The sequence below is a fragment of the Rhamphochromis longiceps genome, linkage group LG7 (assembly GCF_057381845.1).
Source record: "Rhamphochromis longiceps isolate RC_006_pf linkage group LG7, R_longiceps_female_GT1.1, whole genome shotgun sequence".
Lineage (NCBI taxonomy): Eukaryota > Metazoa > Chordata > Actinopteri > Cichliformes > Cichlidae > Rhamphochromis > Rhamphochromis longiceps.
Genome location: NC_140563.1, coordinates 3,109,822 through 3,254,000, shown reverse-complemented (window position 1 = coordinate 3,254,000; position 144,179 = coordinate 3,109,822). Strand labels below are relative to the sequence as shown.

Genomic DNA, 144,179 nt, shown 5'->3' with positions numbered 1-144,179 from the left:
GAATCTGCACAATAATGTGAGTGGAGGAGCTGCATGACAAAGCTTCCGCGTGGCTCTCTGTCTCTGAGTGTCTATTATGTCGCTTTGAAAAGGGTGTGCATGTCGTATCCGTGTCCTGTTCAGCATCATTAATGAGTGTGCGGACACATCCCTGCATATTATTCTGGATAAATGATGACCTGTTATCTTTAAACACAATAAAAATGTGATGTGTAAACTGTGGTTTTAGAATAATGATTGAAACAGTGCAAAAACGTAACTGATTAGGAATGATTAAAGTTGGTAGTAATGATGTTTTCTAATTCTTCTGCTGGCTACTATGAAATAAATTATTTTTAGTAATGTTAAAACAGATTATAACACTAGTTTAAAGATAGCAGAACTTTATCAGTCGTCCTTAAACCAGAAGCCTCACCTGCATGTCCCGTCGGGTGATGAAACCCTTGTTCTCGATGTCGCACATCTGGAAGAACTCGTGGGTTTTCTCCAGAATAGTGTTCTGTCCAACGTTCCCGTTCCCACTCGTACTTGCCTCATCATTGCTTTCTTGGCTTTGCCAGGCGGTATGGGCCAACATGGAGTTCATGGCACTGGTGTTGGCAAATGGAGCAGTAAAAGCTGCCATGGTAACTATGAGTTTGTTGATAGAAGACCGTTTTCCACGTCCTTCATATGAGCCAGGTACAGACTGAGGCGTGCAGGAAAAAGATCCCAAACGAGTGGAGCTTTAGTCTGCTGAACATCTGAGGCTTTCACCAATGTCACCGACTGTCATCTCTTAGCAACCACCTCTTTAATTACCAGCTCAAACCTATGAGAGAGACAAAAAGAGTGTTCAGTTATGACTGCTTTCCCATTAAATATATCTTTTTTTGTTGTTCTATATGCAAAAGTACATAAAATTGTATAGAAATTAGAGATTTGCATGAAGTGCAAACATGAAAACATGAAGTCTATAAAAGGGAGTTTTGTTTGATACATCTAATTAAACTAATATTAATTGGTTACAATCGTATAACAGACAAGAATCACTCATTTAAAATGTGTAGTTCCTTTCTCTCTTTCTGCTACAAATCCTGATTCTGTTTTTGACTTACATAGTACTAGCTGCACACCTAAAACTACTGCTGCTCTTCTCTTTACATTCAGGGATGACGGCTGCTGCTGAAAGTAATGTCATCTGACAAGTAAACCCAAAACTGCAGCTGAAACTTGTGGTATGACGAGGGTGGTCTTTACCAGGAAATATTGACTGATTACTCTATTACTGGTGGGTTTTATGCAGACAACAGTTCTGTGTGCATTGGTTTGGAAGACTGCCTTCAACTTGTGCACCGTGACTTTGCTCAATCGATTTATAAACGGCAGCTTCTGAAGCTGTGTGTGATGACCTACGCAAATGCAGACATGTGGAACAGACAGAGGAAAAATCTGACATGCATGTAGGCAGGTAAAAGAACAGATGAGAAAGCAGGTTCAGACACACACTGGCAAACCCACATGGAAGGACAAGTCAAATGATTCATATTTGCTTTGCTCATAAAGTTGACTTAAAATGTCTGTATTATATTTAATCTAAACTGGTTTGGCAAACCTTGACGATAAAGTAAACATTTTACCACAGATTTAACTTTTTACATTTATCTATTACAGCATTTGGTGTTCAGCCATCTCAATGGTTGCATAAACTGGTAAGCAATATTAGCTATTGTTTAATATGCAACAATTGTGTAACATTTAGCATGTCAAGCCTCATGAGGTCTATGCAAAAGACAATGATTAAGAATTTCAGAGGAAACAAGAAAGGGAACTAAGGTGAATTGCTCTTTTTTCCTCAGGCTCATAATATCAACAATAATATTGTCTATAATCGTTCCAGCCTTTAACCACATAAGCACACAAGGTTAATGCCTCCTGTGTTAAAACTTGGAAATGTTGTCAATACTTTTAGAGAAAACAAATAAATACTTTTTTAAAAAACCTACCTATGTAATGCCTGGATCCTTGTTTTCACTGCCAGAAAACTGTCCTTTTCCTAAGATCCAGTGTTTAAACACATAAAAGGTACCTGCTTTGCATAGCTGCCTTATCTGTCTCTGGGGTTGGCATGTAACAGCTGTTAGAGCTACCGCAGTTAGCAACATTTAAGCAAACATTGTGGTCAGGGCTAGACTGAGACAATTTAAGTTGTTGGTCTCCAACTAAACACAACAGCCATAACCTTTATTTTCCATTCTTTCAACTAGCCTGTCACAGATCAATAACTGGCAAAACCGAGGTGCCATTTCTCAGACCTGTTCATGACAACTACAATTAAATATAAAGTCTAATAATAATCCTCTTGAGAAATTTTTTTAACAAGTTGACTAAAAAAAAAAGTGGACTTTTTTGCAACACATCTTCAGAATATTTCACAACATGTAAACTGTCCTCTGCTTTCTTCCTCTTATAAAAATTGGTCACAAGTGTCACACTTATTTTGAACCTGTATTTACAGAAAATACATTTTAATGCACAGCTTAAAACAAATGACTGGGACTGTTTTTATTTAAGTTCAGCGGGTCATAACCTCCTGTCTTCTGCCAAGTCGTTCAATGTTTTTATATCGCTGCATGTGTCGGCAGAATATTTCACGTATTACAGGCTGCCAAACAAACATATTCACTCAACTTCCTAAAAAGTCAACAGCATCTAAATATAACAACCGACGATTTTCCGCCACAGGGTGAAGTATGTCCAACTTCAATTTGTTAAATAAATACCAGTTACACCTGTCAAGCAGTCAAATTAATCGTCACATGCACATTGTACATATAGCGAAAAGAAAGCGGGGACGACGCTTGTGGTAAACGAGACAAAGCTAAGAGAAAAGAATAGCTCAGGTTTCAGTTCACGTGTGGCTTGACAAGTTAAAACGTAATGTTTACTTCATTTCCGATGTTGTAAAACTTCCTGCGGCAACTGAAATCTTCTCAATATAAAAATACTGCAATAACAACAGTGCAAACAAACGTACTGCATGAACATATTAAAAAGTCTTCCCGAAAACATACAGTTGTAACGTTTGGCTAGCAGCAACGACAATGTGCATCCTGTTACTAAGTATTTAGCGGGGAATGGGTAAAGTACGTACCCGTGACTAAAAAGTAGAATTCAAGTAGAAGAAAATAAATATCTTGCGCTGTATCGGCCTCATCCGCTTCATATGAAGTTCACTGTTTACTATAAACTCCCTTGTGTGGTTGGTTGGTTGGTTGTGTGTGTGTGTGTGTGTGTGTAAAGGAACTTGAGTGAGCAGCACTGACGGGGCAAACTCGGAGGGAGGGACTTCAGCCAAGTCATCGCTGGTAACCGTAGCAACGGTAACAAGGAAGTCCACACGCGGTAAGCGGCCACTCAGGAGCCACCGTCATCCGCGAGGAAACTTATACATCTTGTAAGATGTGTTATCTTTCTTGGTAGTAGTAGCAGTATTTCCTCATACTACACTAACTTTGTAAAGTATGAGGAAATAACCCAAATTCGTAAGAGAATGTGCCCTGCAGTCGCTGCTTGTTTTAAGACACAAAAGAGAGGTCGTGTCGTTGTTTTACAGGTTGTGTTACAGGTTTTACGTGTAATGAATCCTTATGTCTACACAAGATCCATCGTATTGTGTGAGTGATATTCACATTTTTGTTTATGGTAGACACTGATGAAGCACTTTATTTGGAAAATTATCAAGGACAAAATTATAAACTAAACAAAATCATGATTCTATTTATATTGGGCGAGTTTAACTAGACTAGGCTAGGGACACTATATTGGCCAATTTATGTAAAAAAAAAAAATAGGCCTGTTTGTACTCTGAAATTCAAGGTCTTGAGCCTCAACATATTTTTCACTGAAAATCACCTGAATGAAGCTAACCAGATAGCCGGGCCAACTCCAGAGTGACAGTCTGGCCTCTCTCTGTTTCAGAGCCCAAGCTGTACATTGAGGTTAACCTTACCTATATATACTGTCAACCTCAAGCACTAGCTCAGGGTTAACTGAGCTACAGGTGATATTCCATGTTCCCAAAGCCAGATTCGGACAGCCAGAACCTCTGCTCCTGACCTCCTCCTCCTGCAAACATAATTAACTGTTACATATGTGAAAATACCTTGCACGTACTGATTCGGCAGCAGAAATAGCCAGGTGATTGTCATGTCATTGGGCGATTTAATCTGTATTTTCCTTTTAACCACTAAAAGCATTGGGTAACTTTAAAAAAAAACATGTAATCGAGTGTCATGTAATGAAACCTACCTCTGAAATGTAGTGAAGCAAAAATAGACAAAAGTACCTCTAAAGTATTTATTAATGGTAATTGGTAATGGTGCTGTGGTTCTTTTTTTGTTTTGGTTTGTTTGTTTTTCGATAACTTGTGTATCTGCAAATATACACATTCTGTATTTTTCATATGAAAGAAACTATACTGTGGTGGGGCTTGCTAATTTCTTGTTTTTGATTTATGCATGTTTTGTTTTGTTTTGCTTTACTTTTGTTTCATATGTTGTTTATATAATTTAAGACTAAAAAAATATTAAATGAATGAGAGGTAAAACTTGAGGGGGTAGGGACAAACAAGTAAATACTTCTGCCTACTCCTTTTCAAACAAATAATGGAATGATATTTTGTAATGATTGTGAAGGCACATGTTTGAAATGTTTGAAATAAAAATGAACTGAACTGAATTAAAAGGAAAAAACAGAAATTAACCTCATTTCTATCTTCTTTTTTTTGTAATACCAATGAGTAACAGATGAGGGCACTACAGGATGTGTTATAGATTTGCTGACATGAACTCAAACACTTTTCAACACCAGCTTTGCCATCATAAAACAGGAAACTTATGTTTATTAAGTTGCTTTTATAAAGGATATTATAGTAGTTATTGACCTTTCAACACACTCCAGCAAGTTCTTGGCTGTCCATCTGGCCTGGTGTTTTCTAATAAATGGTGCAGATGAGTTTGGACCTACTTTTATAACTAGTGAGTCTAAGCTGCAGGGGGAAGCCTTATAATATGCCATAAAAATGTGTCTGTGCAGCAGCCAAACAGGTGTGAAAGCACTCTCCCAGGCAATGATTGTCACAGTTTCCAATTTCACTGACTGAAACTACATGGATGTTCCACATGTGTGACAATGATGAGAGCCCTTGAGCTTTCAGTGTCCTCCTCTTGAGGATGTTTTTGAAAGGCTGATTTGCAGCAAGCAGATGCATGCAAAGTGATGCTTCAGTTGAGATTTAAGAGCCAGATGTGTTTACACTGGGGGACACTGAGTAATGATCAATGCCATAGCACACATTTCTTCCATGAATGAAGATTCCAACAGTAAGTAAATATATTTCACAATGTTTTATGTAGTTTCAAGTCTGTATTTGTATGTGTTTTTATGCAAAGTTGATACCTAAAACAAAAATTAGATAGTCTCTGTTCTCATAGCCATGCAGAAATCTACTACAATAGGAAATCTAGGAGCCAGTTTTACCAGTACAGTGAAGAACTAGTGCACATTCACAAAAAGAGATGACTGGTGGAGAAGAGAGGATGACGTGTATAGTCACTGTCACCGCACAGCTCTGGTTTAAGGTCTCGGAAGGGTTGACATCACACTTGGAGACTTTCATTCTGTTCTGCATCTCAAAGTATGAGGGGGTGTGTGGTCGGGGGCCTGGAGTCATCTGTGCCACTGCTTTAGTGGTCTTTCAATGTCTTTGGGATTATGCTGGCTATGATCAGAGATATCCTTGTCTCAGTGCATGCATGAGGACAGCATTTCCATTTAAAGCTTTGGCCTTTGCTGTGTCTTTGAGACTGTGGATCTGGGTTTTTATTATGTATGTATCCCAGGAAAAACTGAAAAACACATTTTTGTACTGCATCAAAAAAAAAGAACTTTATGGAGAGTACTTGATCCATTTCACAATCACTGGATAAACAATTCAAAACTCGCACATCCATATTTTAAAGGGTTCTTTTCCCCCCATTCTGATCTAATGATTTAGATCATTTTTGACAGCTTCAAGGTTCAAGGTTCTTTATTTGTCACATGCATAGTTATACAAGTATAACACACAGTGAAATGTAGGCAGTGCATTTGCCTCTTTCATTTAAGACTGGCATTCAGGCTTCATTTCCTTCACTGCCCTTTTTCTTAAGGTTCACTTGTATTTTTTGTCATGGCCTTGACATGACTTTACCATGTTTTGTTTTTTAGGTTTAATTAAAAGATAAGTCTGTTTGCAACAATAACTGGGGATAGTTCCCTGACTTCTTTTACTATAATTCATGCCATTGCATTGAACACTCTGCTCAAATTATGTGGTGTGTTTATGTCTGAATAACCATAAACACATCTTCATCATCATCACAACTAATCACATCACAACTAATGCATCTATTTTATAAATAAATTCTTTTGTCAAAACAATTGCCAGAAAGACTTTGGCAAAGGGTGCATCTTTACTCGTAGCTCTCTTTCTTCTCATCTGAAGACGCAGTATAGGATTTGAGTTATCTGTTCCAGGAAGCAAGACTGAGACAAGAGAAAATAAAGTGGCAATGTAATGCCAGAGGGCACTGCAAAAATTGATATTACAGTATTTTCCATTTTTTCCCCCCCACAAATTTCGATATAAATGTCAAACGATCTTCTTAACAAGCATCTCAGGCAAGTTTGCACTTTGTAGCCAAATGAAATTGCCATTTTTTGTTGCCAAACACAAAAAACCAATTGGATTTCAGCAAAAAAATTGTATCGCTATTGACAACAAAGTGGTGAGGACCACAAACTGTATTTAAAAGATGAATTAAAAGACGAACATAGCCACTGTGGCATCACTTATTGATTATGAACTCTGCATGCAGACTCATCTTTAGTGTTTTTTCTTGGGCTATGCTGCAGAGGGTGGAGGGTTGGGTCGTCAGCTAAAGCGTCTAAGCTTGGTTATCAGGTTTTATGCATAAATGTCATTGCTGTAGTATATGGGTGTTTTTATATAAGCACTTACAACCATGTTTTAAAAATGATCAACTTAAGTTGCCATGCTGAAGTCATCATTGCTTGTAGGTAAATTATTCATGTTTATTGTAATGAAAAATGTATTGGGGGGGGTTTCAGTATATGACAGTTGTCTCGAACATAAACCTCCACTGGAATTTCATTGTCTTACTGGAACCTGTAGGTGGCTCTCTAAAAAAGGCATGTTAATGTGAAAGATGCCTCAGCACCTGTAGACTTAAGTTCTCACTAATGACTCTGGATATGGAGATAGTGGGGAATTAGCTGTATATAAATTCTTGAATCAATTAATGATCTGCGTGAGCTAAGCGTTTCCATTCTCTCATCTCCACATCTCTGAAAAACCTTAATGTTCTAGTCCTTTATGATAGCTTGTGTGAAGTCCTATTATTTTTTAGAGAGAAATGTTCTACTCGTTGCTTCGTACACTGGGAGCGTAAATCTAAAATAGAAATGTTGATTTGGTTTTAATGTGCTGTTGTCTGGGAACTATGGTTAATTTGCCGTTACAGCAAAACTTCTGTTCACAAACAGCTCCATCCTTCATGTTGTCCCTCTGTGTGCTGTTACTGCCATATTTTTTTTTACATCGCAGGGATGATAGATCTGACCCATCTGACATATTTTCCAAGACTGTGACAATGTTGAAGTGCAGTCATGTGGCAAACTGGCTTTTGACTGTTGCCAAGTTGGAACGGCATATTGTGCATGCAAACCAAGCATGCTGCCGGTATCGCTTCTTATCACACAAAGTCTTATTGTGCAAGACAAGCTATTATGTGCTCCATTTACAGGATTTCTGCAGAGAGGGGAAGCATTTTAACAGAAATAGTGGAAAGCTTCTAAAGCTGCCGTTGTTGCGTCAGTGCTACCATATAGCGAATATAGTTGGTGTCTTCGGATTATCTGCGACTGAGTAGTAGTCTCCTACGGTGATGAGAAATGCTGAAAATCTTCTTACTTATCTTGGTATTGTATATTTGCATCAGGGATTTCCACACCCTGTTGATCCTGAATTCCTCCAAGAAAATATGATTACGTATAAGAAACTTGCCAAGCAAACGGCCCCTCTCCCAGAGGAAAATAGAACATGTGTTTTCTATTGTTCTTCAAATGTTCCCAATGACCACACTAATTTTCCACTTGAGATTGAGCATGTCCTGCTTGCCTTTAGATAATATCACCTGAACCAGATTCGGTCGGTAAGCAGAGTCTTAAAGAACTTAGTTCTTATTTTCCCATTTGTGCCCAATAATCTTTTCCAGCTTGATGAAATAAAATAAGAGGGATCTATCTGACTCTGATAAAATACTTTTTTCATTTGATATCTGACAGCTTGAGCTGAGCAGAATCATTTTCCCAGTTTCTTACCAACTATGGTGTGTAAAACCCCAAGTTCTTTATTTTTAGCCTTTCGTAACTCGTGCATGTGAAAACATTATCTTTTTTTATCTTTTAGTTGGCCTGGGGTTTCACAAGTCCTGTTTTACAACCCACAGGAGTGGAATTCTGTACCAGAAGGAAGAAAAAAAAAGCCAATTTTCTGGCCAACATAACTTCAAGATAAATGCTGCTTGCAGAAATGAATTGCAGGTGTTATTTCAATCATAAAGACCTGTTTTGCGATGTCTGAGATTTGTGTTAAAGGGAATTGAAGGAAGGGAATACACCCAAAATTAGAATTTTTCAGATAAAATGCTTAATCTGCTTTTCCTGACATTTGTCACATCATGACAGAGCTTTTGTGCTTTTGTGTTTTTGTAGGATGGCAGAAAGGCAGATTTTAATAATTTAATAGACCAACACCTTTATATATCTATCAAAATGTCCATTTCAATACTTTGTTCTTTATGCCACAAATTCAATAACTTCCTGGAAATATTCCTCAAATATTTTGGTCTATACTCCACTGTTCCAAAAAATAGTAATGTCAAAGTATCTTAGTGTATATTTTACAGTTTTGTACTCTTTCTAGAATACCATGAAATTTACATAAGTAGACTGTGATTTTACATGTCAAAGGTAAAATAACATAACATCACTGTAAATATAGTAAAACACAATTTACTTGTTTTTTAAATATATTTTTTTGTACATATGCATATTTAGATTGTAAAAATACAGTCAGAAATGTATCATAATTTCACAAATATTTGTCTGTTAAATCCAAATGTAATACTATGGAAAATTATATAAAATGATAGAAAATTAATGAGAATAATCAATAATTAAAGGAGTATTTGAATTATAATTTTGCTGAAAATTACACATCATCTAGGTCTGATTCAATAATTTAGAGGTAACAAGTGAAAATATAATTAATAGGAATAAAAACTAAAAAAAAAATATATATATATAAAACATTGCACGGCCACGCTGTGCTAATTATATATTTTAAAAAATAAATGTAGAGGTAGGGATTGCAATTAATATAAATCTCAAAGTATTCACAACATTCCTGAACAGAAATAGGCCTCTGCACCTGGGGTGAGGGTGTGGCCATGAAAACAATGTGACATGCCATTGGATGTTGGGACACATAATAACACGACGCTAAGCATCGGCCAGTGAATGTGAACTAACAACCACAAGGTCACGGGTATGGCAGCACTGTAGGAAAACATCCTAATATAAAAGTATTTTACTGCATTTTACAGTTTTGTTCTGTTCTTCTAGAATATCATTAAAGTTACGTAAATAAACTGATTTCACATTTCAAATGTAAATTAACATTAAATCACTGTAATGTAATAAAACATAATTTTCATGATTTGTTTGATCACGTTAAAATGTTCCTAATCTAAAAGCACTTGGAAAAGGCAGAATCCCATGTAAAATTAACGCAACAAACTCTATTTTCATACTGAAAATAACCGTATTTTCATGAGAAAGTTATTTTCTGTTATTTTACGGTAGTATTTTGGCGCCCAAGCTGCCGGACTATTACCGTTTTTTAAAGATGTTTTTTGTAACAGTGTAACATGATAGGCTCATGCAGTTACTGTCAATATGTTTGGTTGCATGTCCATGATGCAAATCTGATGTTCCACATCATGAAGACTCTATAGGACTGGGATCTGATGGCTCCAGAGGCCATTTGAATATAGTGAACGTACTGTCATGTTTAATAAACCAGGTTGATTTGAGCTGAAATGAGTGACATGATGCCTTATCCTGCTGGAACCAGCCATCAGAAAGTTTAATGTGGTCATAAAGGGATGGAAACGGTCAGCCACAATACTCAGGTAGGCTGTGTAGGTTGCCTAAAGAGTGCACAGAAAATATCCCCTGTACCTGCACCACCACCACCAGCTGAAACCTTGATATGAGGCAAGAGGGATCTCTGCTTTCCTGTTGTTAACGCCAAAATTTGGGCATACCATTCCAGATGTCACAGCCGCAATTTAGACTTATCAGATTAAGCAACATTTTTCCATGATTATGCTGTCTAATTTTGTCAAGTGTATGGAAATTACAGCCCCAGCTTCCTTTTATTAGATGTCAGGAATGGCTCCCAGTGTGGTCTTCTGCTGCTGTAACCCACGTGCTTCAAGGTTCAACATGTGTTCAGAGGTGCTCTTCTGTAGACCCTTTTTTATTGAGTGGTTATTTGAGTTCCTGTTGCCTTCCTATCAGCATGAAACAGTCTGGACATTCTTGTCTTGACTGCTTAAAAAGAAGGCCACTGGAGTTCTTTATCCTTCTTTTTAATCAGTCTCGATGACCATCACCTGACTGATTGAGAACCTACACACCCATCTCGCCGTTCTCCTCTGACCTGCAGGTGACTGAATATTTTTTTTTCTGACCATTTTCTGCAAGTAAAAAGTAAAGTAGTTCTATGGGAAAATCCAAGTGGAACTAATAACCATGCCATATTCAAAGTAAATGAAGTTTCTTCCCTATTTTGATGCTTAATTTGAGCTTCAGTAGGTTGTGTTAACAATGTCAACATTCCAAAATGCATTATGTTATATAAAAAGTCAGATGGTATATTACACATTTGAATTATGGATGTCCTGCATCATGTCATGCATCACATGATTCTTGAAGTTCATGTAATTTGTTTACAGTTTTTTATGTGTCAGTGCAGAAATAAATCTTCTATATTATATCTTGAACCTTTGGAGGTGCAAAGAATTTACCTGTAGACATTTGCAGATAAAGCATATAATGAGACAGACAGAAACATACAGATAGAGACAGGGACTGGACCTCCCACTGATAATCACTGTGCTGAATGGGCACAGCCTTCTCGCTGGGTGGCACATCTTGTAAATGCCTGCTCTGACCAGAAGGCAAATACCACAGGGGTTGAACCACGTGCTTGGCTGGGCTTTCTGAAGGTCGTGGAATTAGTTAGTCAGCGGGACAAGCAAAAGAAGAAAGGTTTCACAACCTCACACAGGCCTGAGTAGAGAGGCTGATGCATAACAGGTTGTTTTTGTAACCATCCTGTGGAATGATTGAGTATTTGGTTGACTTTCATTGGTCTGTCAAATGTGACTTAACTTAAATATTGTACTTTGACGAAATACATGTTGCTCTAAAGTTGGTGAAAGCATTTCCAAATATTAATTCAGGGCTATCACTCAAACTAGAGCTGAATTTCATGTATGTTATCCATTATGCATCCCATTCCTTTGCTACAGACTTGATACATTTCCCATTCATATATCATAGTCGATGGCAGCAAGGCATTCTGTGAAGTCAGCCTTTTTTCCAGGGAGCTCTTTTACACCAGAAACATTCTGTTATTTGTGCAAGTCATGATTTAGGATAGTGTCCACTGGTCCAAGTGGAAACCTAAAAGTACATTTTGGCTGAGGATGAAAACTGCAAATGTTAACCGCTGTTCATAACTCAAATTGTTTTCTAGATTGACTTGGCAGTAGTGGTATTTGCATTTTATCAAAGATGACAGACCTTTTCTGTTAATGTTTCTGCAGGAGACGTTTTGTTCTTGTACTGTTAAAGTTCTTGTGAGACAATTACGAGCTCCACAAACTGTGATGGCTCACGTTTATTCATCAGATTCAGATCACTGATTTGTGCTGGACTGGAATCAGATGGATGTTAATATTTTATTAACATCTAGGATTTTACCAGAATGAAATCCTGCAACCCAAGCGATGAACTTATTATTTATCATCACTGGAATTACTCATGCAGTTTATTACAAATTGATTACATAGTACCAAATGGAATTCTGCAGAAGTAAAGTAACATTTGTTTCTTATGGCAGTACCTTTTAACAGTTTCTTTAAAGTTCTATGTTTTCAAAACTGAATTTAATATGAAAATGACACATCCTAATACATATTAAAAAAAAAGGTACATTATTTAAGGTGCATGACATACTCCAAATTAATCTAAGTTTAATCATATATCCACATTGTTCATATTTTAATGTTAAATTGCATTTTCACATCAATCATTTTACAGCATGTAAAAATTGCATTATTCCTTTAAACAAAAAAAACAAAAAAACAAAAAAAAAAATAGTGTTAGCACAATTTTCATCCTTGTGTAGTACCTGTAGTCCATCATGACATTTTATTCAAGCAGAAATTCTGTAATTTACTGGATGTATTATAAAGTGTTTGTGATGTGCTACGTGTGTGGTGGTTAACACGTTCGCCTTACACGTGAAAGATCCCTGGTTTGGGAGAAGTGGAAATTCGGCCTCAGGGGGTCACAATCGAGTTCACTCCCAGTGCTGGTCCCAAGCCTGGATAATTGGAAGGCTTGCATCAGGAAAAGCATCTGGTGTAAAATCTTTGCCAAATCAATCATGTGGATTCATCTGCTGTGTTCACCCTTTGGGAAATAAGGGAAGAGCAAAGTGAAGAATGATTTGACTGTTAGAGTAGCATCATTTGAGAAAAAGTGCTCGCTAAGGTTTCAAGTATTGATTATCAGCATCTAATGGATCGTTAACAGTACTGACTGCTGTTGTCCATAAAGCCTAGTCTACACTGGGACAAAGGATAACTCTGGCAAAGTTTTACATAGAGTAGCTAACTTTACCAAGTGATGCTCTAGGGATAAATCAAAGGTCAAGTAAAGCTACTTTGGCTTGTTTGAACTCCATCCAGTAATTTTCTGAGGCCCATGTGGGGCCAGGTGGCAGGGGCAGCAACCTAAGCAGAGAAGCCCAGACCTCCCTCTCTCCACCCACCTCCTCTAGCTCATTATTTTCTTAAAAAATGGATTTAAAAATAATGATATGGTATGATATGGAATTATACCAAAATTGTCATGAATCGCTGTGCGGCAGGCAGGAGTTGGACCCAAAATGCAGGACTCACAGACTCAGGGGATGAACTCAAAATCATAGCTTTATTTGCTGGTCACAGAAAACGAGCAAACTAAACTAAACTAAACTAAACTAAACTAAACTAAACTAAACTAAACTAAACTAAACTAAACTAAACTAAATATAAACTCACACTCAGCGAGGCACACGAGGAAACACACAGCTTGAGGGACAACACGGCACTGACTCAGAGAAACACAGGGTTTAAATACAATGGGAAGTAACGAGGGGAATGAGACACAGAAGGAGAGCACAGCTGGGAGAAATCAGAACTGACGAGACAAGGGATCAAAGTAGGATACACTCACATGAGACACAGACCTTCAAAGTAAAACAGGAATTAGCACAGATGCAAACTAGACTAGGGGAGACAGAGCAACTAAGAAACACAGAGGGCAGCTACTAAATACTCAGAGAACTAAACAGAATACAAGAAAACCAAACTAAGACACTACACTAAAGAATAAGCTGGGACAACAAAGAGAACTAAGAACATAATACAGAAAACTCAGAGGCACAAGAAACTCAAAACACTGGGTCACTGACCCAGGACCGTGACAAAAATATAATACAAACAAATTACAAATCGGCTAAAATTACAAAAATGAAAGGAAAGAGGGTGAGGACTGTAGGGAAGATTCAGCTGCAATTAGGAAACAAAGGCCTAATTTAAATGGGCTGAAATAGTTCAGAGTTTCAGAAGTGATTTATGCAGATTTGCTTAAACTTATATAAAATTATTTCACACTGATCAAAACCAACATGCAACAGCTGGTAAGACCAATGAGTGACCTCTGGATTAACCTAGTAAACAAGCATTACAGGTAAATCGTTTTTCCTGATGTATTTATGCCAAGTGTCCCTTGAAGCTGTGTTGAATACATTCTGTAGGCTTTGAAGCCAGGTGGCTGAAAGGACCAGCTATTCCCGGAATAAAACGTCTGCATTCATTCCATAAAAAGACAAATGCGCCGATGCAGTGAGGGTTTTTTTATTCTGTGAGTGACTTGTTTACTTCAGTTAAAGCAATTTAAAAAACATAACACTTATATGGTTTGACCTTTCAGCCATAAGGGGTTTGGACCGTCTCAGTTTATTATATTCAAAGCGCATACTGCAAGCAATATAATTCTCGGTCAACTTTAAATCCAGAGTGCATCTAAAGCTGAATGTTTGATGTGATTTGGGTCTGTCAAAGTGTGAAGTGGGAGCTGTCGCTTCTCGGTATCTTAAAACCAAGCCACTTACTGTAGCTGCCATTCCTGTATGCCATGAAATAAATCTAACTATAGTGCCTTTTTGGAGACTACATCCTGGAGCTGTTGCAGATGTTCTCATGAATAGACTGTGTGTGAAGTATTCTGGTACTTGTTAGGGATTATTTGAATCGATTGCCATGTCTGTGTCAACACAGATTTACAGGGCTGCAAGTTTCACTGAAGTTTTTGCTCACTTCTTACAGTTAACTCATGGAAACTGTGTTGTGTGAGTCATGGTGGTGAACTCATTTGTTCTGCAGGAATACGATACAACAAGGTGCAGCTAAATAGACTGGAAATATAGTTAGGTCTGTAAGTACTGGGACAGTTACTCAGTTTTTGTAGTTTAGTCTCTGTGCACAAAAAACGGTGGATTTGAAATCAAACAGCCAGGATATAATTCAAGAGCAGACTTTTAGCTTTAATTGAATGAGTTTAATAGTAAAAACCATTCCATTCACTGTTTAGGAATTACAGCCATTTCATACAAAAGCCACTATTTTTGGAGGCTCAAAAGTAAGACCCGTCCCCTCAATAAGTTACTTGATTTCAGGTGTTGAACTTGCATTCACTGGAACTACCACAGTGAGGTCCAAGTAAAGGAGACCATCATTAGGATGAAAGCTGAAGATAAACCTATCCCAAGATTAACAACAACTTTAGGAGTAACCAGCTCAGCGATCTGGTACATTCTTAAAAAACAAAGAATGCATTCGCTAGCTCAACAAAACCAAAAGACTTGGAAGAAAACTTGACTAGATCATCACAGAATTCTCTCTTTTCTTGGTTCAGAAAAGCACGCACCGAAATGATGGAAAAAGAAAATTATGGAGAAGAAAAAGGAACAGCTTATTATCCAAAGCATACCACATTGTCTTTCAGACGTGGTGGAGGCAAAGTCATGGCATGGGAATGCATGATTGTCAACAGAATCAGGTCACTAGTGCTTACTGATGATGTGCCTGCTGAAAGAAGTAACAGGAAAAAATCAAAAGTCATACCAGTTACACTCTGCTCAGGCTAAGCCAGATGCTGCAAAACTGACTGGACAGCACTTGCAGTGCAAACAGATAATAACGCCAAAGCATTCTGCAAAGGCAACGCAAGAGTTTCGCAAGGCAAGAAATTTGTTTGTATTTTTCAGCGGCCAAGTCAGTCACCTGATCTGAACCCACAAACAAACGGCAGCTGAAGATTGCTGCAGCAAAGCCAGCAGAGCATCTCGAGGGAGAAAACACACCATTTGATGAGTTCTATTCTTCAGACGGTCACTGAGTGCAAAGCATTTTTAAGTATTAAATTACCTTTGAGTCTCTGCCGATGGGGGGATATGTATAAAAATAGCAATCAACAGAAACAGTTTACATTTCTAAAAGCCTTAAATTGAGATGGATTAAAGGTCCCTCTGTACACCACTGTGGTGTCATACAGAAATACAGAGGCAAAATTAAATGGTAAATGGCCTGTATTTGTACAGCGCTTTTCTAGTCCCTAAGGACCCCAAAGCGCTTTACACAACCTGTCATCCACCCATTGGTGATGGCAGCTACATTGCAGCCACAGCCACCCTGGGGCGCGCTGACAGAGGCGAGGCTGCCGGACACTGGCGCCACCCTCTGACCACCACCAGTAGGCAACAGGTGAAGTGTCTCGCCCAAGGACACAACGACCGAGACTGTCCAAGCCGGGGCTCGAACCGGCAACCTTCCGATTACAAGGCGAACTCCCAACTCTTGAGCCACGATCGCCCCAAAATGAGTGTGTTACTGTGTTATTGTTCTTAGTGCATGTGCTAAATTCTTATAATTATGAAGTGGTAATTATGTGCAGACAGAGTAAATTCATATCTTATAAGTCTTATCTTATTATAAGATTAAGATAAGATAAAAACATTCATTTGGCATCAACCTGAATCAGAATTGTATATATGCGTGACATTAACCTGATTGATTGCTGTACATAGAATTAGAATAGAATAGAATAGAATAGAATTCAACTTTATTGTCATTGCACATGCACAGGTACAGGGCAACGAAATGCAGTTTGCATCCATCCAGAAGTGCTTTAGTGATATAGATATATTACAATATATATTAGCAATAATATAGATATGTGAGTATATTACAGAAATGGGTCTATTATGGTATGTTATAATGTACACGGTATGAAGTATGTTGTGAATATTCTATAACTATAAGTATGTACAGGCTGTAGTGAGTACAAGCTATGTACAGGATATGAACAGGATATAAATATGAAAAACTATACAGAATATGAAATAAATAACTTTACAGAATCTGAGATATACAGTTATACAGAAATGGGAACTATGCAAGTTGTAAACAGTTGTAGGGTTAAAAATTATCGAATGTACAGAATGATTATTTACACAGAGCTATACAGTAGTGCAGTTAAGATAAGTGAGGGTGTAGATAGTTTCTACAGAGGCTATATAAAGTGCTAGTGGTTGTGAGTGGTGGTTCAGTCCATGTTATTATTGTGTGTTTGAGGGTACAGTTGTCCATTGTGGGTGTGTGTATGTTCAGTCCATGAGTTTAACGTGGGTCAGATGTCAGGAGGCAGAGTTCAGGAGTCTGACAGCTGTGGGGAAGAAGCTGTTCCGGTACCTGGTGGTCTTAGTCCGGAGGCTCCTGTGGCGCCTCCCAGAGGGCAGGAGGGTGAAGAGTCCATGTGATGGGTGACTGGGGTCTTTGATGATTTTCCCAGCCCTTTTCAGACACCGCTTCCTGTAGATGTCTTTTATGGCAGGAAGTGGTGCTCCGGTGATGCGCTGGGCAGTTTTCACGACCCTCTGCAACGCCTTCCGGTCCGAGGCAGAGCAGTTCCCGTACCAGACTGTTATACAGTTGGTCAGGATGCTCTCGATGGTGCAGCGATAGAAGTTCACCAGGATGTCTGAGGACAGGTGGTTCTTCCTCAGAGTCCTCAAGAAGAAGAGGCGCTGGTGAGCCTTCTTGACCAGCTTGGAGCAGTTGGTCGTCCAGGTGAGATCCTCGGAGATGTGGACTCCCAGGAACTTGAAGCTGCTCACACGCTCCACAGCCGTCCCCTTAATGTGGATGGGTGGATGTGGGTCAGCATTCCTCCTGTAGTCCACGATGAGCTCCTTGGTCTTCTCGGTGTTAAGCAGCAGGTTGTTTCTGTCGCACCACTCAGCCAGACGATCCACCTCCTCCCTGTAGGCGGCCTCATCGTTGTCACTGATGAGGCCAATCACCGTGGTGTCATCTGCAAACTTAATGATGGTGTTGGAACCATCAGCAGGTCTGCAGTCGTGGGTGAAGAGGGAGTAGAGATTGTGCTGGTTTTAGCCCCTTTGAATCAAATATTCCTTCAAACATTCTTTTACTTATACTGTCACACTGGGCCAACATACCAGATACTCTAAACACGCTGTGCATGTAATCTTGACATAAAACCAATGAAATGCGTGTTGTAATGGATGTCTGTGTAGACATCCTTCCAAGAAATCACCTCAAATAAAATCATTTTTAAACTATGATGAATTGCATGTTCTTGACTTCAGTTTCTGCTTTTTAAGTTCTGTTAATGGCAGTGTTTTGCTAGCCGCTCACAGCATATTAATCATTTCTGAGTGTTGCTAGTACAGGGAACACTTTGGAACTGGATTTAAATAAGCTCTAGTTTTGGCAGAGTAAGTGCAAACTGTGAGAAAAAAATAGCAGGAATGATAATCTGATAGTGACAGAGGAGGCAGCTTTTGGCTTCAATCAACAAAAGTTATTTGTCAGTTTCTGAGAAAGGTCTCAGATTCCACCACAATTCTTGTGCAGCTAATGCAGATTTGTGGTTGTCTCAAAATCAAAGTTATTGAACTTGTTTTCCAATCCTACATCAGGAGTAGCTTTCTTTAACCCAAGACCAACTTTGCCCACAATCTCTAACTGCGATCACTCAGCTTCTCTTTGGATGGACTTTTATAGCAAGTACTTGAAATACCAGTAGTCTGTTGTGGCTCACTAATACAGTAGTATTTAGTTAAAATTGTGATGCAACATCTTCATGTCTATTGAACATAAAAATAACAACAATTTAATGATAATTTAATAAAATCACCACTCTAATCAGTTTTTGTTCCTTGATTACAAATTTCTTCTAGCTTCACTTTATGCCTACTTATTGGGCTGCACTTGGACCTAATCATCTGCTCTTAGCTAAGCAGTAATGCACTTATAGAGCGTACTGACGAAACTACTAGACTGACAACGCATTTGAAAGCACATACATTTTCGTGGGTGATGTGGAGAGCACAGCAGGTCATTTTGGGTTTATTCCATCTCACCATATGTTTCCATTTTTTATTGTTTTGGTTTTGTAAAGCGAGGACTGATCTCTCTCTCTCTCTCCCACACACACACACACACACTCACACAAAAGATAAGAGCCATCAAGTCGAGCAAGAAACCATGAATCAAATGTCCTGTTTTCCATGGTATGATGATGTATTGTTTGAATCTGCACACCACATGGTCAATAAATTCTCCTGGACTATACCTGGATAAAACAGCTCTTCTGCATTCTGCATGTAATCTCTGGTTGAGACAGAGCGTAAAGTTTGTTGTACAAATATCATGAAATTAACAAAAAGATATTCTTTAATTCTCGCATAAATGTTGCAATTCTCCAATTGAAACGACCAATATTTTAGTGGTTCGTCCCAGGCTTCTCGTTGTTGGATAGCACTAAGATGACCTTTGGATATGATGAATTCTACAATTCACTGTTACAAACAAAAATGACATGAATAGCCACTTGGGATAATTCTGCATTGATACGACTGCCAGTTTTCAGCTGAAATGAGAATGACTACAAGGATTTTGTTCCTGAGAAAAAAGTGCGTAGACTCACGTTACACTTTAACCTCACCTTAGAGCTCCGTTAATGAATCTTTGAAATCCAACTGAAAGATCAACAACAAGTGCATTGGAAGAAGCCTTGAGTTCAGCAAGCAGAGATGCTTAAAACAACGTTAGCTCGCTATTACAGAAGTAATATTATTTTCCCATGACAGCTAAACTTACAGACACATAATTAAAGGCCTAACTTTGGTTAGTGTGAGCTTCGAACAAGGAAAAGTTCACAAGATGTTAAACGATTGCATGCATGAGAATCACTTCTTACCATTGTGGGATATTGTATTGCAGCTATCATGCAAGAGTCGATCATTAAAAACAAGTTTTAGGGCTTTTAAGATGTCAGTCACCGAAAGCAAAACCTCTGTAAGTAGGAAGCTAACGAGTTTCAGATGGTAACACTAAGACATTGTGGCTTTTCATGAAGAAGGGAATGTTTTGGCTCTCTGTTATGATCGTGTGGGCCCGCCATATGCACGACAAGCAGTTGTTGTCATTCTCAAAGCCATCATTACTATCAGACTAGATCATTTTAAATACGAATGTACTTTATTTTGACAGATTATAAAAGTGTCAGTGTCAAACGATCCGTGCTTGTTCGTTATTAAATAGAGCTACAAAAACATTAGTGGGAAAGAAAGAAATGACTGAAGCGTCAATAGATAATCAGCATACAGTGGAAATGGAAATAGTATTCAAAATGTAGAACTGAAAGAAGTGCTGGACAAATACAGTTTTTTACCTGGGATCGTGACTTTGTCATGTAGCAGACCATCACTTCAGGCATTATGGAAGGTGGAATCAGTGCAGTGTCACCAATATCCTTACGGTGCATTTGACTTTGAGAAATGCTGCATGAAGCATGAACTGAATTCACTATTCAAAGCATTCATTAGAATGAGTAATGTCTTTGTTTTTATGTTTTGAATTCTTGGTTTTGGAAAAAAGAATATGCTGTGTTAGATTTATTATGCTCTAAGTACTTAGTTTGATCATGTAAGCGGGTAGCATCCTTTTAATTTTCTCTTACAAATGCCCCTTTAAACTGACGATGAGGAGGAATGTGTCAGCATCAAAGGAAAGGGGGAAATATGGCTCCTTTTATGTTTACATCATCTGTGATCGGTTCAAAACCTAAAGCCAGTTCACTGTAATAATGAATCACATGTGACCAGTTTCTTTATGTTTTACGGTCAACGTTTATGATAAGCGGGCTGTAATGTATAAACACAAAGAAAAATCAGGAGAGTTGCTGATATGTGTTCCATCTGGGTGTGTAGTAAATTAAACTTGGCTCACAGGCAGCTCATCTGCTGAACCTTCAGACAAACACATATACAGGATGAAAAGATCAATCAGTTCTACTCTGCTTCTCAAATATTTGACTTGAATACAGACACCACAGCTGAGCGTTTCATACAGGACACCTACCACGGGCTATCTTAATTGTTTCAGATGAAATTCACGTTCCGTTTAATTTTTTATTTCCATCACATCACTGTGATTTATCCAGATGCTTCATTACAAACAGTCTTGGAATCTTTTTCTTGGAAAATGCGAATCAAAGAAACAGACATTTTAAAAAAGATGAAACACTTCTTTTACTAAGTCTTTTACTCATAAAGATTGAGTGTGGAATTAAACTCACCCAAACACATGAAATTGTACCATTTGAGGTGGAGTAACCATATATACAGTTTGACTTGTGATTATAATAATAATAATAATGGATTGCATTTATATAGCGCTTTTCGAGACCCTCAAAGCAGTGATGTATTGCACACGAGCCCACACTGGGGTGGTTGTAGCTCCGGGGGCAGAGCAGGTCATTTGCTGATCGGAAGGTTGGTGTTCGATCCCTGGCTGCCCCAGTCTGCATGCTGAATATCCTTGGGCAGGATACTAACCAAGGTTCTCTCCATCTGAGTATGAGTGTGTGTGAATGCTAGATAGAAAGCACTTAAAGTATAGAAGAAAGTGTCACGTCCGGTGTGGCAGACGTGTGGGGTTGAAGATAGGACCCAAAATGCATCAGCTCTGATGCAGGTGAGTATTTATTAAACAAAAGAAAATACAAACAGCAATGGCGCGGGAACATGACACTGGAACCTAAACTGGGCAGAGCTAACAAAACAAACCAGAAACGTAGATGCAGGGAGGACGGATGGAGAGACGCAGGGAGACCGAGGTAAACAACACAGACGAACCAGCAACGACTAAGACAGAAGACACGACTTAAAAACACTCAGAGAACACAGGGAGATCACACACAGGTGGGAGTGATTAACGTGACAAGACTAGAGAGGCGAACTGAAAACACTCACATAAGACGCAGACCTTCACAATAAAACAGGAACTTACACATGCAAGGACACAGACTAAGAAACGCGGACTTGATACAGGAACACACAGGCAGACAGAGGAAGAACAGAACCAACAATCACACTAATAGAAAACACAAAACGCTGAGTCAAAAGGACCCAGGACCATGACAGAAAGTGCTTGCATGAAAGGATGAATGAGTAGGAAAGCACTATAAGAATCAGTCCATTTACCATAAAGCTAATGATCAACTGATTATCAGACTCTGCCTTCTTTCTGCAATTACAATCATCTTAGCTCTGATATTTGTCTGAGCACACTGATGCATGCTCAATCATCCAGGTAAGTAAATCCCAAAAAGTTGATTCTGTTCATCTGGACGCAGCGTTTTCAGTGGGAGAGACGTTTCGTCACTCATCCAAGTGACTTCTTCAGTCTCAGCTGACTGCAGATTTCCCCAAATCTTATAAACAGTACATTTGCGCAATGTACTGTTGATTGAGGCTAGTTTTAGTCATTGTGCAAATGCACTGTGACAAAACCTTTCTCACACTGAAAACACTACTTCCAGATGAACAGAATCAACCTTCTGGGGCAAAGCTGAGATGGTTTTGACCTGTGCAGAGGAGGGATAGTGGATACCGTACGCTGGGCAAAAGAGCTTGAATTTGGAGCTGCCAGGCAGGAGGAAAAGAGGAAGACCTCAGGCAAGATTCATGAAAAGACGGCCGTAGTGATCGATGTAGCGGTTCCGAATGACAGCAACATCAGGAAGAAGGAACACGAGAAGCTGGAGAAATACCAAGGGCTCAGAGAAGAGCTCGAGAAGATGTGGAGGGTGAAGATAACGGTGGTCCCCGTGGTAATCGAAGCACTAGGTGCGGTGTCTCCCAAGCTAGGCGAGTGGCTCCAGCAGATCCCGGGAACAACATCGGAGATCTCTGTCCAGAAGAGCGCAGTCCTAGGAACAGCTAAGATACTGCGCAGGACCCTCAAGCTCCCAGGCAGGATTGACCACCCACAGGGGCGAGTGGGGAACTTTTTTTTAATATATATATATACTAGCCAATCAGAAATAATAAAAAATGTTATGTTAACAAAACTGCAGTATCACTAGGTGCAGCATGTCTGCCAAAAATAATATATTAATGGTCATTAAACGTGGCTGTTTTGTAAAAGTTGGTAGACAACTAGAAGCAAGTGATTGATGTTTAAATCTGTGTTAATAAATGTTTTATTATAAGCAAATCTTCAGATAGAACTTATTCTATTCTAAAATTCTCTGTATTCTTTTGTTTCTTTTGTGATATGATAAATAAATATTAACCCGAACCTCAACATAGACCACAAAAATTAGTGTCTGTGATTTGAGTAGCATAGTTTGTTTTCCAGATTTAATCTTATAAGACATATGCACAGCACATGTAGAAACCACAAACAGAGCATAGCTTCAGAAAGCTAACTAAATCAGTGCTGTGTGTGTGTGTGTGTGTGTGTGTGTGTGTGTGTGTGTGTGTGTGTGTGTGTGTGTGTGTGTGTGTGTTGCATATTAAAGTAATCTGTCCTGATTGTATAACACCACATTAGTTTTGAGTTGTGCACAAACCATAGGGGAAAATAGATCTTGCTAACAGTCAGTATTGATTAGTATATTGGACTTTTGGGGTTTTCTCATTAAAAACAATACAGACAGAAGAAAGTTTCATGTTCAATTCAAGCTGTTCTATGAAGCTGAATTTGGGAGGGATCATCATAAATCGAATGAATATTTTTAATCATGCAAACATTTTTCTTCATTTAATATACATGTGCTACTGTGCCACTAAGCTGTCCTGATGAAGAGGTTCTCAAGTACAGTTTTCAACACTGAAATAAACGCAGCATCTAGAGCTCTATTTGTGTAACATTTAGAACTGTTTTATGGAAGTCTTTGATCATACAAATCAGAAGCACGATGGAGTGTAACACTGCAACCAACTAGTCGTGTTTATGTAGAAATAAACAGTTGAAAACTCTGCATAATATTTACTGCGTAGAATTGGTAAGCTGTAAGCTTACAAGTGTCCTCACATGCATCTTCTCATTCATAGCAAATGCATCTAGGATTAATTTGCCTCAGCCTGGTAGATATTCAGGCTACATTTAAATACTTGCTCTTTCTTTTTTGTGTTGCATAAACCTCTTTCTGAACTTCTGAAAAGCCAATTTCAAGTCAGAGGGTAGGAACAGCACAAAAAAGAACTGTCTGGGGCTGACCAGCCATCTAATCCCGTCTTTAAAGAGAAACTGTGTGTAATCCTGGTTACATAGGGTTATCTACAGCTCCTATGAAGCTGCAGGCATTTAATGTTCTGACACAAGATGCCTACAAACAACTTTTGACATATTAGATAAACCCACAATCAATCATAACTGGGAGTTACCACACATTGCACTGTTATGAGTGTAACCTGATCGTTCCAGTATTATACAGCAAAGACCCTGTGCAGTATCAGAGCGAGCTCCAGAAACCTGCAGTTATCTTTTAATGGAAGAGATCTCTGACAGAATCAGGCTCGGGTGAATGGAGTCTTCTGTCATGGCTGGTTTGAAGGGTCAAGGGTGAAATGATAGAAGAGCATAGAGAGGCAACTACAGGGCAAAACAGACTATGGGAGAGAACAAGCAAAATTTAATGACCTATAAGAATGGCATTTAAATGCATGGGGAGCTAGAAGAGGAGAGGATTACTGTTAGCACAAGAGGAAGTCTCCCAGCAGCCTGACTCTACAGAATTAGTTGATCTATCCCTATGCTATTCAAAAGAAAAGATTTAAACTGAAATGTAAAAATAGATAAATAGTCTGTGGTCCAAGCCCAAGCTGGGAGCCGATTACACATGAGAGAAACTTTAAAGCTGACGTCAGCACACCATTCTACTTCTGGAGACACAAGAAGCTCTAGAAATGTTGTCTTTAAGATACAAATGCATCTGATCATTTAGGATTTTGCATGTGAAGAGAGAGAATTGGACTGGCGGCCAATGAGGAGTAGCTAATATGGCAACTTTATTAGTATGATCTCTCATTCTAGTCCCTATTAATAGCACAGTATTCTTACTTAGTGAGGCCTCATCACTATTAACAAGAAAGCCATCAGCTGAAGGACAACATGTGGCTGTGCATGTCCTCATTGGTCAGATTACAAAAAGTCTAGAGGGGTCCTCAGATATTCTCCATCTGTGCATCTGTCATTAACGTACATCTTGCAACAGTGGGTTTTATTTTGTCTGTCATAACACTCTAGCTGAAGCTGCGAATAAACCAAAGTGAATTTTTATTTCAAATAAAACATTCTGATTAGTTACGTAGCTTTGCTGGCATCAGAGCACTTTAGAAACATCACCACTGTTCGATTAACTTCTCTTCTTTATTCATGATAAATTGTAATTGTCAAGCTAGAGACAAATTGTTTGTGCATCCAAGCAAATCCAATTAGAAACACATGACCTCCGTATTGCAGATGACTTTGTGCAATTTAGCTGGTTTACCAGATGATGCTGTGGGGCTCCAGCAGTACTCTACCAGATGTTGTTCTTTGGTTCCATGGAGTGATTATTAAAACATACTTTTTCACCAGGGTTTGCTGGATGTTTTTATGTCATGTTTATTCTTCCCACAGAGAATCCACGATTATTTGCATCAACAGCATCCAGATGCTTGTTTTTGTTGATAACCTTGCAGTATTGAATATACCTAGTTATGATAAACATGTAATTCTAGCTGAAGACCTTTTTGAATATGCAGGAATGAATGGTAAATGGACTGCTTGTTATCAAGCGCTTTTCTACTCTGAGCACTCAAAGCCCTTTCAGTACATCAGAGAGCAACTCGGGGTTTCTTACTCGTCTGCAGACAGGAGCAGACGGGGATCGAACCACCAACCTACCATAGTTGATGGTTCAATCTTTCGATTAGTGGGTGACCTGCTCTATCACTTGAGCTGCTGTTTATCACAGATAACATTGTGTCATTTGAAAGCCGTACACCCTCAACTATACTTTGTCTTCAGTACAGTTTGTTAAGATGCTAGAAGTCTAAATGGTAAAATGGTAAATGGCCTGTATTTATATAGCGCTTTACTAGTCCCTAAGGACCCCAAAGCGCTTTACACATCCAGTCATCCACCCATTCACGCACACATTCACACACTGGTGATGGCAGCTACATTGTAGCCACAGCCACCCTGGGGCGCACTGACAGAGGCGAGGCTGCCGGACACTGGCGCCACCGGGCCCTCTGACCACCACCAGTAGGCAACGGGTGAAGTGTCTTGCCCAAGGACACAACGACCGAGACTGTCCAAGCCGGGGCTCGAACTGGCAACCTTCCGATTACAAGGCGAACTCCCAACTCTTGAGCCACGATCGAGTCTAAATGTAGTGTCTGAACACTAGTAAACAATGCAACTCCAATACAGCATACTAACATCTTTATAGCATTATTATAGCCTGGCAGCACGACTCTAGGCTGGTGTGAACCTAAACTCACAGTTTGGCAAAAGAAACAAGCAAGAAGATCTATGATCAGGAGAACGTTGTACCATCCTTTAAAACTTGCTTCATGAATCAGCATAACCTTTATTGTTTCTCAGTGTACTGTACATTGGGACCAGAGTGTGTATTTTTTCTGCACCTCAGACGATAGGGTCAGATTTTGAACAAATTACCTCCATTTAAACTTTTTATACTGAAAACGAGATTTAGAATTAGTCTTCACGCATTAATCAAAGCTTTGACCTTTTCTCGACGTACGGCCCAAATCACAGGAGAACAGAAACATCACAGGAAACCTATTACAGTTCAAAGCTTGCTGTTTTTGAGGCCACTACACCAGGGTGTGTCGCAAAGGGAACTCTCTTTGTCATATAATTGCTTCATAAACACTCACACCTGGGGCCTGCTGTTTCCAAACCTGGTGGGGGGGGGGCTGAACCTCACAGTTCATCTCATGTTCTCCAGAAAGCACAGTCCACTTCTGCGTGAATGTATGAGTAGTAAATTATGGACATGATGTAATCCTAAATAGAACTGATGGCTCCCATATGGCCAGTGATTTAAGGTTTCTTTTGCAGTCTGCTTGCTTTGTTTGCGTGTTGGATAATCTCCTTATTTGACATACTTGTCCTAGCAAAGCTGCGAAGATTGCTCTGAATGAAATATGGATGTCAACATTTCACTCAATATATAGTATTTTATATTAGCTATGCATTTACTGCTGTTTTATCTCGTGCCTTCATTTAAACAGGTTTTTTTTTGAAAGCTCATTGTTTTTCTTTTGTCTCTGACAGACTTGGGTTGCTTTTGCAAGAACTGCTGGCACCATTTAGGATGCATATCCATCCGACTGCATAAACACACATACACAAACATAGAGATGATGGAAAGGTAATACACGTGTCAGTATAGAATTTACAGTAATTACAGAACACATGGTAAAGGCCTAATTACTGAGGAGAAGACATTCATTTCAGTGTGTCCTTTAAATGTCACTGTGCTTGTTGTGTCTTCTAGATACATCCCAATACTTAAAATGCTGAATCTTGATGGTTTTCTTCCCAAGGCAAATCCAATGGACCGGCTCACTTACATTAGCATGCAGAATTTACATTCGTTTAATCGTAATAATTATCACCTGGGTCTCACTGATCAAATGTTCTATACACAGTCATGAAAAAAACCCTCTTAGATTTGTCAGAAGATTCACAGCTTCCCTTTTTATGCCCAACATCAGTATGCTACCTCTTTGACTTTATTTTAAATTCATCTTTGTGTGTTTTATGGATCAGTCAGTGAGGTCAGTTTGTTTTTTGGATTAATAATAACGGGATAATTTTTGATTATATTGAATGTCCTACAACCTGCTGCCCACATATGTGGACATCACATTTTGGACTGTCTAGACCACGATACTGAATTTTGCTCTACCTGCCTGATATCCACTTACGAGGACATTATACTGAAATTTAAAACGAGTGTCCTCGTATGTGGATATCAGGCCCTTGTAGAGCAAAATCAGATAAAAAGATAATTCTTTGTTTTTACATTCATCAGGTCCCAATCAGCCCAAATAACAAAGAGAAATTAAAAATGCATGAAAGAGTTCAGGTCTTAGGAGGTTAAAAGAAAGAAAAGCGCTCAAATCACCACAGTTAATTTCTTTATATTCAGTATATTTATCATGATGTTATATTCCCCCCCCCCCCCCCCAAGTATATATCTTTGTAGCTCCGGGGTCATCCAGGTCATGGCAGTCTTAAGTATTTAAGGTGAATGCAACAGGTTTTCCAGCTGATCAACGCTGAATGCTGAACTAAGCACCTCGAAAATATCAAGAAGCAGCTTTTTAAGTTCCAGGTCCCATACTCCCAAATTCATTTGTCACACTCTGGGCACATTTTGATGTTTGTCTGCTAATGCACTCCTGCTTTCACAAAAGCTCCGGGCTAAGATAGGTGTTTTATTTATATGACCGTTCAAAAGCTTTGCTTTGTGCAAAAATCCAAAAATTGCTGTATGTGCTGTATTTTGATGCAAGCCAGGACCTCGGGACCTACACCTGTTTGCTGTTCTGAAAATATGAAAACCATCAAAGTGAAATATAGTTTGCTTGCAAGAGATTCTAAAACCAAGGCAAATGAATACCTGTCTGACACAAAAAGTTATTAGTTACTCAGAAGCCAACAGCCAATGCCGAACTGAGCTTACTGAGTCAAACTCCTGTTTGAAGCTTAGAAATGTGATGCCTGGCTCTGCAGAATTTTCCACCCCTAACTCATTTCACTGTTTATTGGCTGATCCCTCCTCTCTGGTTCACTCACAATAGTGTGTGCATTGTTGCATATAATCCAGACATTTCATGTGTGTGTGTGTGTGTGTGTGTGTGTGTGTGTGTGTGTGTGTGTGTGTGTGTGTGTGTGTGTGTGTGTGTGTGTGCAGATGAACCCAAGTTTTATAGTATGAGATAGACAGGAGTGATATCATGGTTTTGGGCTTGTGTGTTTGAGTGTGAAGATGGGCTGCAGATGGTGAGATTTATGGATGAACAGTGGCTTTGTAATGTGAATGTGAGGGATGTAAGAGAAATCTGCGATCTCTGCTACTACACTGCAAAGAGTGCGTCTCCGTGTGACCCCAAACTTACCACGAAACTCCTGATTTGTGATTCTCGTCCTGTCTTCTGGCAACACATGAAACTGTGAAAGAACGGTTTGGCAGTGAAAGGGAAATAAATCCTTTATAATGTAAAGCTTCATCTTAGTTTTTCAGGTGTGAATTTTACTGGATCACTGTATAAAATGGAGACATCTGCCACAGAACCATTTATTGGTTTGTGCTAAAGGCTCATTTTGGCCACTTGTTAGAATTAAGGTTGAAGGAGTCCTTCCTGGTGTCACGGCGACGGATGGCCGGTACTGAATAGGACTCAGGTGCAGAAACCCAGAGCGGAGACAGTAGATGATTTAACAGTTTATTACGGTTAAGTGCAAGGGGGAAAAAAAGGGAAACGTGGCAAAGACAGAAAATGACGAGACGTGGAGCCTTGGTGTGGCGTGCCCAGGGGAACGTGGCTAGGGCGAGGGGACGAGGCCTGAGAAGTGGAACGGAGCTGAGTGGGGAACAGTCATACTGAGGGGAGAGGATATAGGAGTTAGGCAGGTAGTGAAGGCAGCTCAGAAGTGGCCAGTATAAGAGCAGCAATTCTTACTTGCAGTTAGGGACCTGGAGTGTTTGAGAGGGGGATGATGAAGATCCAGGGGAGGCTGAGTGGCGTGGAAAGGCTGACCTGAGATCCGGGGCTCCAGATGGAGTGTGATGGCAGGAGGGCAGGCAGGTGAGGCACAGAGGGATTTCCAAAATGATCACTAGGTATCCCGAGTCCGGAGGTGGAGTGAGCCAGGGTGGGTACAGCAACTGTAGTACAAAAGAGTCTTTGTTAGTAAGATAAATCACAGCGAGAATTTGAAACACAAGACCTGTTACCAACATGGGTTGATGACGAACTGGCAGTGAGTGAACATCGATGTGTGGTTTAAATCCCTCTGGCTTGATAGCCTGCAATAGGCTCCAGGTGTGCAGGAGCTGGAGTTGGCCCTGCCCAGGGGCGGATCCCAGGTCAGTTCAGGAGCCTAATGGAAACTCCAGCCACCCACCGTAGACCATGACAGTACCCCCCCCTCAAGGGACGCCACCCGGCGGCCGACCGGTCCCCAGCCCGCGACGTGACCTGAAAAAAATCAGAGACAAGAGCAGGATCAAGGATAAACGAGCGAGGAACCCAGGCACGTTCCTCAGGCCCATACCCCTCCCAGTCCACCAAAAACTGGCGACCCCGACCACGGCGACGGACGTCAACGATCCGCTGAACCGTATAGGCCGGATGACCATCGATGAGCCGGGCGGGCGGAGGGGGGTCGGAAGGCGGGCACAGCACACTGGACAGCACAGGCCTGACTTGGGAAACATGAAAAACCGGGTGAATCCGCAGACTGGGAGGAAGCTCGAGCTTCACAGCAGAGGGCGAGATGACCGAGTGGATGACATACGGCCCAATAAACCGAGGAGCCAGCTTGCGGGAGGAAACTTTAAGGGGAACATCCTTAGCCGACAGCCACACCTTCTGCCCTGGAGCGTACCGAGGAGCTGGAGACCGTAGACGATCTGCATAGCGGCAGTGGCGGGCAGCAGCTTTCTTCAGTGCCTCCTGGGTCCGAGTCCAGACGCGGCGGCAGCGCTGGAGATGGTGCTGGACGGAAGGCACAGCCAAATCAGCCTCTTCCTCAGGGAAGAGGGGAGGCTGATAGCCCAGGGACGCTTCAAATGGAGAGAGACCAGTGGATGCGGAAACATGAGAATTGTGCGCATACTCCACCCATGGGAGATGTGCTGACCAGGTAGCCGGGTTATGGGAAACCATGCAGCGGAGCATGGACTCCAGCTCTTGGTTGAGCCTCTCAGTCTGCCCGTTGGTTTGAGGGTGGTAACCAGAACTGAGGTTGGCTCGAGCACCCAGGGCAGAGCAGAAAGATTTCCAAACCTGGGATGTAAACTGAGGTCCCCTGTCAGAAGTGACCTCGGCAGGAATCCCGTGGAGTTTGAAGACGTGGTCAACCATCAGTCTTGCAGTTTCCGTGGCAGTGGGTAGTTTCTCCAGGGCAACGAAGTGAGCTGCTTTTGAAAACCTGTCGATCACAGAGAGTATCACTGTTTTACCTGCTGACCTAGGCAGTCCAGTGACAAAGTCCAGGGAAATGTGGGACCAAGGACGAGAAGGTACGGCTAGAGGTTGTAGAAGACCGGATGGTCGCTGATTTCGGGTCTTGTTCCTGGCGCACACGTCACAGGCAGAGACGTAGTCCCGCACATCATGTTCCAGAGTTGCCCACCAGAAGTGACGACGTAGTAGTGCGATGGTGCGGCCGATTCCAGGATGGCAGGAAAACCGGGAGGTATGAGCCCACTTAATTACAGCCGAACAGGTTGCTGTGGGAATGAAGCGGCGGCCCGGAGGACCTGTGCCAGGGTCTGGTTCATCCAGTAAAGCACGCTGGATGGATTCCTCTATGTCCCAGGATAAAAACGCTACGCGGCAGGAGGCAGGAAGCACAGGAGCTGGTTCGGTGGGTTCAGCGTCTGGGTCGTAAAGACGAGACAGGGCATCAGCCTTGGCGTTCTTGGAACCTGGACGGAAAGAGATGGCAAACTTGAAGCGATCAAAGAACAGAGACCAACGGGCCTGGCGGGCGTTTAGACGCTTAGCTGTTTTGAGGTAAGTAAGGTTTTTATGATCTGTGAAGATGGTGAATGGGTGTTCAGCTCCTTCCAATAGGTGACGCCACTCTTCCAGGGCTAACTTAATAGCCAGCAACTCTCTGTCTCCTACATCATAGTTGCGTTCAGCTGACGAGAGTCGACGTGAAAAAAAGGCACATGGGTGTAACTTGGCCTTGGAACCTGAATGCTGTGAAAGGACCGCTCCGACGCCGACGTCGGACGCGTCTACCTCTAGAACAAATGGCTTGGAGTGATCTGGGTGACACAATACTGGAGCTGAAGTAAATAGGCGCTTGAGCCTACTGAATGCTACCTCAGCTTCAGGTGTCCAGATGAACTGTCTTTTGGTGGATGTGAGTGTAGTGAGAGGAGTGGCTACCTGGCTGTAGTTGCGAATAAACCTCCGGTAGAAATTGGCAAAGCCGAGGAAACGTTGTAGGTGCTTGCGTGACGTGGGCGTGGGCCACTCCAGGATCGTGCGGATCTTGGCTGGATCAGTCTTCACCTGCCCTCCTGCGAGTATATAGCCAAGAAAAGTGACAGATTGTGCATGAAACTCACATTTCTCGGCTTTGACGTAAAGTCGGTTTTCCAGGAGGCGTTGGAGGACTGCTCGGACGTGGACATGGTGTTCCTGGGGGGTCTTGGAGAAAATGAGTATGTCATCAAGATAAACAAAGACAAACTGGTTCAGGAAATCACGGAGCACGTCGTTGACCAGGTTCTGAAAGACAGCGGGGGCATTGGTTAACCCAAACGGCATGACCAAATACTCAAAATGACCTAGGGGCGTATTAAAAGCCGTTTTCCATTCGTCCCCCTCCCTGATGCGGACAAGGTGGTAGGCATTGCGGAGATCCAGATTGGTGAATACGGTGACTTCATGGAGGGGTTCGAAGGCTGAGCTGATAAGGGGTAAAGGATATTTGTTTTTAATGGTGATGTCGTTTAACCCTCTGTAGTCTATGCATGGACGGAGTGATTTATCCTTCTTTTCCACAAAAAAGAAGCCGGCGGCCACTGGAGAGGAGGATGGGCGGATGATACCTGCAGCTAATGACTCGTGGATGTACTTTTCCATGGACTCTCTTTCTGGTCTGGAGATGTTGAATAGCCGGCTAGAGGGAAGCGGAGCACCAGGTAGAAGGTCGATAGCGCAGTCATAAGGCCTGTGGGGTGGTAAGGACGACGCTTTGTCTTTACTGAAAACTTCCTGGAGGTCATGGTACTCAGGTGGGACAAGTGTGAGGTCAACCGGATCAACGCCCGAGGTGTTAGTGTCAGGGGCACCCGGCGATAGGGCAGACTTGAGGCAGTGGGCTAGACAAAAAGGGCTCCAACTAGCGATTTTACTTCCAGACCAGTCTATATGAGGGTTGTGTTTCTGTAGCCAGGGGTAGCCTAGGATGAGTGGTGAATCAGGAGAAGAGAAGGTGAATAAGGTAATGGCTTCATGGTGGTTTCCAGAGGTGACGAGGGTTACGGGGCCAGCCTGATGGGTTATCTGAGAGAATATTTGATCGTTTAATGCGGTAACAGGGATGGGAGGATCGAGAGTCTTGAGTGGCAAATGAAGGCGTCTAGCGAGAGCTAAATCTATTAAATTTTGCTCTGCTCCGGAATCAACGAGAGCATGGAGGGGGTGAGAAACCTTATTTAGACACAGGGTGACTGGTAGAATTAACCGGGGTTTGGAACTGAAAGAGGATCCGCCCACCTGTATCCCCGAAATTACCGGCGGGCGGAGCCTTTTGGCCGAACCGAACACTGCGCTAACCTATGCTCCACTGAGCCACAGTAAAAACGCGCCCGACCGAAGCCGTCGTTCTCGCTCCTCTGGTGTGAGACGAGAGCGGCCGATTAGCATAGGCTCCGGAGCGGCGTCCGTTTCCACGGAAACGGGAGCGGATGTTGACACCGGACGTGACGGTGGAGGAAGTGAAAACGTACGAGGCGCAGGTTTACGATGTTTCTGGTTCTTTTCTGCCTCCCTTTCCCTCAGGCGATTATCTATCCGAAGGGAAAGGGAGACCAAGTCTTCAAAGGATTCGGGCTCATCGCGGGAAGCGAGCTGGTCTTTGAGCTCGTCGTTTAAGGCGCGACGGAACACTCCCCGAAGGGCATGATCGGGCCAATTGGCCTCGGCGGCTGCGGTACGGAAGTCGATAATGAACTCAGCGACACTCCGGCTCCCCTGTTGCAACCCGAGCAACCTTTCATCAGAACTACCCTCCGATACTGGGTGAGTAAAGGTCTTTTTAAACTCGCACAGAAAATCAAACGAGCAGGTTGGGAGCGGGTGAGCCGACAGGTACGCCTCGGCCCATAACAGCGCCTTGCCCTGTAGCTTAGCCACCAGATATGCTACCCGAGCTGATTCGCTAGTAAATGAACGGGGTGAATGCGTGAACGCGAGAGAACATTTCAGTAGAAAGGCCGTACAGCGGCCCTGCTCCCCAGAGTACGGCTCGGGTTCTGGGAATGCAGCATCGCGAAACACGGAGCCCGAAGGGGTCGGAGCTGGGGAAGACTGGGGAGGTTCTGCCACGGGCGCAGGGGACGCGGAGGATGGGCCTGGAGGAGGGGAAAGAGCCGACTGAATCTCCTGCAGGGAAGCTAAGATCCTAGCCTGGGTCTCGCCTATGGCTTGACACCGGGTGTCGAGAACCTGCAACGCTTGCTCATGAGCCCCTAAAATGGCTCCCTGCTTGGAGACTGCTGCACGTACTGGGTCTGCTGAGTCCATTTGTTGGCCAGTTCGTACTGTCACGGCGACGGATGGCCGGTACTGAATAGGACTCAGGTGCAGAAACCCAGAGCGGAGACAGTAGATGATTTAACAGTTTATTACGGTTAAGTGCAAGGGGGAAAAAAAGGGAAACGTGGCAAAGACAGAAAATGACGAGACGTGGAGCCTTGGTGTGGCGTGCCCAGGGGAACGTGGCTAGGGCGAGGGGACGAGGCCTGAGAAGTGGAACGGAGCTGAGTGGGGAACAGTCACACTGAGGGGAGAGGATATAGGAGTTAGGCAGGTAGTGAAGGCAGCTCAGAAGTGGCCAGTATAAGAGCAGCAATTCTTACTTGCAGTTAGGGACCTGGAGTGTTTGAGAGGGGGATGATGAAGATCCAGGGGAGGCTGAGTGGCGTGGAAAGGCTGACCTGAGATCCGGGGCTCCAGATGGAGTGTGATGGCAGGAGGGCAGGCAGGTGAGGCACAGAGGGATTTCCAAAATGATCACTAGGTATCCCGAGTCCGGAGGTGGAGTGAGCCAGGGTGGGTACAGCAACTGTAGTACAAAAGAGTCTTTGTTAGTAAGATAAATCACAGCGAGAATTTGAAACACAAGACCTGTTACCAACATGGGTTGATGACGAACTGGCAGTGAGTGAACATCGATGTGTGGTTTAAATCCCTCTGGCTTGATAGCCTGCAATAGGCTCCAGGTGTGCAGGAGCTGGAGTTGGCCCTGCCCAGGGGCGGATCCCAGGTCAGTTCAGGAGCCTAATGGAAACTCCAGCCACCCACCGTAGACCATGACACCTGGTAGTTATACTAGTCGTTAAACTACAGCAGTTCATAACTAGTCAGCTTGGTTTTAGGCATTGTTAGAGAAGTAAACATGGTCTCTGCTATTTCTCGTGTTTTGCCCGTGCTTTTATACGACTACGGTTATTATTGTTGGTGTCAGATTGTTTAGAACGGTGATGAATGCTGGTTGAAGGGACACTACTGTAAATTGTTGCCTAGAGCTTCATCAGACTCTAGAATTACTGATACTGTATGGGCTGTCCAATCAAAAATATAATTACCTATTTACTCTTAAGTAAAGGTCAAAACATATTTCTGAAAAATATATCTGTCTGCATTTCTGCCCCATGGAAAAACCATCATCGTCAAAAGATTTAGCCAGGGGCTAATTGGATTCTCACGGACCTCAATCCTCACTTTTTGGGATACTGCATATGGGTGGAGTATGTTCACTCCGGGCTGCCCACCACTTCTAAAGGAGAGAGGCTACATGAGGGGAAAAAGGAGGCCTTGATCTGATTAAGCGCTTCAAGATGTTCGCATGTTGGTTTAAAGCCGAGAGAAAGAGGGCCACTCGGGGCATTGCATTGTCACATCCTGTTGTTTGTACGGCTGTTCTTCCACTCCACATGCTTTGTGTGATGCTTACAGAAAGCATGCAGCTATACAATGGCTGCTGTCATCATGTGTCTAACAGCTGTAAATAAATCACTTCCTACATAGAGTAAAAAAACAAGTCTGAGTATTGGAATAGATGCCCTTAACAACTTGTGCTGAATCCAAAAAAGGCCCTTCATGGGAAGTGCAAAGGGAAGAACTCACTGTACAAATAGAAAAAATAGACTCCCTGGTTCCCAGAGGTTTTCTTCAGCATCTTAAACACATTATGAATATATTTACTAATTAAAGGTATCGACAGATGCCAAAGGGTTCTAGAATAGCATGCATTTCCACAACTCCACACAAACGCTCCCCTCTCTTTCTTAAAATAAAAACAAAGGGTTCTTTATACTTGTTTATCAAGATATTATTGCAACTGACCTGTGTTTAGATGATGCTCAACAGCATGAAGTGCTGAGACAAATGGCAAAGAAGAAGCCCAGGGTTATGTGAGGGCAGCTCTCTGAAAAGATGGTTTGATTGCACGGCTAAAATGTGGACAATCTGCATTTACCTTTTGCATCTTGTCCCATTCATTATGTATCACCAAAATGATGCATAATGAATGGAGCCATGAGAGTAGTAGCATAAACAGTAGCGGCCGTCACCCTACCGCAATAGAACAATACATCATGCTACGCCTGTAGTAATAATCCTATGATGTACTAGTGTAGTATAATTTCACTATCATGTATTTCTTTTCTTTTGATATATTCTACTGACTTTCTGTATAGCACTACATAGCCTGTTATATTTATATGTATAATATATATCTCACCCACTTCTTTCGTTACACCTGTTCAACTGCTTATATGTGTGCTAATATCTAATGAACTTATCACATGACAGAAACTGGTGCGTTTAGGCGTGTAGACATAGTTAAGATGACCTGAAGTTGGAATCGGGTATCAAAGTGGAGACAAATGCGATTTAAATCAAACTGAATGTGGCATGGTTGTTGAGGTCAAGATTTTCCTGGTAATGAGAGTGGCCTAAAAGAAATCCATAGTGCAGCAGTTCTTTGGGTTAAAAAGCCTCGCAGGAGAATAGCCAGACTGCTTAGACTGAGAGGAAGGCAACAGCCACTCAAACAGCCACTCATTACAACCAAGGATACGCAGAAAAGTATCTCTGAATGTACAATATGTTGAACTTTTAAGTAAGTGGGCCATAGCAGCAGAAGACCGCAAGAAGAATTCCTGTGAGGAAAGGACGGGAATGTGGTGCAGGCTTGTGTGGGTTTGCCAAAATTGGATAAGAGAAAGCTTGAACATTGTTGCATGGTTAGTCAAGACTTTTGCTCTCGTTCAAATGGCAGCGTCACCATTTACTGTAAACAACATGACTGTATGACTCATTCTGCGTTGCATCAGTGGTTCCTAGTGGTGGGGAAATTGTATGGGGAGATATTTTTCTTGGTACACCTCAAATCATCTCAAACTGGTTTCTTGGACATGACATTGTGTTTATTGTACTCAAATGGCCTTCACAGTCACCAGAGCTAACTCCAGTAGCACCTCAGAAAGGTTGTGTAGCAGGAGATTCAAATCATGAATGTGCAGCAGATCTGCAGCAAATGTATAACGCCATCATGTCAACACGGCCATAATCTGTGAGGAAAGTTTCCAGCACCTTGTTAAATCTACGCCAAGAAGAATGAAGGAAGTTCTGAAGGCAAAAGGAGGGTGAAACCCAGTGCTAGATGGACCCTATGAACTATATTTCTGAGTCCATATCTATATATGTCTTTATTCATGAATTTATACTCATCATCTCTGGAATTGTTTTAATTAGATTTGTCATATAATATACTGTAATAATAAGTCAAGTTCAACAGGTTACTGTCATTGCTAATTTCCTTTTTTTTTCCATTTTATTTCCTTTTTTAAAATTCAGATCATTTTTAGGATATCAGTGCTCGCTTAAATTATTTTAACTGGGGTCCCAGTACAGGAAGTTTCTTCCTGCTTTGCTCACATTGACTTTGGGGAGCGCTTTGTTTATTCACGACTCTCTGCTCTTCTCCCGTTATGAAAGCAATTTGTTCAGCTGAACTTTGTGTAACCTGCATTAAATGATTGCAGCAAGGACAAAAGGTTGCTTAAAAAAAACTTCTGATCATCATCGTAATAATTAACCTGCTATTGCCTTCATCAAACCACAGCCTGCGATTCAAAGTCTACCATTAGTGTTCATGACAATACAATAAGTGATGGCTTAGCAACACTTGGACCTTTACAGTCTGACATTTACAGCAGTTTTATTAATGACCACTCAGATTACACGAGAACCAAAGATTGTGTTTCTCTGTTACTCAGAAACACTGTGCGGTTCGTTACCTCTGTGTTTGCTTTTGTATAAAGGTGTTGACCATTTTCTCTTGTTTTTTTCAATCGAGGGAACAGAAGCAGATCGATGCATTGAGACTGTTTCCCATCAGACCCTCTTGGAGTCACTAGGATTAATTGATTTGACTGTCACTTCCGTTTGGACCACCAAGACATTATGTTATCTAACTATGATAAAAGAGGCAGTGTTTACACATGTGTCATGTCAAAGTCTGAATTTCAAGGCAATAAGGATATTTTATGGGAAACGAATCTACTTTGCTCTCGATTTGTGAGGACACAGCGTTTCCTACTGAGTAGCGGGAAAATCCCCTGTTTAAAAATTTAATGATTAACTAAGATGACAACTCGGGATGAGCATTTGAATTTCTTTATTAGAACTCAGCATTAATACTCAGCAATAAGCTGGTGTGTTAAATTAGACATATGTGTGTCATAGAAAACCCAGGACAGCCAATTAAAAGCATTGAAAAACAGAAAGCTAGCTCACGTGCCCACATTTGATTGGACACAACAAAGAAAAGAAATCGTTTTTTGAATCGCTTCCAGATGTCCAGAACAGAAAAGAGCTCAAATAAACACACGGACCTGCCCAACGCAATCTCCTTGAAAACTGAAATGTTGAGGAAAAATATCCAAACACGACCAAGCCACTGTTTATCACCAGTCAAAATATTTTCCTCGACATCCTCCACATCTGTCCCCACCCATGTCTGCTGCGTGTGGCAGCTGTGTTGAAAAGATGTGCAGATTAAAGAGTCCATTAGAGCCTCAGTGACACTGTATCCTATATCACAGGGAAGTGTGGTGGAATTGCAGAGCAGAGGGTCCGTGTAATCTAAGTTGATGATATAAACAGTTTGAAATATCACAGCACCCAAAGAACTGCGCAGGACAAAAGACATCATTATGCATGTGGAAAGATTTCACCCACGGTCATTACTCGTGATACGAGGCCACTGAGATGCTGTATCGGAGCGCTCTGTAATTTCAGATTGGACTTGGCGCCATTTCTCTCCTCTTATTATCTCCAGGGTTTTGGCAATGAGCAGGTTTGTGCATACACTGTGTGCACTCAGAAACTCTTACTTATTCATTTCTGATTTACATTAATGGGTGATTGGATCGACCGCATCAGTAAACTGGTAAACACAGTGCACTCTAATATCTGCTCTGCAGGAATATTCATAGACTCTGTGTACAAAAGGTCACTGTAGCCTTCATTACACATTTTTTCTTTGTATAAACTCAGTTGTACGATTATGATCATTTTGTTTTTGTGGAGCCAAAAGTGACCATATTTGGACAAGATAATAGTGCACTAAATTATCAGTAGATGCTAGCAAGCGTGGTTATCATTGTACATCTGTAATATAAAACAGACAGATGGCTAGAAATAAGAACTAAGTGACAGAAGTAAAGTACTAGAAATAAAATACTACAACATGAAATTAGCCACGAAGACCAGAGATATTTTTGTATCCGAATGTAAATGTTTCTATTTTTACTCCAAAGTTGAGTATTGTAATACTATGGGAGACAATAGGTTAGCACTGGTGCCTCACAGCAAGAAGGTCCTGAGTTCACTTCCGCCATCAGGCTGGTTTTTCTGTGCTGAGTTTTTCTGTTCTCCCCGTGTTTGTGTGGGTTGTCTCTGGGTACTCCTGCTTCCTCCCACAGTCCAAAGACATGCAGTTAGTGGGGTTAGGTTACCTGGTAACTAAATTGCCCATAAGTGTTGTTGTCTGTGTCTATGTGTTAGCCCTGTGACAGACTAGTGACCTGTCCAGGGTGCAACCTGCCTCTTGTCCTAAGACAGCTTGGATAGGCTTCAGCCCCCCTGCAACCCTGAAAAAGGATGGATGGGAGTCAATAGCCATTCTGCCTCAAGTGGCTATTTGAGGAACTGCATGATTTGGCACTTCCATGTTGGCTTTAGCTTTTAGCCCAATTCCTGAAAAATGAGGGCTGGTTGGTTTTTTGAGACTGGAAATAATGCTAATCAGCAGCAAACAACTCCTACTGCATCTTATTCTTTGTCAGTAGAAAACAGTCTTCTGTAACAATTCAGTTCCATTTGTCTGACACGCCCAAAGAGTGAGGGGCAGAGATAAAAAAAAAAGAAAAGAATAAACATCATTCATGTTTTTCATTGGCACATCGACCCAAATTGCCTCACAGTCAGATCCATCTACGTAAGGCCCGGCAGATGTTCTTGTGTACATGCGACATTTAAATCCAATTTCATTACATTTGATGGAGAATATGTCGAAGTTGTTTGTGGTGTTGTGGTGTTTTGAGCAGCCAGCCTTTGTTTAGTATCTGTCATCTCTTGGCCTTGCTGGCAAACATGAGAGCAGCGAGTGCCCGAGTGCTTGTTGTGCTTAGCTTGTTTTAGGAAATGCACCGTAGACTGGAGTTTAGTTATTACAGGGTTTAGATCAGTTGCATTCAGGACATATTTTTAAACCAATGCAGTATGTTCTTTTATCGCTTTCATGTATCTTGACCCTCGTTGGTGCCTTGATCTCTGAACAACAAATCCAAACATAGCATGTCTTTTTCGATCAAGCTTCGGGTACATGAAGCTTCATGGCATCGTGACAGGGACGAGCTCTGCGCAGTGTCACTAAATCTCAGTTCTAGCCCAAACACACATGAAACTTATTAAGTGTTTTTAAAAAACATTTGTATTTATTTGATCCCACTTGTTTGTCTCTAAAAGCATTCGTCTTTGTTGCATCATATATGTAATAGACATTATTACCAAAAAAAGATGTTGGTTTTCTCTGAAGTATAATAACACATAATCACCGAAACCACATTATATGGACAAATTACAGCAGAAGTGCATTTCTTTCAGTCCTAAACAGTGGGTACCGCACGTCTGCTTCAGATCAATCCATCCTAATATCCTGGTGTGTGGCACCACTTAAACACTGAAGCACCATGTGAATTCCTGGCTCTGAATTCTATACTTGAGCCGAGAAGAAAAGAACGCAGTAGAAATAAGGACAAAGAAACTGGAGGAACTTGCCTTAGCCTAACTTATGTGTTGTCTTCCACTACGTAAAAAGCATGCTGAACATTTTGTCGACTGAGTGCCGTCTCCTGAGAGAAAGCATGAAAGTAAGTCAGAGCGACAGCAAGAGCAGGAGAGTGGGCACAGAGGAGAAATAGAGGGAGAGGAGGATGAAGGAGAAATAGGGCGACAAGTGTGTTGGCAAAGGCGAGAGGAGGAAGACATTTGCATGCACGGCTTTGCTTGGGCACATTAGAATTCAGTGACTAGTCATTCCCGACTATGTGTTCGCTGCGCTATAAATCATAGCACATGTTTACAGCACAGGAGCAAACTGACAGAGATGGTGTTGCTGATGCAGAGCACATCACGAGACCCCTCTGAGTGCTTCACATTCTCATTTTATGTGCAGAGATTGCAGTCTTAGCTGGATGTCTGTGCTGACGACAATCAGAAGAACATCTTGATAAAATTATTGGACTGTCTATTGACAATAGATTCTTATTTCCCAAGAACATCTTCCAGGAACTCGTTTAAATGATTTTACCTTTTACAGTTTCTGCGATATTGTCTGTCTGACTGCTTATAGCTACTTTGAGCTAATATCAAAATCATGTGTTTGAAAAAGAGAAACTTTCAGGTTAAAAGCAGATTCTAGGTGTTTTGGAAATTTTCTGGGATATGGTTTTCCAGAAGTCATAATGCTGCTCTAGATACAGAAGAATCTAAACATACATTCATCAAGTAAATTCTGAGGACACGAGAACACGGATTGCAGCACCACAACATCCCTTATCCCCTACCACTCGATGGGAACACAGTGAAACTCTGCAGTCTCTCCAAACTTGACAACAAACAGCCAGGCTGTCCTCAAGGGCTGCACAGAGGCAAAATAAAAGTTGCCAAACAGGCAGCTGTCAGGCCAGCATCCTCCAAAAAGGCTCCACTTCTGAGGTCTGCCCAAAACAGTGAGGCCTCATCAAAAAATATCTCACAGAGAGGACTGACTTGGACAGCTGACAATAACAATCATGGGTCACTTTCAGAGAGTGACGAGTTGCCGTCATTACCTCACCAGCAGTGAAGGTTCATCTTGGCTTCACATCTTCGTATGTGACAGTAGCAACTACACAAAAACAGATTTCATGTGTTACCATCAGACAGTCTCAAAAACAACAACAATAATTAATAATAGCAATAATACCAACCATCTATTCTCTGCTGTTTATCCTTATCAGGGTGGCAGGGGGGCTGGAGCCTATCCCAGCTACCATAGCAGCCATAGTAATAAACCATAATAATAACAATATGTTCCCATTACTTTAGTTGAGCTTTATGTCAAAGATAATATACTTAGGCATTAAATCATTTGTTTGTTTATTTATTTTTTTGTTTGTTTTCCACTCATTGATAGAGATGGGCTTGTCACTGTAATCCGATTACTTTTTTTCAAGTAACGAGTAAGGTAAGGGATTACTATTGCAAAAACGGTAATTAGATTACCGTTACTTTCCCGTAGGAACGCTGCGTTACTGCGTTACTAAAACCGTGATTTTTTGTGAGAATGTCTCATGACAGCGACGTTCGTGACAACAGCTGTGTGCAGATCAACAATGGATCATATATCGAGTGCAGAGAGAGTATGAGCGTGCAGCGTTTAAAGCGTGGAAGTACTGACCTTACTTTGAGTTTGATTCCATAAAAAGTGACAAAAACATTAGCGTCCGTTGTGCGTGGGAAGAAAACTTCCTTTTACAGCGAAAAAAACCCCTAAACTTCCGAGCAAGCACCGAGTAGCTACGACGTGATGGGAAACTCACAGAGAAACTCGCGGATTCTTCCACTGACCGCGGCACACCTGCACCAGGGTAAACCTCCGCCTACCCAACTCCTGCTTTACAGGTGAAAATAGAGCAACAGGACCGCTGAGTCTTTGACTTTATTTATTTTCTGCTGTGTTTTACTTGCATCTATTTGAAAGACTGAGTGTAAACACAAAAATATTTTATTTTATGTGCTGGAATGTGCAGAAAATAGGTTTAAATATTAAACTAATTTCTTCCAGTCAGAGAATGTTGCAGATAATTAAATTTTTGCTTGATGCATAAAGTTAAAAGATTAAAACTAATAAAACAAGTTTTAAAAAGAGACTTTTCCATTTGATTACATTTTGTATGATGGATTATGCAGAAAAAGTAGAATTGGGCTGAAAGATCTATCGCTTTATCACCTATTCAGGTTGTAAATCGTGTTTTTAAAAAGTAACTAAGTAATTAATTACTTTTGAAAATAAGTAATCAGTAAAGTAACGGGATTACTTTTTTGGGGAAGTAATCAGTAATTAGTTACTGATTACTTTTTCAAGTAACTTGACCAACACTGCTCATTGACAAGGTGATTCCCAAAGAGCCATTACTTAAAAACTTGCATATGTTGATATTATGTGTAGCGTGTCCTTAAAAGAAATGAGGAAAATGCACAAGTGGTGGAAAAAAGAAGGCGTGTCAGGCCTAAAAAATGCACAGTTTGTAGATGAACAGTATCTGAAAGTCAAAAATCCACCAAAGAACAGAAGCTGAGAGATGTGTCGGGGCCTTCACTGAATCATCAGAAATGACTGCAATAAAAGGGTCGCTGTCAAGAAGGCATTCTTAAAGAACAGAAGCAAGAAAAAAAGGCTGAGGCACACCAAATTACACAAGAACTGCAGTGAAATCAGCTGCAATGAGTCTGATGGATTGATGAAATAAAATTTGAACTTTTTGGTTTAATTAGCTGTCAATATGTGCAGAGAAGTTGGGGAAAGTGCAACAGTGAGTATAGCCATCTGTGAAACAGGGTGGAGGCTCTACCACAGTTTAAAGAAGAGTCTTGAATGTCCTCCGAGAAGCCCAGAGGACTATTTGTGAAGGCTAATTAAAGAAATTCTGAGAAAGCTTGCCAAGGAGAGTTCAGGCTGTGCTGAAAAATGAAGGTGGTCATACCAAACTTTTAAACTTGTTAGAATGATAAACACATTTTTTTAAAACTCAGTTTTTGCCTCACACGCTATATTTTCATGTTTGTGCAAATTTTAATGAAAACATCATAGCACCTATTTCCCATAGCCTTGAAACATATACAAAATCAGGTGACTTGAGACTTTTTGCTCATGATTGTATTTTATAACCTCAGAAAGTCTACAAAGTGTCAACAAACACTTCAAATACACCAAATAAAGGAGGTTTGTGTGGAATTTTTTATTAGTTAAGAAACTTCAAGATCAACAATCCAAAGTCCACAATTTTAAATGCCCTAAGTTTTAAGTGCTTTGTATTTGTCATGGTTTTATGGGCTGCAGGGACATTAATAATGAGTAATTTCTGCACTTTTCCTTTTGCGAATTATGTCCAAATTTATTTGGGCATGGGTTTTTTTTTTGTGCTGTTTAAGTAATTGGCCAGTGTCATATTCACGAACATGTTTCCTTTTTTCCTTCTGGTTGTTTGCATCCATGTTCCCTCATTCAAACGTCTCCCTAACTGCAGAAGAGCCGAGAGACTCGCGACCAACCACCATGTAATTCTATGTAAGTCTCAAGACATCAGAAAACACAGAATTCCTTGTCATCACCAAGACGTTTATTCAAAGTTTGGCCTCCTCTGCCGTGCATTTAGCAGATACAGAGAGCAGAGAGACTGCAGGCAGAAGAGACCTGAGCTGACGTTTGAAGGAATCTTCGACTCGGTTTTCTTCTTCAATCCTCTGCTGAACACATTAGCTCTGATCAGCTGTGGTTCTCATCAGAGGCACTCAGGCTGAGGATCAAATGTTACACTTGGGGAAAAAAACCCTGAAATAAACACACGCTCCTATAAACAGACACACTGGTTTATATACATGTGCAACACATCTAGACACTCGCAGTGGAACAACACAACTACAGTCCTGGGATTCATAGCTCAGGTTGTTGCGACAGATTCAGCTGTGTCTTCAATAAAAAGATTATAAACATCCTCTCGGGATATGTTTATAGGATTTGGGTGACAGATTTCACTGGAAAATCTTTAAATGGTTAAAATGATTCTTTATTTTTCTTTTTTCATGCCATTAAAAAACAACAACAAAGATATAAGAGAAAAATGTCCTTGCATCAGATTTACCTGCACATTCCTCTCTATATGCAGTCCTGAGGCCAAAAGGTGCACTTTTATATAATATATCTAATCAAGTATTGTACATATTCAGGATACTAGACTCAAAGATGATAATATAATCAATAATCAGTAGTATGCATACATGCTCTGGCAGCATTCACAAACAAATACACATTTTAAAACCTACAACCCCAGTGTCGAGAAAATCCCCAAACATAAAAACGTTTGCATGTTTGACACCTTCAGAAAATTAAGTAATGTGCCCTTAAGGCTGGAATCCCATTAATAAGCTGCATGTGTTTGCACTCTGGTAGTTTTTTGTACCTTGCCAGATACTAGTGAAAGTATCAGTAAAATAAGAACAACGAAACACAGCTAAGAAGAAAGGCAAACATGCATATTTTATATATTTTAATACTATATATTTATATATTTGGACTCTTACTGAGAATTCAAAGTTTTATCTGCTTCACACCTGCACATTTTAAATGAACCCAACATGCATCCAGATTTAAAAGGTTTGTTTTTAAAGTGTTCTTATTGGTTTAGGCCTCTGGTAAAGGCCTGGGAGCCTGAGGGTCCTGGGCAGTATCCTAGCTGTCCCTAGGACTGCTCTGTTCTGGACAGAGATCTCCGATGTTGTTCCTGGGATCTGCTGGAGCCCCGTGCCAAGCTTGGGAGTCACCGGACCTAGTGCACCTAGTGCTCCGATTACCACTGGGACCACTGTTACCTTCACCCTCCACATCTTCTCGAGCTCTTCTCTGAGACTTTGTTACTTCTGAAGCTTCTCATGCTCCTTCGTCCTGTTCTACAAACCATTTCTTCCTTTTTCTGTATAATTTTAAATATTCCTTATGGTGCTTTCGTTCACTTATTTGTTGAGACTTTGTTAAGGATCAGGGTCTATTAAACAGTTTTAAACCATGTCTGGTTGTTGAAGTATCCTAAGGACAATATCAAGAGACAATATTACAAGATTGCTCAAGCAGAAGATCATTTCTGTGCCATAGAAAGACATAAATGTTCATTTTTGCAGCTTTTAAAGATTAAACACGACCCACAGTTATATTGTTCAGTGGAGTCGGTCCAGTACCAGCCATTATCGAGGCAGAGGTTAGGAATAACGAAGGTTTCAGTGATTTTCTCTGGAGTGGAGATGTTGATTCATCCGTGGAAAGACCTTGCTGCGGGTAATTTCATTATGCAGATGAGAAGGAGCGCCTCTGTGCCTGTGCTGAAAAGAACACGGGCGGCGTGCTGCTGGCAGCACACGTACGGCCTGGCACGGTAATCTGTATACCACCACCACCGCAGTGATCTCCTGATCAGTTGCAGTTGTCCACTTTCCTTGGGTTGAGTTAACAGGAAAAATGGCATCCACAAAAAAGCCACAGCATTCCTCTGACAATGCCTATGTCTGTATAGCATAAACAGATGGAAGATCTTGGCTAAGCTCAGCCTGGGCTTAACTTTATTCGAGGATCTATTGTTTTTCTTTTTCCTTTTTTGAAAGCTAGAGCAGGCTGCTGCTGTTCTGGCATCTGCTCCTGTGGAGAATTTGGTTCCTAAACAAGAAGAAAGGGAAGTTACCAAAGCCACCGTTGCTAATGATAAGAAAAATTCAAGAAGACATTTAATATTATACATTTCACAGTGTTACAATAAACCATGGGAATGGTTCATTTTCTCCATCATTCTCTGGTTTTCTGTTCTTGTAGACAGTTTTTATTGTTCTCCTTCCTTTATGTCTTTGGGCCATAAAAATCCCCTCTCCTTTTCCATGTTGGCTTTAAACCATTTCTGTTGTTGTGGCAGATGTTTTTATGCTTAAAGTCTATGAAATGTTAACAATGCAAACATATTCTTGCCAGCTTTTACATCATTAGCAGAGACGACTTGTAATATGCATGCACATTTTTTAAAATCAGTTATTCTTCTATAGCTTGTTTTAATTTTCACATAGAAAATCACATGAATCTTTCTCAGAAAGATTTCTGGCTTTAAGGAAAAAAAAATCCCTTCTTCGCCAGAGATCAAGACTTTCCTTCTCTACTTAAACTTGAGAGAAAAAGAGAAGAGCAGCACGCCTGACACTGCAGGAGGCATCGCGGTTCAAAGGAAGATGCAGAGTATGTGGATGGATTCCTAAGTTGGTTGTGGATACTTGTTGAGAAAAAGGTAGTGCAGATCTTCAAAAAACAGTTAAAGAACCTGAGGTTATGTACCTCTGATTTGGGCAAGTTTGTCCTAAAGATAATAGAAAGTGCTTTCTTCTCTGCTCACAATTTAATTGCTTTTTAAATTGGATCTGTTTCTGTCTATGTACCAGCGCCCCACGAAAATGTGTTGGAGAGAGAATCTATGTGAGAGAACTGTTATCGCCATATTTAGAAGCAGTTCAGTCTAATCTTCCTGACATCACACGAGCAGGTGCCTTAAATCTCCCAAAACCAGTGCTCAATACGACACCATCCACTGGAGAAAGTCCATCAAACTCCCTTCTCCTCAGTTTGAGTCAGAGTTAATGAGCCTGTCGTGTGGACAGACTTGCAAACTCTCCAGTGAAAAAGAGAACAACAAATTATATTAATTGAAATGCCACTCCTCTTCATTTGATGGACACCTTCCTTTTTTTTACCTCCACTCAGCATTATGTTTCCACTGATGCTTTCACCATCAGCTCTCAAGCGAAAAGTAATTTGCTCAAGATAGTTTACTGCTGAGTAAGCAGTGTCGAGATGACATTCGGAGCTCGTATCTCGAACTAATGATGTCATGTTGTCCCTGATTGCTAAAAAGCTGAGGTCTGATATCCTGCAGACAAAAGTGGGAGAATGCACGAGGAATAAAAGAAAGTTCACATTCCTAACCCTGGTCAAGATAACATTTATTACATTCTGCTGATATTAAATGTTTTCTTATTTGATATTGTGCAGAATGCATATTCCTCCAAACCGTCCACAAAGTGGATTAAGCTGCTTGGCTTCATGCAAAGCCATACTTCAGAAAGCCTGCATTTAGTGTCACTTTCTGCTTTAACATGCTCACGTTTGCATCATTATTTTCATGCACGGGCGATTTGCGGCTCAGATGTGCTGTTGAACCTACTATTAGTCGTGTCCTTGTAATTTCTTTTACCGTCCAGGATCCGTACAGGGAGGTCTTCTTCTGTCACATACATCGGGCAACACTCCCGTTCCCTCCACCCTGCCAGGACACTCTTCTTTCTCTCATTCACCCCCAGACGCACATGTTTTAACTTTGGTGAAACATTTATATGTGTGACGCTGAGAACTAACCATCATATATATATATATATATATATATATATATATATATATATATATATATATATATATATATATATATATATATCTCAAGTGAGTTATGTTCATAATGATATATTATGAATTTTATTTAAGGATCCAGTGATCAGAGGTGTGGTAAGTAATCTATGCGCTTTGAACCTGAAAATAAATGTATTTATGGACCTGATGAAAATAAATAAATAAAAAGGAGCATGAATAATCAGTCAACAGAGACTCTAAGCCAAAAAACAGAAAAACTTTGATCAGACTAATTAATTCCTGAAATGTATTACATCACAGTGTCCTGCTGCTGTCCTGTGAAAGGCTACATTGAAATGCTGCCCTGACAGATGGGGCTTGCCTATTGAAACAACCTTGAATCAACAGCAGTCGCCAGACTACTGACTTTGTCTGCAACACTTTTGCAATTATTCTTTTCTTCTCTTCTTTCTTTGCCGCTGGTCTAATACCTCCTTGTGTTGTGCAATATACTCTTAAAGGAAGTCCAAGAATCATGTTGACGGTCGTGATGATCATTTTAATTTCGAAATGCAATGTATTGTTTTTGGAAATGTAGAAACACGCTGGCCATGTAAAACTGATAATAAAAGACTAAGTCTGGGAGAGTTTAATAATTACCAGACACTGAATTTACTCATCATGAAAAAGAACACCCAGCTTTGTTTTGCTTGTTCACTTCTAAAGTGGCAATTTTGTGCAATCACGGGAAAATCATCGGAAATGTTCGGTATTTAGCTAAGGACAATGCATTCAGTTGTATATTAGAGGCTGAAATAATTTACCTTGTTTAGTCTTCTCACAGATATTCTTGGCCTAAGGGCCCTCTAGTGGTCCCTTTGGGCCCAGCTTTACAACTTTTCCGACCCTTGTTGAGGAGAAAGAAGTTCCTGAAAACACACTGTCGCGACTCATTGTTCAGGGTGGTAAACATATAATCTGCTCTTCACATCAAAAGCAGGAAAAGATTTTCCCGTCATCATTTATCTAAGAAAGTCAGTCTTTTAGGTCAAAGTGATCTCTGCTCTCACACCATCTTGTCATTGGACTGACATAAATTACAATAATGTAGCTTTTAATAAGTAACTGTTACCTTTTCTGTCATAAGAATCGTCATCAAGGCAAGCGCACGGGATGTGTGTGTCTGCTTCAGCTGCTGCTCCCTGTATGTCTACATGTGCAGCAAACTGAAGCCACATTTAAAGTAGAGGGAAATATTTCTTACAGCCAAGCAAGCCTGTGTTTCTTTAATTATTAATTCTCCTACGTAAGCAATAATAGCTGTAGCCAGCAAATATATTATATGTTATTGTCTTTTGTAGATATTAGATGAGCGCCACAGATTACAGTGACAGGTTTTATGAAATTTAATATGATATTCGTTCATGAAGCATACCCTCGAACTCCACTCTAAGGACCACCTTGACATTATGGACTACTCTTAGCGGTATTAAGTGACCCCTACCAGCGGTTCTCAGCCCCACCTAGTGTGATTTATCCCCTTTCTAGAGGAGGGGAGGTGCGCATGCGCTCGGGTTCTCTCAAACCACATGTGTTAGGAGCATAGCTGCGTCAAGTTTGCAGAAATGCGAAGGTTTGGAGCGGAAGGAAAGTAGATTAATCGTCCATATTAAATCTTAAGGTTTGACAGAAATGAAGTTATATTAGAAAACTAAATATTAATTATTAAAAGAGTAGGCTATATATAAAAATCCTATATGGGGGAGCTCACTGAATAATATAAAGCTTTGTTAAAATGAACCTCATGTGTGGTCAAAAAGCAGTTATGTGTCTTTTACGCCTTGTTTTATCTGCTCATCTACATCCTCACACTACATCGCAGGACTTTCATTAAATAAGGCTACCGTGTTCTTTTGTCAACCTTTAGATGCACTTGGACACCTGTTTTTGTTCGCGCTGCTCACTGGAAAGTTTATTTTGAAAGTCTACTCGGATGTTGGACAATTCCAGACTGTCTGACTTGACCTCTGTCTCAATCGCGACGTTTAGCCAGCAGCGGCCGCTGAGCATCAGAGGCTGATCCTCCTCTGTGTCAGGGAGGCGTGCTGCGTGTGTTGTCACAGATCCACGAAACGCTGCTCGTGTTTTATTTCCTGCCCAACTCTCAGCGGGATAAAAAGCTCTCGGGCTCAGACCCAACATGGGTTAGAAAGAAAGCCACCTATGGATTATCCACTTTGCGCACTTCAGCGAGGATGATGGGGGGGAGAGAATGGACTTGTTTTCGCAGAGACATCCTGACAAAGACGGGGACTGAGAGGGACTAGAAACCGGGACTCGCTGCTTCTCTGTGTCTCGCTTTGCAGCTTTTTAATTTTCTTTATTTTTTCTCATTTCCCAGTTTGTTTAGTTTTGTTTTTGTTAGTATTTCCCCGCGCGCGTGCGAGGCAGAAATGTTTGCAGAATTGCTGTGCGGCGCCGTGGCTCTGGTCCTGTATGTCAACACTCTGGGCGCCGATTTCTGCTACGATGACAGGTACTTGAGTGAATGAATGACATCCAAACGCACGGTGCTGTATCCACTAGCAGGAAACCTCATCAGTTCTGTAGAGAAGCGATGATTTACAACTTGGAGGAAGGAGGCATTTCATTGCGTCAGCATCAAAACAGAGCGTTGTGTCTATCACTACAAACAGTCCGCTTGAAGGCAGGTATCACGTATCGGTAGTTTGTGCTCTGAGGAGAAGCTGAGTGATGGAAATGTCTCACTGCTTTGAAAGTCACTGTCAGAGTCCACAGTCCAGACACGTGCTTGTTTGTGACATGTGTGGCAGCTGCCTTGAAAGATAATTCCTTTGGGCGAATATTTCAACATTCCCGTGTTACAGCTGATCTGTCTTGGATCACAGCTTGTTGTTTTTCCGTAAGTTGAAAAGTGTAGTCAGGCAGCGCGCCCGTACGCCTCAGAAATAACTTCTTCAAAGTCTCAAGGTCTTGAGATGTGCTGGGGAATCAATTGATCCCAACAGGAAAAAAAAACGTGCCTCATATCTCTGCAGCAGTTCCACACATGCACGAGTGTGCAGAGCGTTTTCTTATTCATTTACTTAAAAGAGGCAACGTTGTAACCCATTTCATTGGTTTGTGGGCTCAGTCGCTGTTATGCAGGGAAATGCATTACTCATAGCTGGCCTTTTGATATTTGATGGCTGAATGGTTGTCAGTGCCTCCGGCTCCTTACTCTCCATCCATTGCCTTGATGTAGGTCAGCTGCATGCACATTTTATGCTCCTATCACTGTATCAACATCCTATCAATATTACTACAGCCAGTATTCATAGTTGTCAGTCTGGGATGCTTTTTCTCTGAACAGAATATTGTGCAGTGCTGTGCATTTATTATATGTGTCTTAAAGAGTAAAGCACGCACAGAGAATACAGCTTAGTGTACAAACACTGAACGTGGTGTATTTCCTGCACATCTCTGCTCACTGCTCTGGATATAGAACATTTCCTGCTGAGCACATCCCCCCTGGTCTTTTTCTTTCTTTCTTTTTTTGCTGAAAGTGTGACACTTTTTCTTTTACAGTTGTGTGTTGCTGTGCGTTTTGCACTTGGTGCTTAGGTCGGGTGATTCACACACTTACATGATAGGAAGGTGGAGAGGTGAGAGCCGGCTGTTGGATAGCCCCTCCAAGTTTGAATGTAATACAGACGCCAAACCTTGATAATTCTATGAGGAGATGTTAACATAATTGTAAAATAATTATTTATTACCGCAGGAGTTTGGCTCCAAATTTTTTCTGGCTTTTTTGGTGAAACAGATGAGTGACCGAATTCGCCCATCCCAGCCGGGGTTTTGCTCTGACGTACAGTATTCTGTCTCTGACATCTTGTTCTATTGCAGGCTATCTGTCACATCCAGCGTTATCTGTTTTTAACACCGTGTGTTCCAGGCTTGCAATTAGCAGCCGTCTCCTGTCCCCCCCTGGGCTCCACCGAGAGCGAGGAGGGAGGAGAGAGGAAGGGTGTGTGCGGCGGTGCTGTATCATTTTAAGTACAACAGTCCTGGGCATACAAACTGATCTGACTTGCTAATGCTGGGTTAGGTTTGAAAAAAGATGATGTCTTTATGCTGTCATTATGGAAAATACTAAATTTGTAATGGCAATAAATCAGACTTCGAGCTTGCCATTACTAAACACCCTGCAGCCTTTAGAGTGGATTTATTTAAACTGTGACACTAATTTATGCATCATTCAGATATTGTTTTTCATAAACTAAAAGGACACCAGAGTTACAGAATATAACGACGGCATGCCCCAAAATAAAGATTTATAGCTTCGATTGAACTTTTTATGGTAAACAGCTGAGGAGAAAAAAATAAATATAGCTGTTTTTCACAAGGCGGCATTGATTCCTGTCGGTGAAAAGATAGATTGTGTTTCTCCTTTGCTGCTGGCTGTGAAACTAATGCCCAGACTTAAATCAGTTTGTGATTTTAAATCAAAATTCAAGATTGCAGTGTGCATAAAATGCCTGGGAGGCACAAAGATGCCATAGAAGAGACACCTGAGGATTCATAGTCGCTTTGTAGCAGTGCTTTTTTTTTTTTCTTCAAATTCATTCTTCTCATGGTATCAGGAGTGCCTCGGTCACATGCGTCTTATCATATGTGTGTTCAGTGGTTACACATTAATAACTTTATGCCTGGTAACCAAGGCGGTAACCAAGGAAGTTCACATTTAAAAGGAGAGGGGAAAATTTTGTTTACACATGTTTAATTATTTTTGTCCAGAGTCTAAATAAAATAATTCCATGCAAGTCAGTTTTCTGACCCTGCAGCCGGTAATGCCCCTCATTTGATACGAATGACAGCGTGGAGAAGCGACCTGCTCGCCACGGCCAAATTCCCGCGGGGAGGGGGCTTTTCCTTTCCCTCCCTGGGACACAGTCATCATTAGCACATACACAGCTTTGACACCTGCACTGGAAAATGGGAATCATACGTCATGTAGTTCATATCAGCACTGCTGCAATCTACAGTTAGGGCTGAGCGAAGGAATGGGAGAGCTCAGATAAACGTCAGACGAGAAATACTGGTGCAATATTCTGCGGCTCCCTGTAAGCCGTGTGCACCAGGAACTCGCGTGATAATGAAAAGACCTCCGTGGTTTGATTGCAGGATTCTTTTATTCGGTTATAAAAACCTGTTGAGCGCAGGTTAATCAAGGTGACGGTGTTTTTAATGAAGCTTAAAAAGCTGCCAACTTCTCCATTTAGTAGCTGTAAACACTGGACTGTTTTTAAGATATATTTCACCCCCCAAACACACACACACACTGGCTTTATGGATTATTGTTCACTGTCAGGAGTTTGATGGATGTGATGAACTGCACCCACCTCATTTTTCCAGCCTCGTGTTATGGTGTACAATTTGACTGTGTGAGGATGTGTGAAGGTTGTGGGTCACGCTGAAGGACGCAGCCTCCCTGGGCATGGCCAGTGATTTATAATGGTCAGACAGTTGGTAACGGCGAGTCATCGTACAGCTCCACGCACTGAAAGTTTTATTAGAGAAGTTGGGATTGAGGGCAGAACCAAAAGCTGCTTTGCTGAGGCAGTTTATGTGAGGTTTGGGTGGTGACTTATGTTGACACCACCCAAATGTTATAGTAAATATGGTGAAGGAAAAAGAAACTATTAAATATTTGTTTTTAGTTCAGATTAATTCAAGTTTTCTTCAAGTTTAACTTCAGAGACGTGTAGACAACCTTAATCTGGCCTCTGAGGTGGAGACCAGAATACTTTGACCTACCTGCCCCAGTATAGGCTTGTCCATAGCTGTCTCTTCTTTGGCACAGTGTCACTGCAGTGATCTTGAACCCTACTCTCATAGCCTATACTGTAGGATTGCTGCTTAGCATTGTGGTTATCTTGAGGGCCCAAGGGCGGCAACCCAGCAGCCTGAATATCTCTTCTTTTTTTCCCAGTCAGGGTTTCTTAGCCTGCGCCCTGTAATTATCGTCCTGCCTGCAGAGAGGGACTCACGACATGGTTTCGTAGATGTAGCTACGCTGCTGTTTCTCTCTGCATCTTTTTTTCCCTCCGTCTCTCTTCCTTTCAGCTACCCCCCCAAAAACCTTTAGGCCCCCGGCTTCTATCATCCAGCGTCTCCAGATGGTCTCGTTCGATAAGCAGTTTAGGGTTTTTCTCCCATCACCAGTTTCAGGGGGAGCATTTGAAGTGGATTCAAATGTAGGTTGTTTGTTGCTTGTAGTTGCCAGGATGGAGACATCAGAGTTCATGCTGACAGTCAGTGAAGATAGACAAAATAATATAATGCATTAAAACTCATGTATTTAGTTTTTCAAAGGGGCCATAATCACTGTTTAGAATAGATCGAATCTGTGTAATGCAACCAAAATGACAAACGTGCACATAATTATCACCTGACTCTGTGATACACAGAGCTTTCCAGCATTTTTCAACTCATCATTTATGTTACGGCCTTCAGATTAGCTGCTTTGATTCATTCTCACCGCTCTTATATGGTTTTCCATCACAACAGATTCATATTCCTCGATTGCTTTTCCCAGCACCAAGTATCAGACTGAAAAAGTGAGGCAGAAATAATATTGGAGTCAGGTTTCCTCTATTCCCGAACAATTCAGTTGAAGAAAATTAAAGCTCTTCTGTGTAAATGTGAAGAACTCTTTAATCTGTTAGTTTTAGGTTGCAGTGCTGTTCTGTTAAATTCAGTTAAATAAAACTTTACATATTAAGTCTTTTTAACTTAATGTCCTTTAACGGGAAAGAGTTCTCCACTCAGCCAGGGCTTTTCTAACATGTGGTAAACATTTACACGTGTTAGAAAGCATTAAAATAGACCCAAAAGATCATAGGTCTGTTTTTACCAAAGCTGTGATCTTTTCCTAAAACTAACCTAATCCTAACCCAGCAGTCATAGATGCAAACAAACATGAACCCCAATCTCCTGGGTCAAAGTCCTTCACGTTTGACTTGAAAGACTCTGTGATCTTGAAATTTTATGGACATTAACATATGTAATGATTCTTATCTTCAAAGTTATCGCAAATATATTAGAACAAAAATTTAAAAAAGGTATATTGCAAATTTAAATCAAGTTAAGAATGCAAAGAATTCGTTTTAAAAAAGCACAGATGAAAGAGCTGTAATGGTTTTCTTCAGTGCGACTCTGTTGTCAACGGTAAGAACCTTGGGTCCTGCATTTCCTTCCTTCGACTGCCAGACTGTATAATCTGCTGGCAGGATAGGAAGGAGACATGTGGGAGGTATCCTACTCACTCCTGGTGGCTCCACACTTTCTCTAATAAATATTCTAGCAGGAATGTTTCTGATTATCAGTTACAGATTTTTAGCTCCAGTGTGAGTCTGTTGACATTCCACGTGTGAGCGCTGCCAGTGTGCGGTGAATGTGACAACTTTTTGAAATCTTCATTACAGTATCTCTCAGATTTCCCTTCAAATGTACCAGAAAGAGAAAAGGAAGAAAGAAGATTCTTCTTTTAAAACATGACTCCTTTACACCAGCGCGGAAAGATCGGCTCACTTTCAACCACAGAAAGATTGGATCTCAATTTTCCCAAGTTCTCGTTTTCCAACAGATAGCCAGTGAGGGTAGAAATTGTTATTTTCTCTCTCACCACAATTGCAAGATAAGCTAGCCTGGCAGAAATTCGTTTGTTTCTAAAAATACCATTAATGAGGGGTTCTGATATGTTTCTTTTCTTTCCAACAAAACCCCACAGAATTGCTCGAAGCATGCGTCTTGGATGGAGTGAGTTCATATTCAGGGTAATAGGAATCAGCTGAGTAGAAACGATGCTACTCTCACTCCTACACACTGTCATTGGGCCCAGAATATGGCCACGCTGCATCTTTGTTACTGCACCGAAACTCCTGAAGTTCATTTAAAAAATGTTGGCTCTTATGTTGCATTCACTGTGGTGAGGACAGAAAGGGGGGAATAAGACAGAAAGACCTGCATATCTGTAAACATGCAATGGAGACTAAACTTGAGAAAGCGTTTCATTGGTGGATGTCCTAACATGTAAAAATGCACACAAAGAATATTCTGGTGGTTGAACCAGTAAAAAACATTCAGCAAACGGTCGTGTGGTTGTGGCACGGCAGGACCTGCTGATGCACTGAATGCTTCAGCCACAACTTCCTGTACAGCGTTTGCGGTCTGAGGAAGTTTGGGATTTTTTGGAAACTTTTTTTCCCCCACAATGCTTTGTGTGACTTCTTGTAAACCACTAACTGTTAATTAAATACAAAGCAGATTTCAGCAAGACGGATTAAGAATCAATTTGAATTTAATGCTGTGAAATTTGGTTTTCGTATCCATGGTCTTTAGAGGATAAATTCTCAATTTTGCCAAGACTTGTGTATTCTCCCCGTACCTGCACGGGCGCTCTCTTGGTACTCTGCCTTCCTCCCACAGTCCAAAGATGTGCATGTTAGGTTAATTGTTTATCCTAAATTGGTCACGGGTGTGAATGAGAGCATGAAAGGTTTTCTGTCTCTCGCTGACAGACTGGTGACCTGTCCAGGGTGGACCCTGCCAGCTGGGATAAACTCCAGCCCAGCATTTAGTTCATAGCATTGTTGTTCTGTGAGTATAGCCTCAGAAAACAATGACAACAAAGTGGCCTTGAATTTCTCTTACAACTATTAAAATATCCAGTAGAGCAGGGCGATATGACCAAAAATATTTATCACGATATACATTTGAAAATTGGCGATAACGATATAACTGACGATATAATTGATACGAAATACTTTACAACTCCACAACTTTATTAGTGCAAAAAAAACCCCATCAATGTATTTTCACTTAAACAAGCAAATTCCTCGCTGACAGTTTAACCAAAAGGCGTTTCCAGTGGAAACTGGCCGACATATCCTCAGCATAACCATGTATAATATCCACAAAACCTAAAAAGAGGTTATACACACACAATACGGTAATATTATGTTGAAGCACAGTGCGTATCACTCCGCGAGGCTCCTGACTACGACAGCCGTAATGCTCCGACAATCCATCAAGCGGTGCGGCTTCGTAGCTTAGCAAAGTCGTACTAAAACATTTGACAGATTTTCGAGCGCCGTGCACATAAAATCGTTTCGAGGTCAGTAAGCACAACCAGAGTTCATACATAAGGCACACGGGATTATAAGGGGCACTGTCGACTTTCAGAAAAATCAAAGGATTGATTTTAAGTGTGCCGTATTTTCCAAACAACACGGTAATAACGACGGCCCGCTAGCATGCGCTACCAAAAATAGTGCTTTGTTGTGTATCTGACGCACGAAAGCCAAACCAGTTCCACACCAGTGAAGCTGCAGCATTTTTACAAACCAATTCTGGTTCATCCATTTCATTCAACGATCCTCTTTCGCTCTTCTCATTCTGCGTCGCCGTCATGTGTGTATGAAAACAAAGGCACTGCGCATGTGCGGCAAGTTTATCGCCGCTCGTCATCCACGCCTCCCGCTGAACGCGTAGCGCTACTTTGAAGTTTGTTTTTCGCGCTACTTGTACGGCACTATTGCCTGGCGGATGGACATGTGACCAACATACCACTCTTCAACCCCGATACTGTGTGTCTGATCACATGCCCTTCCGCCAGGCAACGTAGTGCCGTACAACAGTGGAACAAACAAAACGAATCGTCTTACGATATGACAAAAATCATGGACAATCCATAGAAAAGCCGCACCTGACTAAAAGCCGCAGGGTTCAAAGCTTGTGCAAAAAGTAGCGGCTTATAGCCCGACAATTACGGTAAATGCACTTAAAAAAGCTGCTTGTTTAAGTGGAAATACATTGATGTTTTGGGGGGGGGGTTTGCACTAATAAAGTTGTGGAGGTGTAAAGTATTTTGTCTCGTGTCAATTATATCACCAGTTATATCGTTATTAGGGCTGAACGATTATGGAAAATAATCTAATTGCGATTTTTTGCCCCAAGATTGCGATGCGATATGCGATTATTTTTTAAGGTCTTTGTCTTCTGTATTATTAAACAAAGACAAGCAATACATCATATAGTATGGCCAATACTATATTACATTAATTTTAAACTGTTCTTTCCTGGAAGACAGACCTCTGTTATGATGACATGAGGTGATGCATGAATTGATGACTGACATTTTTATTTAACTTCTTCAATCACAACAGTATATTTGAACATACACAATAGTTTATTTTTAGCTTACAAACATCTGAGCATAAAGTGCTGACAAGGAACCCTGGTGTAAACATTAAAATGAAAGTCAGTACAATGTGCAGATTGCAGAAATATACATAAAAAAAAATCAGTGGCTTTACCACACTCAGTTTTTCGACATCTGTGAACTACTAGACAGTCATTCAATTAAAAAATAATATTAAATAAATAAAACTAATAAATAAAAAATACACACATCTTACTGATCTCTGCAGTCAGTAACATTACACATAAAGTGCAAACATAATAGCAATTGTATAAACACACACACAAACACGCCTTTAAAGTTTAAAGGCGTGAAATTGGACGGTCTAGTTCTGATTAGTGTCACCGCTGTCTCGGTGGAGTTTAATAAACTCGGCCGTCTGCTTCTTGCTATCTAAAATATAACCAGACACTGGTGTAAATTCTCGACTGTCTCATACTTCTGTTTAATAAGTTTTCTGTTTGACGTTTAGTCAGCTGTGTGAAAACCAAGGAGGAACCCACCCGGGGGATTAATAAAGTTTTATTTTATCTAATCTAATAACTTTAATCTCAGCCAAACCGATTTACTCACGAACAAACAAAACACTGAAAAAAGCCCAACAATAACATTTTTAGGTTGTCTAAGTGACTTATATATTACGTTTAACCCGAGCAGCGAAACTCCGCGGTGATCTGAAAATGATGTGCCGGGAGTTGTGCCGTTCTCGGCCGCATCAGTAACCCTCGAGCTCCCGGCTAGCTGTCGAGCTGGTGGGTAGCAGACGCCCCTGAAAACGTCGAAGCACTTTTGCAAATATGGGATATCTTGATAAACCGAGCAGATATTTGATGTTTACACAACTACTTTCTCGCCTGAAAATATGTTAAAAGTTTATTTTGTGACCCAGAAAGATTAGTATGAGTAATTTTAAAACTTAGTAGCGGCCGCCATTGTTGGAAACTGGAGTTTGGCTGGGCCGCGCTATGAATTCTGGGATATGGTAGTAATTTGGACAGCCTTCGGCGCGTCGCTGTGACGTAATCGGTCTACAAATGCGGCCTCAGGAGGATGCAGCCCATGAATTTGGACATGTCCAGAGTATAATCGCAGCCTTTGCGGTTAGAAAATTGCACTTGATCATGTCGCGATATTATCGCAAATGCGATATATCGATCAGCCCTAATCGTTATCGCAAATTTTCAAATGTATATCATGATAAATATTTTTGGTCATATCGCCCTGCTCTAATTGTTACTAAATCTGATTAGGTTGTGCACACCAACAAGGCTGTAATGCTAAACCAGGTTTTTTTAAACCTAATATGTAATCCATCTTACACAGGGAGCATGCTCCTTCCTCGCTTCTGGACACACACAGGTCCAGATGGTGTCTAGACGTTGGAGAAACACGATACATACATGAGTCTTAAATACCTCTAATAGTTGATATGCTCCTAATCAAATGGCACGCTGTGATATCTGCATGCTAAAATGAAGGGAATACATTGTCTCATTGTAAGATTGAAGCTGATAATGAATATATAGCATGCCCACAAGTCCTTGAAAGCCACCTCTGTGCTCTCACCAGGCCAGATCGAGATACTTTATAGCTACTTTAAAATAATCAGGCTCTGAAGCAGGGTAATCACCCAACTGCCATGCAGTGGGATAAAAAATGGTCCATATGTAGCTGTCGGGTGTGCTGCCTGGTGGTGGATTGAGGCATTAGAGATCAGTTTTTAGAATACAACACAAGATGATGACCATAGTCCACTTTGAGTATTCTCATTGTCTCGGCTGGCTGTTTAATTAAAGTTGACAGACTGTCTTGCTTAATAGATCTTGCACGCACAGTGTACTGCAGACAGAACCCCACACACACACACACACACACACACACACACACACACACACACACACTAATTGCCTTAAACAATGTGTAATACCAGTCTAAATCCCACCCACGGTCAGTTTTGTGTGGCAGACATTCACGACCACAGTTCAGTGATGTGAGAAAGGCATTAACGCTGCCAAGAATCAGCGCGTCGATTGGTAAAGGGCAGCTATAGGTTTTGCTGCCGTCGTTGTAAATATGTCTCAGATGATTAAACTCTGTTGGGCTAAGTTGGCAATGGGTCTAGACAAGGGTTTGGATTTCCAGGGCTAATGCTGGCTGATGGCTCTTAAGCCACGGCCACTCTCAGGCTCTTGGCTCTCTTCATATTAATGGGATTAACAGCACTATGGATGAGGGCGTGTAAGCAGAGAACCCCGAGCTATTAGAAACAAAAACTTCCCTGTCCCCCATATCCAACAGGGATGCTATAGTTTGGCCTTTTCATCAATGAAGAGGAAAAGGCTTCTTTTCACTGTGCCTCACCATCTCTGTGGCAAGAAGCACTGGCTCATTTCGATAAGGTTATGACACAAGTTGGCCGGTTCAGAGCCAGCACCTTTGTTCGTTGTAAAAAGAAAGCTTTGTGTGCTCCCTCTGTTCTCCCTGGACCCAGTGAAGGCGACCATTTGTCGCCAAATAGAGGGGAATTAATCCCCGTTTGTGTTGTCCTGTTGTTTATGAAGGACAAAGAATCAAGACCCCAGAGGTCACTGTTTGAACAGAGCAGAAAACTGCTGCAGCATTGTGCACCAAACCTGTCAGAACCAATTGGGCAATCCCATTACGGCTGTACGTGCTCTGTTACATGCTCTCAAAGTTCTGGCTGTTCTCAAGTGGTAAGAAGACAGAGGAATGAGGTCAGAGGATTCACGGTTGGTGATCCCAAAGAAGCCCGACTGTTATGAATATGCCAGCTAAATTATCCAGTGTCTTGGTTGTATTGCTGGAAAATCACGTCTGTCAGTGCACTCGTGACTTCCAAACTGAATACGAGTCACCTGCTTAAACAAAGCTGCCAGATACAGTAGGTTCATTTATTTGTTTAAATTGATCATCATAGCAGTTACAGTGTTTGTCATTTTCGAACCATGTTTTAATAATGAACAAAGTTCATTAGTTCAAAGTAAGAAAAGTTCATAGTCTAAGGGTTTTTTCACACCTATAGTTCTTTTCAGTTGATGAGTTAGTAAACTTGTAGCTTTTCTCTGTGGTTTGTTTTCACACAGAGAAAAATCCAAGTGAATTCCACTAAAAATTACAGTGTGTGAGAATATTTAGAAAACACAGAATTTATGTTCATTTCATGGCTGCTAGCCTGTACAGAGCATGACACATCTATAGTACTTGTAATGTACACCTGGTAGTCGCTTCACATCGAGGTCGGATCACGTTCAAACGAAGCGCACCGGAGTTCGAGCTGAGCCGTACCATCACCACGTCCTGTAAAGGGTCTGGGGCAGTTGTTTTGGTCCACACCTGAGTGCTCAGGGACGAAAACCAACCCGAGTTCAATTTAAATGTACTAAACACGGGTAATGTAGATGCCAGTGCTCTAACTACATTATTGCTAAAAAAGCAACATGGTATTAAGCATTGTTTTCAATAAATTGCATGCTCAAACAAGTCTTTTGTCTCACTCCCCTTCCTTCTTGGTGCGTGTTGAAGCTCAACTTGGAACCTTGTTAAGATCCAACCATGCGAAATATGATGATTTTTTTTGCCATTTTTCAAGTTGTCTTAAACCTTTGATCGGGACTGTATTTTGGTTCCGATGTTTGTGAATCAACCTTTGCTGCATTTAGATGGTGTGTTCGAGCAATGCTCCGTTGCTTCAGTTATTTTAACATTGCAGGGTTGAGGATTTCTGTCTGCTTTTCGTCAGGTTCAGGTTCATTCCTTTAAGGGAAACAAGTGTTAGAAATCCTCTGACTTCTGTTATTATTGTGGTTTAAGTGGTTTTCACATATGATTACAGTATCTGGTGTTTCCTAAGTGTAGTGAGTGAGTCAGATGCAGTGCAGTAGAGCCTGTGGTCTGGCCGGTTGAGCTACTGTGGGTAACCTGCTGCAGCTGCTGTTCCCCCTGGACCTTTAACACTGGGACTTAACAGAAGCCTTTTGTGGCACATATTCTGAAGTTGTGTGCTGTTTGCCATTGAGCTGAGGTTGTACGGAGGGCAGATTATTGCACAGTTCAGATGAGAAAAAGGAAAATGAGAAGGACTGCTTGTTTATGAGTTGTTGCACTCCTTTTCTATATATGTGGATGGAGAAGCTGACAGAGCAAATTGGAGACTGAATTCTTGCGGACCCGGACAGTCCCAGCAGTACGAGTTGCCTCCTCCCTCTCTCTTCCCTCACTTCCTACCTCTTACCAGACCACAGCAACGGAGGAAGCACATCTTTTCACAAGCTGCCTCTAATTGATACTGTTGAGCCCTGGGAACCCAGAGTGTGGTTTTAGCGCTCTGAAAAAATGCGTGCAAAGCACAACAGCCTGCAGCATGCCACCCTCTGGGACACCACAGGTTATTTACAACCACACGACCAGTCTGGTCCAGGACCTCATATAATTTAAGTGAATTAAAAAAGGGGGGAAGAAAACTCCACCACACTTGGATGTGGCCTTTGCCAAGCCTTTCATCAAATAGCTTCACTGGGAGAGGGCAAGAGTTGAATCCAATCCAGAGCTGTAATCTTAGCCTTGGGGGGCTGCGCTCTAAATAGTTGTGTGCGATACGAAACTCCATACAAGATAAAGAAGTAGGTTCCTACTTTTTTTCCTGTTGGTACATGTGCTTTCCCCGGCAGCTACACCTGCAAAGTATTCAGGTTATTTTCTTTATTTTTTTAAATAAATGATTTTCTGTATTTTGAATACAGAAATATGATGAATTAGAAGTAAAGTTAGATGAGTTAGAAGTATGATGAATACATCAGGGGCATTTTTTTATTTTATTTTTTGTGTTTGGACATGTAAAGGTGGAATTACCAAATCCAATCGAATGTGGTGTGAAATGACTGCTTCTAATGTAGCTTGTCATGGCTCGGTGAGGCAGACGAGTCTGACATCTCTCCAGATGGAGAACAGCTTGTGTTGTATAGTATTTCACACGCGGGGCCAAGTCTGTAGTTCACTGTTTCTCTGTCGTTGTGAACACAATCAACCCGGTGACTGATTGATGGGATCGTGATTGTTTACAGGGTTGATTTTGGCGGTTTATTTTGGCTCGCGGCGCTGACCCTCGGCATTTGCGGCTGAGGTGTTTCTCTTCAACTTTGACCTTTTACGTGTGCGACTTTCGTTTTTCAGCCGTTCTGCCGAGTAAGGTCTTCATCTTCACCACGAGGTGGACTCGCACAGTTGGCACAGGTTTATTCCTGGTCAGCAGAGAAACATTTAGTTTAGCAAAGGTGTCCAAGACAGCTTTTCCCCCCTTTCTCCAACCACAGAGAAAGAAAACCACCATATCAAGCTCTCAATACTAAGGCAGTAAATTGAAGTCTGACTCTGGATTGTGAAAGTGTGGTGGTAAGTCTACATTTTTTTGCTGTGTGCAGGTCTTTTTCTGATTTAACTATGCAGTGCCTTATAATACTTACCTGATGAAATGTCAAGTGTGCCCCAAACCAAACCCCTTAGTGGCTTCTCCAAAAGAGTCCAGCATTTACAGAAGACCCACTTCTTGCCACCACATGAAGCTTACTGCGCCGTCTCGCAAAAAGACAAATGAGAAGAATGACAATTTTAATAAGAAATGTCTTGAGGCAAGTCAATAAGTGAGAAATCTTATCCTTTTGGCAGATTTCCTTCACTTGTGTAAAGAAAAATGCATTATCAGAACTGAACATGAGCACTTTCACTGCTTCCACCGTTTATTTGATGTAACGCCTAAACATTTCCTAATTAATTATACCCGTCGCTCTACTTTAACTGATAAGATTGGTGACTCTTAAACAATGCGAGTAAAGTAGAGCGAAAGTAAAGCAGGCAGGTAACCTACCTTCCTGTGCGCTCCATTGAGACGTGGCCCCTTTTCTTTGAGGAGAATAGACCTTGATTGGTGCTTCTGTTTTCTAATTGGCTAAACAACACATTCTGAAGTGCTGATTGTCCACAGGAACCCACCAGTTCATTGAGAGGTTATTGATTCTTAGCGAAGAGAAAAAGGAAAATCCTCCCATAGTTTCCCTGCGAGTGCCACAGACGGATGGTGCTTATTACATGAATAAGGATGTCGTTTGTTTCTTCCTCCAGCCGGTGCAAATCGTATTCATTCATTCAGCGAAGTGTAACCCTGCAAGGTAAAAATTACCTACTTATATTTCTGTTGCCTGCAGCGTCACAGTAGCCTACGTCTCCATTTAACACGTGTGGTCATTCCCCCTGTTTTTTTATGGCTTGATCCAAATAGACGCACTAACATGAGAATGTAAAATAATCTCTTTTGTGTTTTGCGTGTGATCTGTTGCATGTAGCCAACAATTATAGGTCAGATTTATAAAGGGGATTACTGTGTATCTGATACTTTACTGTTGGAGACGTTTGGCGGTAAATCCTGTGGATGAATGATGGATGCCAGTTGTCACTATGAACAGATGAGTTGGCAGGAACACACGCTGGCATGTTTTCCTGCTCAATGAGTTTTTAATTTGCGGTAACGACTTGACATCGGCAAATTATGGGTATTTGGAAATCAGAAAATCAGACCTCTGTGAAGGAGCGAAACAACTGTTTCATATACCTGATAGAAGAGTGCCGATAAATTGCTTGTTTTACTTTCATGCAGCTTTGTTTTTCTTCTTCATCTTTTTTGGGGCTTATTAAAATATATTATTTAGGTCCAGCTTTCCTTAAACAGGCCGACTTTTATAAGTACACAAAATACATAAAAGAAGGTGTCAGGGTAAGAAAAAGAGACATGAAGCATTAGTCAGTACAGCTTCCACTTTTTCTACTGAGCCGCAGTTATTAGACACAATTTGCCTTCATGGCTAGTTTATAGTATTTATTTGTTTAACACATATAATTATCCCTGATTCTCAGTTTGGCTATTGTTGCACATTTGTATTGTTTTCAGTGTAATTGGCTGTTGTTTTCATAGGCACTTTGTGTTTTACACTAAATTACAAACTTGGCTCTCACTCCGTGCAATTATAATTTCCCCTTTGAGAGCCGTGATTAAGCTATGCTTGGGCTCCAGACAAGGCAAGCTTTCTTATTGCAATAATCCAAAAAAAATCTAGATTTTACATGGAAATAGAAATTATTTAGAGTAGAAATATGAATGAAAAAAAAAGCACTTTCTGAACAAATTACTCAAATTCCTGTCATCTCATGCTCAGTGTTGCCAAAGTCTAATAGTTTTTAAATATGCTGTCTGAGTATTGTTGGAAGGGACGCATGGTTAGCCCTGCCATCATCACATAATTATCATTATGAATGATCTCATGGCATTTAATAAGAAGACCTCTGGTTTTCTTCAAAAAGTAGCCTGTTTAACATAACATCCACGGTGTGATTGATAGAGAAAATGACAATTCAAAAAAATATTGCCTTTTTATTCAAGCAAGCCATCAGAACCTATTTTTAATCTCAACGTTGTCTTTTAAAAGTAAACAAACAACTGAAGGAACAATGGGCTGGGAGGTCGGTTCCTTCATCATTAATATGCAAATTCTCATGACCATTGACCAACAACCGCTGCAATGTACTGGTCATAAGATGAACCTGGAGTCAGCTGAGACTGAAGAAGTCACCTGGATGAGTGAAAACGCTACGTCCAGATGAACAGAATCAACTTTTGGGGATATTTAAACATGATCACAGGCGGGTCATTAGCTTCTCCTGAAAGGACACTAAAACTGGATCAAATCAAATACAAAAACCAACTAATAGGAAACGTAAATGTAGAAATAAGATGATTCTAAATTTGAAATAACAGTATTTCACAAGAAAAAAAATACAAGAAAAACGTGCTCCATGGTCTACTAGGTAAAGTGTCGCACCATCACCACACAGTCCCAGCTCCTGAGTATGGACTGTCTCCCTAAGAAGCTTGGCTTTCTCTTGTAATAAAACAGACCAGTGCAGAAAAGAAATCAATATCTAAGCGTTTCACAATTTTACATCTTTTGTGGTAGAAAGAATTGTTATATATATGTGTGTGTGTGTGTGTGTGTGTGTATATAAAAATGTTATTTTTACAAAGGAGCCCATTCTCAGACTTTGGTTTACTGTAAGGATGATTCAGCTGCAGCCACAGTGTAAAGTGGATTATTGTTTAATCTTTCAGTCTGTGGTTAATTGCCTGCTTTACTTCTCTTACTTTATTAAATCCATATCCTTTTGCGAGGGATTTCTTATGCCGGTGCATGTGCTATAGTCTGAATAGTTCTCCCATACAAATAAAAAAATAAAATCAACATCAGGCTTTTCTATATTCATGATTCTTAGAGTTGAAACAGAAAGCCTTGAAGGTAAGGTGCATTTGATCTCCAACACAGGTTTCATCACAGCATTGATGAGTGAGATGAAAGAATATCAGAACTGGTCAAACATCGTGTTCTTATTTAAAACATTGATCAAAGCATCGACGTGTTCCGTCCCAGTACGGGATGAAAACCCAGTTCTCCTCTGTGGGCATGCACAGCGTTATGGCCACAGCACAGTTACTCCCTCTGACAGCTCTAAACCTTCAAGCAGAGGTCACTCGCATATTCATAAACCTCAGCACAGATGACGTGGATGCCGAGTTCTAAATATTTTCACATGTGCATAGATATTGTGGTTTGTTGAGAATAAACAGCAACACAAATGATTTCAGAGTCAGCTGTTTCCTATATAAATAGCTCGTGGCAGATTTTGTATGATCCCAACGCAGAACTCGCTGCAGGATGACAAGACGATGTAAAATCTGGAGCAGCTGAGAGCGTTCACCTTGTCAACGTAATAAAAACCACAACGATGCAAGTTTAGCCGTGTGTGGTGCAACCGCTGTCTGATCTGAATCCGTCTCCTGCCATCTTTGTGCAGTAGCCAGCATTAGTTTTACTGGAAAATTCGCCTTAAGTCTCCTCGGGATAAACTGTGTTCCTAATATGCTACAGTTTTCTGCTTTTTCCCCTTTTTTAAAGAAATAGAGGATATTCTAAACTCCCCTCATTCACTAATGCTTAACAGGTCAGCCACACTTTCTAAGTAGAGAAGATCGTGTTGCATGTTTGGAAAAATGTGAAATAACAGGCGATGCCTCGTGGTGATTGTTAAGCTGATGCAGGTGAATAAGTCGTTCCAGCAATGCAGAAACACTTGCCTCAATCTTTCAGCAAAGATGACTAAATCTCATTTACGTCGTTCATAACTAGATGCACTGCTGTGGAAACATTTCCTGGCATAGCACCAGCATCAGTATTTTCTCTGGTACGCCTGCAGTGTTTGAGCTCATATTTACTGCGTTGTTTTCAGCAGCGCTGGTCTGTATTATAGGCTCAGGGCGATGTGTTTATGGCTGTTGGGACTGTGTTTATTTGTTCAGGATTTAGAGTTGTTTATTTGGGACCAGCAGCTTACAGTACGTCTATTCAGGCAATTTAGACATTTATGAGCTGGATATATATAAAAAAGAGCTTCATGTTCAGCAGACTTTACCTCGAGAGTTTTGGTATAGCTAAAACTTCTTTTGGTTTTAAGAAACTCGTGAAATTTCTGAGTTTGACTCAGAAGCAAGTAAAGGCATCCATTTTTGCTTCTAAATTAGAGTTCAGTGATTTGCTTAAAAATGTTACTAATCCAGGGTTAGTTTTAATTCACTAATTTGCTGCTCTAATGGGTATGTTTGCAGATATACTATCACTAAAGCACTTCTGGATGGATGCAAACTGCATTTCGTTGCCCTGTACCTGTGCATGTGCAATGACAATAAAGTTGAATTCTATTCTATTCTATTCTATTCTATTCTATACTGTATATTAGGGGTGGGGGAAAAAATCGATACTGTGTAGTATCGTGATATTTTGTTTGCTAATAATGTATCGATACAGGGACAGCAGAAATTGATATTTTGTTACAAAAAAAGTTTTTGTGCTCTGACTTCAAAGCATGTTGATCCTTTTTCTGAGCAAGAATCCTGACATTCCTTCACTGTCCAAATGTGTTTAACTTGTTTTTTGGCAGCAATAAACATGACAGTTTACTTATTTTAATTTAAGACATGTTTTATTTTAATTAAGTTTAAAACTTTTTTATTTAAAGTAAAATTATATTTTGTTTTAATTTACTTTCAAATTCTTCAGTTGCTGAATGGGCTGCATAGTTTTCATATTGCATAGTTCAGAATAGCTATAATTGTACCAGATGGTTGCATTCAGTTAAGTTGGACTAGACTGTAATACAAACCGTTCAGTTTGTCAACAATAAAACTGACTGAAATGAGAGAAAGACTGAGTGTGAGACTTTGATATTAGATAAAATCAATATTGATAAAGTTTACCTTTATGTACAGAATCTGAATATCGCAAAATATTTTTAAAAATTGCAATAATATCGTATCGTGCGTTAAGTATTGTGATAATATCGTATCGTGGGATGTTTGGTGATTCCCACCTCTACTGTATATTGTGTATTTGGGATTACTTAACAATTTTAACTCTGCAGATTTCAACTGAAAGAATGCTTTGTGCTACTTGTGGTTATTTGCATTCAGCACATGGTTAATTAACGTACCATTAAACATGCAGGTTACCAAGTTCTGTCTCAGCTTTCATAGAATTTAATTAATCGAAGCAAAATGATCTTAAAATGGGCTGGTTAATCAGACATTGTAAGTCATTGTGTTGGCTCCCTACATCAAGGATAACTGGTTGCCTATAACCAGCTATCCAGTACGGCTGGTACTACATGTGGCAGGATCCCTCCTGGCTTTGTGAAATGAAATGCCAACTACAGCCCTGAGGCATAGCTGACTGGAAGAGGGGAAAAGGAAAACCCATGACCCAACAGGAAGATCAATACTACACGATAAAGCTGTGGAAATGTTGCTGCAGCCCTTTGTTCTCATTCAGCCTTTGCTATCAACCAGCCTTTTTACCACATTACAGCTGGAATCTAATTGCCAAAAAAGACAAACTTATATCAGTGACATAGGCCATTTGTTTTCACTGGCCATGTGGTTTTTCCATTCCAAGGCCGAGAATAATTCTTTTAACTGCTCACCATTGTAAGTGATATCAAGGATATAAAATACAACGTGGATGCCCAAAATAGCCTTTTAATATCCAGCACCATGACATGGAATCACCACAAATAAAGGGAGACATCACACAGAAATCCCACATTAAAAGTTGCTGAAAAGATTCAAACTCAAGCCCGTCTTTACTATTAGAGATCGTTGAGCTCACATGTTTGGATCGTAGACTCATGTGGAGCAACGTGGTGTCCGTCCATTTTCCACCGTATACTGACATTTGCCTTCAGGCAAAGTCTGAATAATTTGTTGGTATAACATGAATAATACAAACAAAGGACACTGAGGCAGCGATGTTGTGGGCATGTTTTTTAAGTTTGGGTTCACCTTCATTTTGTCTTTGATCTATTTGTGGGTGCAGTGCACAGTCGAACCATGCAGTGTGGAATTTGGCATCATCTTCACAGTCAGCATTTCTCAGCCAAGAGAGGGGATAGGTCAATTGCAAGTGCACTTTTCAAGTCATAAAAATCCATATACAAGTATTTTTCTTTGGGGTTTTGAGAGAATTTTTCAGCCTCTGGAATGGCAGCTGAAGGTTTGGAGGGATAATAGCTCACTTTGCACCTCATAAAGTCCGTGAGCACACCTCAAGTGCTGCTGCTGAAGACCTTATGCTGAAGGTCTCTCAACTGACAGCCTCAGAGCAATCCTTGTAAGCTTTCAGAGGTGGAGAGGAGTGGTGTGCATCCTGTCTGCCTCCACACAACTGATACGTGTGTTTAACGTACTTCACCTTAAAACACACTTATAAGAATGATGAGACACTTCCATAAATTTAGAAAGTCATAGTTTAGCAGTCTTTTCCTTCTGGATGTCCACAGCTGCCAGTTGACTCTAAAAAGTGCCAGAAGGGTATTTCTTTGCCACAAATGCAGAAGTCTGGCTTAAACCCTCGGCTACTGAGCTGAACAAAATGTGTGTGCTGTGTGGCATTTTAACCCAGTTTGCATGACTTGAATTTTTAATATCTGCTGAGCTCCAGGAATGTACTCTGTTTCACTGAAATAACAGGGTTGGGAGACTGCAGAGTCTCATTGCATTTACTGCACTTGATTTTGTGGTTTGCAGAGCTTCGCTAACACCCACCAACATGTTTAGCACCGAGCTGGAATTGAACTTCGCTGAATGAATTATGACGAGATACACGGGCAAATGACCATTTGTTTGGTGCTTACTCTCACAGATGTGTACAGATTGGTGCTGTGTGAGTCTTTTGTTAAACTGCTCAAACGATTGGCAATACTGATTGATCATCTAAGCTGTAGGAAACACCAGAGACCAGCATTGGCTCTGATTAATGACCTTGATGTCACTTGCTTTGGTTTCATTGTTGCAAAGAACCGAGCTTTTCATCACAAAACGTGAAAATCATACTTAACAAGAATAAGAGTTTCTCGCCACGCTAGCAACTCTACGACAGTGCATGATTTAAAGCTAATCGAGTTCTTAACACACCCTTAGTTCATAATGAACCTCTGCTGAATACATTTCACGTTTGCCATTTGCAGTGTAAATGCCCATATTAAAAAATGCTTGTAGTAACACAGCAACCACAGGACACTTAGATCCATTTATAAATTCACACTTGCATTCACAAAGTTCATATAGTTGGCTAGCATAATTCAGCCCTCACCCCACTGAAAGCAGCTGTAAGCATCCCAGTTTACCCAACTGGGAGAGGAATTTTTGGAAGCAGAACATGAACAACTTGTTAGCCACCGACTCCGCCCTTGGTGGAAAAGGGGAAAAGTTGAAACTGGCACAAGCTACCACAGAACTAGCATTGGTGGAAAGGTGGGACGGAGGGTGTGAACTTTTGCCCAGTGGTGCTTTGGACAAGAACCAATATAAAGAAGCTAATATGCTCATGAATAGCAGGTACAATGCAGATAGATTAAGAAAGTGAAAACATGTAGGGCAGGGGTGTCCATCTCTGGGCCTCGAGGGCCGGTGTCCTGCAGGTTTTAGATGTGTCCTTGATCCAACACAGCTGATTTAAATGGCTAAATGACCTCCTCAACATGAGGCCTGGTAATGAACCAATCATTTGATTCAAGTGTTTTGACGCAGGGTGAGATCTAAAACCTGCAGGGCACCGGCCCTCGAGGCCTGGACCCCTGATGTAGGGAGACGTGCTCCAAACTTTGTGTTATGTTCTAGTTTTTGTTGCATTTCAATCTAAAGTGAATTTGCTAAAGAGGCTCCCGAGAAACATTTCATAGATTTTTTTTTTTTATGTTTGGACGAAATGTTGTGCAGGTTGATTAAAACATCACGCACCATGACAACACCTGTAACATTATTCTAAAAAGAAAAATGTATTTGTCTGCTCTTGGGTCATAAGTTAAGATATAAAAGGGAGGTGATATAGAGAATGTAGTATGCAGCCAAAAATGTTTGACTTAATCATAATTCTGGATTATATATGACTTACTAGGTAGGAGGCTGAAATGAATCCATCCTCCCATTTTTAATTCACTGACTTGTTTTAGGTCAAAACGAGCATAAAACCCTGCAGGTTCATATAACTGAATCCCACTGTTTTGTTTACATCTTCTTACCATTTTCCAGACCCTGAGGCAGCTTTTGGGTGGTTTGGGACACTTTGTTTGGACGACTAAAGCTCTCTAACTTAAAATATCTTAAAGTCAGTCACTTCACAACTTAAAAAAACACAATAGCTTGTGAGTATGGATACATGTCAGTCATACAATAGGCTTGAATATTTCATCACTACTTGCTCTTGTGAGAGCATCACAAACAGAGCCAGTGCAATTTCTCAGCACCTCGCCGTTTTGGTCAATACCACGCGTTAAACGCGCACTTTCTGTCAACATGGTATTTTTGAGATTCCGGCTTTCCCGCTCCTTCACAAGGAAATTGAGTTGACACAGTGAATTTCTTTCCATTTAAGCAACCTTAATACTTAATGCTGTTTTGTCTGCCCCTGGGGCCCGCTGAGTGCGCTTTGCACTTTTTCCGAGCTGGCACAGATTCTCATTACCTCTGGAAAAACTTCCCGTGCTCATGTAAAACAGTGTAACCTGAAGCTTGAAATATTTTGTGGGAGACTTAACATCGTCCGCAATCTGGTGTAGGTGCTCCCGCTTCCCAAGGCGAGTTGGATAGAAACAGTCCAGCAGAGGACGTAAAAAGAAACGGCATCTGTTACCTTTTAACACCTTTAAAATCTGGACAGATTAGCATCTTTGTTTTCTCAAAATACCTTTTGTTAAAATAAACATTGCAGTTACTTTGGCCTCTATCGCCTCACATGTAGCAGATATCAGGAAATGTGTAACTACTGTAAGCACTCTTTGCAGAGGTGAGGTTACCTGGGGAGGGCACAGGACTATCAGCTGCGCTGTTCTCGCCCATTCCACAGATTTTCTACTTCGACGCTTTATTTATGAACATCTTTAAGGATCGAGTCGTCTCCAAATAAACGCTGATGACACGGACCCATCAAAAGAACGGAATCGCAATATGTTTACAAGAAATCATCTGTTGTGTGCTGAAGGAAGTTATTTCTTACTCCCTGGTGAGAGAATCTATTTCCACCAGCAACTTGTCACGCCGGAGCCACCCGAACAGAAAATCTAATCCCAGCCTGCTGGATAATGGGCCTTTGAATCCTCGAGGACCAGCGATAGCAATTGCCTCTGAGTTCATTGGAAAGCAGTTAGAATTTAAAAATGTGTGTTTGTTTGGGTGTACTGTTGCTGTGTGTGTGTGTGTGAGAGAGAAATGGAGCTTATGTGAGTAGATGCTTGTGTGTGTGGTTTTTTGTTATGAGCTCTTTTGAGTGATTTCCCAGCGAGGGTGCGTTTTACAGCTGGATTCCTCCAGGATGAGTCTGACTTTTTGATTAAACAGCCCCACGGCGGCCTCTCAGTCCCCAGTCTAATGAGGATCACGTCTAACAGGTGGTCCCTCAGAGCACGGCGAAAAGAGGAATTAGCGGGTAATGCTTGTTTGCTGTGTGTGCGTAGAGACGGTTATTTATATTCCAGTAGCAAAACGTTTTTTCTGCATCCAGTACGAAAATGAAATCATCAATACGATATTTCTTGGACCGTCTGTCTGTCCAAGTTCTATACTATAAACGCTCAAGAAAACCTGAAAGGTGCTCTGTGTGTTGGCTGATGCTATTGACCACTGTGTGAGCAGGGCCGTGAAAACGCTGCCTTTTTCCCCGCCTCCAATTTGGACGCATTACAAACAGCAAATTTTATACAGGCGCAATTAAAAGTGTTGCTGGAAATGTGGTACAAGTGTTAATTGTTTGCAGTTGCAATTCCAGTTTATTCGCTTGTACACAACGTTCGTTTGACTTCACAATAAGTGTAAAGTGTTTGCGTGATATTAAGCAGTAATTGTGTCACACTAAGCAGCTACAAATTACTAACATACAGTACATAAAGCTGTTTCTATAAATTTCACAGTAGAGAGTACAAATGTTGTTGTTTCTCCACATTAATGCGATAGAAAAAGAAAAATGCCACACACGTAGCTCGCTGTTGTTTTTTAGGCGTTTGCTTTTACAGATTCATGTAGTCACCGACCGCAGCCGTTTAATCATGACTCGAGTATGCAGGGAATCAGAAACAAAAGCATATGTTTAGCAGGCCTTTTGTGAGATCATGAAATGATGGTGTGTTAGAATGCGCTCGGGGTGGGGTAGAGTTACATGCCCCCCTCTCTCTGGTGTTGCTGCTGCAGAGGACTTTTAATGCTATCTGATTTGAAAGCTTGTGCATAATTCCCATGGGGTTGTGGTTTGTAGGTCATTGTGCCATTATGGTTTGTTCCTGGTCTGTCTGAGGCAGGATGTATGCATGCGCCTGACTGTGTGTCTGGATGTGTGCGGGTGGGGGGAGGGGGAATGGGCACGGATGCTTCATCTCCTTGTCTGGTTAAAGCATCGTAGCTTCTCCATACGTGGAAACATCCAACCCACCCACCCGCCGCCGCCACGGGCTTGACCCACAAATCCCTCCTTCTAGGCAACAAAGGGATTATGGGGGGAATGGACTAATCTACTTCTGCGAATTTACGTATTTTGATGTTTACCGCACAAACCTGGCATAGGCTTAATGTTAGAGTGGGAATAAATTGTTGCAAAAGTTGTTTGTATTTACAGTTTTTATTCTTTTTATTACCCAAACCTACAATTTCTGTGTTTTGTGCTTCCTGTGCAGGCGAAGGTAAAAAGCCCACTGCAGTTCTAATCTGAGAGCCTTTGTTTTCTTTATTTGGGATACTTGAGAAGGAACACTGGGCTTGTAAGGGGCCACCTGCAATAACAAATTACTCCCCAGTGTCTAAGAAACATCCAAAAGCAGCACTCTGGATGATTTTTGTCTTGATTTATTAATATTCTGCATATGCCCGAGTGTACTCCATGAATTATAGCTAGAGGTGCTGCAAGATGAAAATATACTTTTGCGAACAGCTTCCCAGCCAATTATATTCAGTAGCACATACCAGAAATGACAGTTTGTTACTCGGACGTATACTTGGAGAGCACCTTTCACCTCAGAATGGTATTTCTGGCCTGCTAACCTCAAGCATCTTTGATCTCCTCTTTCGGTTTATATCTGGATGTCGTGCCTTTATCTGACGGCGAGGTGGGAGTGAAATGATAGCGAGTGAGGGAGGCTGAATAAGGATGAACGTGTCACCTCGTCTTAGGCCAGACAGATTGCGCAGAGGCTTTCGAGGTAGCTGGCTCTGCAGTGTTGTTTAAATGTTCCTGTCTTGATGGTGTGATACAGCATCTCCCAGGCTAATTCAGACAGTCCAGAGAGAAATAAGCCATGCAGCAAAGGTTAGCACGCTGGAGTGACTGGAAGCAGATACAGTGAAGTCTTCTTGGCTGGGGTGACTTTATTGTTCTTCCCCAGAAATTCCCAGACGGTTGGAAATTAGCCTGTATGTTGTTTGCACAAACTCTAAAATGATTGTTTCCCCTCCACATTTGGCCTTGTGATGAAAGATGTGTGTGATACTCTGCTGGATGATATTAATCTTGGAGGGAAGAGCTTTGATTCTGCACCACAGGAAGAACATGTGGGCAGTTTTTCTTTTTATGTTGCACACAGCCGGATAGCGTTTGACTCATTTCCAAACTTAATCCCAGATGCCGGACATGGGTGGTCACACCCTTGGTAATGTTTCACAATGGCCGTTTAATGCCTGTTTTTTGTAAACCAGATATTGTTTTTGTGTTTGTTTATTTAACTGGCTGCCCACAGAAGTTAGCACTAAACTCTCATATAGGTGTTTCCTTTCCAAAGGATGCGACCCCAGAGATGCTCCCGTCCTTTATGCCTTCCATGATGAAAGCCAGACGGTGGGGGTGGAGCAAAACAATGTGGATCATGATCACATACTGTAAATACATGAAGACAATCCATTTGACCAAATCTGTTGTTTAAAATAGGCATTACTCTTCGTTACTTTTAGTTAAAGAAGATGATCTCTGTAAGATCAGAGCCTTCTTCTGTAGATGTGGGCGACTTTCTTAAGCTGACCGCCTTTTTGAGGTCTTCATCATAATATTCTGTAACAATATTTCTTGCCCACTTCATGATAAAATCACCTCATGGAGATCTTCGTGTCCATGAACCTGGGACTTTTACAAAACACTGGAAAAACAGACAGAAAATAGCTTTAAAGATAAAATGAACAAATTTACTCCTGTGTTGTTTTTCTGTTTAAAAAACTGTCTCAAAATATCCAGTTGAGTCGTTTTTTCATTAAAAAAGTATCTTAACAGAATTTCCAGTTTTTGTTTTGTCTGACTTAAACGTCAGTTCTGACATATCTGCAGATATCATCTGACACACAGCCGTGGCCTGTTCGTGAGCCGATGGCCCTGAAAGATGCAGATATGGTGGCCTTTTAATAACTCCGAGGCCTCTCGCACAAGCGTGAGCCTCCCTGCTCCCTCAGCTCCTCTTTGCGCTCCGTATGAAATGAAAGGCCCTCTGGTGACTTGTTGATCTTGTTACTCAGAGTGTGAACGCACGGTTAGAATGACTTGTTCACTTCTTTTTTTCACTCAAATGCAATTATGAGTAGCACAGACTTTAAAACTGGAGCTTTTACAGCTGCGTAACATTAAATATCATATTTTACAGCACTGAGACACACGACCTTATCTGAGTTGAATTCAGATGGCTGGCTGCATGGAAACAGGAGTACTGCTGAGCTTCCTGAGCACATCCAGGCTACACTGAGGCATCAATCACTCTGTGTAATAAGCCGTTGAGTGCTGCTTGAAGTGTGCGTGTGTATTTGCAACACAGTGCTCAGTGCTGATGGATACCCAGTGACACTTGTAAGATACGGCCTAAACATCCAGGACGAGGACTGCGGGATCTCATGAGCAGCATCACCAGCCCGCTGCTCTGTGAACTGTTAGCAGCGGATAATGCGGCTCTAAAGCCTCTTATGTAAGTGACCTGATCACCAAAGGCAGGGCAGGAGGGGACAGCGAATGACGTAAGTGTCCTCCCATTCTTCCTTCCAATTCTGCTCCGTTTTCTGATCCCGAGCACTCGAGAGGTCAGCTGCTCCTTGCCGTTGACCCTAATTCCTTAAGGAAAGGTTTCCTGGGAAGAGACACTTCTTGCTCCCTTCCCCCTTTTTGGCAGATGACCTGGAAACGGTACGGAGAGCAGCTGACGCAGACGGAGACTGCAGACGAGGCACTTAAGTGCCTGAACTGCGTCGCTGGTTTTATGGTGTGATGAGGGACATTGTTCCATCTGTTTCCTGCTCCTGAAGGCTGCAGCATTTGCAGGCAGATCAGGATGAAGACAAATGAATAAACGGAAGGATGAGTCATCGCTTTATTGTCATGTTATGACAAGTGTTTCTGCTTGAGCGTGTGAGGCTGGAAATATTGACAAGGCCGTTAAATAACGTTGAACATGTTTGTTTGTCAAGGATTTCTATAAACGAATGGGACAAACAATGGGCAGCGTCGCTGACGACGTGTCTTCCTATAACTCGGTTTCCGTTGTTGGCTTCATGCTAATTGTTGTTCTCCCTTCCGAAAGCCATTTGCTTATTAGGTAGGTCTTCTTCTTTCAGCTCGTCGTCTACCTCTGCACTCAAACCCATCTGTCTCTTTCTCTCACCGCGTTCTCTCGTCTTTCTTCCTCCAGCACCTGTCAAATCTATTGTCCTCCTCGGGAGAAGAGTAAACCCAGAGAGGTATGCTCCTGCGACCTGTTGAATGGCCCTCTCCCAACAGGGCAGGTTCCTTTGTTCCTTGAGCCTTTCTTACCAGGTCTTGAAGCAATCAGGAAGGGGGCATCCGTCTTTCCATTGAGGGAGGCGTGGTCCTTGCTGCTTGCTGGGTGTGATTACGGACCACACATGGTCGTGCTCCAGTAACTCACCAAGACCGGGGGCCTCGGTTTGTGGGCACAGACCCCGACTCTGCCTCCTCTCCTTCCAGCCAGCTTCATAAAGCACTCTTCTTCTCAGCCTTTTGTTAGGACCCTTTCACATAGCTGGAGCTATGCGGGATCCTTTGTCCTCCTATCTGGGGGCCCGGTGCCCCAGCGTCCACTCCCTCAGCTTTGTTCGATCCACCTACAATATGTCACCAACAAGTATTTCAGAAATGCAGTGAATACATGTCTTTCTGTCACAGTGAACAGAGCCTAAGTAAAGAAGAGGGGAAAAAGGTTTTTAGTTTCATGTTGCTCTGCTGATGATTGGGGCTGTTTATTGAGATGAGCTGATAGCATTGATGTAATAAAAGGACTAAACTACCATCTCCTTCGTTGTTTTTATGATGCTAGTGAATAAGGAAATTCAAATCTCATGTACAATTGCACTTCAGACAACGTCGCAGCCCGCATCAGTACGTAACTCCCATCACAGCTTTTTTGATCAAACCTGTAGACATATTTATCGTACTTGGGTGAATTAAAAAGCCAAAAAAACAGGCATCAGTCTTGCGTCTGCGTCCTTTATATCTGTCCCTCATGTCTCCACGTTTACTGCGGTGTCTGACTTTGCAAGCATAAATCTTTATGTGCAAAGTGCAAACCTTATTAAGTTTCCTTTTTTTCCTTGTATCTGCAGACTGGAGCCTTTTGATGTTTGACACAAATGTCAGTCAGGTTTTTTTCAGTATATTGCTAATTTAGAAAACTTCTGTCAAGGCCTGCAGCTAGCACCGGTTATTAACACGAGGCATACGGGATGTTAATTTATGTCACTTTATTTATAACCTTATTCTTATTTTAGAAGGATTTCTCTGTAGATATTTTAAAACTGTCATTTTATGGATCTCATTGAGTCATTTACCGGTTTGCTCTGGTTTACCATACGAATGGTTATGACTTATTGGTGCTGCCAGTCTGGCTGAAGAATAAAGCACAGCATACAGTTGTTCATTTCATCAGACCTCTGCACCACATGGTCCTTTATTGTTTCGCGGCTAACCAGAATTACACTACAGAGAAACCTCAAAGAGAACTTGGGTAGAAGAGACCTTGAAAAAAAGGATTTCTTGTTTAACCCGTTCAGGTCACTGTGCTGTCGGCAGCATTCAACGCAGTTTAAAACATACATTTTTAGCGTGTAAAATGTTAAACTCGCTTTACTGACCAACATTTCATTGCCAGACACGGTCTGTGACATCACACCATCTTTTACAAACTTTTGTAAATCTGTAACATTTATCTTTTATTTATTTTAAAATATGAGCTTACCACAGGGAAAATGATCCAATCGAGCAACTCCCCCTGTGGAGTCACATGGCTGATTATTTACGCAGCCTCTTTAGCAACCAGATCCGCCCTTAGGACAGAGACTATAGATTGATGTTGTGTGATACCTGCTCTCAGACACCCACCCAAACACATCGATTTCTGCTCACGTTAGTTCAAAGCCCGCTGACCTAAAGCTAACGATTAAAGCTAACGATTAAAGCTAGTGATACAGCCTCATCAACTGTTACTTTATTGATATTATTTCAGTGTTTTGTATTTTGTAACCCGGGAGTGTCTGTGTTCAACAGCTGGCTTTGGAAAGCCTGGTAGTGCTGACTGTTGCAGAGCAGCTCAGCATCTTAGTTTGGGATTCAATTTAGCTCGACAAAGGGAACTGAAGAAAATTGCCTCTGAATGTTATTGACTTGGAGAAAAAGATTAGCTGTGGAAAGTCTTTTGTGGAGCAGTGACAGCAGCAACAATACAATACAGAGAAGACATGAAGAAGACATGGCAGGAAACAGTGCTGTTAATAGAGGAAGTTTCCCATTTTTTGCTATTTCAAAGCACAAAGATTAGATTAGATTGTTATGCTTAATTTTATGGGTCTTTCTCTGTTTGCTCTGGTAATTGTATCAGTGTAGCAGTATTCTTTCTTTTGTGATTAAAAAAGAAAAAAAAAAGATTCATTCATCCATTTTCTTACCACCCGTCTAATTCAGGGCCATGCTGGGGGGCCGGAGCTCATGCTACACGAGAATGGAGCAAGAGGTGGGGTATACTGAGAAAGACCCACAGTCCATCACAGGGCTCACACAGAAAAGCAAGCAAACATACTCTCACACCTTTGGACTACTTAGAATGACATGCATATATTTAGACTGTACAAAGAAGCTGGTGTGCCCAGGCACAGGGAGATGATGCAAGAGTTCATTGTGCTAACCGCTGCCACCCAGGAGAAAACAGGACTGTCCAATAAAATCAAGGTGAGATAAGTGAATTTGAAATTATTCACCGTGTCAGTTGAGTGGGGTGAACGTTTTGTACGAAAATCTTCTGTGACACTGGAAAACAAAAAAGGAACTGTGTGTGGACAAGCTCCTCAGTAATAATTGAAGGTATGGCTTAACTGTGCCCCATCAGATTGTTTACTTGTGTTGATTTTTGCACTTTCGAAGTGGAAAAGTAAATGAGGAAATTCAGGGTCTGTAAAAAGCACAGGCCTCGGTTAAGGAGTCAGTGCGGTTTGTGCAATTTAGTGGCTGTAAAAATTCAAATGCGTAAATGAGCCTCTCACAAAAATCCAAATTGACACCATGTGGAAGACAAAGCATTTAAAAACACATAAGAGGCTATTTGGGTTTTTTCGTGGTTATGTTTATGAGTTTACGATGTAAAGCAGTCTCACGCAACGCTGGAGATATTTATGGTAAATGGTAAATGGCCTGTATTTATATAGCGCTTTTCTAGTCCCTAAGGACCCCAAAGCGCTTTACACAACCTGTCATCCACCCATTCACACACACATTCACACACTGGTGATGGCAAGCTACAATGTAGCCACAGCCACCCTGGGGCGCACTGACAGAGGCGAGGCTGCCGGACACTGGCGCCACCGGGCCCTCTGACCACCACCAGTAGGCAACGGGTGAAGTGTCTTGCCCAAGGACACAACGACCGAGACTGTCCAAGCCGGGGCTCGAACCGGCAACCTTCCGATTACAAGGCAAACTCCCAACTCTTGAGCCACGATCGCCCCTTATTTACAGTGAGCTCCATTTGTATTAACAGACAACTTCAGGCCACGGAGATGAGCCTCGTTTTATTTCAGTCATTTTTTCCCATCTTCCATATTCATGGACAAACCTCGTTTATCAAGCAGAAGCTGAGACTGTTGTTGATCTTCAAAGTATTAACTTCAGCAAACTAATCTTTCGTTTCCAGTTTCAGTTGAAATTAATAACAGATTACTCTTCATCACTGTGCACAGCCTTACACTCACACTGGTTATCTAAAGGGAAGCAAACACTAATGCAGTCCAGTCTGTCATAGACAGATCTGTGCTGAGTCCTGACGGAGCACCGGAGGCCCATCCCTCCACATTAACACCGACAGCAGCCTCATTACTATCACGTGGCTGTTGATTTGGGCTCTCTGTGAATCTGCTACATGTGCATTCAATTAGCACTGGAGTCCAAATGGGAGCACTAAGAAAGGCTGGGTTGAGAGCAGTGTGAGAACACTGGCCTGTTGTCATAGTATCTAATCAATTAGTCAGCGCTGCATCCTTGAATGCTGCCATTCATTAATGCAGTGATTCTTTATATATTTAAATTGTTGACTGCAGCATGTTTACTACATATAAGGCCCCGCCCTCTGCAGCTTTGTCATATTTGTTCGCATTTGATTGATCGCAAGACTTCTTGAAAATAGCCACTAACCGCTATGCCCAGAGAAGACGGGCTCTGTGAGCACGGCTGCATTAAAGGAGCTTCTTCATATTTAAACAGACATAGCCGTGAGATCTGAGACGAGGCGCAGCTGGTTCTAATACTGAAGATATAAGATGCTAGGGGTACTAAAGATGTCTTCTCCTTTCTGCTCTGTTGGCATTCTCAAAGGCCCTTCCTGCTATTAAGCTCCCCTGCCATAAACATCACTGAACAGAGGTCTCTGCAGTGATGCTCCGTGATTCATGCTCAACCTTCGGGGCTGCTGAGTCTCGTAAAATGCCTTCGTGTAAAAAGGGAAGTATGATGGCAAAACGCTAGATAGATGAGCAAATGCACTCATGTGTTGCTTTTCTGCATACATGAACTCTTCCACAGGATTTTTCCATCTTGCTGTGGTTGTTCCATCCATCTGATGTGGGCTGGAATGAAAAGCTCCATGCTTCATCATACTCCCAACCCGAGCGAGAATGCCTAAATAGCCCAATAATGGCTGAAGGGGTCGTATACGCAAACTGAGGAAGAGTAGGTTCTCTGCTGCTTCGCAGTGTGAAAGATGCACCCTGAACACGAGAGAAGGAACAAGTCAAACTAATTTATTACCGTGTGCCCAAGAAGGTCAGAGCACGACAAAAGCCCCCTGTTGTGAGGAAGAGTGCTGTGAAGTGGCCCCCTCCAAGCAGGGCCTGTGTGACTACCACGGCATTAGACATGGGTCAGCGTTGGGGGAAAATGCAGTTGGAATAGTCTGAGGATAACAATTTTAGTCTTGTTGGGCTGTGACATTTATTTTAAAACACTCAGTGGAACTAAACTTAATGGAAACATTTCCAGATTTTGTCTTAATTTGGTAAAAAGCCCAAAAAGACGCCGCGCGATTGAATGTTTCAGATTAGCACTGACACTTTAAACATGTTAACATGCTAAAGCGAGCAGTTCCTTACAGAACAGTCGACACAAAAGAGAAGAGTTAGTGCTTGAGAAAGAGAGGGATGTGTGTGAGAGAGGGGAGTACAGGGGTGACCCAGCAGCTCTTTGCTGTCTCTCTCAGCCCTGCACATGCTGACAGATTTATTAGATGCAATAATCAGAGTTTATATCACTCAGCTCTGCACGGGCAGCTCCTCATAATTGTCTCTTGCACCTGGAATAAACCATAAACATCACACAACTTTACACTTGGCCCGAAAATGTGACATTTAGATGATTTACTCAGAATTCTGTGGCTTTGGACAGTGATTGAGGGTCCGTGTTGTCTTTTGAAGATCGCCAACATCATTCTTTAAAACGGAAAGACAATATTTTATCCTTGTGATGCATTTTTTCCCTGAACCGAAGCTATTCGGGGAAAATTTTACTTCTGTTTTTAAATGCACAGGTTAGTAAGCACACCCTTGGGATGCAGTACTAGATTGGCCGGATTCTTATTTTGTCAGTTCTGTTTTGGCCAAATAGAAGTGTGATTCACTGGTTGGTTCGATGGTTTGCTGAGCTGATCAGTATTCAGCTCACACCCTGCTGTGGCCATCCTGTACCCCACTGAAAGGCTGATCAGGGATGCTAGGCAGCAGGCAGGGGTATTCAGTGAGCTCTCTGCAAGCTCACTGGACGAGCCTGGCCCACTTCAGACTCAGTGTCCCAGTGTTTGCTTGTCTACTGTGCCATGAAATGGAGTAAGGGTCCATGACTGTGCCAGTGAAGCAATGCAAATACACTGCTCGGGGGGAAGACCTGGGGAGGCTTAGGAGTGCTGCTGGGTGATTTGGACACAGTGTTACTTGCTACACTCTGAAGACCACTTAGATCCTTTTGAATGAGTTTGTCTTTATTTTTTTATTGTGTGTGCATATTAAACATAGTTTTTAAACTTTAAGCGCAGATTAGAGCAAACTATCCACAGTACTGGAGTGCATGTCCATTAGAAGAAAGTAAGAATATAGATCAAAGGAAACGGGCAATATAAACTTGGGTGCACCACCAGTAATTAAACTCTTCAACATACATAGGAGACTGTAGAGCTAGGCTCAAATTATATCCACGTAATTGGCAGGAACCACGATTTCCCTCATCTCTAGCCGCCACTTTGCCTACAAAGCCACCGGCTCATCCACCCTTACCCTCATCAATTAAAGTGACTGAACGGGATCCACAGTAAGGAGTGACAGTGCTCTTAATTTTCTTTTAATATTTATTGAACTTGTTTCCAATTTTCAATTCTTATCAATTACATTAAAATGAAGAAGACTGAAATATCCGTAATGTTCACTCGGGCCGTTTTAAGAAATGGTGTTATAAACATGCTAATCACATGTGTCAAGTGGAAGAAAGAAGCTATTCATTCATGACAATGGGGATTTTATGGTGGGCCCCAGCAGTGTGTTGGCTTCAGCAGATACCCCACAATGGCACTGGCTCTGTTTGTCTTCTTGAACTGTCGTCTCTTTTTCATGCATAATCTATGAAATCAGTCACTGGCTCTTTTAAACTGCAGTGATAATGAAATTTGGTTTAAGATGCAGAATGTGTGGGGATGTAAAAGCAAGCCAAATCAAATAACTTGTTTTTGCTCAGCTGAAATTACACTTACACGTTCTTGTTAATATTGTTTATAGATTTATTGTAGATCCCTGTTGTTGATGCTTGATTTAGCAACGATTTTACGCCAGATGCCCCTCCAGATGCAACCGTCCCCATTTATCTGGGGTCGTAACCAGCTCTATTTATTTCTTTATTTATCCTTCTAGTCAATTAAAAAGTAGAAAACGCACTCATGCATATACGAAGTGTAACCTAGTGGGAGAATGACCGGGTAGCGTGCTCATGAGAAGGAAAACTGGAAAGAACGCTTGGGGAACAGAGAGTGGGCTACCACTGCGTCTGAGTGGGGAGACCGAAAATACCAGTGAGCTTCGTTTAGATATCGAATCTCCACGATGACATAAAATTGGCAGATCTTCGCCAAACTCTCTTCTTTTTACATGCTGAAATCTTAATAAGTATTTTATTCTGAAAGGGTAACTTTGTCTCCAGTGTACCGGCGTCCAGGCTGAGAGTTCTTTAGTCTGATCTTCATCACCTGATTGAATTAGAATCCGATGAGAACGCCTGACTCGTACAAAGATTCCTCTTACTAGTAAAATTCAAGTGTTCCACTTTGTAAAATTGGTTATTGAAATGCTTCCTATTTGCTTCTTGAGTGCTGCTGAATATTTTTTCTTCATAGGCATACGAGGCACTTGGTACTTTACAAAAACCTTTACTCTTGTGTAATTTATTTCTGGTCACATGCCCAGCCTGGATGCATTCTGTGGGGAGAATGGTTTGCCTATTTTTATGTCATTTTCCTTCAGGCTTTGGAGGATTTAAAAAAGGAGGGGGTGGTTAGTTTGGTCATACAGCTGTGTTTCCCTTATGGCTTCATCTCAAATTCATTGAGTACTTGTCATCAGGATTTTCCCTTTACATGTCCTTGGATTTCAATCTCCTTTTTAATATCCAGGCTTGTCTCCTATGTGCTGCTTAGTCTCAACCATAAAGAGCCAATCAATCTTGAATGTTCGATGGCCTTACGTGGAATCCTGCAGTCATTAGATGTGGATATTTTTCTCCACCCTGCTCCTTCTGCATTCTTATTATACATGAAATTGTTCCAGTAGCTCTTCTCTCTTGATCTGCCTAAGAGAGTAAGGAGATGGGGAGATTTCTCATGGATGTGCTGCTTTTATTCTGGGTTTATAATTGCATTGTGTGGTCATAGCAGACCTCTTCCAAGGCCGGTAGTCCACTCATCTTTAATATGTAATTTGTAACCAAACCCATGATAATAATCTTTGCTTCCAAAACACAGCATCAAAATGGGATTTTTCCCTGGCTCGTGACCCCTCGACCATATCTCACAAAATTCAGCCTTGTAGGTTCTCGCAAACAGGTAGACACAAAGAAAAGTAGGGATTTTTTTTCTTTCTTTCCAAGTCAACCATGAACAAAGAGTCTTTGACAAACCAGAAGGACTGACTGATGTATACGAGAATCGGTCCGTGCCCCGGCAGCTTTCAGAAGTGGTGTGAGAATGGAAATGATAATTTTTGTAAAGCGACGAGGAGGAGTTAGTCAGGCATGTGATATAAACAGACTCCATGCTGTCTTTATTTTCTCAGTTCAGCGGGGTCACACACACATTCTTGTTTTGGTGACCTTACACTTTTCTAAAAATATTGAGTTTAGGAAATGTTTTTAACATCTCTCAGGTTTCTAGTTTCACCACAATTATTCCAATTGGTCGCAGCATGCGTAGTAGAACACACACTCCAGGCTCACGAGCCTTAACAGCCTTTTTCTTCTTGTTAAATATTTCATGCTGTGTAAGTAAACACGCCGTTTCGTAAATAATCAAAAACTTTGCTCATATAAAAAAACAAATCTCAACAGGGATAAAAGCGCAGTTTCTGACACGACCCTGTTTCAGTCCACATTCTGACAAGAAAACAAATGTGACCGATTAAAGCACGTGAATGAGATCCAGACAACTTGTGGAGGAACTGAGGATGGTAGCCAGAAGCAGATGATTGAGAAAGAGTAATGGGAGGTAGAAAAGTTTTTCTGAGGCTTCTCTTGTTAGTGGCCACATGATCCGTCTGTTCCTTCGGGAGTCGGAGTACAGGCTGGCGGTTGGAGGAGGAATGTGCTCTCGCCTGGAAAAGGCTCGCAGTGCACAGAGAGGTCCTTCCTGCTGCCAGCTCTACCGAGGAATGGGCCCAGCCAACAACAGAAACTGAACCTTCCTCTCCAGCTGGCCTCTTAGCTGGTGCAGCAATGGGATTTTGCTTGTTGCAAAGTGGATTGTGATGTCACACCTCCTCTTTCTCTGTATTCCTCGATTCCCTGCTTGTTGAGTGTGTTAGGTGCTCACTTGCCTCTGTGACATATAAGAAAGAGACAATCTCAGAAGTGAGCCCTGGCACGGTGGCTCAGTGGGTCTTTGCCTGCCTCACATCGGCTTCTGTCTGTGCTTTGCTGCCAGAAAAATCTGGTGTGGTTTTGAGGCGATATATATTCTATCTGGCCTCTTTGGCTCCACCGCACTATGCAATGGAAAAAGAGTACACTCTATCCAGAATGGCTTTGAGATGTAATTGAACCATAATGCCTCTTATGTGAGGATTTTGCAGAGGAATGAAGATCTCGCTTGACAAATGGGCCAGAGAAAACGAACTGGCGTATCTGAGGGGTGAAGTGTAGAGTTGGGCTACTGACTCGTGAGCCTGCTTCTTCAGTGTGACTGGAGAAGATTGGGAAAAAATCCAGTCATTTGTCTGCTGACATTCAAGGCATTTCTATTATATCCCTGTTGATTATTTCCATGCCCTTTCCAACATCCTGCAGCCTGTAGTTTCCTTAGATCCATCATAGGTGGAGCTATTTCTGCTCACCAGTTTCACAGAGACTGGGTGATGGATCATTTTGTGATTTGATGAATGCTGAAGTGCACCTCACCAAACTTCTCATGAGCTTTCTGCTATTGAGAGCTGGGCTTGTGCCAAGGTGTTCTGCTTAAAGTCTCAGAGTGGCCGAGGAAGCAGTTCATTACCTTTGAGACAACTGGGTTTTTATACATAATTTCTTCTCAAATTTGTGTTTATTTTAATCATATATTTAAAAAAACTGCTCGTCATGAGGTGTTGAACACTCCGTCTCACCTTCTCCCATCTGTCTCCAGACTAATCGTGTGTTAACCGTGAGGAGAGATTACAATGGGGTGCACTTGGCTTGTTATCACCTGTCATGCACCACCTATCACATTTGCAATTACACCGCTACGCTTTTTTTGATGTCTTTGTTTGATTTGAAGAGTCGATAAATCATCAGCAGATAAAAAGCAGCAGAGGTTTGACGAGCTGTCGGACACTTTGTAGTGTGACAGAAGAGATAGGAAATCAGTTTACATCTATGTAAGGACTCCCGTAGGGAGAAATGTGCCTTCCTTTGCCCCTTACTTGACCCCTGTCGGCCGTGCCCACAACCACTGACACACAGCTTGTGGCTAATGTAGCAGCATTAGGATAGGTCATGTAGCTTCAACCCTGTCAGGGGATGTCTAACTGGTCTTTTATTTGGTGGCCACGGCTGCCAGCAGAGGCCAAAATTACACATTAAATGTTTTAATTTGTACTTACTCATGGACACTTACCTCGATTTTTCTAAAAATCTGTTCCTTCGGTCTCTGCAGCAGAAATCAAACTGGTGTCGTCTCAGTCTACCGTATTTCTTAACTTCAGAAAATTACACACCGGATGTCTGTATTTGTGGGTTTGGGTGTGGTTCTCTTGCTTAAATCCCAAAGTGGTGGTGGCAAAGATGCCCAGTACTTAAAGTTCGCCGTTTGATTTTCTGTGTGAATGCCACATGACCACACGTTCAGGCATTGCCTGTAGAAACCCACAGCAGCAAATAATGTCTTCAGTTGTCACACGTTTGTTGAATGTCAGAGACCAGTAGTCTTTGTAGTACTCAACGCAACATTCAGATCAAATACTGATTGATCTGTCCGTGTAGATAACTATTTTCTTGTTTTGTTGCAATCAGAAGTTCTTGTCTGACCATTTTTTCTCTCTCTCTTTACAGCCGTGCAATTAAGACCAATCAGGACCTGCTTCCAGAGACGCCCTGGACAAACATCTTCTACGATGATTTCTGGGGCACCTTACTCACACACAGCGGCAGCCATAAGTCTTACCGACCCCTGTGTACCCTCTCCTTCCGCCTTAATCATGCTGTGGGTGGGCTGGAGCCTTGGGGTTACCACCTGGTTAATGTGGTCCTCCATGGGGCTGTGACAGGCCTGTTTACCTCACTCGCTCGCCTGCTGCTCGGAGGAGGACTGTGGAGCCTACTGGCTGGCTTGCTCTTCGCCTCTCACCCAATTCACACCGAGGCAGTGGCAGGTGTAGTCGGCCGAGCCGATGAAGGTGCCGCCCTTTTCTTCTTGCTGTCCCTGCTGTGTTACATACGTCACTGTAGGCTGCGGGGGTGTGCTGGGTCCTGGCGGCTCGTGGCCTGGTTCCTTGGTAGCTTGGGTTGCGCCGCCTGCAGCATGCTCTGGAAGGAGCTCGGAGTAACCGTTCTGGCTGTATCAGCGCTGTATGACGTCTGCGTTTTCCACAGGCTCAAACTGCGACAGATCATTGTGCTCCTTTACAAGGTAAACTGTTTGTTCTGTTGGAGTTTTTTGGCCATTCATGTTTGCAAAACAAGGTAAGCCTTTTAAAAGTGAAGTCCATGTTTAATCTGAACTGGGCTGCCCCCTTCCATATCGTCTCTTTGTGCAGCGATTCAGAAGGATCACTCAGTGCTCCTCTTATGTTTAAATTGCAAATTACTAATCCTCTCACAAGTGGGCTGTTTTTATGCAATGGACATTGGAGGTTTTCTCCATTTTTCTGTGTGTGTGTGTGTGTGTGTGTTTGTGTATTCAGATGGCGTGCAGCGATAAAAAGAGATGGAAATGAAAATATTTTTCAGGAGAAACAGCTAAGATAACAAAAAGCGATGGTCATTTTATATTTTCTTGTCGCCTTTGAAGCATCCAGCCATTAAGAAGCCCTTTTCCCCCAACAGCTCCTGTCAGAAGTATTTACTATTTGCTGTCTACTTCCTGTGACATCCCTGAATCCCTACCCATCATCACAAATTCAATGAGACATGTGCACAGATGTGACAAAAGTGTTCCAGAGGAGCCAATGAAAGGGGATCTTTCTTTTGGAAATGCTGTGTGGTAAGGAGGGACTGTGGTCAGCAAGGCCGTATGTAAAACATAAGACAGACAGATGAAACGATAAAAAGCAACGAAGAAAATGAGAAGCCTCTCCTTTTTAGTGTGCAGCATAGTCTAAAAATGATGGTTGCGGGACTCTAGCTTCATGTCCAAGCTGTCCTCTCATGATTTAAGCCTTATCAGACTCCCGGTGTTGTCTGGAATATTGCCCATCCATTGCGGCAGGCGGACAGACCTGCTAATGGCTTGTCAGGCATGGCTAGACCAGAAAGGAAACGGGGCCAAAAGGGCTGCAGGAGATGATGCCTCAAAGCTGACAGTTTTTCTACTTTTGATTGAAAGTCCAAAAACCCTGCTGATCCAATTGTCTTTGCAGGAAAACAAAATCCACTGGAACATAGTTACAGTTCTGGCACAGTGCAGGCCCTATAGATGTCTTTCATGGTTTGCCATCATGGCAGCTAAATTGGCAAACATCACCGGGGTCAGATATGCTCTGCTGCTGCGCTGCTCATCCAGCGTAGCTTCTGTAGCTCGGTGTGTTGCCAAAGTGCTTTACATAAAAATGTTTTAAGCTTTTTACAGATATTAAAATAGAATAAGAGTCATGTATTTCTTTGAAGTAAACAAGGTTGCAAAATTAAAAAGAGAAGTGTTAAGATTTGTCTGCAGCATGTTTCTTTGTTTTTGCAGGAAATGACAAATAAAGGCCGTCCGTCCCATTGCTGTTACTTTGTCTTATTGGTGCTGAGCCAGTCAGAGACGTGTAAAATCGAAATACAAGGTTTTTTATCAGCTCTATAAAAGAGGACACGCCTGTGTAATGCTGCTACAATGGGTGTGGTGTGGTGTGTCAGCTTTTCTCAGTACTAAAGTGTTTATTTCTACTGTAGCTGTCATAACAGAATACAAGTCACATCTGTCATTTGCTTCAAAGATTGTCTTGCAGTTGTTTTTCAAGAATTGCAAAGCCACTTAAAAGTATGCAATTTATTAACAGTAAACTTTGCCCGAGTATCCTCGTGGTGTTTGCATCAATCAGATCACCTTTCTTTAAAGCAGTGTCACGGGTGCTCAGTCACTCAAAGTCAAAACAGCTTAAAACTGGTATGAAAAAATAACAGATCTTTGCAAGACAAAGAGAAGTCAGGTCGCAGTGGGTTATTGTGCATTGAGGAGACAAATAAGGAGCTGTGGGCTGTCAGGCACACGGGGAAAACAAAGTTTTTTTGAGGCAAGACTGTAAAAAAAAGCATATTTTTTGGAAGTGAGTTTGCTTGATTTTCCTAACTTTAGCTGACAACCATCATTATCGTAGCATATCATTTAGTCACACCACAGACAACATAAAAGCAAGAACAGCCAGAGACCTGTCATCATCACTTCAATCATGTTAACTCGAGACGTTTCCTTCTTATATGAACGTCTGTGATGAAATGCTGCAGTACTGTATTCTCGTGAGTACGTATGTATGCGAGTCTCGTGACCCAATCGCTTACCCAAATGGCAAACAGTTCATTACTGCACCGTGTACATTTGTCTCTCTCTCCGTGGAGCGAGGCAGTCACTTTGAGTAATGGTACGCGAGGGGGACTTATTCCTCAGGGCGAGTTGAGCCTTCAGCCGCCCATATGAAATTTAAATTGTATACAGCGTTGCAAATGACGATCGCAGTGAAAATAAATACAGTTTGCGCTTTAAATTGCGGGTTGAGATTTATCAGGTGCTGAAAATCTGGCTGCTAAGTACCCACAGTGGCACATTAATATTCTGTGATAAGAGGGAAACTAGGCATAAAATGCAAGAGAGAGGATCTGTCAGCCTGTCCTGGCTTTTTCCACGTTTGATTTCAAGGAACTATTCTTCATTCAGGTTAAAGAGGCGGGCTCGGTGAATGACTGACACGCCGTAATGGGCACTATATATTTTATCGCCAAGCTCCACTCAGCTGGAGTCATTTGACATTTAGTGTTGCTTATCTGATTGTGGCGCACAGTCAATTACATTAGAGTTTTATATCTGCTGCAAATCTCCCTTTGTGTCGTTGCGGCTTCTGTGTGCAGTTTAAAGAGTGCAGGCAGTCGAAACTCGGCGTCACTGTAATTCCATGTAGGTTCATAACTCATCTCATCGAGACTTTGACTGCAGACTCTCTGCATACAAATCAGAGGCAGGAGCTAATGCATGGGTATTATCTTGACTGATTTTTTTTTTCTCGTAATGTGTTGAAATTTGCATAACAGATCTGGGTGCATGAGAATTATGTGCATATGATGCAATATGTAAAACTAGAGCTACTAGTGTCTTTTTCTCTGAGCCTCATAATATACTTCCTTTCTGATCGTGCATGTTCACAGATCGTCTCCTCCTGTACTTTTGTCCCCCAAATAAAACAGTTCTTTCTCCCAGGCTTTTTGTATAGAAGCTGTTCCAGTGACTTTAGTTTGGAACTAAAATGAAATTCAGGACATATTAACTGCTGTAAAACTCTGGATGTGGAAAAAGGGGGTATGCATATTTGTAATTCAACTAGAAAAATTTGCATTTCCTGCGAAAATGCTGTGTGGATGCCGTAACGCTGAAGCTGTCAGCTGAAAATAGCTGAAAAAGATGAAAAGTTGCAAAAAATTGTATGGCGGTGAAGAACTGAAAATTCTGCTGAAAACAAGTGAAGAAGCAGAAATTTTTGCTGAAAAGTGGTGAAAAGCCAAAAATTCTACTGAAAGGGGTAAAGACGGAGAAATTTTTTCTGAAAAGTGATGAAAAGTTTTGCCGTGAGCAGGATTCAAACCTGGCCCTCCTGGTCTCAAGGAAGCTACTCATCTCACTGAGCCAAACTCATTCTCACAAAGAAGAGGTGCTGAAATGAGCAGAAGCTGCTGAGAATTGTGCTGATAAGAGGTGAAAAGGCTGAAAATTTTGCAGAAGAGGTGAATGAGCAGAATTTCTGCAGAAAAGTTTTTTTTCTGAAAACAGCAGAAAAAACTGAAAATTTTGCTGAAAAGAGTTAAAAAAGTTTAACTGTTAACTGAATGAAATGCTGCCATAAGCGGGATTTGAACCCGGGCCTCCCAGTCTGAGGACGGCTGTTCATCTCACTGAGCTAAAACCTAGGTCAACCCAACAAGGAAAATCAGTGACCCCACTGATAATGTGGAAGAAATGGGCAAAAAATATTGCAAAAAAAATTCAACATCTCAAAAAGTATAGAAGTTATGAGCACCAAAAGTCATAGCAAGAAAGAGCAGAATTTTTTAAGATTTGAACGCCGAAAAACGTACGGAAGCAACTTGAAGATCAAGAATAAAGAGAAACAGGAACTCAATAGTGTGGATGCCCTTTGAGGCATCCACACAATTACTATTGGTTACCCACTTTCATACAAGAAAATAGGCTATTGCTGCTAAAGCTGGAAGTTGCAAGGGTTGATAAGCATATTTTTGCAATGTGCATAAAAAAAATCTGTAAAGAGAGAAAACCTAATGTTTAAATTCAATTATTGTTCATGAATTTGATTTATTTGCATTGTGAACATTGAATGTTTCACACATGTTGCATTTGGAATGAAATCAAAGTGTAGGACTCTTTCTGCTTATATTGCTCGCTGCTCTGAAAGAAAGACAATGAAAGAGATTAGAGGGAAACAATAGGTGCAGACGGTAATAAAAAAACAACAACAACAGGTGTTGCATGAGCGTTGATGCCAGATTCATGGTATCTGCAGGCGTACCCCTCGTCCCATCGCCCTCACCTCCAGAATGTAACATTGGATAAGCGGTTGTGAAAATGTCGAACTTACAGTTTGACATGTTTCTTTGAAGAATCTCGCCTTCCCCCACTTACTTTTCCTCCGTGCAGTCATTAGCCTGTGTGCGATTACTGTTGACTGTACCAACACTTACTGTGTTAATATCTGTCACTACTGCCTTGTGCCTACCTTGGCTGCTAATTAGTTCTTTCTAAGACGTGTGATGTCTCCTAATACTAGAAAAAAAAAAGAAAAACCGTCATTAAATTGTTTACTCATGTTGACCTTTACAGTGTTGATACACACCAGTTGCTTTGTGCCTGATTAAAGCTTTTATGGCCATGTGTTGCTATGTGTCCTGCTACTCCAAAGGCAATGAGTTTATAGCATTCAAATGTAGCATAGTTGGCAGTGGCGCATGTTTGGTGTAACCACAGTTTATGTGGAAAAACGTACTTTTTATGAGACTATTTCCTGCACAGTGTTAGCTAATAGGCTCATTTTCAATAAGAGATACTGAAACGCAATTAAGTGTCCTAATTTAGCTGAGGAAGGAATGCTTTTTAATGTGATCTGACGAATTTATTCCATAGAATAATGCAATAAAGTGTTTGTTCTTGGGACCTGGTGCTCTTTCTTTGTTAGCTCACCAATAAAATACATGTTTAGACAATTGAAGACAGTGAAACTGGCCTGTTTGCAAGTTCTAACAGTGGAGAAAAACAGGACCTGTTAGGACATATACTTCTCCTTCATGAAATGCCTTTCTTTTTATTTAAGGGCCCATTTTTCTTCTCTTTGAATCATGGCCATATTAAACATGTCCTTATTTAACCAAAAACACAGTCTTGATGTTTTTTCACCTTCCTGAAAGTATGCTGTATGAGCATTTTATGCGCCTGAGTTCTTAAGGCCCCGACACCACTGATACGACTGTGTCAAGAGCAATCCTTTGAAGCTACGGTGTCGGAATCTGATGCTTTAAGAGTGTAAAATGGATAAAGAGGAATTGTCTTGGTGATGTCATGTCAATATTGCACAAGCCATAGCAACTCCCAAGTGCACAAGAGTTCAGCTACATCTTTAAAAGAAACATGAGACAGTCCTCTGCAGTCACTTTCAATATCTGACAACGAGACCACTGGAAAGTCATTTCTAAATCTAGGATGAGACCCAGCTGGCCCTTAGCGATTGTCAAAATCACAAGCATCATTTTTTCCTCACCTCTTTGTTTTCTGTTCACGCTTGTATGGTAAGTGCACAAGCATAAGGCGTGTGTGCATGGATGGAACATGTCTGAAGGGTGAAAGTTTTCTTGGACTGAGTGCTCAGGTGTTGTGCAGGTGGTGGGTTCAGCGAGACTTGACCTCATGAGACTGGAGGCGCATGTGGGAGATGTGAGGTCCGTGCACACATACAGCATGTACACGTGTAGTGCGTGTCTACATGCCAGTTTGTGTATGAAACTTATAGAGCCTGTATACAAATGTGACATCCATACATACCCTTGCTGTGCATTAGAAACACAGCCCACCCCACACATTTTAACTGAGGCTCCACAGATGCTCCTCCATGCTCTAATGGCTCCTGTCACAGTGTGATAGATGGAGCCTGGTGGGCTCAGCTAGTGCCCCCTGCCCTCACCCACCTGCTTCTCACGTGGGGAAATACATCCCCACTTCTGGTCTTGATTGGGAGACGGTTAATCGGAAGCATAGATAATGTAAACACATTCATAGAAAACCAGGATTAGTGCTTAGGCTGCATAATTTATGATGTTAGTTGGACATTTGGGGGAAATAGTATTTAATTAAAGACATGAACTGCTTTTATAAGATTGTTGTTGTTATTATACACCTGCAATTATATTAGCTTAGCTCAGCATAAGGACTAAAATAAAGAAATGGTTAGCTTAAATGTTAACCAGGAGAGAGTAATACATTGGGAAAAACATCATTTGATCTCAAACAGTAAGAAAATTAAAAACAAACAAAATGTTACCAGCTGAGCTTTAGAAGGGCTAACTGTGTTAGCTTTGACTTGAACCTTGACATCTTATTCCAAGTTAACCACTTGCTGAAATTTCATTTTGGTTTTGTTAACATTCTCATAGATGTTCTCATCCAACTCAGTGATGCCAACACATTTAATCAAAAGTCAGAATTCTTATTTTAAAAAAAAATGCTGGAAGTGTTTGCTGATACCTTGTCTAACGCCAAAAAACAGCTCACATGCTAGCAGTGCAATATGAGATAAATTCCACACACGTACTACTGAGGCGGGCTTTCAGCCCTTGAATATCTTTCACTTCAGGCTAAAACAGTGCAAGTGCTACCACAGTGATGGAACCTGACTTTGGCTGGCTTTGGCTCAGCGTACCGATCATTAAACATAAGTGAACCTGACAGGCTCGTTGCCAGCGACAGCCAATATCGTGGCCCTGACTATGCTGACAAAAACAAAAAAGCAAAAGATTCATGCTGGTATAAAAACAGATGTGAAACAGTGCATGGGGCTTGAAATATTTCACACTGTCCCTTTCCTCGCTTCTTGCTGAAAACCATTTGTTCTTTTTGTAGCCGGCACGTCTCCGAATCGATAGCGGTTGTTATGTAAGACCTCGGCTCTAAAAAGGAACGTCCCACAGCACCAGTGTCCTACTCTATCCTTCAGTCTTGATGGAGATGTGTATGGATTTACTGTTCCTTCTGTTTCCCCAAAATCATTAAGCTTTCACAAGGAATAATTTATTCAGCCAGACGTATTACAGGGAGTCGCAGTGATGTAATTAACTTCAGTGTATTTGTTTGTTTGTTTTTAATGTTTAGTCAGCATTTAAAGTGAGCTGGCTCCTTCTTTAGATACAGTACAGTAAGGCTGACTGAGACTTTAAAGTTTTGCAAACTATAGTTTCAGTACTGCTTGTTTCAGTTTTTATCCGTGGCTCCTATTTAAGGATCCTTTTATGGTCTCAGCAAATCAACTGGCATATAAAATGAGTCAGTCAGAATTACATTTCATCTAGACTTCCAGCTAACGTGCCGATATAAATGGACTAGCGCAGCCCTGTCATCTCATGTATATTCTTGTTTTTGCCTCTCTTTGAAACGCTTGACTCAGTGTCGTTTAATTTAATTAGGGAAATTGAAAATGGTCACCAAAAATTACACCCCTCAGTTTTACATATAATATAGTTGTTTACAAAAGCGCTTTGTTTTCAGAGGTTTTGTGAGGTATGGTTATGCAAAACAATCAAATCACAGTCAAAATATAAAATGTGGAATGGCTCAGAGTGATGTGGCAGGTTTACAGTACTCCTGGGAAATTTTCTCAAGTGAGTTGTTTGTATTCTTAGTACAGTAAATACAGCTTTTAGGAAGTCTAATCAAAACAAGTGTAATCAGATATCCAGGAAACTTTAAACTGCTGCCATAAATAAAATCATTCACATGCATAACCTGGGCAGCTTGCCACTGTACACAAACTGAAGCAGGAGAAACAAATGACATGAGGTCCAAATTTAGGATTATCAGCGTGGGCGTTCCAAGTAAGATGGACAAGAACTGATGAGAAACTGTGCATCTGCAAAAGAGGAAGAGGGCTGGAATGTGTTAGAAGTGTTAAAGAAGAGCGATGGTAATGGATGCAACAGCCAAGGGACAAAGACAAAGACCCCGGGTCTACTGAAGATAATTTAGGATGTAGAGTCTGTGTGAGATACTTCTGCTGGATGGCCTGTCGCTACCCATGAGACTTCAATCACTGGATGCTATTTAGGAATACACCAAGCTGGTGATGTTGAACTCATCAAATCAGTCAGTCATGAAGGATCCCTCTGGGCATTTTCAAACCATGCAAATCATGTTTTCTTTTAGGGTTTGGGGGTTTTCCTCATCCTCAAAGTCATGTTGCATTAAAAGTCACACACCTGCATATAAGACCAAATTAATAGTGTTTTATCTGCACTAACGTTATAAGATAAAACTATAGGTGAAATTCATCCATAAAGATGACATTTTGGAGTCTGAAGAACTGATTGTTTCAGCTTTTCACTCCCAAACTACTCCAGTAAACTTTTCTCTCTTTTTTGATCTAATTATGTCCGTTTAGAGCTGCTGTTCTCCTCTCAGATTATATGCTCAGCTAGTATTGAAACAAAGAGTTTCATGTGGAGCCAGGAAATTTTCTTCCAGTGTGCTGAACTTGTGATTAAGCACATGCAGCTTGTTGGGCATGCTAACGCAGCCAAGTGTTGCTCTTCAGCTGTTTGCCCCTCATTTCTGGCTGTTCTCTCTAATAATCTCCCGTTCCTTCTTGTTTAGCTGCTGAGTTGCAGGTTTTTTTTGTCCTTAAACATTCAGTCCTCCGTTTGGTGTGGATGGAATCTGGCCCACACCCAGTTCTAGTTTCTCTGTAATGACACACTGGATTGATTGTTGCAGTGGTAAAGCCAAGCCACATTGAACAATCCATCAGTTGTAAACATGGGTTCAGATTGTGAGACGAAGCCTCTTCAACGATGTGATTTGTATTGAGGCTTCAATGGATTAAAGATACCTTTAGAACGTGTTAACTTAGCTGTAAAATATGTAATATCTTAAATCCTTTTATTGCAAAAGAGATGTCAGACCTGCCTGGTTTCTGTGCCAGCACATCTGTGAATTTTTCTGTCACTCCCCGACTCATTGGTAATCTCACCAGATGACGCATTCTGTGAATTGTGTGAAACAATGAGCTGAATCACTCAGTTAAGGTCTGGTGACTGTACTCATCACAACCCCAGTCTTTCCCTTTGAACGGTGTCCTGCTCTCCTGCTTCTTAAAAAAGTCGTTACTTGTGAGTGTCATAGTTAATCTGCCCTTCACTGAATATGTCTTTCACTGTGATAGAGTTCACTATCGTAGTGAACGCAACATAAACGGTGATTTTTGGAGCCGTCTTTGTGTACTCAGGCCAATGAGGTGTGTGTCTGTTGTGCACTCTTTGATGTCTGTAGATTATTGTTGGTGCCGACATGTTTGAAATGGGTCGATTTTCTTTTTTTGTGCTTGTTTGTTCGTTGCTTTTTGTCTTTTCTCAAAGAGCATTTTGAAGTGTTTCTGTGGCCGACTGAGAGCAGGAGTCTCACTCCAAGATTTTCCTTTTTCTAATGTGTAGAAATGTTTGTACTCAATGAAACAAATAAGTGCACACACAAAATTACTGTTGTGTTCAAGAAATGTGCACATGAGCATATTTACTGTGGTATGTCAGTGAATAAAAATTATTCTAAATCAACGCAAACAGTTTCACCTTTGGGTAGAGTGCAGACAGTGCTGAGAGAAGAATGAACCCTGCACTGCTAAAAAGAAGGAGAAGGTCTGACTGTAACACCTGAAACAGTGCCTGAGGAGGAAAATGGGCAAAGCACACCCTCCCATAGTGTCTCCACGGCAGTGAGGATAGTTTAAATTAAATAATACATTTACATTTAATAAATTAAAAAAAATTCTAACATATTGAATTTCCCCTAAGACTCACTGTAAAAACACGACATTAAAAAAGGCTAAAAAACACTGGAAAACTATGACAAAGCATTTGTAGTAGTAGTAATATAAACAGAGCTCCATAGTGCAGTGGTTTACACATTTGCCTAACAAGCTAAAAATGCCCAGTTCAATGTCAATCACTGATGTGTGCTCATACATACATTTATACATATTTTATAAATATATACATATTTCTGTACATTGTTATCTGTATATGCAAATTTCAGTTGCTTATGTATATAGCACCACTTTGTTCCTTCATTTTATATTTGATGTACCCCTTGCTATAAGAGCTGTATAACACCCACATTTCTCATCTATGGGATAATAAAGGTTTATTCTATTCTATTCTATTCTATTCTAAACAGACGTAGTTTTGTGCCCTTCCCATTTAAGAAAACGGCGTGCACTTTTGTTTAAAATGATGATATGTGAGTGTAGCAGTGCAATATGAGGGTTTCAGTCAGGAGCAAGGTGCTCATTCAGACATAAAGCTGATTCAAATACTGTCAGATTAATGGAAATGTGTGAAAGGAGCGAGACTCACAAACAGCCGTCAAAACCAACTGATGATTCAGCTCAGATTCATTTTTAATTGCTTTTTATTTTGTGTCAACTCTTCATCATTATTACACAACAAGTCATCTTTTTGTTTTTTTACTTTACTCGGCTTCTCTCATGCTTATTACTGGCCAGTATTCACAGTAACAAATGACATGCTGTCACTATTTCTGTGGGCAACTGTAACAGGACACACCAGACAGAGTGGTTCAGAAAGTGGTTGACAGAAGGAAGAATGCAATTTCTACAACCAGCATGTGACATTCCTCCGACAGTCTATCTGCTTAGATTTGGACCCTGCTCTGGCTTTGAGTCATTCATTCATGCACCGTAGGAGCTTACTGCCGCTCTAAACCCAACAACACAATGGCTCTGATCTCCCAAATGCATAGTAATGAGAGAGAATCCAAGCATGTACAGAATAAATCTAGTCTGGACACAACTGGCAACATTTTTACTTTTTTTTCATTTATCTTTAAAGTTTCGAACTTGTACTGTAAGCAGCGCGGGGCACACACACGTCTCCCTCCAGCAACAAAAAAATTCCCCCCCTTCAAGCTTGAATCAGCATCTTGTCGCAGCGAATCTGCAGTAGCGGTCACATAGTCTGGTTGGCCCTTGCAGTACAAATAAATATGGGAAACGAAAGCCCAGAAATCGGGAACAGTCGGTTTATTTTTCAAACCATTTCTTTGGTTTCACTCAATAAATATTGTCTGTGAAACGTTAAGGCTTTGAGTCCACTTTGGTTTTCCATTGTCATTATGTTCTTATTGTTTGGGCAGTCTGACCATTTTGCCTTTTCCAGTGTGTATACAGAGTATAGAAGGTGATTTTAGAGTCGTTTCATTCTTTGTTTCTCAGATGTGACCCAGCAAATAAACTGGGAAAAACTTCACAAACTTCACAAATGCAAAATGGCAGAAGTTAGTGAATGAAATGAAATTTTGTTTCTTCATTCAGCAAGTTTGTCATCCTCCTCGTGGATACAAACAGTACCTTCCTCCCTTTACGTGTAGATTTCATCCTCTCAGCTGCTCCCTCTGATTGTACAGAATAAGGTTCACCTTCTCTGTGCCATTACAAATCTATAGATGTCTGATTGCAGTTGATGACAGAATAAATGGGAGAGAGTGACTCTGTCTGACCTCTGATTGCAGCATGAAAGCATGACATGTTTTAGCCTTTTACAGTAAGGGCCTTTAAAGCGGCTCAGTTAGAAACAGAGTGAGCGAGGCTGGAATGTTCACTTAATGGTTTTGAGAGAAATGGATCCCATGTTGCTGCAGTGATTATGGTTAATAAAGGCTGACCGAGAGAGCGTGAACTGGCATATTTTGTCATGTATTAGTTGGAAATATTCTTGCTCACATTTGCTTGCTTTCATCATATAAATTCCAGGTTTTTCCACAGCAGGTGATACCACAGAACTTACAAATGAAAATGTTATTTTCACATTTAACATGTCAGTGTCTTTGATCAGTAGTGTGGTGGGATTCCCCTCCTGTAGGCCTCCTTCCCACTTTGTCTTACCTCCTTCTTCATTACAAACATATCTCTCTCACTGCAATGTACTCCACGTGTTTTGAATAATACTAATCATCATCTTAGTACTGACCAGTATTACAGTGATTATCAGGCAGCCATAAAACAGAGTCTCCGTTTTACAGGTAAATTGATGCATGGAGTATTTCTTCTTCAGTCACCTTTCTCACTCACTATGTGTTAATAGACGTCGCAGCAGATGGCCCCGCCCCTCCCTGAGCCTGGTTCTGCTGGAGGTTTCTTCCTGTTAAAAGGGAGTTTTTCCTTCCCACTGTTGTTCATGTGCTTGTGCTTGTTCATAGGGGGTCATATGATTGTTGGGTTTTTCTCTGTATGTATTATTGTAGGGTCTACCTTACAATATAAAGCACCTTGAGGCGACTGTTGTTGTGATTTGACGCTGCATAAATAGAATAGAATTGCATTGAAATTACTGTTCATGCTACACAGTTGCACTTGTCTTTCTCAGATCAAGTCCGCAGCTTGATCCAACTAACTTGTTATATCTTACAATACATTTCAATGTACATTGCCCCTAAGTAATTTAACAGTCACCAAAAATTTGTAGTTGTGGAGGAGTTTGAAAATGAGCCACGGATGTAACTTTAAACGTAAAAGCCAAAGAGCATAAAAAACAAACATTTATTATATTTCTTTACTATAGAATAAAATAAAAGGGTTAAATAAATAATAAAATAAAACAGTTGGTGCACATGTGAGAGAAAATTGCGAGCCGCTAATTGAGCTTTATCATCAGCCATCTGTTGGTGATCCATAACACACTGTTAGGAAATGGACAGGCTCGTATCTTGTCTTACTTGCTAACTATCATGTTTTACACCCAAAGTCTGTCTAACAAAGGGAGAGCACAGCAGCTGCAGCAGCAGAGAGATAGATGGTAAATTTGTGGTCCATCAACCACAAGCTTGATTAGTTGATCCAGCAGTTAAAGATCAAAGGCACGAGCACAGGATGTATCCATCAAGCCTGCAGAAAGGTTTATGCAGACTTTTTAGGGACTCGTACTAAATTCGAGCTTTCTGGGAGTGTGTGTGTGCACATGCGTGTGACAGAGGTAATACTCACTGATTGGTACCCTGAGCTCATTTTTTCTTTCATTATAAGTCTATCAATGTGAGGCAGGATCTTGATGAAAGGCCTTCTGCAGACAATTGATCTCAGTAATGATGAAGAGGTGGGGATAGGTCAGACATGCCACTTCTTTCACTGGATTTTCAGTTAGGTGCTCGCTGAAGTGAAAGCCAGTCACAGCGCTGCATTTTGATGGGCTACCTATATGTGTTGTGTGATTGATTTTTTTTTCTTTTATTCTCTTGCGCGATAGAATAATGCCCATTTACCAAATGCAAAAAAAGGCTTGTGTGTACCTTGAGAAAAGAGCGTTTTTCTCCAAACAAATTAATTAAATTTCTCCCTGAGGTCTTTCCACTTTTTTGCCACAAACCTTCATTCACAAAACTAAATGGATGTTTAAAAGAAAAAACCTGATTGAGTTTTCTTCTCAGTCAAATGAACCTAATCAAAGTGGAGACATGGAAAAAGGCAAGCACAAACAGGGATTCTGTAATTGGCCTGTTTTGCATTTTATCTCCAAGGATATTTTATTCACACGCATGCCTTATAAAGCCTAAATTGTTTCAGTTCTCAGCTGATTGCTGCTAAAACACAAAAGAGAAGAAAAAAACACTGCCCCATGCCTCCTACAGGGTTGTGCTCAACCACCTATTTCAGACTAAACTGGATTATTGACAAAAGACACAAAGCGGGAACGCCTTGGTTTTCCTGCATAATAGAGCCGTAGCGCCCTGGGAGCCGTTGCCTGGTAGTAATTGAACTTATGCCTTTGAACAGTAGATGTTTTTAACTGGAGGCATAGTATAGAGGATGCACATGTTTGTTTATTCCAGAGATTATAGCGACGGGGTTCATGTCCCAGAATATATACCTTTTCACATTTTTTTCTTTTGCCACTTATATATTTTTTTAAAGGTCAGTGCATTTGGTGAAGTATGCCAGGAGGAGTAATGGAGTTACAAATGTGTACTGAAGCAAAATCAAAGGGCTGTTTTATGTTTTGGGTGCTGCCCGAAGACTTCGATATGCATAGAAAAAGTTGAACCTCAGTGCAGCACAAGAATTTGCATGAAACACCGCCTCAGTCTGCAGCACTGGCATATGGACGTGGTTAAGGAGGAGGTGTCTGAGTGTTAGCTGCTCTCTGGGAAGAGTCGAGGCATATCTGTTTGTCACATTTCCAGGTACGAATGATTAGAATTTAGGGCTGTCACAGGTGAATATGGACTGAACTGAAACATAGTTGCCACTTCATTGTCCAGTAGACAGCGATCTGCATCACGCCAAGAACAAAAATTATTTGCAGAAAAGTACACTGTAAAAAAAATCGTGATATAAAAGTATTTTACAGTTTTGTACTGTTCTTCTAGAATATCATTAAATTCACATAAATAGACTGATTCTATATTTCAAATGTAAATTAACGTTAAATCACTCTAAATGTAATAAAGTATAATTTTCTTGTTTTGTAAATGTATCTGTCTGTACATGAGCATATTTAGATAAAATACATTCACAAATGCATCATAATTTCACAAATATTTGTCCGTTATTTGAAAGATTGAACTGTTAAATGTAATTCTATGGAAAAATATATAAAATGATTCGTATAAACTTTTTTTTACATCAAATAATAATTATTATTATTGTTATTTAGGGCGATTGTGGCTCAAGAGTTGGGAGTTCGTCTTGTAATCAGAAGGTTGCCGGTTCGAGCCCCGGCTCGGACACTCTCGGTCGTTGTGTCCTCGGGCAAGACACTTCACCTACCGCCTACTGGTGATGACCAGAGGGGAATTATAAAGTAGAATTGTAAAGCGCTTTGAGGGTCTCATAAAGCGCTATATGAATGCAATCCATTGTTATTTAAACCAACTGTGTATTTCTGTACATTTACGTATTATTATTCATATTGCTGCATTCATTGACCTTGTTTATAGGTAATTTCATTGTTTAATCACATTAAATTGTTCCTAATTTAATGTTTAAAAGCACTTGAAAAAGGCAAAATCCCATGCAAAATTAGGGCAACAAACTGTATTGTCATTACTGAAAATAACCGTATTTTCATGGGAAAGTTATTTTCTGTTATTTTCTGGTATTATTTTGGCGCCCCAGCTGCCGGAATATTACCGTTTTTATAGGATTTTTTTTTTTTTACAGCATAATTCATTAACAGCACTGAAACCACCTCAGAGGACATTCGATTGTTGTACGAATCGGGCGCCGTGACCGAGGACTCTCAGATTTGAACGATCTGTCAAAAACAGACGGAGCTTTTCTTCCTGTTTCTCCTGCAGTGCTTTAAGTTTGCAGCTTGGTAGCGTCTTGTTAAGATTTGCTTAAACCAGAGTCATCTAAAGAGTCTGTCAAAGATCCTCATAAATCCCAGCTGGATCTCCCTGAAGCAGTCATTGAGATGTATTAACACTGCTCAGCAAGCCTCTCTGTTAAAGTCTGCTCAAAGTACAGCCGCTGGGCCTCAAAGACCATTTCAGTCCACTTCATTTCTTTGCAGGGTTCCTGCTCACCTGCTTAGATTCAAAACTGGACACAGCTTCTGTGATTTTAGAGATGATTAAAAGTGCCGGGGAAAAGAAGAGTTCATACGAAGTTCAGATGACAGCTTTTAAATCTGGGCTGTGGGGCAATCATTGACTGCTATATGTATAAGTGCATCTGATTTTCAGTGCTACCCAAAGCCAAAAAGCATGTAATTCATTCACATGTGCAGTGTGCAGCTCGCTAAGAACTTATCATGAGACAGACAGGTTATTCTGACTGGTATCGACATGTTCATTTTTGGGACTTCTTGCAGAGGTAATGATACCATGTATCATGTCTTTGCAGCAAATATGAACTAATGGCACAATGACTGACAAAGTAAAAGCCTTTGGTTCTGTGCAAAGGTGATACATCTCATGCTGACTCTAAAGCTCCCCAGTTAACACTTCTCACTTGTTTGATTTGTTTAAAATAAAATTTAAAAAGCTGTTTTATTTTTTAGGTTTAATTTAGGCCAATCAGCTGCTAGCTGTAGCTTCATATTTGCATATTTGAGGATCTGTCTCATTTCATTGTTTTATGTTTTATTTTGACCAGTTCTGTGCTTCGTCCAGCAGCGAGCAGATCATAGATAGTTTCTTTTTTTCTTTACTAGACCTTCTAACCTTTATTTTGACCTTACCACAGACAGGTGGTTAGGTCAAAATAATTGTCATTGCTTTTTATGAATTTGTCTAGCCTTTCAACATAAAATCTAAACTAGATTGATTTTTGTTTCACTTGAGTGGTTCATCTATTAGGATCCTGCACAGCGACTTATTGTTTCATTTCCCTAATTTGATGTCATTTAATAGCATCTAATGAAAATTTGTCTTCATCCTACCGTCTGCCCTGGATTTCCACAGGGAGCTGACCATAACGCTTTCAACAGTTGCTCAGATTAATGAGAAACTGTGGTCTGGATCTGACCTTTTGTTGCCAAGCGCCTAAACGACTTATCCAACAGTGGCATATCCTGGCACATCCCCACAAAATACTGAATCGCTGGGGGTTGATGTCAGGCCTCCGGTGAAGGGTTTGACAGAGCTGACCTTATGTGAGATCTTTTTTTTCATTCTTGTGATATTTCCCCAAACTGTTTTGAATAATATATCCAATATTCAGCTGCGAGTGTGTGTTGTTGTTGTTGCATAAGGTGAAAGAAGCCATTTGGGAGTTGATTTATTTAACTCTTCACTGTATCACACCAGTGGGAGTTGTTACAAAGTACTTCTGTTGGTTTGCTTTTTATGTACGAGTCTTTTATATTCACCCTCTCCATCTCGATGCGCTGAATGTGATATTTTTCGTCTGTAGATCATTTCCATGGTGTCGCCTGCTGTGTTTTAAGCCTAATTTCCTGCTGCCTTTGTGTGGCAGCGACAGCTCTTTGTATTTGCAGTGATCATTAGCAGACAACAGCTGTCCCCAGAGGTTACTGAAGCCTTTCTTCACAGATACAATCTGAAATGACAACGGACAGGCGAGAAAATCAATAGTACAACCCCTAAGCAGTGGTGGCATGATGTCTATGATCACAGATGAGACATCATCATCCCCTTTGGCATGTGGAGATGGAGAAAGATCACATTCACTGTGGGTTCAGGATTGCCTTGGGTTTCAGCTTAAATAATTGGATTACAGCATCAATGATGCCCTGGTGATTTATATGCAGGTGGCTGAGACTCTTTGGGTGAGCTATCAGCCAATAGATCATATTTTGATGATCTATATTATGTGCGTTTGGGGCGTGAAATAATATTTTCAGTTTTTCATTCATTTTATTTCGAGGCCGTGTACAGGTTTCTGCTGTAGGACACAAACATGTTTTTTTAAGTTAGACTTTCCAACATTAGCACATTAAAAAAGGTCGGTTGGTCCTAACTTTGGAACAGGCTCGTGGAGAAACAGAGCCAGTAATTCTTCAACGCTGTGCCAGCAAATGATTAAACAACCAAACACGCTATAAATATTGCATCGGCATTTCCACACAACATTTGGGAAAGTGTTTAATATTAAGCCTGTAACACGATGAATGGAGTTTATGTAGTTGTGTTTATTTTGTTATGTCTGCAGAGGCCATAAATAGAACATTAGGATGCAAGGTCACCTTTATTTTGAAAAATTCCCAAACTGACACAGTGTTAATGTTCTGGCTTTAATAAAACTTTATGTGGTGTTCCTCCTCTTGGAAGGCATGAAGTTCAAAGAAGGGAAAAAGGTGTCACAAAACGTAATTGCTTTTATTTCACAGCTTTCTGTGCAAGCACACACTGGGCACAACTGAAGATTTTGATGAAACACATTTCAAAGCTGCTCCGTTTAGTCAACGCTTTAGGAATGGTTATTGAATCATTCACTTTCCGATGACTCGCTGCGTCTGTAGTCGAAGCAGCGATTCTGTTCTTCCACTCGTTGGTCTGGGTCAAAGTGAAAGTAAAGGTCCGAGAGTCGCAAATGTACAGTCACTGAGAAAACAGTTGCAGTGTGAGCCTTTAATGTTTGCAGTATATTTTGTAACATTTCCTACTTTCCTTTCCTGCAGATTGACGGTATAATCTCTGCTTTTGGTTTTCTTTGTCTTTCAGAGAAAGAACGCCCACCTGCTGCTGAACGTGTTTCTGCTGGCAGCGTGGGGATTCTTCCTATTGGCCTGTCGCTTCTACTGGATGGGTAACAAACCTCCAAACTTCTCCAACTCTGACAACCCAGCAGCTGACTCGCCCTCGCTCATCACCAGGACCCTGACCTTCTTCTACCTTCCTGCTGTTAACTTCTGGCTCCTCCTCTGCCCAGACACACTAAGTTTCGATTGGTCGATGGATGCCGTGCCTCTGATCAGGAGCCTTGCTGACTGGAGGAACTTTCATACAGTTGTCTTCTATTCTGGTCTGTTGTTGCTAGCTTGGTTCGGCTTGTGGACACATCATGCACCGAGGGGAAAGGACACTAATGGCAAAGTGCACCATTACACCAATGGCAGAAATGGGAGCAGTAATGGGCACAGTTACAGTTATAATGATTATGAGCACGTGAACAATTCCAATACGGATGCTCACATAAATAATACGCAAAATGGGACCAAAAAGCACTATGAGAGCAGGACTCTGCTACCTACCACTGAAAATGTTGTGGTGTTCTCACTGGGCCTCTTGGCTATCCCTTTCCTACCTGCCACAAACTTGTTTTTCTATGTGGGATTTGTGATAGCCGAGCGAGTACTGTACATCCCGAGTATGGGCTTTTGCCTGCTGGTTGCAGTGGGGATCAGGTCCCTCTACATCCGACTACGCCGCAGATCATCCAGAACAATGTTGGTGTACTCCAGCGCAGCCCTGGTTCTATTTTTTGGTGTCAAAACAGTTTTGAGGAACCAGGACTGGCAAAATGAAGAAATGCTCTACAAGTCAGGGATTTATGTCAATCCTGCTAAAGGTAAGATGTGTGCCTTTATTCGTATATGTGTAAACATGTAAAATCACACACACTTTATATGCAACCATTATATTTATTTGTCTGAATAATTCAAAGCAAATATTTAGGTGAGGTTTGATTATGTGCACCGTCCATTAGTTTGCTATCATCCTGAATAACTCAAATAACACATTTTAACTCTCAATATTCTTACGAGTCTAGTATTATTCTAAGGAATACAACAGAGCTGTACTTTTTGATCTGACACTTTTCTTATTCTCGGCATGCAATCTGTTTAATTGGAAAGGCACCATCTGTGACTGGCACCTTTAGTAAAAGATCAAATATTCTAAAGCTTCATATTAAAGGTCATCAAACAATGATTCTTATCCAAACCGAAGCTCTTGGAGCTGCTGAACGGAGAAGCAGGACAGGGCCCCACAAAGCAGCAGAAGGGCATGTTGTGTTAGCTAATTTCCCTTTCAGATTCTGCAGCGGCGCTGAGGCATGACAGCTGTTTGTTTTGGCAGGCCATCAGCCGAACCAAGGAGCAGAAATGTCCACGACTCACATTCAATAAAGTTAATATGAGATGAGAAAAGAGCCCAGTCTCATACACAAACACACACACACACACACACACACACACACACACACACACACACACACACACACACACACACACACACACACACACACACACACAAAGTGTGAAATTGTGAATACACAGAATGTTTACGACACTTTTTTCACTGAGCATTCAGAGCAGGTGAATGAAGAAAGCTTTTATTTTTTTCCTGTTATCCTAGACACTTGTGTGTTTTAAACGCTGCACATTACAGCAGTGTAACCACCCGTTAATGGATTTTATCTTCCTATTGAATGAGTATTAGAGAGGGGAGATGGAATAATACCTCAAGGTTAAAAAGTACTACTCTTACACATTTAGAGCAGCGTGCACCTCATTAGGCGCATCTCTTGAGTCATAATAGTCTTTTATTTTTAATACTGTACACTTTATAAATTATTCCAAAGCAAATTGAAGAGATGCTAATGTTGCACGCTGCCATTAAGCATTAAATCCCATTATTGTACCTTTTTCTCTTCGTATTTATTACTTAGTTCATGTTTTCTGGATGTATTTCCACACTGCAGAGTATCTGCACAATATGTACAAAACATCTTGGCAGCCTTACATCTCCTGTCAGTTACTGCTCTTTGCTATTTAATGCCGTTAGCTATTCAATGGCGCTGTGGTGGTCTTCTTTTCATACACACTGGAAAAACTGGTGGTTTATACACAAAGCTCCCCCGGTGTGCCATCTCTCTTCAGCAGTACTGTCTTGGTATGCCAGCTGCAGCAGAACAACGTCCTCCTCAGAGGTTAAAAGGCACTGAAGCCACGGCAGCATGAGGCTGTGAATAACAAAAGAAAATGATTACTTGCCATAGAAATGTTCCTCCTGCTGTTATAATTCACCAACTTTTTTCTTTTTCTTTTGATTAACCTTTTCTTTTGTGACCCTGCGTAACCCGTCAGCATGGGGCAACCTTGGAAATGTCTTGAAGAGCCAGGGAAAGATGGAGGGGGCGGAGCAGGCTTACAGAAATGCCCTGTATTACCGCAGCAACATGGCTGACATGCTCTATAACCTGTGAGTGTTTTTAATCACACTTATTGTTGCATTCAATATTTTCGTCAAACATTGGCCCCAAATTTTTTATTTGTTTGTTTGTTTTTAATCTGTTGATGCTACTGTGCATTTATAACCATCTCATTGTCTTAAAACGTGAATGAATGATTGGAAAAACTCTCCTTTCTCATGTGTACATTGATCAGAGCTCCTCTGAGAGGAAGTGCCGTCTTGTTTTCAATTCCCCGGGGCGCTGTCCGCCTGACAGCGTTATTAATGATGCTGTTTTAGTCTGAGGGGAAAACACAAAACACCGGCCAGTACTCAGTGTGATCAAATGTCTGTGGTTTGCGAAACTGTTCCCTTCACATTTATCAGCTGGCTGATGTTGGTGTTTAATCATAACAGAGGCTTTAAACTGAAACGATCTCCTCTTTAGAGTTTTTAAAGCTCTAAATTGTCAGAACTGTCTTTTCCTTTGTCTGCTCCAGTGGTTTGCTGCTACAGGAGAGCAACAAGTTCTCAGAGGCACTTCACTACTATAAGCTGGCCATTGGGAGCCGGCCAACTCTGGCTTGTAAGTACAGCTCTCCTTTTTTTATTGACAATCTGCAGCACTTGTGGTCGTGGTTGTGCTGTGTCCAGGCAACAGCGAACACTGGCTGTGGTTATGTGAAGGGAAGGGAAGAGGTGGCAAAGGCCAGTGTGTGTACAGCTGAATTAAACCTTCGGTGCAGCTGTGCGACTGCTTTCAAAGCCTGATATGTCCACAGATAAAGCATAAACATTAAGTGATTTATTATGATTGAAGCCATGGTGCTTCTGTTTATTTTATTCTTGCTTTGTACATTTACTTATTTTTCTCTCCATTGTCCTGTCCTCCTCTGCTTTGTCTCTTCTTCTCACCACGAGTTCCTCGCAGTTTTATCCATTTCTTTTGTTATATTTTCACCTCTTTTCTTTTTGCTCCCTGATTAGTGTAAATCACATTCTTACCTGATCATGAAATAAATTAGCTCCCCGTTGTTCTGCGCATCAATCAATGACAGATAAACAGACAATCCTGAAAGTTTCTTCCTTTATTCCCCAGATTAATTATACACCTAATCAAGATCACAGTTAGACTAGAAAATTTCCATTCAGCGTGCAATTATCCAATCTGTTAACGCTGATAACAAGGTTAATTAATTACCCTAAGCAGCACACGTTTTGAAGGCGGATGAGAATGTGACAGCTAATGTGTGTTTTTTCAAGGTTACACTATTACTCACTGGCTAATTGGGAGCTAACTGGGCCAAACTGTTAGCTCCCAATAGTGCCTTTGATGAGGCACTATTGATTTGTGTCACTTTTTTGAGAGAAAGAATCAGTTGTTAGAAGGCTGACGAAATTGGAAAAGTTTTCCTTTGTCTCTGTTTTTCTTATCTGCCGTCCATCGTCTGCACAGCCTGTCGTTGGGAAAAGGGTTCAGATATTTACCATCAAATGCACAACAATAAGCAGAATGGGTAAAATTGTTGTAAGGTGGAAGAGTGAAGAGTAGAACATAAGCATCAGGATAACGATTTTCAAGGACGTTGGAGGGAAAAACAAAAACAAAAAGGAGTTGTTTTTTCTAGCTATTTGTTTTTGATTTGATATGTCCTGATTGATCTTCTGTTTCAAGTTAATTTATTCCAGCAGCCAGACTTGATAGGGAGTTGTTTAGAGAGGAAGGCCTACAGAGACTAATTACCCTTCAGCTGCGTATTGATCATTACTGTAGATGCCGTCTTTGACCGTTCAAGAGAAAGTTTAACGTACATTCAAAGTATCCCGCGGGACGTGTGCAAATATCAAACATACAGTAAAGCTGGAAAAGCATCAACAGTAGTTTAATGAAATTCATATGAAAATGATTTTTTTAGCTGTTGCTTCAAATCAACAGAGGCAAAAACAAGGACTTTGTTGGGAGAAGGAATCCTGGATCCCAGATAAATGAGCCACGCTACAATATTATGTGCTTTATCACTTTATATCACTGTGACTGGAGCGTCTGATGCCAGTTTATCATTGTAAGCACAATTATCACTGAGCTTTTATCGATCGAGTGAAGCGACAGGAACAGTCTAAGCTTTCTGTTTGTGTTTCGTTTGATCCCAACAGCAGCCTACTTGAACACAGGCATCATCCTGATGAATCAGGGTCGCCTAGATGAGGCCAAACGCACTTTCCTGACCTGTGCTGATATCCCAGATGAGAATTTGAAGGACCCTCACGCCCACAAGAGCTCAGTCACAAGCTGCCTGTACAACCTGGGCAAGCTGCTCCACGAACAGGGACACCAGGAGGTAATGACAGATTGCAGATCTCGTATGCTAAGAACATATTTAAGGCAATAATAACCTTATAGCATGTCATAATAAAGGTTAAGGATACAATAAAATACACCAAGTGGAGGCAAGAATACTGTTTTTTATTTATGTGAATTCCCCCCAAAACCCGCCCTTGAAACAGGAAAAGGAAATGTCTCAATTGCATTTGCAGTAATATAAATCTTTTTTTTGTCTCATCTTTGTTTTTTATATTTGTCTAACAAACAGATCCATTGCTACCATGGGAGTTGAAACAGTACTCCTCTGCATATGTAAATGTTGGAACCGAACTCAGTGAACTGAGATGAAATGCAGGCAGTTACCCAAGCAGCCTTTTGGGGAAACAAAAAAAAAAAGCTTACTTTTATATGGACATGTTACAAAATGGTCTCAGTCATAGGGGACAAAGCGTATGTGCAGATACTCCTCAGGCTGTTTCTTTTTTTTTTTTTTTTTTTTTTTTTCATGCCCCAAAAGACCTCCAGCGCTGGCTAAAGTAACTGGTTTTCCACTTGCTGTACATTTATATTGAAAATACGCGCCGATGCTGCTGATTCAATCAGGAATGAAGCGGTCCTACGGCCGATTCAATAAAGGCCTTTCTAAATTGTTGGCATCCTTGAGGAACAGAGCATTCCCACTTCCTCTGACCTCTAACCGCAACATTTGCTTCAGCAATAAAATACTTTCAGGTCCTTCTGCCATTTAAACTCTGAGCGAGTCTGAGGTGACTTGCCGGACCAACACATTATACATGCTAAAGTCAACAAGCGACACGGCTCTAGTTGTCTTAACAGCCGTGACACTGAGGATAGAGCCTTTGTGCTCAGCTCTGTATGAAGCAGCCTTCTGGCGACCCCCAATTCCACGCTGTGTATTCATATTGTCATGGCCCCGGCTGCATGGGAGGAATGACGAGTTACCCCAGAGCCGGCTTCTCTAGCGGGGTCTCTGTGCTCTCTAATGCAAACGTCCCAAACCTTCTTTTTTGTGTGTTTCATTCACAGGAGGCCCTCTCTGTGTTTAAAGAAGCGATACAGAAAATGCCGCGACAGTTTGCACCGCAGAGCCTCTACAACATGATGGGTAAGAGCTGCTCGTGTTTCAGGACCATGAGCGTAATAGATACCGTTTTTACTGTGGAAGAAAAAAGTCTGTGGAGGTCTTGGAGGTATTATCAGCTGGTCATCACACATTTATGCTTCACAAAACACAAGAAAAGTACAAAGGCCGTGTACTTCCTGCATATTGTGTATTATTTTGGACTATATTTCTTTATTCCTTGCATAAACATTAAAGATCTGAGATTTCCAGAGCAGGCTACTATAAAAGGCAGTAAAACATGAAAACTTCAAAAAATCACTATTCAGGTCCATAATATCTTGTAAAAAGAAAGAAAGAAAAAATATTTGTAAGGCACGGTGTCATAAAAATTAGTAATACGAGCCAAAAGCAGGATTTCTGTTGGTGTTGCTGAGATTTTTTGGGGGGTCAAAAACAAAAGTTAGATAAATACACGTATAGCAAACTGTGCTAATTTAAAGGAACGAAGGCAGTGTGTGATCTGATTCATACAGTTAGACAGAGGTAGACAATCGGAAGCTTTACAATGTCATGTTAAACAGATGCTTTTCACTGCAAGAGCAACCCAGCTTGTTGCATTACAGCTGTAGAACAGCTGCTTTCAGCCTCATTATATCTGTGCACTCCATTGCTTTTTCTTTTTTCTCTGCCCTTCCTGCTTGTTTTTCTCTCTCTCTCTCACACACACACACACACACACACACACACACACACACACACACACACACACACACACACACATATGAGGCTACTTATACACACACACAGAAAACCTGGAACAATAAGTAATCCAGACTAGGCAGTGCCACAGGTTTGCTTATGTGTTGGCAAAATGCAATGCGACGGAGCTCCTGAGATTATGTCAAAATGTTGATGAAAGCTTCAGGCCCCATTAAGGAGCAGCGTTGCGCCTGTAATGGAGGCACCGAGCCACAGATCTGTGATTTCTGCAGCTTAGCGTTGTTTCCTCGCTGAGCTGATTTGCACATTTGGCACACCTGCTCATATCTATTTTCAGTTTCACTCACTGCGCTGCTCTCATGCTGTTTGTCAGACGCCAAGGAGCAGAAGCTTTCATCAGAGGCGGACCTGGGTGGTAATCTGTACCCTGCTGGTCTCGCTCCAGCTCTTTCTGGTTGGCTGAGGAATGTTCCACTCCGAGGAGCTGGTTTTCAGCTCCTTGGATTCGATGTCACTTCTAATTGCACGTTAATGTTTGTGCTAATCTCAGAGGTACAGAGGTCTGCTGCCAGGAAATGGAGTCAAGTAATTTGGCTGCTTTTAAGCCAATCAATATAGGAAGAGGTCGTGTCAAAATGGACCAATATGTGCATTTTTAAACAGCTCAGCACCTTGGATTAGCTATAAGTCACTGCAGGTTAGATAAGCCTCTATATAAACATGATGATTATTTATTAACCTTCGAACTAATAATTCAGTATATACATTTAAAATAACCACCGGTGTAGGACTTTTACACACAGAGGTTTTCATTATGACCCAATGGAAATGGAAAGCTTGGTGTAATGCTGCCTAATCCACTCTGCTGTTGATGGGAGTTTTGTTATTATGTAGCTACAATCTGATGGAAACATGCAGCATGAGGCTGTAATGGTAGAGCAATAATAGCTACACACGGGATTGCTGCAGCAGGTAGCGCTGCATGTTGGATTTTTACACCTGACACAACCCCAAAGGGATTTTTGGCTCCTCTCATCATCAGAACAGGGATCTTTCACTAGTTAACCAAATGTGTAAACCACTACACTCTATAACTGGAGAAAAAATAACATATTAACATGTTTTGGAATAAAATTAATATGTATTTGCATTATTTACATGCATGCATGCATGCGTCTGTGTGAAAGAGGTATCTCTATGTTATCACTTATATGAGGAGGTGTGTTTTCATGAGACTAAAAGGCTGTGGGCAGGCGTATGTCACCTGTTGCTTATCGCTGTCTTTTCAGTAAAGCGATTAATCTGAATCCCCACTGAATTCAAACCTCAGTCTCCTCTTGTCTAAACAACTCTTTCAGTCATTTGGCAGTTCATAAGACTTGGTGTAGATTGAAATATAAACCATATTACAAGTCATATTTTAACAAGTGGGCTTTATTCACACTTTCCCCCTAAATACATCATGATGTTGATTTTTACTGTGTTGCGTTACCAGCCAGTCAGTTTTTTCCAACCATGCGAGGGTTGCTGGATAGCTTTGTTATTTCAGGTGTTGCTTTAGCAGGCAGAGGGTCAGATGTGGTGGTGGGGGAGGTATCGGATGATGTCTGACAGGTCAGGAAGAGTGAAGGAGGACAACGGGAGAAATCTTGTCCTATTGTTCTGTAAGCATTACGGTGAATTTCTGCTATAATCAAGCACACTTAGCTGAAATGAATTACTTCAGGAAAAACCCTGAAATAAGAGCATAAATAATTTCTTCAGTATGAATCTAACATGTTTAAGCAATTGCAACATCCTCCAAAGCCTCTTATTACTCCATGTGTTTAAAATATGATGAAAGTGCTGGAAGAAAAATCATTAAGTTTGATGACTGGATTATAGTCTGAATTTGTTGCCTCCCTGTAATAAAAATCAAAAGAATAAAAGACAGCTGTGTGATGTTTTACCCTCTGACACTTGAATTGATCCCTCATGTGACGCTGTCTTTGCCATCACAGGAGAGGCCTACATTAGACTGAATAAGCTGACTGAGGCTGAGTTTTGGTACAGAGAATCGCTGCGAGCCAAGCCAGACCACATTCCTGCACATCTCACTTATGGGAAACTTCTCGCAATGACGGTAACGTTGTTTTTGTTTTGATCCTCCCTTATCTGTGTTTCCATTCAGTTTGCTATCATACGTTCTAGTGAGTGTTCTGATTAAACACTACCCTGCGACCAACTTTATTATTTAAAGGTGTATCCCACATTTAGTGTTTGGTTTATGAGATTAATTTAAAGTTAATTTCTACTTTTGCTGTTTTATAGCATCTTTCTTTGCTTTGGAGCAAATACATCAAGTTTCAGGGCAAAACAAACACACTGATGTCCTCGGGGTCATTTTAGCTTCTCTGTAAAGTTTAATCAAACGAAATGACTTCCTGATTTTGTCGTGCCTCCACATTTGCATCTTTAATGTGTTACTAGAAGCTACTAAAACAGTATTCTTAATCAACTGCCTAGAGAGCGCTCGAATCTCTACACTAAATGGAAAGAAAGCTAACACTGCCCGGCATCTTCCAGGTCAGCAAGTGAAAGTGAAACCTGTCTTGTGTTTTACTAATGAAAAAAATGGAGGCGTCTCCAGTATAGGAGCAGTTTCCAGAGTCCTTGAGTTTATGAGGAGCTGGTCGTGCAGTCGTTCGGTGATCGACTGCAGCAAGACGTACATACTCGGAAAAGAGCTGAGAAAAAAAGTAGTCTGATCTGAAAAGGACTGTCAGAAGACAAATAAACAAGTCAGACAGAGGCTTGCTTAGAAGGTCAAAAAAAGGGTGGAGGCCTTGTGTTCAGCAGACACCCCTTTCATCCACTGCCTGGGCCCTAATGAGAGGAGCCGGCAGCAGTGATATCTGGATTTCCAGCAAACGGCTGCACTCTTCCTGCCCCTTTTTTATTTCCTCCATGGAAACAGAATTCTTTTCAAGTTTGTTTCATTTATAGTTTTTCCTCAATCATCATTTTGTGAATATCCTCACTGATAGGTGGAGGAATTTAACAGGCAAACCAATTTTTCCACAGTTTTTAGACATAATGTTACCCTTTTTTGTGTCAACACATATAAAACCAAAAGCCTTGGAAATAAACTTGAAGTCAGTTACCACTTATATATCTGCATGGCACTGGCTACTGCCAGTAGCTAGTGAGCATAGCATAGCACATGAATTGGAAATAAAAAGCTTGGCTTCGGGGATCACTAATTAACACGTTATTTTTGGGCTGTTTAATCCATACAAAAACTGAGGTGTAAAAACCACACTTTGTGGTGTTATAACATTTTTATGTGCCAAAAGTTACTGAACCCAGCCAGGAAATAGTTTGGCATATACCCCTAAAGAAAAAAACAAAGAATGTGTCTTTTTTTTTTCGTGTGTTTTGTATAGACTGTAGGCTTGGACGGGCCGACTGCTTCTGCATTTTTTGAGTCTTCAGAAAAACCACAAACTGTCTTTCATCTGAGTTGCTGAAGTGCTGTACAGTTGTGGATCATTGTTATTAGTCCTCTGCACACTGGCGGTGGATTGATTTGCCGTTCTGTCCGCTGACCGGTTGCCAGCTGAAAGAATAGATCAACTGGCAACGCAGATAAAACTCACTTATTAAGTTGACATGATCCCTGTGAAAAATTCAATGGAACCAAAACCCATCAGCAAGGATGGTTTCAGGGAATAACTCAATACTTTAAAGGAGAGTATTAAGACTTGGTAAAGTTGATTCAGAGAAGAAGTCTGTGAGCTGTGAGGAGAAACTTAGGAAAGTGTTATTGATTTGGGGGAAAGTAGAGTTCAAACCTTCGGGGATAAATCTCTGTAGCTCTCTGACCATGATGGATGGTTTAGGGGTCTTGAACCCCTGTGATCCCTTGAGTGCAAATGAAAGTGCGATCAAAGACGGGATCTAACTTACTTGGATAGGCTTACAGTGACTCTATTCTTTAAAGGAATTTCTGAAAGATTTTATTGAAATGTGTCAGACAAATGTTACCTGTGAACACAGGCTGTTGTTTAATATGTACCGACTCCGGCGTTTAATGTGATCCAAAGCAGTGCAGGAAGAGCAGCCGTCTGTCACCTCCCACCTCTGCCCTCCCTGTGCAACAACTGTGAGCGATGAAGACACTTCAGATGCTGTCAGGGACTTTGAGGTTCAGATCCCTCTGGGAGAGGCTGCAATATAAGGTTTAGCAGCAGGGTCAGAGAAGGGTGAGTGGTGGGTGGCGGAGCGAGCCTTTCTGTGGCTGCTGAGGCGCAGAGAGCAAAGAGACGGCGTGGATGGTGAGAAGAACAAACAGGGGAAGAAAGGGAGAGTTAATCACACAGATCAGTATTGCATGCTCAGCCCTGCTGACCCCCCTGCACCTTCACCGACACCCTAAAGAAGCAGGATGTGTTGTTGGTTGTGCATAATTATAATTATAATGCTCACAATATTGGATTCAGTCATTCACTTGTCATTTCCACAACTAATACAGTACAGGTTTCATTCATAATAACCTCGACACTCACAGAGCCAGGGATGCATCTGCAGTTTGCCCAATGTTATCAGGAGATTTGAGGTGTGAGGCGTGCGCAACTGAGCTCAGCGAGTGTGCGACAAACAGGAGAATATTGCACAATAAGTCACCTTGCTTAATAAGTAGATATCTGACAAAGCTGTATTCCCATGTACTCAGCAGATGTTTGTATGTTTGCATGCTAAACTAGTGTTGGACAATGACAAACAGACTTTAAACAGATTCTACTTACCATTAAACCTAAACAGCCACATCAAACTATCTTTTAGTTTGCTGAGAAAGCCAAGATACGATATCTCCACATGGTAGCGACTTGGTTACACCTTTAGCTCATGTCCTAAAGCACATCCTGCTTTATTAACTGTTTTACAATGACCAATGAAGTGATATGTTTACTGGAGTAATAAACAGAGTACAGTCATCATTTATAGACGAGGTTCCTTCCATCCCTTTTTTTTTTTTTTTTTTTTTTTTTTGGCCTGTCCCGTTTGGCTCTTTTGCCATCAGAATTGTTGTCTAAAGGCAAAGAAAGATGCCCAACGGATTTACTTTACCAAACTGACCATCCCAGCCTTGCCGTAATGGTCCATTTGATTCACCTTTTATTGTTTATTTTATTTTCACTTACTGAATACGGGACAGACTTGACTGGGGGAAAGAAGGGGAGAAAGAAAGAGGGAAAGAGAAACAGCTGAGAAGAGGGACGGGGGAGAAGGGCAAAAGACAAAAACCAACAGAACGGGCAGAGAAAAAAAAATGCATATATCAATCACCTGGATCACCTGCTGAGAAAGAAAAAAGAAAGCAAGCAGAAGAGAACAAGAGTAATAGAATAAACAACATCACAATGACATATGGGAATATGACAGTAAATACTAAATATTAAACATTATTGTGCAGCACATAAGATCAACAGAACACAGTGTGCTTTGAGGTAGGAGCCAAAAAGGGTGTAGTTTGTGGGTGTGATCACCCGTGTGTACACCTGTGAGCATGGACGCGCTTGTTTTTTGTTTTTTTAAAAGGTTCCTTCATGTAATGATCTGCTAGAGGGTGTGGGGGGGGCCACAGCCCCGTCCTCCAGGGCGTGAAGCAGGTGTGGAGGAGATCAAAACTCCAGACATCCAGAGGCCCCCAGAACACAAGAGACCAAGGAAGACCAACAGAGGTTCCTTCCATCCCTTTCTCGTGCTGCATTGGTCGTACCTTAGATGAAAGCTATTCCTATTTATTGCCACTCATAATCATAATCATAATCATTTCGTCTGATTAAGGGGATTCGGTGAAATTAAAAAGGGTAGCACAGTTATTAATTTTGACCTATAATAAATGATTTTTTAACAAGTAATAAAAAAAGAAAAAAGTTGTTACATTTTTGAGGTCCTACCAACATCTCGCTTATTCTGTGTATGGTCTCTGTTAATATTCTTAATGTGTCACAGCCCACATCTTTCATGCACTTAGACCTAAAACCCATTTCAGTCTGTCAAAGTTTAAGCTGTAGAGGTTTAATAACTGTAGGTCTTTGTTGAAAAAAGCAGCTGGCGGTAAAATGTCTGCATTCCCCCATCTGTGAATATAAGTATAAAAATACACAAAAGTGATGCTTTTCAGAATAAAACTTCAATCAGCTCTGTTAAACGTGTCCTTGGCACAGGCTTCATTTTCTGCAGCATCAATGGAAACTACACTCAGATGTTTACATTAGAAATTTCTGTATTTATTGAATCTACCGCTCACTGAAAATGAAGTCTGCAGTCATTAATACGATATAGGGCCCATTCCTTCTGTATGACTGAACTGAAGTTCTGCGCTAAGTGTCCCACTCATTCACGTTGTTTTTACTGGCTTTGCATAATCCAGTAATGCCTTAGTATATTAGTCTTCATGAGAAGGCTTTATCTCTCTCTCAAATGCATACTGATGGCTGCATTATTAATGCATCAGCTTTTATCGATGAGTGCACATGGTTAATTGTTGATCAGATGACATCTGGTGCCCAACTGAGATCAGCGATGTGTCAGAGTCCCAGTTGGCACTTCTATTGGCCAGCTGCTCGGTTCTGTTAGAGCTGTGATTGGTTACATGTCACAGTGTAAAGGGCCTGAGGAAGCTTTTGCGGTCTGCAGGGCTTCAGTGTGTCTTCTTCACATCATATTATGCTCGCCCCCCCCTCCGGTATGGATTCTTTCTGGAACATAAAAACAAAAATAAAAATCATATGTGTTTGTGTGCAGTACACCTGTACTTGGGGCATTATAGACACAAGCCTTTCTGTTTTCTCCTCTTCGCTACTCACTGTCTTGTTTAATAGCAGTTAGGCCACACACACTGACAATCTGCAGCTATGCTCCGGAAGTGCTCTTTGCAAAGATAATATGTTTAATGAATGAGACTTTACCCTGTCTGGTCTGCTGTGCTAAACGTGACAGCGTCTGCTTTTGTGGGACGACACATGAGCCTGACAGAGTAACAGTAGCGATCCGTGTGTTTCGTGTCTATTTGTTAAGATTTATTGTTAGAGTACGTCTGTGGTTGGAAGAGGGACATTAGGTATACACAGAGGTATTTTGGCTGTTGAGTCGAGTGTGGTGTTTTTAGACTGAGTAGCTTTGAGGAGCAGTTGAAACAATAATGACTGTGTTTAATCCATCTCTCTCAGGGGCAGAAAACAGAAGCGGAGAGGTACTTCCTCAAGGCCATCCAACTCGATCCCACAAAAGGCAACTGCTACATGCATTATGGTAAGCACGGATATATATTTCCCTTCCAGTCTGACTCACACCAGATTTCTTTTTACATTTCAAATATTTGATTTGGAAATTTCACGCATACATGCTGCACTTGTGCAAGACGAGCACTTGTGCACCTTAGCCGGTTGTTTGTACAACAGAGTTGGCTGACCCTTCTGCCATTTCTGTTTTTATTCTTTTTGATTAGTCGAGAGTCACAGGAAGCAGGGTTGATTTCCTTAGATTGTTCACTGATTTGATGGGTGTACAGAACGTGACAATTTTAGCATATGCCTCTTCTCAAGCTTTCCATTAATCAGCAGTATTACCTCCTGGATTTAATTTCTTTCATAGTACCTTTGAGTTTGTAAAAGCATTTAAAGCCTTGTCTTTGTGATCACCAGGTCGCAAGTGACATTTAAGGAAATTGGTTAATGGTGGATTTTTGCATTTTGTTGAGTACTGTGTGTGTAGGTTAATTATCCAGCCAATCAGGATATGGATTGCATTGATCCGAGCACAGAGACGGTGTTATTTCAAGAAATTACTAAACGGTACTAATAATAAAGGAGATATAATATCCATATGGAACATCCATATAACATCATTTATCTTATTTCTGTTGGCCCAAGTAAAAATATGCAGCAATTAATTTCTATTTCTTGTTCAGATCACAGCTATGGTTTAATTTACAAATATATCTATTCACAGCTAAACACATCAGATCTGCCATATACTGCTGGGTTTTCATTACTTTAGATTGACTAAGTTGTTTGTTTTTCAAAATGTTTTTTGTTTCTGAGACCGAGTGTCCTCAGGCCTGAAGAAGACTCTTCAAAAAAGGTCTTAGAGTGCACTAAAAATCATGAATTTAATTTAGCTGTGTTTATTTGATCATTTTCACTTGCCTGCCTTAGGCAGCAATGCTAGTGATGTGTTTTTTCCTATGTATTAAAAAAGGCATACACTATCCTGCTACAAATGGAGTTTCAGTCAGCATTATTAGAAGTGTACTGCCTCATTTGGGGCTTTTGAATTTTAGTTAAAAAAAATATGTAATAAGTAAAGAAGTTAGCTGATTATTGCTTTCATCCATCTATTCTGCTGGTTACTAAGGTAAATGAATTACTTCCATTGAAGAATTGAGTCATATATGCCTGGGAATAGTATTAATAGGTGATACTTTTATGTTTAGACTTGCATTTCCAACTACTTAGTAAATTAAAGGGTCAAGTAAATTAATTACGCATGCATTTATTTATTTCTTGTCCAGCCTAATTGTCACATGAAAACCTCGCGTGGCGTTCCCCAGGGGTCAGGTCTTGGTCCCATTTAATTCTCTTTCTATACACTGTGTAACATAATCTGTAAATAATATAGTGTTAATGTTAGTTTTAACTGTTAGGATACTCAACATAAATAACATAAGTTTTTTTACTTAGCCCGAGTTCTTTTTCGTGTTGCTCGAAGGAAAGAAAAAACCCCAAAACGTAGAAATCTGTCCTCCAGCATTAGCTAGCCCGCTCACAATCTGGGTATGAGCTTAAACTGACAAAGTCGTACAGCCGTACTTTCTCCAATTAAGAAATAATGCAAAAGATAAAAATTATTATATTTTAAGTAAAAGCATATTATTTTTGCTGTTGTGTATCAAAGTCGGGTCCGTTTTATTAGTTGATGTGTTTGTCTCTGACAGATTTGATTTCATTTATCAAAAACAGTGCAAAACTGCAGATCTGGAGGTTTTTAGTGCACAGTTGCAGCCTAAAAACTCACTTAAAATACAGCTCTTGCCTTGTCCTGCACTAAAGGCTCCAGTTTCATCCACAGTTATTAAAAAAATGCGCTTGGGTTCACTTGGTGGTTTAGCATCCTGGCACAGCTTACCAAAATCAACAGTGTATTAATTCCCCCTAAACCTGGCTCTTACCGAGGGGTCCGCCCCGCACTCGGCCTTGTCAGGCTTCTATAATCCCCTCTCATTAGGCTGGTCCACAGAGGTTAACTGCAAGGAAGGCGCACCCGTAATAAGACATAACCCTCCTGCTGAAAACATTTTTATCCAAAGGGAACAGATCTATCAAGGCTGATAATCTGAACAAATGAGTCTGAAAGATGGCCAAGGAGAGATTTTATGCTGCACTTATATTTAATGTTTCATCATATTGTCACAAGTGCAGACTAGTCTGTCCCTCTGCCCAGGCCAAAAGAAACACTGCGAGGCCGTGTATCCCTACGTGCCCCTGTGGGGATCCCAAAGTGTTTTAATAATGGTGCTGTTCCCTTCTGCCCTGCCAGGTCAGTTTTTGTTGGAAGAGTCACGGCTGCTTGAAGCAGCAGAGATGGCAAAGACAGCTGCACGCCTTGACAGTGGGGAATTTGATGTGGTCTTCAATGCAGCCCACATGCTCAGGTATGTTTTTGATTGGCGTGATTTTTTTCTCTTTCTTCAGGTTTGATGATTTCCTTAGTGCAAGAGCATGCATAAAGACACTGGATGTATTTTATTCTGCCTAGATGAGATGGGTGGGCCACAGTTTTCTGTGGCTGAGTAGAAAGAAAGCTGTGTATGAGAGAGGGAGGTCTACTGTCTGCACGTTTTATCCAGGGGCTTACACCATTCCTCAGCCTCTGTGATTTACTTGGCTATACTTTGTAATCCTCTTCGCTTGCTGCAGTGCCAGCTCTAGAACTCCTGGTTTATCTTAGTGCGTAGTGTAGCTATATATCTCAGAGGGCTGTCTCTCAAATTACATATACCACTCTGTCTCAGTCTTCCATCACTGGCCAGTGCTCATATTTGAGCGCATAATTACAAATTAGTGCAAAGTTCAGCTGTTGAGGCTAAGCAGGAAAGCCCACAAACTGTTGTTTGTGAATGAGAGCCATGTGTGGGATTGTATAAATACAGCTATGTGCCAACTTACTGAATGCTTCCCCCCTCCCCCTGAATAAACCTCCAACTTTATATTAGCCAGTGTAGCGATTTCCTTGTTTAATTAGTCACCGTGGGCAACTCTCTGCATATTTGTCAAAACTACGACTGCCAGCTGTAAAGAAAGATAACTCGTGGACAAGTGCTTCGCTGGACTCACCAGAGATCTGCAAAGTTACTGTGCTTAAGAGTACATCAGTGCACTCCCACTCAGCTTTGTTCAGCGTACCTCTGCTGATCGTGTAGTATCTTCACCACCAACGGTTTCAGGCGTAGAGAGCCTCTCCTAGAGTCCAAACTCCTGGCAGCTAAGTGAGCATCAAGCAGCGCTCGGGTTGAACTCATCTCCGCCTGCTTGGCATGGGGTCTCACTCCCTCCACAGCTCGTGTTCTTTATGTGTTTGTCTTGGACGTAGATGTGGAAAGCCCATCGGTTGGTGGGGACACAAGTGAATCTGCACAGGAGAGGGGAAGAGATTAAAAGGGGGAGCAGTAGCTCTCAAATTTGCAAATGTCGTTTATTACCCCTTTGGGCTTTTGGTTTTGACTATTTTTCTTTCAAACTAATAATTTTCATCTGCTTCGTTTTAAGAGTTCTTTTATTTTTTTCACTACGAATGTAGGACAGGAAAAGTTGGGCAATAGTAAGGCCAAGAGGTACATGCTTGTACTTCCCATGAGTATGTCAAATGCCAGTGAAAGTGAAAAATTACACTGTGAAGTCGTAGAGTAAAGTACAATCTGTAGATTTCCAAAGGCAGCCCTGGGAAAAGCAAACATTATAAAACACACAAGCACTTTATCCACACGCAGTTTACCTCATACCATAACCCCTTAGTACTGTACGCTGCTATCGTGCCATAATCTTAAACCGACTATGAGACCAAATGTAAATTTTGTGAAATATTTGATGACTGCAACTAAGTGTTGAAATTGCAGCCCAATGTCAGGCTTAAAAGCAGAATTTGTCTTTGTTGTGATCTCCTTTTTTTAGGTGGCATTATTAGACAACAAGATCACTGGTTTTTAATTATGGACAAGAACTTTTTATTATTTTTTTATTTCATTAATGCCTGTTTTTGTCATCAGCCTCTCTCGCAGTTCCTGTGCTGGTATAGACTTACAATAGCTCCTATTCCAATGGTCGGCCTTCACTGTCTACAGTGCTCTCACAACCCACAGTCAGACGGCTCTAGGAGGTCCTGTAGCTCTGCTGGTTACAGTGTGGCAGCTTTCCAGTTCTCCTCTCTTAATGTGTTTATAAATGTGATAATGATATTATGGAATTAGATTTGTGCATTTTTCATCTCTGAAGGATCTGCTTTCTAAATATTATGCTGGCAAACAAACATATGGTTGTGGTTGGATGTGAAAGCCACATTTATAATCTCAGGACAAATTCAGCAACTCGAGTTGGTGTTTGGATCCCTGTTGGAATGTAAAATGCTTCTTTCTGAAACAAAAAAGGGAGAAACCCAGCCATAGCGTATTCTTCTGTATATCTGAATATGTAAGCAAACACAACGTATAACTTATTTAAGATCCATTTACAACACTTTGGCAGTGTCAGTTGACCCACTGTGGTCACAGACTTGAATATATCAACAACTACCATAAAGTTTTGTACAAACAGTCTTGAGAGGAAGAACGACGACTGACTGGGGGGATTTTTTTCTATAGCACCACAATGATCTTCTTATTCACGGCGTAAGCTGAAGTGAACTGGAATGGACTGACACCAAATGATCACTAAACGTGGACACCCGTCAGAACATTAGCATTTAGCTAACACCAGTATGTAGCTAACATTAGCCTCAGAGAGCTACAAGCTATTTGCATCGCATTGTTTTTCTGGAGGCTCTTTTCCTGCTATATAAAATATAAGGTATAGGTATTTTTTTCTAACTCTGAATTATAAATCATCTCCTTCATCTGTTAAAATTAAAGGATTAAGATTTCACAAAACCAAACATAGATGTATACGCAGGTCCAGACTTTTCTCTGGAACTACGCAGATGACGATCTCATAATAAAGCACGACAGCCTAAATGAAAGCATGGCTATAAAAGCTTCGCTTCCTTTGATCATTCTGACTTAAGGGGCTCCACAGCCGGCCGCTGTTGACTCCGTCCTTGACTATGTCAGTGTTAAATTGTTTTTAATTGGGCAATTGTTACCATAAGGGCACAGCCTGAAGCTGTGTGTCATAAAGGTGATTTCTGATATGCCAGAAAGTTAACAACAGGAAGTGTTTTGTGACCGAGGAGCCACCGGCTTATGTGCAGTAGTACAGTGGGTTATGAAAGAAGATGATGCAGCCGTGTTGTAACTGTAGTTTTCGTGTCAGGAACAGTGTGTTTCTGGTTCCAGGGACTCATGCCGACAAGCCATCTGCTCAAAAATCCTTTTTGTCACAATTTGGCATATGCAGCATATTTTGGAGCATTCAGTTTGTACGCTCTGCTGTTCTGTTTTGGTTTTGGGGTTTTTATTGATGGTATGATTACGTTTCTCTTTTAATGGTGTTTGCACAGTTTAACTATCGCAATATCTATCAAGTGTTGCAACCCACATTTTTCCAGACTAAATGTAAACAGATATGTACAGTGAATATTCCAGATGAGCCTCGGTTTCTTGGTATGCAATGAACTAGATGTCCTGACCTCAAGGTTCAATTAGAACAGAAAGTGCTTGCAGTGCACTGCTCAGCACAGATGTTATCGAAAGATGCTATCGAACGAGAAGCCTACGGGCGATTGGATTGGCTTTTCTCATCCCTCATGCTGTTCCTCTGTGTTACTTTCTCACTGACCCTCGAGCGCTAGTAAACACGAGGGGTTCAAGGCCTCATCCGAAGCCAGCAGCAATAAAAATGAGTAATGACCGCCTCTCTGTTTTCCTTTTGCAGACAAGCCAGCCTAAATGAGGCAGCCGAGAAGTATTACGGACAAGCAGCGAGCCTGAGACCCAACGTGAGTAAAACCACAGCTAGCTAATCTTCCCCCGTTACTATTTACTCTGATGGACAATGCGCAATCGCAGTCTGGGTGGCTTTCCAGTATTATTACTCTCTGATCTGCTTTTGCACAACACCATGCATTGTCAATGGAGCTCAGACAGATGAATGCTAGGTTTTTACTATGCCCAGAGATTTGCTTGTCCAACATCCATCACCAACTTCAAAGGACAGGCCAGGGTAAGCAGAATGAAAAGAATAATGATAATAACACTGAGTCAGGGGACTGTGACGTCTTGAAAATGAATGGGATCCAGTCTTTGAGAGCTCTGACAGGGAGGGTCAAGTTGTTTAAGTGAGGGTCACAGAAGGAGCAAAGTATGTTTGGCATGTGGTCACCCTGTTTATTCCTGCGTCTTGATTAAAAGAAATCAGTTTGGGATTAATGATCAACTATATCTGAACAATGATATACAGACAAAGCAAAGTCTAGTGTTAGGACCACATAAACCCTGGGATAACACAAACAAATACTGACAAATGGAGCAACCAAAACTTGAGTATAACAGAGGAATTCGATGTTTTTTCCATACATGACGAAATTCAAAGAGCGTAACTGTTCAGATCCCTGACCGTTCCCACTGATACTTTTTCTGATGTCTAAATAATTACTGTTAACTGCCTCCACCCAAAATGCACAGCCAGCGTTGATTAGATGTTTATAGGCCGCTTATTGTGCTCCACATTGCCGACAATAGACCGAGGTAGAGCTGCTGTGTTTTCCGTGTGCCCAGCTAAGTGAGGAACGAGATGTGAAATACTGTTCTTTAAATAACAATAATAATAATTATACATTTTTTGCTTTTAATGAAACCCGTCGGTATTGTACATCAAATATTGCAGTTTTGATATATGACAGGATGATTTATGAGCATGTTTAAAGCATAACTGGGTTCTGAAAGGTTTAAAGAGTACAAACTCATTATCGATAACACATCGATTTTGTGGAGTCTCACATCAGGTTCTTGTCATTAATCCATAACAGACTCTTACATACACAACTACAGCCAGTTTGGAGTTAACAAGTTGGCTTCAAACTGTTTGGAGAGTGTATGAAATACACACAACACCATTTCTGTGTCAGTGTTGTTCAGTTTGTCTGTAAATTAAAGTCTCGAGATGTTTGTGTACTCCGTAGTCCTCGTCCACATGCAGTTGCATCGTTTTGCCCCTGTCGGGTCCACTTTTTGGGAAACTTTTTGTTATTTGTGTTACTTTACAGCTGAGGCATTATTATAATTTAGCATCTTCATCCATCTTCCTTACCTGTATCCTTTGTTCTTTCCAATGTGATTTGACTTAAGCCACGTACGCTGTCTATCTTCATTTGTCATTTCATGCTTTACTGCGACTTGACTCTTTGCTCTCCAAAGGCCCTGGTGTTTTATATTAGGCACATATGTCTGCTTGCTTTCAGGGAGAGAGGACACTTCCTTCCATTCAAAGGATTTAACAGTCCTACAGTTCCCTCAATCTAGATAAACTAAATCGGGTTGGATGCTTGCTTAGCATCAGTTGCTCTCTATAACCTATGACATCTGCCCTTTCAAAGTTTCCAACTTTATATGGATAGTCTTTGCTTAAATGGCTATTTAAAGTCATTGCAGCCAGGTCATTCAACACCTGGTTTTACACTGAACATTCACAACCTCTATAGCATATGTTGCTTTACAGTCTAGGCTAATATGCTCTGCATCTGGACATGCCTCTGCTCCTGCATGCCTATTTCAGCGAGGGTGGGGAGGCAGAGAGGTTACAGAGCAGCAGGAAATGAGAAAAAAATAAAAGCTTTTGACAAGCCAGTGTTCTGCAGTGTGTTGCAAGGGCTAGGAAGAATGCAGAAACGGGGGTATAAATCACAAACGGCTTAGATATATGAAGAAGGGGGAGAAGCAAAGGCTTTTAGTAGTCTTTAGCTTTGAGTCTGCAGGGTAGACTTAGGAGGGAAACAAAATTCAGGGATTGCTAAGTTATGCATGGGTGAAAAGAGCAATCTTTGAAGCTATGCTGCAGCTGTGCTAAGAAGAAAACCAGCACTCTGTGGATTTTCTACCCAGGAGTCACTGCACAGTGTTTCACGTGTTACACCACTCATCAGCAAGTGTCCTGGGGAGCGGTAAAAAGTGTGAATACAAGCTTTGTTAGCTTTCTGGAAAACATTTACTTCTATTCTCCAGGATCCATCCATTCAAACCCTGACTTTGACTGGACAGAGTTTGTTTGTTAAAGTCTTACTGCCCACCTGCTTCAGTGAACTCACACATGTATTAGAGACTGGGGCAATGACATTTTTTGTTTTTTGTTAACACACAATACATCAATACATTGTGGCTCCGTTTATGTGTCGTCACTGTCACTGTCAACTGTGTCCATCTGTATAAGAAAAAATACTTTGGCTCACAATTTTCAGACTTTTAAAATGCACCAACTTGTAAACTGAAGCCTGGCGGTTATTCTATGATTTAAACATCCAATGATGGGTCAAAAAGAAGGTAATTTAGAGTGCCTCAGAACTACCCCAGCCATTAAATTCAAGAACCCTGGCTGCTAGCAGAACAAATTTAGTTTTGCCAGGATGCTTTAAATTAAAAGAAAGACCCTCTCCAACGAGCTACAGTAGAGGTCTTGGTCGTGTCAGTCCTTCCTTTGGGCCATGCATGTGTTCTATGTTTTACATTTTATGTATGTCTTTTATCCTGTCTTCCTTCTCTCACCCCAACCAATCACAGCAGATGGCCCCGCCCCTCCCTGAGCCTGGCTCTGCCGGAGGTTTCTTCCTGTTAAAAGGGAGTTTTTCCTTCCCACTGTCGCCAAAGTGCTTGCTCATAGGGGGTCATATGATTGTTGGGTTTTTCTCTGTATCTATGAAGCGCCTTGAGGCTACTTGTTGTGATTTGGCGCTATATAAATAAAATTGAATTGAATTGAATTGAATTGAATTGAATTGAATGTGTTTACAGCAGAAAATGGTTTTCTCTCAAGGGGACTGTGGTATAGTTGGGCTATACTGGTTGAATTCTGCCAAAGAGAAAAGCACTCTCCTTCTCATTAAAATGGAGATCATGCATGGAGCATCACTCATCCTACTCTGGCACTGGAAAAACTGTGAAATGTTTTGTAAGCGAACAGTCCAGCAAACGGCATCGTTCACACAATTCCTCGTAGTTGGGAATATATGAGACAAAGGCTAACACTCTTAGGAGAGCTTCTGTGCTTAAAAGTGTGACACTTAAACTCCAGATTCACATTAATATAAGAATGTAAACTGTCCAGTTATTCATCTGGGGTTGTTTATTTGGAGAGTTACTTAAATGTTGATATAGATTCAGTGTCATCTATTCAGTCTTCATCTATTATGATTTCTCCGTTCGCTCTTTCAACAAGAGAAATACTTTGGGTTACCTAATGGACCAAAAGAAATTGTTCACCTCTTTAAATATCATAATCATGCATGTTTTAAGTCAGACGTGCATGTGATGATCGTTATAGTAAAAAAGTCTTTCTTTTTTTTTTTTTTTTAACATCCTCGTATTCTAGGAATTACAATTATAGAAATCACAATAGTCCGAAGCAGTAGCCTCACTACACGATTAGACATGTTTTTCACATTTCAAACTGAAATAGTGATCAGATGTGGCCCTTCCCTAGCCCTGGATATCCTTCTGACATGATTGCACCCCAGACACATTTCCTGTAGTTTGGTCCTCATGACTCACTCATTGCACCGCTGATGATTTTGCCCCTCGGCACTAACGGGAATAAACAGTATATTCATCTCAACCCACTTCAAAGTCGCGGTCGCTCCCTCTGACATCTACGGCCACAGACAAGACACAGAGACACGCAAAGCAGCATGGTTACCAAACTCCAAACAGGGTCTGGGTGATCAGACGAACAGAAACCACTGTGTTAAAAAATTTCTTTCTTTATTTAAGCCTCACCTCTGGCATTTTCTCTTGCTTTTGTCATAAGAGACAAGTTACTGTTACTAATTTTTTCCATTTCCATTAAATTATGTACATCCCAAAGTGTGAACAGATGGACTTTATGTGCATTATTTATCAGCCCGTGGATGTAGTAAAATTTGAATTTTTTATTAAAACATATCTCTAGTTAAAACACTGTCCTTATGTGTATGTTAGCTCCCGTTTGCTATGTCCCAGGCAGCTGTGTTTGTACCAACTACACTAGTTTATAAACTGTTGCATTGTCTTTTGAGCTTAATCTCTGAATCCAATTGGTCTTACCCTAAAATAACTAAGATCGCTCTCTTTTTTCTTCTTAAATTTCAGTACCCTGCAGCTTTGATGAATCTTGGGGCAATCCTCCACCTCAATGGGAAGCTGCAAGAAGCTGAAGCCAATTACCTCCGAGCACTTCAACTAAAACCAGATGATGCCATCACACAGTCCAATTTGCGTAAGCTGTGGAACATCATGGAGAAACAGGGCTTGAGGACCACGAGCCCCTGAGCTCAAGAGATCCCGCCTACTCGCCATCTGCACACCAGACCCGGGAAAAGGACAGCCTACACGCTCCTCATTTGCTCCTGTCATCCAGAAAGGATGGAAGAGACTCAGGGAGAATGTTTGCTCAAAGAGGCCGTGACTGTACCACACAGCTCTCCTAGTGACTCCTGAGCTTCGCATACACCTCAGGCCAGCAGCTTTCCTCACAATCATTGCTCACAGTTTGGCAGACGTTATGTGGTATTTGGACTTTTAAGTACTTTTTTCAAAATTAAGGCTTTTTTTCCTTTATAACTAAAGCACTTGAAGTAAGACCAGGTACATCCTTTAACATTTGAGATGAGTTATACTTAAACTAAGCAATTCTGCTGAAAGGTTTCTCAAAAAGAATTGTTGAACTGGGTAAAATTTAATATTAGAGATAAAAGAGAGGAAAGGATCTCATAACGCTGCACTGGGGGGGAGCGGGTAGTTTCCAACACCATTAAATGAAGTTCTTGGTTTGACCAAATACTCCACTTTGATCATGAAGACAGTACATGAAGAACTAACAACATTCAAAATCACAACTTAAATTTATATCTCAACTCTCCAGCTTGTGTACTGATTCATAGTCTCGGTGATGAAATTTGTTCATTAGAATATACACACTTTGCTATTATTGCAAACCATTTGTAGCACTCTCCTAATATTCGGTGACAACTTGAAAAAGGGAATTGAATTTGTTAGCCATTGCAGCACAACGGTAGCCTCTGCAAATGTTCCGCTTTGCAAAACCCAGCATATTTTGGCAGTTAAGCTCAAAAAGTGAAGAAAAATTTGCATTGTAATGACTTAAAAGGTGTAATATCTTTTTCATGAGTGTAGCAGGAAGTGTTTTTATCATTACAGATCTTCTCTGCATTGGTTAAGAAGTCACCATGGCAGTTAAGAAACTATACATAGAAATGTTAAGCTACCTTCCTGTGGAAGTAACAGACAAAAAATAGGTAGGTACTGTAGATTCAGGTACACCGCCTTGCTACATGCCCGAAGCTTTTATAGAAAAGTGTGTAAGGACCTTAAGCAGATGAAGGAGTTCTTCTAACCAAATACAAAAACTATGCTGATGCACACCTTTTAACCACAGAACAGTGCACAGTCATGGTGCATTTGAGGGAAATATTTTAATGCCTTTATGTTGATATAAGTAAGTTTAGTGTGTGTGTGTGTGCGCGTGTGTGTATAAATTAATTCTAATATATACCTACATAGTGTATAGTATCAAAAAAATCATCGAAAGCAGCAAAAAAGTAGCCAGACACGAATTTGACTGCGTTACTGAGCAAGTTTGGCTTTTTACATTATTACAGTATTTCTCACATTGTCAGTCTTTCAGTCTCATTTGTACATATTCTGTGTAATTTGTTTGTTTTATTGTCAGCAAGTGAAACAGCACCTTCCCAGAGGTATCAGCATGTACCATATTTAGAATAATTTGTTTGTTATTGGTTCACAAACCTCTCAGCTATCCGTGTCCTTTGTTTATTTCATTTTAAGTTATTGCTCTGTGTTAACTAGCAGCAGAACCAGCTGGTACTGTGTTTTTAGATGTAAAAAGAAGGAAACGACAGCTGTTATGTTTACTCCTGTGGTCATTATGGAGTAAATACCCAGTTATGTGGCCCGTCGTGGGTAAATACAGAGCAGCGTCTACAACGAATGGTAACGTTTTTTGAGTTTATGTCATTTGTTACAGTCACAATGCTATAACACCGTTCTGTTTTTAGCTATGATGAAGATTCACAGTTCACATTAATTCCTAGCACCGTATGTCACACACATCAGACATATCGTGTAATTATCACATGTATATATAAAGTGTTTATGAAGAAACACTGTCAGCTTGTTTTAATGAAGGTGTTTGAGAAAAAAAAATGTTTCACTCTGTGTCTCTGCTCAGGGATCTCAAGCGGTGGGCTATTGCAGAAACTTGTTCACGGAGCGTTTACTAAATTAAAATTTATTTTTGAAAGTTGTTGTATTTGTATAAATTATCGAGCTTTGTAGCCCCATTTTTTCTCCTTTTTGTATTATAAAATGAACAATGTGCCAGAGTAGACCTTTCTTCCCAGTGGTGTTTCTCTTTGTTTTGTTTGTCTGCTTATCTGTTTGTTTGTTTTTCCACAATAAATTGATGGTGTTCTGCTTTGACGAGTGCCTGTGCAGCCATTATTGCTGATTAGGGATGGGTATCGTTTAGGTTTTATCCGATACCGGTGCCAAATCGGTACTTTTGAAACGGTGCCGATGCTCAAACGGTGCTCAAACCGGTGCTTAAAGGATGGAGAACACAAAATTGGTCCAAAAACCTCTCATGTTCAGCTGGTTTTTTGTAAAAAGATAACAATGTTAGCCTTTTCTGCAGCTATGGGGCATATATGGTATCACTCTTGGCTGGAAGCAGTGCTTAAACAATGGAAAAAACACAAACTTTATCCAAAAACCTCTCATGTTTAACTGTTTTCCACTTTTTCTTTGGTCATTTTAGCCTTTTTGTCCAGGGTGAAGGGAGTATCTGCCATCAAACAAGAAGACAGCCGCATGTAACTACGACGGCGTTTGCTAGTTCACCTTACTGCATTAATGTAATAACGTGGTTAGCCTACTCAACGTAAATTACACACGGACAACATTAAGCGACTCACGCAGAGAAGAACGGCTGCTGCTGCATCATCATCCTCATCATTTCTGCTACACTGGCAGGGCTAGGGGCCAGGACTCTCCCCTTCGGGTTTTCGGGGGATGTTGCTAACTCCGGGTCAGATAACAGGCAACCCACGCACAGTAGATGCGCTCGGTGTGAGGTCTCGCAGCAAGCTATCATACGGCGCATTTCTCGGCTTTAAAAAAAACGCTATGCGTCGCCAGGTGTTTCATCGGATTTGAGGTGTTACCTCCTTTGACAGTATCACAGTATCAGCTTAAAGCACTTGTTGCAGGCTGCTGAGTTTGCATATTTTGCTGTGAAGTACAGCCAGACTTCTGACCGCTTCGCCTTGGGCATTTTTAATCTGTAGCTCTGCTCTAGAAGAACGTACGTACCTGGCCCCGCCTACTATCCTCGGAAACGTAAAATGATTGGCTAGAATCTAAAGTGTATCACAGCTCAGGAAAAAAAAAGCACCGAAATAAAGCACCGAAATGTGCGCTGCTTTTCGGTCTGGTTACTACCGTTTATGTCAGAACCGGTGCCATCATAGCACCGGACACCGGTACCCATCCCTATTGCTGATAGTGTAGGTCACAGATTGATATTAAGGTTTTGCCAGTCACACTTTGGAGCAACAGCTTGAGTTTTACATCAAATTTCCGTTGTATTAAGCGTTAATGGGGTGATCTTCCATGCTGTGGAACAGCTTTTACAGGGTATATAAAGTTGCCCCCTGTAAATTTGCTAAAATGTGTCATAAAATCAACTCAAATGAATTTCCTCTGCTTTGATCTTTGTACAACAAAGGAGACATGTAAATATTGCCATATGGAAGGGGTAGCAGTGTGGAGCCACATATGGTCGGTGTGTTTCGATTCCACCCGTCCCACAATTCAGACCCCGTTGACAAGTAAAGGGCCTTTCCCTGTGAACGAAGCAGTCTGCCTTGTGATGTTTCTCACATGTTCTGCTTGGAAGGTCTGCGTCCATGAACCGAGCTCACCATGGTGCCCAGATTTCCTTATCGAGCTGGAATGCATGGGCGCTGCTTGCACTCACAGTCCAGTTTGGCTCTTCTTCTCATAACACTGGTGCGCTTCACTTAATCTCTGCATCAAATAGCGAAAGTTGACAGTTTGTTGGGTTGTGGAGTCACGCCGCAAATGCGACGTAGTTTTATTTATTGCTATATGAAACAGTAGGCATTTGACTGTCTTCCCATAGCTTGCTAACTGTGAAATTACACGTCAGCTCACATAGTTACCATTCCCTAAAATAGGGAATGTCATGTTTCCAGTGGAGTCTGCAACCAGACAAGTAGATTTTTATGCAGTTATTAAAACAAGGCAAACATGAACTTCTGATCATAGCACTGGTAATAAGGAAAGGGAATAATAATAAAAAAAGGGAGACATGGTGGCGCGGTGATTAGCACTGTCGCCTCACACCTGGCCAGGGTGTGTACACGTTCTCCCCCGTGTTTGCGTGGGTTCTCTCCGAGACGTGCACTTAGTGTGGTTAGGTTAATTGGTAATTCTATATTGTCCATAGGTGTGAATGTGGGTCTGTCTCTATGTTTTAGCCCTGTGACAGACTGGCGACCTGTCCAGGGTGTAGCTGTGGTAGCTGGGAAAGGCTCCACCCCCCACGATCCTGACAAGGATAAGCAGATGGAAAGAAGGGAAATGGACAGATTATGACAAGGCACTGAATTTTCAGGAGGTTTGAACAAGTGAGCTGACTAAAATAAATAATGTTTAATAATTGTTTAAATCTGCTTATTAATTATTTCATCCCATTTTTTTAGTCATAGTTGTTTTTGTCTCAAAATACTTAAGAGTAAACCCGTGCACATGTAGGAAAGATGTAAAAGTCTAGAGTTAAAGCAGGTTAACACATGTTCACTGCAGTAATGCACCTGAATCCAGGTTGTGCACCTGCACTGTACAATACTCTCCTCGCTTGTCTGTTAGTGTTGCCAAAACACTTAAGCTAGTGTTCCTAAAATGAGGTAAGAAGACACACAGTGAGCACATAACTTTGGATTTCTGTGTCAGTGGCCTTTAAGCAAACAGTAGTGTTTCTGGGTTCTCATCTGCCTTTAAAGCTCTCAACACGTGGGTGTTTATGCAAGCACATAATACTGCGAGTTCTCATTAGTACTTCGCAGCTTGGATGACTGTGGCACCAACAAGGCCAAATCACTGACAATGTCATTATGCGGTGCAGAAACCCTGCAAATTGATTTCAATTAAGAGTTTTAGACTGATATAAAGTGACATGGCCGTACCATAAATTATACAGAACTGATTTATATTTCATGCTAAAAGCGACATTTCTTTAACAATGTATGTCAGAATTGCTTTTATATTTAATTAGATGTAAAAATGGTTTCCCTGCTTCTTTTATACGCTCCACATTTCTCTCATTGTAAGAGATAAAGGATTGTCTGAAGCCAGGCCCCAAGGAAATCAGAGTCATATGACTTCTGCTCTTATGACTTTAGTGCGCTTCATTGCTTGATATGACCTCTCGCACTCTCCAACTGTTCAAACTGGGAGAAAGGAATTCATTTTATTATGCTGTGATCTGGCAAATCTGCCTGCTGTTATCAAGCAAACATTTCGTGGTATGTACCGATGGACTATCGCTACTTTGATCTCAAGCACCTGAGCCAGGCGCTCACAGCACCCGACCAAGCTTGTTTGGAGTGGTTCACTGTGCGTGATGCAGAGAAGTCTTCCCCTCTGGACCCAATACCCACTGTTATTATTTGATAAAAGAGGCATTAGGATGAAGCTCCTCCATGAGATCTAGATTTTGCCTCATATTATTGAAGCGTTTTGATGTCCAGAAAGGAAATTGTCTTTCTTTGGCATTTTACAGCACATGTTGTACTGCAGCTGTTTATACAGGAGCTACTGTTCCTAAATGCAAAGAGGTAAAATGAGATATGGTAAAGTATGCAGATTCCTTTTAAAAACTTCTTTACCTGAGTTTTTATAATTTGTAGAACAAAAAGAGTTAATAAAGGCTAATTGGCACTAAAACCACAATTTTTCTGGTTTTTGCATTCTGCTGATATATTGATTACAGCATATGCACAGCCATACAGAGAACCCAGCATGTCTGTAGACTCTGTCGGCTGTAGTTTTATTTACCGTATTTTTCAGACCATAAGGTGCACCCAATTATAAGGCACATTAAGCGAAACAAAACAGTCAGATAAGTCAAACTTTACTCAACTCATTCTTCTTGCTTCCTCCACTTCCGTACCATTGATTCGTTAATGCTGAATTCTCAGTCAGCTGGACTATTCCCATGTTGTTGCAGTATATTAATGACTAACCTCGTATTGTGGATGAATTATCTCAGTTGTTCTCCTGACTGAAGTTTGGTCCATTTACAGCATCCTGCCATGCAATTACATTTGTCCCTAACCATCGGGAACCCTCACGTTAACTTTTATCGAGTGTAAAAAAGTTGGCGTTCATCCTCCAACTTTTCTGTGTTTATGCTATGCTAACATAGCTGTGTAGCTAGCTACCACGTAGCACATCATTATATACCAGCTAGCTCAACTTCAGTAACCCTACAAACGTCACTGCTGTTTAGTTTTCTGTCTTCATTTATGTTGGAAGTGAGAGCAGAGCTGTACGTTTGAATTTTTCAGAAATCTCTCAGTCAGAACATGCTATATCATGTTTAGGTGGAAACTAGCAAGCTAACTTCCTGCTAACTTCTAACTCTGTTAAATTTAATAAATTCTGTTTTCATCGATGCCTGAATGTTAAACTTAATTGTTACACCTGGTAAAGCAGCAACACTGATCATTTTATTAAAGATGAAAGAATTTAGACAGTTTTTCACTCTCAGTGATGCTGCAGTGTAGTGATGTGTCGGTCGCGAACGAAATGGCTCTTAGATGTGAACGACGCGAGCCGGCTCCTTATCGCCAGCTGCGTTTTTTTTTTTCTTTCTCTCAACAGAGCGGGAGGGAGAGAGAGAGAAAGAGAGCCAGGGACAACAACATCACATTAGAAAGGTATAGTAATCATCCACAACTATTTTCAGTTGCGGATGATAAAGGATTATTCATGCAGGCCCATATGACAGAGAATATGCATCTTCTTTTTGTTTTCATATTTTAATTTATATTTAATTGTGTTGTGGTTTGTAGTGTTTTGTGTTGTTTCATTTTTTCAAGGAAAAAGCTGAAAATTTAAATAGTTAAAAGTTGAACTGTGACTAGTTGGTTTTTGTATTATATGATTTATTTATTACATTTTATGTGGAGTGAATAAATAAAAGTATATTTACGGTGGCCCCTAGAGACAAAGGACGTACAAACTCCAAAACACGTAAAAACTCAGAAGCATGTAAAAACTCCAAAACACGCACAAAAGACAACAGAAGTGCTCCAGGATGCTAGGCCCAGTGTTGAGCTTTTGTTACTTAGTGGCTACACAAGTCAGCAAGTACCAACGACCGGATTTGGTGTGTGGTAGTAACAGGTAAATGAACTTTTTTTATTTTATTATTTGAATATATATGAGTGCTTGTGTATAAATACACAAACAACACACATATGCTTTCAATTGTTTAATTTAAGTGATCTAGTAGCTCTGTTTTGAAGTTCAGTTAACTCTAGGAATGTGTTTTGGAGTTTGTACATGCTTTGTCTCTAGGGGCCACCACATATATTTATATATAAACATATATAAATAAAACCACTTTTTTTTACATTAATAATTCCTTTTGTGCATAATTTTATATTATTGTTAATAATTAATTAATTAAAGCAACAAAACAACCTGAAGAGCCGGTTCGGAGCCGAAAGAGCCGGCTCTTTTTAGTGAGCCGAGCCGAAAGAGCCTGTTCTCTAAAAAGAGCCGGAAATCCCATCACTACAGCAGTGTTCGTTTGACTTTGGGACCTGAAAGGGTCAGAGTTTAGGACCCAGATTACTCCGCGAGGCCCCTGACTATGTTCCAACAATCCATCAAGCGGTAGCTTACCAAAGTCGTACCAAAACATTTTTGACAGAGTTTTGAGCGGCGTGTACCACATAAAATCGGTTTGAGGTCAGTAAGCACAACCAGTAGCGGTTTTAGATACGGGCGACACGGGCGGTTGCCCGGGGCGGCATCGTGGTGGGGGGTGGCATCACGGGCATCGGCAAAAAAAATAAAAATAAAAATGCTCGTACTCATGCTGCTCCGACGTCAGCGAGGGAATGGCACAGGCACCGATCGGTTTTCTATCGCCCATTTGCTGGGAGTAAGGGCGCCCTCCTGCTGCTTCCGGCAGGGGGAGGAGAGGGCGGGGCGGCGGGGGATTCTCTGGCTGGAGCAGCATCTAATAATAATCAACTCGCAAAATAAAACAAAATAAAAACAAACCAACAAACACGAAAACACCAGACATTATAATACAGACTTATAATTTGCACCGATGTTTTTTCGAAATTCTGTACACAAAAAGTGAGCGCGAGAACCCTCGGTGCGCCTGCTCGCTGCTGAAGTCAAAGTAAACTTTATTGTCCACTACATACAGTCCAGTATATAGAGACGAGACGACGAGGTTCCAGTTACAGCAGTGCAAGTAAACAAACAATATATATAAGAAGAGTAAGAAAATAAATATACACTTTAGGACTCGGGGTAAAGGGATCAATAACAATTTAAAATTTACAGTTTGATGATTTAAAGTCTCACACACAACCCGTCAAAAGGGGAGGGAGACCTGCTACTTCCAAATAGAGCGCATTTCATTTATAATGTTGTAAATCCAAGCCCGTTATGTATTCATGATTTGAACCTTGGGTTGTGTGAAATCCCAGAAATAAACCTTAGACAAAGTGAATCTGTGAACTAAGGTGTAGGTCTGTTAGATCATGTTGTGGTGATCCTCGGGTTGAGGGATGGGTGTTCATACTGGAGTGCAAAATTAAAACCAATGGAAGATGGACAAGAAAAGTTCAAAGCCATCAGGTCCTCAGTTTAGAAAAAATAGAAGAGGAGGAGAAACGAGCAAAAGATACAGGTAAGCAGATGTGTCATTGGATAATGGCAGGTCATCCTGAAACAATCAGAATCAGAATACTTTATTAATCCCTAAGGAAGTTATGTGGGTTACAGTTGCTCCGAGAAGAAATGGTAAAAATAGCAACAGTAACAGACTAAACTCCAAAGAAAACATTATATTACAGATTTTAATATTAATTAGTCATTGTTAATTGTTGATTTGCCCTGTTCTAATTGTATGACGAATTATGATGGCTGTTTGGTGGCCATTTGCATACTATGCATACTCTCTCTCTCTTCACATGTGTGTGTGTGTACAACAGTTTTTTGTTAATGTACAATCCTTAATATGTTTTGTGTGTGGGAGGGGAGGGGGGGGGGGGGGGGGGGGGGCAGAGGGAGTGTTCGCCCAGGGCGCCAAACAGGCTAGGACCGCCACTGAGCACAACCAGGATTCACACATAAGGCGCACTCTCGATTTTTGAGAAAATTTAAGGATTTTAAGTGCTCCTTATAGTGCAGAAAATACGATACTTGGTTTTTCTCTAATGTGTCCAGAAAGCACCAAGTGAGCAGACCATGAGTGCACCGCATGCTCGAAGACGTATATTATTCAGCGATGATTTGTTCTTTTCTCTTTGCCACATAAGAACATAATTCTATAAAACAATCAATTAATATTCTCCTCACACAACATTGCAAGTTTGTCCCCAAACTATTCTTTCTCATGAATCCCGACTACATTCATTTAGTATTAAATGAGAAAACATTCATCAAAGTGACACTGTCAAATCCTTCACTTTTAGGATTTCATGCATGTTTGCGTGCAGTGTAATAATACCCAAGTGGAATGAGTTTTTGATGTTATCATTGAAATTAGCGTACAGAGTGCTCTGGCACACCGCAGGAAATGAGCACATCGGGTGGCTCTCTGTCGTCCACGCCATAAATCTTCTTTTCAACACTTACAGCGCTTGACATTCGGCTTTAGCTTTCACACAAGCAAACTGACAAGGCACTATGACACTATGTGTTATTAAAAGTTTAAAACTGAAGTTGCTGATGCGTGTGATTCCCACAAATCAGATTTAAATTTTCAGTGCCACGTCTCACACAATCCTCCAAAACCCTAAGGAGTTGTAACTAATAACTGATAGTTGTTGATCCACTCCAACAGGGCATACACTTTATCCCTGTAGATACCAGCTACTGCAGCGAACACACATTCATGCCTGCGTGTACACGATCTTGCATGGCTAGTTATGTGTGCTTGTGCAGGTGGACATGGTTTGCAGAAAAAAGGAGTCTGAGACACAACCCAGATCCCCATGTCCCGCAAATGGCCACCCCTGAAGACATACAGAGAGCTATTAACAAAGAAATCCCAGAGGCTTTCTAAACTCACACATCTCAGGAAACGGTATCGTTTTTTATTTCTACACTGACACAATGTACTTTGTCTTACTTCTTCCCCAAATGCTCAAGCTGGAATAATACCATTTTTTTGTAGAGCTATGACCGCACAAATGTGTGCGTATGTTGTCTGTGTTGAGGCGAAGGAGGAAGCAGGTGCGGTCTGTGCATATCGAGATGTCAGGATTGATTAGTTCCAGAGAAAGAGACAAGATGGGAAGATCCAGTAGTGTATTGTCAAAACAACAGGCTCTTCCCCACACAGCTGGATTTCCACTCAGACCGTCACATGTACGGCTCACAGGCTTAGAGGATCCGTGGGATAATATTTATCGGTGAATGGTGTGCGAGCCAGTGTGGGCTCTAAACTCATTGCTGTGCAGCAGCATGATAAAAAGAAATTACTCATCTGACCCGGGTGATTCCAGGTGATTTAACACATGCTGATAGCTATAGCGGCGGTCCTCGGTCGCTTAAACCAACAGCGCTACTAATCCACTGCAGCGCTCGTGAGATAGGAGATCAATAGGTTAACAAAACTGGGAGGATTCTGTTTTATTGACTGTTTTCTTTTCTGTATTGCATTACAAAACACTTTCATTACTTGATTCTTGGCACAAGTTTAATTTAGAGTCAATTACAAAAGGGTCCACTGTTGATACTGTACCTTTGAAGAAAAGGCTGCAGATCCAAATGTGCAAGCTTGCCTTATCATCTATTTTCTTTTTGGGTACTTTTGTCACAGTTATGTCATACATGTAACTTCCCTTTCTGCTCTTCCATAGTTGAATAAGGATGCTGTATGGAGGCAGTACTATTTTTAGTGACGGATGAGATTCTGTTCAGAAGGGTGTAACAGGACACGGTAACCACACAGTGACTCGCTCTTAATAACTATTGTGATTTTTTTCTGGAAGGATATTCAGAGTCACGCGTCTTTCTGCTGTATTAACTGTCAGCCAGTTCACCACAAACATCACATTTAATTGCAGTGATTTGGAAGCCAGTTTGACGTCTTTATGCTCACATCCAATCTGAATGCAGATGTGTTTCTTATTTATGCCACTGCTGCTGCTGCCAGAAGCTCTTTACCTGGAATGGCTTTTGCTTATATGCACCCTAGACTTTGTTTATTCTACCTAATATCAACTGAGAGGTGATTTGCAAGTTATTCTTTTTTTTACATTCTGCTGCACATTCTGCAGGATAAGTCCAAATGTATTGTATCTTAATTTGCCATCATTTGCGTTTGTGCCAAAACACATTGTAGTAATTTGCACTGACAGGTGATAGTTTTGTGTATTCATAGATAAAAAGTGGTGTCTTTCCTCCGGCTCAGCAGCGCATCAGAACAAACTAAGTAATATTAATAGAGTTTCAGAATGCAGCTTGAGTCTTAATTTAGTGATTTTCTTGCACTCAGTCATTCTGCTATGCCTTTGTCTTTTCACTTCATTACTTCATTGTTATTTCCAACCCTGCCAATACCCTTGAGCTGCTTTCCTTCCAGTAAGATCAACTGATCTTAATTACTTTCCATCTCACCTGTTTCCACCTAATCAGCCTCAATATATTTACAAGCTCCTCTTAACTAATGTTTTGCCAGATTGGCTTTATTCTTCTGTCATTGTTTTTTCTTGTTCTAAGTCTCTTTATTTGTGCATATTTTATTTAAATCTGCCTGCCAACCTGCAACCAGTCTTATGCGTCATCCTTTTGTATCTGACTGCCTTAGCATCGTGCATTTCTGTCCAGTATCTGAGTCATGAAACAGAAGTTCTTTCACCGAGTGATTCATGACGCAAATGGCTAAGCCTCTACAACTGGGCAGGTCTCCCATCTGTCAGCGTAGTGTAGCCTTGTCACTGGAGTACAGCCACCTCACTTAAACAAAGGCTCCACTGATCTCCTGATTTCTCCTTCCTCCATTACATAATGTGGTCCTAATGAATCAAACATTACAAGGTAATCACAGTATATAAACACCAATAAACACCCACTTGGTAACTGTCAATGGAGAATCTGTAACTTTCAGTCACAGCTATGTTTTTTTACGTTTTAAGCTGTTGGTGGCAAGCTAGTTTGAGATTGGGTGCAAAAGATGTTCACTGGAGCTGGAGCATCACGACATGCAGGATGACTGCTGACAGTTCAAATAG

General features: G+C 41.1%; 2 protein-coding genes and 1 long non-coding RNA gene across 4 annotated transcripts in view; 1 reads left to right on the top strand and 2 right to left on the bottom strand.

The window, feature by feature from the left end:
• Positions 1-3,269, bottom strand: part of cracr2aa (calcium release activated channel regulator 2Aa) — a 16,069-nt gene extending 12,800 nt beyond the window's left edge. The window contains exons 1-2 of one of the 2 annotated variants that reach the window (XM_085411622.1): positions 3,134-3,269; positions 416-811 (exon numbers count right to left, since the gene is read on the bottom strand). In XM_085411622.1, the coding sequence (XP_085267748.1) occupies positions 416-625 (210 nt within the window). In that variant the 5' untranslated portion in view covers positions 626-811; positions 3,134-3,269. Of the gene's footprint in view, positions 1-415; positions 812-1,985; positions 3,108-3,133 lie in introns of those variants that run through there. The other variant, XM_085411623.1, reaches the window with a different exon arrangement.
• Positions 3,270-34,412: 31,143 nt separating this feature from the next.
• On the bottom strand, positions 34,413-35,173 carry LOC146664514 (uncharacterized). The gene is made up of 3 exons (XR_014912362.1): positions 35,020-35,173; positions 34,741-34,946; positions 34,413-34,661 (listed from the first exon to the last, which is right to left on the bottom strand). It is a non-coding gene; the product is annotated as an uncharacterized LOC146664514 (long non-coding RNA).
• A 15,532-nt stretch (positions 35,174-50,705) lies between these two features.
• tmtc2b (transmembrane O-mannosyltransferase targeting cadherins 2b) lies at positions 50,706-134,076 on the top strand. The gene is made up of 12 exons (XM_085411620.1): positions 50,706-51,180; positions 88,845-89,421; positions 107,605-108,451; positions 109,971-110,085; positions 110,556-110,641; positions 112,210-112,394; positions 113,426-113,504; positions 116,183-116,304; positions 121,400-121,481; positions 123,768-123,882; positions 127,313-127,376; positions 131,713-134,076. The coding sequence occupies exons 1-12, from the start codon at positions 51,098-51,100 to the stop codon at positions 131,890-131,892; spliced, it is 2,535 nt and encodes an 844-aa protein (XP_085267746.1). The 5' UTR covers positions 50,706-51,097; the 3' UTR covers positions 131,893-134,076.
• Positions 134,077-144,179: the final 10,103 nt, after the last annotated feature.

Coding starts and splice junctions, on each gene's coding strand:
- tmtc2b (XM_085411620.1), top strand. CDS start 51,098: ATGTTTGCAGAATTGCTGTGCGGCGCCGTGGCTCTGGTCCTGTATGTC. Junction 51,181..88,844: donor GATTTCTGCTACGATGACAG/GTACTTGAGTGA, acceptor CTCTCTTTACAG/CCGTGCAATTAAGACCAATC. Junction 127,377..131,712: donor CAGCGAGCCTGAGACCCAAC/GTGAGTAAAACC, acceptor CTTAAATTTCAG/TACCCTGCAGCTTTGATGAA.